Raw genomic sequence first — 144,179 nt, forward strand, 5'->3', positions numbered from 1 at the left:
CAACTCAGATAAAAAAAAACTGGATTAACCAAGACCCACGTCCTTTTTCTGACACAAGGCAACTGTTCATATATCCAATCTACACTACAAGAAAGAAAAACAAGATTTTTTAAAAAGCATGGGTGTGAAATAATCCACATTTATTTGAGCCATTGAGCAGAATGATTACACAACTGAAACAGTGTGTGTTGATGTGCCAGTCAACGCCTAAACATTCTTTTGCACATTTAGCGTGTTCATTTTCCGTTCTGGGAATGATGTCGTTTAACCAGTCAGATAGGTGAATGACACAAGAAAAGGTTTTGAGTCTCATTCTTGTGTGAGTCCTTTGTTGACAGAGAAGGGAAAGCCAAATGTGTTCCTGAAAAAAGAGCCTTTTTGGAATAGGAAAGACAAGAAGAGGTAAAATAATCTTAATTTTTCCCCCTCTTTTTTACTTTTAATTAATTCACTTTTGCTAAAGTCACTTCAGGTCAGCCTTTCTGAAATAAGTTAACCAGGAACTTTAATTTCTGTGTTACTTTCACTTTGCTTTTAGGAATGACTGAAACATTTTGGTGTGGAGCTAAAGACAGGTGGACAAAAAAACATTATCTGGATTAAAAACAGATGTTTGCAGTGCATTAGCAAAACTACAGAAGAATTTTTCAGGCATGGAATAAGAAAAAATTCACATTTACCATTTTTATTGGGCCAGAAGTAAAGAAATTAACTTGAACTTAAATCATCTTAGATTTTGCTTGAAAAAATATCTGAGTTCCAACAGGTTGTAGCTTGACTTTCACCTGGCTGACTAACAGAAAGCTTGTTCCAAATAAACAGACTTGACTTTAGGAATGATCAAAAAAGTGAGTTACTACTTATCCATACTTTTGGTTGACTGGAGGTTTCCTTTGGGCAGTGAGATTTCTCGTTTAACGCTGCTTAGGATGCACTTGAAAAAAAGATTTGCACTACATCTTATGGTCTCAGCTTCCAGTCCCACGTTTGGATCGGAAGGGTTGCCGGTGGTGTTAGTTTATGTCAAAAATTGAAACTAGTTCATAAAGCAATTTGGTCTCTTGGGTCCTTCTGGTTCAACGTCTGTTTACAGCAACTGTGTTTTTGAAACATCCTGGCCTAATCCGATGTTCCGGGTCTAGCGTGACACTAGAGGTGTCACGTTGTCTTTTTCTACAACATATCGTCTTCCAAATGACAATCTTTACCATTTGTTTTCAGGTCAGGGATTTAGTCAAACATTATTTTGTCATTTTCCAAATTGTGCAGTTTGTTTATAAAATGAACAATGCTCATTTAATTAATTTTAAAATGTACTAGTTCAGCTCATTGTATTAATTACATTTTTAAATTAATTACATTTTGAAAACATAAGTTCACAGTTTGAAATATTAACTACAGTGGTTCCTCGTTATAAAGTTCACCTTTTTGTGCAAATTTGCATGTTTTTTATTTTATTTTGCTATGCTGTGTTCTGCCTCCAAACTTTCGGAAGAGGGAGAATGTTTAAGTGGTTAGAAGCAGTGTTAAAGCCAATCGCCCCCTCCATGAGGGCATCACAGCTCAGCACAGCAGCATTGTAGCTTCTTCTGGGAAGAAAAACACTTTAACAGATGAATATTTACAGACCAATTTCTTATCTGCCCATCATTGGGAAAAACACCTTAAAGTTAGCTGAAATAGCAGGAAATAATGCAATTAGAGAATAGTGGTAGAAGAAAGTTGGAAAGTGGTCAGTGTATCCTCCAGCAGTCTAAGCCTATAGCAGCATAACTACAGACATACATCTGGATAATCTAACCTTTTAGATGGAGGCATGTTGGAGGCAGGGCAAGGGAGAGCCGTCTTTACCGACTGTACACTCCACCTCCCTCTACTCCCCCACTTGTCCAGATTTAGGCTAACATCAGATTTTAACTATAGGCCCTATCAAATAAAAATGTTGTAAGCCTAGTCTTAAAAGTAGACAAGGTGTCTGCCTCACGGACTAAAGCTGGGAGCTGGTTCCACAGGAGAGGAGCCTGATAACTAAAAGATCTGCCTCCCATCCTATTTATAGATACTCTGGGAACCACCAGTAGACCTACAGTCTGAGAGCGAAGTGCTCGGTTAGGAACGTATGGAACAATCAGATCACTGATGTATGATGGAGCTTGATTATTAAGAGCTTTGTATGTGAGAAGAAGGATCTTAAAATCTATTCTGAATTTAACAGGTAGCCAATGTAGGGAAGCTAAGACAGGAGAGATATGATCTCTCTTTTTAATTCTCATCAGAACTCTAGCTGCAGCATTTTGGACAAGCTGAAGACTTTTAACTACAAGGCAAGATGGTGGATGCTGTTCTTTGGTGCGATCTGACCAACCGATTTTTCTGATATATCTTCTTTAAATTCAAAAATTTATCACAGATCACATCAAAGGGAAAATATGTTTCTATTTATTTTATATTACAGATGTTTGCATTGTATAGCTTTATCAGTATTTGCAGTTGTTTTTTAATCAACTTAAATCTGTACTATACCTTTTTGGTTATATGAGCAAATGTGTTGGCTCTTCTACATAAATATTCAGAATTTGTCTGGTTTCATTCATTTTTCTTTTCCTCTGTGCCCTATGCACTTTTAGGATCAAAGAAACAATAAATGAAATCAACGTTGATACAAGGTCTTCATAATAATTGAATTCTCAGTTTTAGTCAAAAATAATCGTGATTATCATTTTAGCCATAATCGTCCAGCCCTAGTGTAAATATGTTTTTTCTCAAATATTTATTTCCCCCCAATCAAATATTTATTTCCCACCAATCAGAATTGACGTTTGAGTGCTGAAGACAAGTATTACAGTTTTACTTTCACAGATGGAGCAGTAGAGCTTCAGCTATAATGAAACCAAAACTTTATTAGAAAGATTTTTGGTTGTTTTAAATCCCAACGGACACGGAGACAGAAGTGAAAGAGAAAGGGGGGAGAGGAAAGAAAGAGGTGGTGGAAGAAAAACGCGTTCACAGACCGAAGCAGATTCTTAAACAGAAAAAAAGAAAACAAATTTTTAAACTTGAACATATTATTCATATTTTGTCCTTATTACATTGGCTGCCTTTTTCTCCGAGTGTCTGCTTATTCTGAGCCAGGATCCTCTGGAGGTTTCTTCCTGTTAAAAGGGAGTTTTCCTCTCCACTGTCGCTAAATTGCTGTAAAGTCACTGACACACTAGTCAGTGACTTGATACGACCTGCTGGGTTCCTTATATAGGAAACTTTGTTCTGATTGGCTTAATGACCTGACCTGTATTGGAATGGTTACTATGTGAAGGTCCTCGAGACGACTCTTTTCGTGATTTGGAGCTTTATAAATAAACTTGAATTGAATTGAATTATTTTCCAAAGACTTTTCTGGTGACCAGAGGTGAATGACTTGCTGCTCACAAGAACAGCCAAATCCCTGAATGACTTTAAGTTTCTTTTTAAGATGCATCTTTATAAGCTAGCTTTTAAATATAACTTATACTGGATAATCAAAATGTTTATGATAATCTACATATTTGACATTTAATTGTTGATATATTGTCCTTCTGTTTATTATTGTGTTTTATTTGAATCCTTACTTATGACTTTGTTCACTTTGTGAATGTGAAAAGTCCATTTATGTCAGTAATCCAGCTCAGACTGAGAGACCATTTACAGAAGGGCCTGGAGGACCGGTATCCAGAAGGTTCTAGTTTAACTCAGTTTCAACACACCTGATTTTAATCAGCAGGTAATTAGCAGGCTTCTGCAGAGCCTGATGAACAGCTGATTCAGCCACTGAATCAAGTGTGTTGGAGCAGAGAATCCACTAAAACGTGCTGGATACCGGCTCCAAAGGTTCAGGAACCTACTACAGGTGTTCTGGGTTCATCAGCTGATTAGAGTGTGACACTCTGAGTCTAGAATATTGAATCTTTTCACAATATTCTAATTGTCTGAGATGTTGAATTTGGGATTTTAATCAGCTGTAAGCCATAAACATCCCAATTATAACAAATAAAGACTGAAATATCTGGCTTTGCATGGAATGAGTCTGTCTCATGGATTAGTTTCACCTTCTGGTTGAATTACTGACCTAAGTGAACATTTTCAACAAATTTAATTTTTTTTAGATTCACCTGTAAAAATCTATTTGTACGGCACATTTGAGGTGCAGAACAGCATAAAAACACAGATTCCTGCTCAAGCTGAGTTAAAAGCCTGAGAGAGTAAATACATTTTCAGTTGAGATTTAAATAGATCCACAGATGTGCGGCATACTTTAACAATGTATAGCCACAGGTGATGGAAACAGAAACCCAAAGAAGATGCATTTGTAAACTTTGGAATGCTGTTGCGCTTTTATTTATACCTTTGAAAATATGTGCCTTGATCTACTGGAACAGAGTCAGACTTTCAACTTTGTTCCAGTAAATCCTCAGGCGCTCAAGCCAGTATTGAGTTGTAAGGAAATCTTAATCAGACAACCTTGTATTCTCATGCAATTACTGTGGGAAAAAAAGAATACAAAAGAAATCCTCTGAGGCAGTACCCTGAGGCTTTCCACTTTTGCTTTAAAGGTGCAGTATGTAAGGAGTGATGTGTGCTCTTCTGTTTGCTCCAGGTAGGGGCCTTGCTGCAGAGTTGTGGACCAACTGAAGGTGGTCAAGTGCTTTTTTTGTTAAAACGTGAAAAGTGTGTTACAGTAATCTAGATGGGAAAAGGACTTGGATGACCATTCCAAGTTCAAGTAACTTAAAGTAATGCAAAAGTAGTGTAATGCCTTACATTTTAAAATCAGTAATATTGTAATGTAATGAATTACTTTAAAGTGAGGGTAACAAGTAATAAATAATGCATTACAGTTGTTACACAGCTCAGAAGTAACTTGCCCAACACTGACCATCAGTGGGGTTGCCATGTCTCCTGCGAGCTAATACTGCAGCGCCCACAACTGTAATTTGATGACGGCTGGCAAAAAGCTCCAGAGTAGTTTAAAGTGGTTGCAGTAACCACATTTCACCACTGGATTTCATTTTACTTCATTTCTACATAATGCACCTGTAAGCTGACTTTTGGTGGAACAATCCTGTTCTACATTTAAATTGCTTGGCTTGATTATCACCTGTAAGTCACTTTGGACAAAAGCATCTGCCAAACACATAAACATAATAGGTAGATAGGATCTGCCTTTCTGCCATTAACTTGATGAACGCTGTGGCTTCTCCTTGGTTTAGGGAATGACACCCAAGTCCCCCAGTTTACATTGAGAGCTGAGAAATGACGTTTTGAGAAGGTGGTGCGTGCTGCTTTTCCAGACAACTAATAAACTGGTAAGGGTCAAAATGGGGCATGCATTCCAAGGGCTGCCATCTTTTGCAATGTTCTAGGCATGAGCAGGGGTGGTGTGTGTGTTTTTGTGTGTGTGTGTGTGTGTGTGTACTCTCAGATATAAAACATACATATATAGCAACAGAAATACGTATTTGTAGTCGGAATGGCCATTAGCTCATCTGTTAGCGAGGACTTAACTGTTGTTTTAGAGTGTGGCTGTTCAAATACCAATCTAGTTGGAGTCGGTGCTACTGCTACTCTTCGATCTAACTGCAGCATTTGATACCATTAACCTTAAGATTCTGATTCACCGCCTGCAGCAGTAGTTGGGCATTACTGGGTCTTTCAATGGGTCAGATCCTACCTCTCAGAGATGTTTTTCTGTGAGAATAGAAGATGTGTCATCTGCTGATGCTGCCCTGGACTGCGGAGTGCCACAGGGGTCTATTCGTCACCCCACTTCTGTTCCGTGTTTATTTACTGTCACTGGGCAGTTTTCACCTATATGTTGATGACTGCCAAGTGTATATTCCCCTGAAGCATGGCGCAACAACCTCGATCCAGCCGTCTTTGGACTGTTTATCAGAGGTTGAAGCTTGGTTGACACTCAGTTGTTTGCCTCTTGATAAGACAAAACCGAGGTCATTCTCTTCAGCCCAAACATGAGATGGGAGAACTCTGTGGCCCCAGAGATGACAACACTAGCCCCATTTAAGAAGGAGGTTGTTACCAATCTGGGAGTAAAAATGAATGATGGTCTCTCTCTGGAAAAACATGTCAATGGGACAGTTAGCATTCTTTTTTCATTTGAGGCACATCTCTAAGACTAGATCTATTCTATCTGGAAACTGCTGTCCATGAGTTTGTGACCTCGTTTCTGGACTACTGTAATTCCTTACCTGCAGGGATAAGTCATGCCTCCATGTCTAGACTGCCAAAATGCCACAGATAGATTTTGAACCGGTTCCAGAAAGAGAGAGCACATCACCCCAGTCTTGGCAACATTGCACTGGCTCCCGGTTCAGTACAGAATCCATTTTTAAATTTTCTATTCGTTTTTAAAGCCCTGCACGGAATGGCTACATCATATTTGTCTAATCTGCTTTGCTCGTACGGCATTGCTTGCACATCTGACCGACCAATCAGCTCCTGCTGGTTGCGCCAATAGCCAAAATGAAATCAAGAGGGGACAGAGTTGTGGGCCCAAGGCCGAGGAATGATTTGCCGCCGACCATCAGAATGGGCCCATCAGTGGAAGTGTTTAAAAAAGGCTTAAGACTAATTTTTATACACATTTTATACACTTAATGCACATTGCACAGTAAACAGTGCACTTGTGCTCTAAAGTTTAGGTAGAATTTGTTGATTTAGGAGGAATTTGTCATTTTTAATCAGGGTTCGTTGAGTATATTGACATTATGTGAAAAAGGCAAACATAATGTGTTTGATGAAAATAGCTTCACCCGAGCCAAAATCATGAGTGTGAGAAAGGGTTGTGTGTTATTGGTCACCTTCTCTGAAAAATCACAGATAAAATCAGAGTTTGCCAGAGTATGTGAAGGGTATGCACAGCTGGGAATCAGATATGCCATGGCAGTGGCTCAGGAGGTATTAGCAGGTCATCTTGGTGATGAATGCTGAAAAGTTATTATTGAAGATTATTCTCACATGGCGAGATCATACCTTACCGTCTGAAAACCTTTGTTCATGGGGTTCATGTTGACATGGTTGAATCTTCTAAAGGTGTTGTGTCATGGATTTTATCAATATGTTTATCAATAACCCATTTCCTGTAGTCGGAGAGAGAAAGAGACAATGATCAGACAAGTCAAACAGTTATAACTGTGGCAAAATGCCCCGAACATCTGTTCACGGACTTTATTTATAGAGAGATGGGAGTAGAGAGAGAGAAAGATAATTGAGTCTGTGTGTGGGAAGTCAAGAATGTGTGTGTGTGGGGGGGGGGGGGGGGGAGTCAAGAATGTGTGTGTGGGTGTGTGTCTTGTGTGTGTGTGTCTGAATCAGTGCGTTTACATGCAGCCAGTAACCCTTTTAAAACCCGAATATTCACAATAACCCGGTTCCGCAGGTCCATGTAAACACCGCCAAAAACCCGGATATGCTCATAACCGGGTTTCTAAAAACCCGGTTACTACACCTGGGGTAACCCTTTTCTAACCCGAATGTTTGGTCGTGTAAACGCATATCGGGATATCCCCATCAAAGCGTGTGTTCTGCGCATGCTCTGTTTGCAAGGAATCTTGGTCTTTTTGAGTAGCGAGACGTCTTGTATGCGCCAGAACACCGGAAGTAAAAAACAAGTTGGGAGCAAAATGGCGAGTCGTGGCACAGCACCACACTTTTGGAGTGATGAAGAAACTAAAGCACAAACAAACGCGGTCGCTATCTCTTCCGAACTGGGAAACATGTTGTTTTCACGGATACCGGAACAAGAAGAACCGGAAATGACGCATATTGCGTCTGGACGTAGTCCACACGTCCTGACGCTACCCCAACGTCCGCATTTAAATTGGGTTATGCAAGTTAGGGGTAACTCTTTCTATTTATGCTTGTAAACGGGTTATTCTGATCAACTCAGAAACTCGAATCCCGACCTTAACCCGATCATAACCCGGATATTGGCTGCATGTGAATGTAGTCAATGAGTGAGCATGCAGAGAGGCATAGAGCAATACATTTACATTCAGTTGATTGAGTCCATTATCAAGAATTAATAAACATACATTTTCCATAACATGTTGATAATATAATTGATCAGAACCTTTCATTTCACTTACATATAGACAACCTTGTTTAAAAGCTGAATCTGAAAATAGTTTTCTTTTACCGAATAAACTGTTTTTCTCTGACAAGGAACGACTAACCACCTAATCTCTGCAACCTTTCTACCTATTTTATCATTGCTCCTGGTCATCATGCACATAGCTGCTCTGTTTACACTCGCAGAGTCACTCATTGGATTTTATTTGTCTATTCCCTGGTCTGACTCGGTGTGTGTGTGTGTGTGTGTGTGTGTGTGTGTGTGTGTGTGTGTGTGTGTGTGTGCGTGCGTGCGTGCGTGCGTGCGTGTGTGTAAAATGGTCAAATCTGTCCTGGTCTGGATTCTAATTAGAACCGTATTGGGTAAAAGAGCATTTTGCTTTTTTCTCACATATTCACGGAATAACGTTCAGTAAGAACCAAAGATTATGAATAAGATTTCTTTAGGTCGATTTATAACGCTGTTAAATGACAACGATAGAAATCTACTCTGAGCAAATTGAATCGCTTTACTCACTGAATCATCCCAACCTGTTATGCTTAAAATCATACTTTTACTAGTTATTTTGCTTTTCCTTTACCGAATCACTCTGAATTAAATTTGATGTCTCTGTGTTTTTTCACCTAGTTAATAAAGGAATCATAATTCAGTTCAGTTCAAAGATACTTTATTAATCCCAGAGGGAAATTAGAGTTTCAGTACACACAATTCAGAGTTCAGACATATATGGGCAAAGATAAAGACACATGACAAGAATTGTGACTGTGGTCATTCACAACCCGAGTCACGCTACCTTAATAGAGATCAGAGGGTTTACATGAGGATTAGGTCAGGTGGAGGAAAAAAAGACACTTCAGAGTTGTAGTACGTTTTCACAAAATATTTAGAATATGAAACCTTTTAATTTATTTGAAAGGATCCAAACATTTGTTTAATGTTATAAAGCTTAGTTTATATAGCCAGTCCAGCTAAAGGAAAGTAAGTTTGCTACATTTGAAAATGTTTGCCTAGAGCTGCAGGAACAGCCCTGCGCTCTAAGCTGTATTCCCAGTCTGTCAAACCAGCAATGTCAGTGATTTATTCATGTGGAAAAGAGATGTGGTCAGAGGCTTTCAAACATCGCCCCCTAGTGGATTTACACCGTCATTTTTAATCTGTTGACTTTCTGTCTGAGCGTTCCAGTCACACAAAATGTCTCTTCATAGTCTAATTTATGGAAGTGTACAAAATAAATACAGCTATGCTTGTGTTAGTGTCTTTATTTAAAAATACATGAAACTTGAACTGGGAACTTTATAACATAATTGAAGAAGTTAAACAGAGAATCAAAAATCTTGATCTTTTCTTTTTCATGAAACTATGGAGTTAAAAGTTTTGGAACTAGTAAAATGGCCATGAACCGCTGGCGTAGGGCGCGTCAGTGCAACCGGTGCAGAGCACTGAGGCCCACGGGCCCGGAGAGGAGAGAGAGAGAGAGAACGGGCCAGCTGGCCGTGCAACAACAGAGATGAGAATGCATCTCAACTCACACACGTGATGCTGTGACAGAAGTTCTGGCTAAACTTTGTTGTTTTCTTTCATGGACCAAGGTGATGTTAAATTCAACTTTAACCTTCTGAGACCTGAATTTGTATTTGGCATGATTTAAAAGGTAGAAAAATTCTAGCCATTACAAATTAGTTCACTTATAAATGTGAACAAAATATTACTAAGTTAAAATTAATGTAAATAAAAATGTTGGCTAATTTAAGAACAAAGAAGGAAGAACTGTTGTTAAAGTTAATATCAAGTTTCTCTAAATAATAAAATGGGTCTAAGTTGAAGAGAATAAACTATTACAGTGCAAGAAGTCAATGTAATAACATCCACTACCAGAGGATCATGCACACATTGGTGTTTCAGCACAGTTTGTCATTAAAGTTTTTTGAGGCAAACATGGCTAGAATCTCATTGTATTCACTCATATCAGTGATCATATGGATGCTCTGACTCTCCATATCAGTTTCCTCACTACATGGAGGAGGGTTTTGGCCCGTCTCGCCACATAAACAGGATAAACAAATCTCCGTTTGCAGCCACGGTAAGAAGGCACGCTGTAACAATAACGAACGTCCTCAAATAACTAAAAGTCATGAAACAAAATGAAACGTTTTGGGACAGAGGTTTCCTGACCAAGCAGATGCGTGACAAACATGTAATGACCGCTTAGAGTTGGAGCAAGCTAGCAGCTAGTGATAGCTCAGCGTGCCAACTCTAGAAATACATGGGTTGTTTGATATCACCTGGCCTGCCAGACTCCTCCTCTGTTTCATTCTGCACAGAGAAAGGATCTGGGAACTCTCCTATTCAAATAACCCCTACATAACTGCTACAAGGCTGGTTGAGACCGCGGTTCTTTTAGAACCTACAGCCACAGAGCTGCTACGTAGTATGTTTCTTAGCTATGTAGCATCGTTCTCGTTAGACATTGGCCAAAAACCAACTCAAAATAAATGTGTTCTATACTTTTGAGCTGAAGAGGGCGCTAGACTGACATTTTTAGACAGAATTTTGAGTTTTCAAAGAAAATGCATCAAAATGCAAAAATAATGACTACACATGTCTGCACCACTACTAGACCCTCATTTATACTAGTTATCAACAAAAAAAAAGTTGATTTTGGTGTGACTTGCTCTGTAAAGTTATAAAACACATTATAGAACACCTCACCTCACTTTCCTGGAGCCTGAGCCGTTCTGGCACCCGAGCAGATCCTGTACCGACACCAGCAGGACAGGCCCAAAACACCTACCAAGGCAGGTGTCCAGGAGGCATCCTGACCAGATGCCTGAACCACCTCAAGTGGCTGCTCTCGATGTGGAGGATCAGCAGGACTAATCCGAGCCTCTCCCAGATGTGAAGTTCCTTAACCTATCCCTAAGGCTGAAACTGGCTACCCTACAAAGGAAACTCATTTCGACCACTTGTATCTGCGATCTTGTTCTTACTCATTTCATGCTTTTTTTTCAAGGATTATAGAACAAATAAATGGAATGATCTCAAACAAGATCAAGGTTATCAACATATTTGTTCATACCCGAATTCAGGGTTACGCGACTTCCTGGTAGTTTTCCCAGAGTTTACAACATGGTCAGTATTGTATAAATGTTCAATGTGCATCAGCGCGACAGTTAGAATTTTTACATGTACTTTATGAGAATGCAGATCTTGAATTTAAGAAACTGTGTTGGCTTTTTCTTCTGTTCTCAGGATGGCCATCCCAAAGCGATTGTGTTTTGGGGTCATTCTTCTGGTTATGTTCTACAGTTTGGACAGGAAGGGATTCAGACAGTCTGTCTCCTTCTTTCAGGTGAGAAATGATTCAGGTTTTAGTGCCATGTGAGACTGAGAGTGCTTTAATTTGTCTACAAAATAAACTTAATAAAAAATATAAAACCAATGTTTTATTTTCTAGTTTGAAGTCAATAAAGTCAGTGTGGCTATAATGGATAGTTACATTAATCTATTGGTTTATTTTTCTAGGAGTTAATGGACAGTAAATCATCAAGCTTTCATGTTAGAAATAAAAGAGATGGTGAGTCACAGCAATCACCTAGAAAATGCCTTATTCTCATGAATGCTGTAAGTCAGCTTTGTATTCATTATGTTGTCACTGCAGTTTCAACAAATGCCACTGATTATGAGTTCCAAGTTGTTATAAGCATCTCAGACCTTGACAGACTCTATGCGATTCTCAACAACCTCACTCTCCCCATACCGATCAACGACACTCAAATTACCAACATCGAGGTTACAACAGGTATGACGCCCTGTTCTGGTTTCAGCTTCTGCATCTATAAGTTCACACTGTACAATGTCCATGCTTCAGATCAAGATAGTGTTGAACTCTGAAATTGTATGCTTGTTTTTTTTTATTTATTTTTTATTTTTCAGTGTGTACATCAAATATGACCAAATACCAGTGCATTTGTGAGGAGAACTTTGCTTGGTCTTACAACAACTGCATTACCTACAGAGCTTGTGACACCATCATTAGTGATACATGTAGATGCATTAGTGACCTCCCAGCTGATGGTCATTTCTGCCAGCAGAACACCAGCCAGATAGGTGGGTCTGAAGGATTTTTCGCATACTAGTTCTAGATTTTTCTAAGGCATCTGGGATAATTTTACTGGTGTGTTAATCAGTTTGTGAGAACAATATAACTTAGTCTTTAGATATGTTGACTGTTGCATAAGAATTTTGGGGTTATCACATATTATTGATTTTTGCAAAGGAAAAATTGTTTTGCATTTTCACAACTATTGTCACTTATACTTGTGTGTTACCTTTCCTCAGTAGCAACTCTAGCAACACCAACAGCTACACCTACAAACAATATGATGCACAAAATGTTATGAATAAATATGAGTTTTGTGTCTATAATTACTAGCATAGCTCTCAATAAAAATAGCTGTTTTTTGGACTATAATTTGTGAATCAGGATGTTAGTTTTGTTCTTGTTCCTGTAAAGGCTTTCTAAAAAATGTTACATAATCATGTTGTCATGATAAACACTTTTCTACCATCTTTTTACCTTTCCACAGTGACGTTAACATCAGCTGCTACACCAACCACTGGTATGAAATGACATTTTAAAAATAAGTGTGTTTCTAGAATAGGTGGAAAATGGTGTCCATCTACTACAGGAAAACCTGTGTGTGTGTGTGTGTGTGTGTGTGTGTGTGTGTGTGTGTGTGTGTGTGTGTGTGTGTGTGTGTGTGTGTGCGCGCGCGCTTATGGTTTGCGAGACCTATTTGTCAGGTTACACAACAGCATTATGAAAGCAATAGGTTTATGAGACCATTTTTGATGGTCTTGTAATTTGTGACTTTTAAGGTGTTGTAATCTTTGAAAAATATAAAAAGTAAACACTGTTAATATATTATTACAAACTTTGTAACAGCCATTATCATCTTATTTAGTTATTTCAGTAATTTAACCTTCCTTTTGTGTTTTATAGCCAATTTAAAAATTGGTTTCGTAACCATATCGTGTGTGTTGTGTACAATATCAGAGCCCCCTGCTGGTAGAAAACTGCATAGCAGGGCTGATACAACCGATACAACTTAGCACCTCAGCAGCAGGACTTCTCCTGGCCTAATACTGACTTCTCGCTAAAAATATAAATTGCCACAATTTCATCATCAAAGGACAGAGTCACGAAAATGTTTGTGGTTGTTTGTCATCCACTCCTAAACAACAATCAATAGTCAAATGATGATGTAATTAAGGCTCCACTCCCTCACAACAGAAAAAGTCATGTTTACTCTGAAAGCTCCCAATTGTACCCTTTTGATCTAACCAATATGAATCACTGCCAAATAACTGTTGACATGTTGGGCTCACTTAGCATCCAGTACTGACAGGTGTTGAAAGAGGGCGGGGCTGTGTCGGTATGGCGAATTCAGGCGTAATGCCATAGCAATATGTTTTCCTCTCATTTCCTCATTCCTCAACTTATCTGCAGGAAATTTTGCATGAGTGTGACTAATCTGACCTCAAACAGATATATATGCAAACATCCGGTGGGCGTGGTCTATTTTTTCAAATAGCGCCCCCTAGGACCATTGAAACGGTAAGCCCCATGCCATGCTTTTACTGAAGATTATGAAAGTTGGTACACTTATGTAGTGTCTCAGAACCTACAAAAAAAGTCTAGGGAGCCACTTTCCAAATCCGACAGGAAGTCGGCCATTTTAGTCACATGACTATTTCTTCTTTTCTTTTTTGCACATGCTTAATTAGAGCTAACTTATCGTAGAGTTTTTGACCTACAGACTTCAAGAAGACATATTTCACTCATAAGCCACTGGGGATCAAAAGTTGTGAAAAACATTCTCAAAAGTATAACTGTGTAGGCATGGCTTAGCCTAAAATATTGACCCATTGCCACATCAGTGGGTGTGACCTATTTCTTTAAAATAGCAGGCCCCTAGGGCGATTAAAACTATCAGCCTCATGCCATGCTTTTACTGAGGATTATGAAATTTGGTACACATTAGTAGTGTCTGGCAGGTTTCAAAAGAGAGTGGGGATTAAGGAGTATGGCAAATTTAGGCATCACACCATGGAATTACGTTTGCCTCTAATTTCCTCAATTCACATCTCATCTGTGCAAAATGTAATGTCATTTACTCTAATCCAACCCCAAACAGATAATTATACAAATTTTCCATAGGCATGGCCTAGTTTTAATATAGTGTTCCCTAGGACCATCACAACAGTCAGCTCTATGTCACGCTTCAACTGAGGATTATGAAATTTGTTTAACTTATGATGTGTCTTGAGACTTACAAAAAAGTCTCCTGAAACATGTTTCAAAACCAACAGGAAGTTCGTCATTTTGGTCAGATGATGCCATTTTGTCATTTTTACACATATATTTTAACTAACTTGATTCAGGGCTTTAGGCCTATGACCTAAAATTGATAAGCCATTGAGAGTCAAAAGTTGTCTAAATAGTTTTCAAAAGGACTAATGGTGTAGTTTGGGCTTAGTCTCAAATATTGATCTTTTTACATTGAATTCCTTGGTTTATTAACTTGCAGACACATGATCAGAGCTATATCCAACTTAGTGTGTGTCATCACAAATCTCAAGACAATGACGGTGTCATTTCCTGCCATCACCAAAGCCACTACCCCTGACAACAGGAAGTATATTGTTTTACTCTAAAAGGTCCACATTTGACCCTTTGTATAGAATCAACATGAGACACTGCCCAATGACAGAAGACATGCTGGTGTAATGCAGCATTCAATACTGAGATATTTCAAGAGAGAATGGGGTTGTGGTGGCATGGCAAAATTTGATGGCAAGCCGTGGCCTTACAATTGGCTGTAATTTCATCATACACACTGATTTTCACCAAATTAAACACAACAGATGTTACAGCCTCTCAAAGAAATGTTTACAAATTGTTGGTAATTGTAATCTTAATTTTGCCACTGGGCCCCTTGCATGCATTCATGTCTTTAATAACTTCTACAAAAAAAGGTCATAATATGTCAGTATGACTTTCTTGTTTAATCCTTGTAGCTGTGTTGAGTGTTAACTTGACAAGGTTTGTACACTCTGTGAGCCCCTAGCTGCCTTTTATACACAACAAGCTATCAACAAGCTATCCTATCCAATCCTGATACCATTTAAATGTAGTTATTGTCCCAAAAATAAGTCTGAGATACTCACTCAAAAATGGAACCACAATTAGCCACCTCCTCTACATGGATGACATAAAACTCTATATCAAGAGTGAGTGAGACATTAACTCACTGATCCACACCACCAGGATCTACAGCACTGATATTGGAATGTCATCTGGACTTTAGAAGTGTGGTCGAATGTTGACAAAGGAAGGGAAGATAATAGATACAGGAGGGGTCTCACTCCCAGAAGGAACAAAATCAGACCTTGAGGACAGCTACAAATTCCTTGGTGTCCAACAAGCAAATGGCAACCTCAATGAGGCTACAAGGAAATAAGCCACAACCAAATACATAAAACAAATAAGGCAAGTACTAAGAAATCAGCTCAAGGGCAAGAACAAGATTTGGGAAATAAACAGCTTCGCCCTCCTAGTAATCAGACATCTGTCAGGAATAATGAGCTGGCCAAAAGAAAAAATACAAACCACAGATGTTAAGACACAAAAGCTCCTAACCATGCATGGACCATTCCACCCCAAATCCAGCACCCTGAAACGGTATGCTAGCAGTAAGGAAGGAGTCAGAGGACAAACTAGTGTGAGAGCTATGATCCAAGATGAAACAGCCAAGATCTTTAAGTACCATCAAATATAAGACCTCTGCAGATGACATGCTCAGTGAATGTCACAGACAATGGCAAAAAGAGGAGCAGGTGCTGGAAGTACTATTGTGAAAGGACACCCCTACATGTGATGTACCACCAACAGGACATAGGACAACTAAGACAAACAAAAACTGAGATTTAGGTAGCATGAGGTTGAGGTTTCTGAACAGAAACATTCATTGAAATGTTAGCTTTACCTATGCACTCTTCTGAATAAAGATTTCTGAAGTTTATCCTGGAATATCCCCGTCTCTCTCCGAGTTAAATGGTCACAGCCCCAAGTGCTCGATTGACCACTGGTACTTCTGAGGCCTTGACTCCCCCAAAAAACCTCTATTTCCTCTTTGATTCCTTGATATTTTGAATGTTATATAGAAATGTGTATACTGGTCTCATAATGTTTAAATGTCCCCTTAAACCTTGAACCAGTCAGAATTGTATATTTTTGTAAACAGACCTCATAAACCCTAATTGTCCCCATAAACCACCAGGTTGTCAAGTCCTCATAAGCTTGTGGAAATTCATATGTGAAATGTATGTTTTTTCTGATATGTTTGTCTTATTTTTGAAGTGAGACTTTTCTTCTATGAGTAAAATCAAAATTGTTGACATACTTTTCGTGTTCACCAGATGCAGGGAAAGGTGTGTCCTCATAAACCACCAAAATGTCTTAGTGGCTTCATAAACCATATGTGCACGCGCGTGTGTGTGTGTGTGTGTGTGTGTGTGTGTGTCCTACCATTATGTTGCATTAATGATAAATGTATCGGAATGTTGTTCTGGATATACATCTATATGTTTAGGTGCATGCATATACTCCAGTCTAAAGGAATCCATTGGTGTAAATGTCTTCATGCATGGTCATGACAAGTTGAGATGATGTTTCCCTGCTCACCACCATAGAGCCTGTGGAATATGAGGTGGTCATCGAATTGCACATTCCAGTCTCCAGTGTTCCACCAAATATATTTGATTACTTAAGAAGCTACCTCAGAAATGTCCACTTCCCTCTCACAATTTCTCAATCCTTGGATGTTCAAGAATTAAACTTGACAACAAGTAAGATGGTCTACATGACAATGTTTCTGTTTATTCCAATGCAATGCTGATTTTAAATAGGAATATGATTTTCTCTTTAAAAATCTCCACAGCTTGCTCTCCAGTCTCTTCAGTGATGCAGTGTCAATGTGAAGCTGGTTTTGCTTGGACATGTGACATGTGTAGCAATAATTCATGCAATGCCAACAATCAGATTTGTACGTGCATCAGTGGACTTCCATCAAATGATGAGTTCTGTCAGCCAATCACAGGTAAGCAAGTTTTTGTGAGTCAGTAACTAAATTATTAACGGGAGTGATGTTTCTGAAGTCCCAAGTACATCTCTTTCTTTTCAGTGTGTTATTTCTGTTATGTGATTTTATTTGGATTTAACAATGTAGTTTAGCTGGTTTTGAGTTTGTTAAAATTGAGAATTAAATACAACAAATGAATGCCTCTTGTTGTCCAACAGAAATCCCTCCTTGCCCAACACCAGCTGCAGGTATGAAGAATAATGATGCAATATTGTCTGTATTGTTTCTACATCAAAACTTCTCTATATTGGATAAGAGCTTAAGTCAACGGGTTTGCTGTTCATAAGGATGAGATTTTAAAATGCACACTTCCTCAATTAAGCTCTATAGGGAGCCTAATTCATGCCCATCTACTTCCGGACCATGGGTCCCCGGAAGAACGAAAAAATGAATGCAAGTCAAGAGGGGCTAAAAAGGCAATTTTGAAATTCCGATTGTTTTGTGCCATGGATTTTACAAAAGATGTCCTTGAAAGATGCATTTTGATACCAAGAAAGCGCTCATTTGCAAAGGGGGAGTAACATAATTTTAGATTTTGTGTGAAAAAAACTCCAGGACTACAAATGCGCAACTTAAATTTGATACCATCAAGCCAGACATGGAGGAAAAAAAAGGGAAATGGCTGTAAGTTTAGCGAACTTGTAAACCTTCCTTCAGGAGGAAAGAAACACCACAAATCTGGCGATGTGGTAAGTAGCAGCTACGCTAGGGAAGAAGAGATTCTGTAGGAATGTTAAACATGCGATGTGCTGTCTGATTTGTAGTCATGCTAATTATGAACATTTACAAGTTGATAAATCTCGACCTGACAGGCATGGACGAAACGCCCATCATTAGTTTTCATTTGAATGGCAGTTCAACATATGTGCGACCCAGGGCCTAAGGCAAGGCGGATTAGAAAATAGCTCTTGTAGCTCCATTGACTTGCATTCATTTTTTCGTTCTTCCGGGGACCCCTGAGCCGGCCGGAAAGGGAGGAGACTTAGGCTCCCTATATAGTTTTTCACTGTTGGAATGTGTAGGTTTATAAGATCAACACAATTTATATAAATATGCTTGAAGCTAATTATAATATTGACCAAAACTTGATTTTGTAATAGGTCTCACTGCTTCTGGAACGTGATGATAAGAATTCCTTAAAGCTGCTTTACCAAATTTTTAAAACAAGCTAGCTTTTAAACACAAAGTGACTTCACTCTTAGCCCTTCTTTCTGACGTTGTCTCTGAGCCACTTACCCTGATGAATGAACCCACACTGCCAGGGCAAACAAGAGAAAACAAACACCAGTTGCAGTTTTTTATGGTCCAAACGTCTTTTGTTTTCTTTGACTTTGAACTGTGTTTTTCTTTTTGGGATTCTGGTAGTTTGTCCTGAAGTTGATGTGGTAGCAGCCAGTTCTTTCTCCTTGTCTGATATTGAGCGAAGAACCTCTCACACAATTGGTGTTCTGTTACTAAATTCACAAGTGCATAATAAGTGGAGGACCCAGGTAAATGCAGAAGTGCCATTGTCCAGTGAGAAATATTGGATGGTTCAATTTGTGGTTTCAGAATGAGCAGTGTTGTTTGCAGGGGTCTTTAGAACAAATGCATGAAAACCATTTAATTTCAAATCAAGTCAAGTCAGGTCAGTTTTATTGTCAATTCTACCACATGTGCAAGACATACAGAGAAATGAAATTGAGTTTCAGTACACAAAATTCAGAGATCAGACATACATGGGCAACACACATGACAAGATTTGGTGACTGTGGTCCTTCGCAACACGTGTCGCGCTACCTTAATAGATGAAAAGGGAATTACATGAGGATAAATTGGGGGAGGAAAAAAAAGGGCATACCAGAGTTACTCCCGGCAGGGCGTAGCTTTACTATGCAAAAAAAAAAGAAGAAAAGAAACACCTCAAACATATAAGCACGAACATCACAGTTCACAACATGAGACTCCTATAGGGAGGCAGGGGTGGGGGGCTGGGATCCTGTTTCCCCAGCGGGAGCAGCCCTGTGTGGTGCTCAGCCAACTGTATCCATAGGAGGGAGGGAGATCTTGGGAGGAGCGCAGAGCACATTGAGTTCCTGCAGATTGATGACCTTGCTAGGCAGAAGTCCACAATCTGTAGGCGGGGGAGTAGGACAGGTTTTCACAGCATCTGTCTGCATTCCTTCCTTCGTGGGGGTTGTTGTTAGCAGCTCAAGGCTGCCTTGGCATCAGATTTGGATAACAAGACTTTGTTTGGGTCAAGCAGAGATCATTTTCCTCTCTGCCTTGAAGTCTGTATTGATCATTCAAGTCCTCCAGTGAAGCCAATTTAGTTTCTAATCATCCCCACACCATCCGGTGACCCTCTCCGAGATGACATCCATTTTTCGCACTAATACCATTAACGCCGCAAGGACATTGTCCAGCTTACAATTCACCTCGAGTAACGTCCCAGTCTGTGAGGTTACCGCCCGGGCGGTGCTTTCCGTGGGTGCGGGTCGCACTCCAATCGCTTCCGTCATCCCAAATTTCCAGAAAACCAGATATCCTCCCACTCCAATCAGAAGAAATACAGTGATCATCAAGCCAAATATCCACGTCTTCGACATCCTCAATGGACAACTGAGAGAGGCATACGATCCTCCAGACCTTCCAGGAATCGAGCGCATAGCCCGCTGCGTGTGTCCCTTGAGGGCAAGTGGGAGCCCCCTCCTCCGTTCTCATCGTGGAAAAGATCTTATCAATTGCGTTGAATGACCAGTTTATTAAATCCATTTCTAAAAAATTGGGATTTCCAGAAGAAATGCAGAGAAGCGCTCTGTAGGCAGACAGGACAAAGAGCCTTGGGAAAAAAGATAAGGGAGCAAAAAGCAGAAGCATCGGTATTCTGCGAGAGCCAAATGAAAATTTAATTAAAAAAAATTTATTTTTATCTCTACAAAATATTGACTGCCAACTTATTTTAGTGTTGTTAAGAGGCATGAGAAAATGTTTAAAGCTAGCTTGTTTAAAAAATTTGCCATTTTAACTTTAATCAGCAATTAGAAAATAATGGTTTCTGATTTTGAAAAATTGTCAAACACATTTATATTTTCACTGATTTTTTTTCTCCTGTCCTCAGTGACAATGCTAACAACATCATAAGATATAATAATGATTTATTGTTTCAGCCTATTAGCGTTGTGCATTATATTGTTAGTTAATGTATCCGAATCATGTTCTTTGTTGTTCTGGCTATATATACATTTATATGTTTAGGTGCATGCATATACTCCAGTCTAAAGAAACCTATTCCTGTGAATGTCTTCATGCATGGTCTCGACAAGTTGTGTTGATAGATGCTTCCCTGCTCACCTCCACAGAGCCTGTGGAATATGAGGTGGTCATCGAATTACACATTCCAGTCTCCAGTGTTCCACCAAATATATTTGATTACTTAAGAAGCTACCTCAGAAATGTCCACTTCCCTCTCACAATTTCTCAATCCTTGGATGTTCAAGAATTAAACTTGACAACAAGTAAGATGGTCTACATGACAATGTTTCTGTTTATTCCAATGCAATGCTGATTCTAAATAGGAATATGATTTTCTCTTTAAAAATCTCCACAGCTTGCTCTCCAGTCTCTTCAGTGATGCAGTGTCAATGTGAGGCTGGTTTTGCTTGGACATGTGACATGTGTAGCAATAATTCATGCAATGCCAACAATCAGATTTGTACGTGCATCAATGGACTTCCATCAAATGATGAGTTCTGTCAGCCAATCACAGGTAAGCAAGTTTTTGTGAGTCAGTAACTAAATTATTAAATTATTAACGGGAGTGATGTTTCTGCAGTCCCAAGTACATCTCTTTCTTTTCAGTGTGTTATTTCTGTTATGTGATTTTATTTGGATTTAACAATGTAGTTTAGCTGGTTTTGAGTTTGTTAAAATTGAGAATTAAATACAACAAATGAATGCCTCTTGTTGTCCAACAGAAATCACTCCTTGCCCAACACCAGCTCCAGGTATGAAGAATAATGATGCAATATTGTCTGTATTGTTTCTGCATTATAACTTTTCTATATTGGATAAGAGCTTAAGTCAATGGGTTTGCTGTTCATAAGGATGAGATTTTAAAATGCACGCTTCCTCAAACAAGCTCTATAGGGAGCCTAATTCATGCCCATCTACTTCCGGACCATGGGTCCCCGGAAGAACGAAAAAATGAATGCAAGTCAAGAGGGGCTAAAAAGGCAATTTTGAAATTCCGATTGTTTTGTGCCATGGATTTTACAGAAGATGTCCTTGAAAGACCCATTTTAATACAAAGAAAGCGCTCATTTGCAAAAGGGGAGAAACGTCATTTTAGGCTTTGTGTGAAAATAACTCCAGGACTAGAAATGCGCAACATAAAATTGACATCATCAAGCCAGACCTGGAGAAAAAAAGAGGGAAATGGCTGTAAGTTTAGCAAAGTTGTAAACCTTCCTTCAGGAGGAAAAAACACCATAAATCTGGCGATGTGGTAAATTGCAGCAATGCTAGGGGAGAAGAGATTCTGTAGGAATGTCATATATGCCATGTGCTGTCTGATTTGTAGTCATGCTAATTATGAACATTTACAAGTTGATAAATCTCAAATGACGTGACAGGCATGGACGAAACGCCCATCATTAGTTTTCATTTAAATTGCAGTTCAACATATGTGCGACCCAGGGCCTAAGGCAAGGCGGATTAGAAAATAGCTCTTGTAGCTCCATTGACTTACATTCATTTTTTCGTTCTTCCGGGGACTCGTGAGCCGACCGGAAAGGGAGGAGACTTAGGCTCCCTACATAGTTTTTCACTGTTGGAATGTGTAGGTTTATAAGATCAACACAATTTATGTAAATATGCTTGAAGCTAATTATAATATTGACCAAAACTTGATTTTGTAATAGGTGTCACTGCTTCTGGAATGTGATGATAAGAATTCCTTAAAGCTGCTTTGCCAAATTTTTCAAACAAGCTAGCTTTTAACTCATTCACTGCCAGCCGTTTCCTGATCACCAAAGGCCTTCGCTGCCAGCATTTCTCGCTGTTTTTACAGTTTTCTTAAGAGTGACAGAACGTTGCATGCTAGGATGATGTCGATGCCAAAACAACCAAAACAAAGAGGAGACTCACCTCTTAAATCAGGAAGAATCTGCGTGTTTCGAGCATTTTCCATTCTTTCATAATCCGTTGTTGAACTGTGATCGGGAGACGCTTTTCCGTTTCGCGCCTCACTTTTTTTTTACAGGAACGGTCCAAAACGATCTCCTAACTCAGAGCTGAGATGTGTGTTCTCTCGGCGCGGGGGACCGTTCCGATGCCCAAAAAGTTTTAAAAAATGCAAATGACGACTTTAGTTGTCATTGGCAGTGAACGGTCGGATTTAAAATGACGACTTTAGTCGTCATTGGCAGTGAACGGTCGGATTTAAAATGACGACTTTAGTCGTCAATGGCAGTGAATGAGTTAAACACAAACTCACTGTCTGACGTTGTCTCTGAGCCACTTACCCTTACCCTGATGAATGAGCCCACACTGCCAGGGTAAACAAGAGAAAGCAAACACCAGTTGCAGTTTTTCTAGGTCCAAACATCTTTTGTTGTCTTTGACTTCGAACGATGTTTTTCTTTTTGGGATTCTGGTAGTTTGTCCTGAAGTTGATGTGGTAGCAGCCGGTTGTTTCTCCTTGTCTGATATTGAGTGAAGAACCTCTCACACAATTGGTGTTCTGTTGCTAAATTCATGAGTGCATAATAAGTGGAGGACCCAGGTAAATGCAGAAGTGCCATTGTCCAGTGAGAAATATTGGATGGTTCAATTTGTGGTTTCAGATGGGCCATTGCCATCTGTATCGGGTCGGCCCAGGCCGAGTAGCCCCAGTCGGCCCCAGCCTGGCCCGGTTGATTCCACACATCCTTGCCTTAAGCCCATGTGGGCTGATTCTACCCACCAATCAGAGGCTTGCTCTAATGGAAGGTGTGAAATTGCTGTCAGCAGTGGGTGTGTTGGCCCTGGTTGGCCTGAAGCAGACCCCCTCAAGAAGAGGGCTGAGAATGAGCCTTGGTTGGCCTGGAAAAATACCAGGCCACCCAGATATGTAAACAACCTACGCTACCCGGCCCGGGCCGACCCGGTACAGATGGGAATGGCCTGATAATGAGCAGTGTTGTTTGCAGGGGTCTTTAGAACTAATGCATGAAAACCATTTCATTTCATTTTTATCCCTACAAAATGTTTAATGCTAACTTATTTTAGTGTTCTTAAGAGGCATGGGAAAAATGTTTGAAGCTAGCTTGTTTTAAAAATTTGCCATTTTAGCTTCAATCAGCAATTAGAAAATAATGGTTTCTGATTTTGAAAAATTGTCAAACACATTTATATTTTCACTGATTTTTTTCTCCTTTCCTCAGTGACAATGCTAACAACATCATAAGATATAATAATGATTTATTGTTTCAGCCTATTAGCATTGTGCATTATATTGTTAGTTAATGTATCCGAATCATGTTCTTTGTTGTTCTGGCTATATATACATTTATATGTTTAGGTGCATGCATATACTCCAGTCTAAAGAAACCTATTCCTGTGAATGTCTTCATGCATGGTCTCGACAAGTTGTGTTGATAGATGCTTCCCTGCTCACCTCCACAGAGCCTGTGGAATATGAGGTGGTCATCGAATTACACATTCCAGTCTCCAGTGTTCCACCAAATATATTTGATTACTTAAGAAGCTACCTCAGAAATGTCCACTTCCCTCTCACAATTTCTCAATCCTTGGATGTTCAAGAATTAAACTTGACAACAAGTAAGATGGTCTACATGACAATGTTTCTGTATATTCCAATGCAATGCTGATTCTAAATAGGAATATGATTTTCTCTTTAAAAATCTCCACAGCTTGCTCTCCAGTCTCTTCAGTGATGCAGTGTCAATGTGAGGCTGGTTTTGCTTGGACATGTGACATGTGTAGCAATAATTCATGCAATGCCAACAATCAGATTTGTACGTGCATCAATGGACTTCCATCAAATGATGAGTTCTGTCAGCCAATCACAGGTAAGCAAGTTTTTGTGAGTCAGTAACTAAATTATTAAATTATTAACGGGAGTGATGTTTCTGCAGTCCCAAGTACATCTCTTTCTTTTCAGTGTGTTATTTCTGTTATGTGATTTTATTTGGATTTAACAATGTAGTTTAGCTGGTTTTGAGTTTGTTAAAACTGAGAATTAAATACAACAAATGAATGCCTCTTGTTGTCCAACAGAAATCACTCCTTGCCCAACACCAGCTCCAGGTATGAAGAATAATGATGCAATATTGTCTGTATTGTTTCTACATTATAACTTCTCTATATTGGATAAGAGCTTCAGTCAACGGGTTTGCTGTTCATAAAGATGAGATTTTAAAATGCACACTTCCTCAAACAAGCTCTATAGGGAGCCTAATTCATGCCCATCTACTTCCGGACCATGGGTCCCCGGAAGAACGAAAAAATGAATGCAAGTCAAGAGGGGCTAAAAAGGCAATTTTGAAATTCCGTTTGCTTTGTGCCATGGATTTTACATGAGATGTCCTTGAAAGATGCATTTTGATACCAAGAAAGCGCTCATTTGCAAAAGGGGAGAAACGTCATTTTAGGCTTTGCGTGAAAATAACTCCAGGACTACAAATGTTCAACATAAAATTGACGTCATCAAGCCAGACATGGAGAAAAAGAGGGAAATGGCTGTAAGTTCTGCGAAGTTGTAAACCTTCCTTCAGGAGGAAAAAACACCATAAATCTGGCGATGTGGTAAATTGCAGCAACGCTAGGGGAGAAGAGATTCTGTAGGAATGTCATATATGCCATGTGCTGTCTGATTTGTAGTCATGCTAATTATGAACATTTACAAGTTGATAAATCTCAAATGACGTGACAGGCATGGACGAAACGCCCATCATTAGTTTTCATTTAAATTGCAGTTCAACATATGTGCGACCCAGGGCCTAAGGCAAGGCGGATTAGAAAATAGCTCTTGTAGCTCCATTGACTTGCATTAATTTCTTTGTTCTTCCGGGGACTCATGAGCCGACCGGAAAGGGAGGAGACTTAGGCTCCCTACATAGTTTTTCACCGTTGGAATGTGTAGGTTTATAAGATCAAGACAATTTATATAAATATGCTTGAAGCTAATTATAATATTGACCAAAACTTGATTTTGTAATAGGTGTCACTGCTTCTGGAATGTGATGATAAGAATTCCTTAAAGCTGCTTTACCAAATTTTTCAAACAAGCTAGCTTTTAACTCATTCACTGCCAGCCGTTTCCTGATCACCAAAGGCCTTCGCTGCCAGCATTTCTCACCGTTTTTACAGTTTTCTTAAGAGTCACAGAACGTTGCGCACTAGGATGATGTTGACGCCAAAACAACCAAAACAAAGAGGAGACTCACCTCTTACATCAGGAAGAATCCGCACGTTTCGAGCATTTTCCATTCTTTCATAATCCGTTGTTGAATTGTGATTGACAGAAACTTTTCCGGTTCGCGCCTCTTTTTTTTTTACAGCAGCGGCCCAAAACGATCTCCTAACACATGGATTTTCTGCTTCCTGATCATGTGACGTGTGACTTACGCGTATGAAGGTCGGCTTTAGAGCTGAGATGCCCACACAGTAAAAAAATGGAAATGACGACTTTAATAGTCATTGGCAGTGAACGGTTGGATTTAAAATGACGACTTTAGTTGTCAATGGCAGTGAATGAGTTAAATGCCCCCTCTGTTAACAATAACTCCTTTCTGCTTAATGATGTAATTCTCTCTAAAAACCTGGATTTTCTGCTTTTGACTGAAGTTTGGCAGCAAACATCTGAATATTCTGGTCTGATTTAACCCTGCCCGAGTGGTTATTCATGTCCCTTTAAGAAGCTGTACCACCTCCACGTAACACACGTGACAGCCGCATCTAGTGGACAACTTTTGTTTCTGCGCATAGCTGTAGTTATCGTCCATTTATCGTTATCAAGGTGAAATCCTCAATATATCGTGATATTGATTTTAGGCCATATCACCCAGCCCTACAATCTTTACAGAAAACATAAAAAGCACTATGTAAAAAAATGCACATAAAATATAAAAAAATAAATGATATTCACTTATCACTTAGCAGTGGTTACCAAACTTTTCAGCCTCTGACCAACAGATGTTCCTTCTTATTTTTACGTTATTTAGAATTTTTCATTATATTTGGAAAGTATTAATTTATATATAAATATATAAAGCTCTTTTTAAATGTTATATATTAATTTTATAATTATTTTATAATGGAAAAAGGAAACATTTATTGAAGTTTTAATTGATCAATTTTTTTCCTATTGAACCACATGTCTATTGATCGATATGTATTGTTATTGAATTATGGTCCAGCTCTAGGGGCGTGTGACTCAAACATGCTTTTAGCAGAATGATGCTACTGTGACCATATGAGCTATTCTCATGAAGTGAGCTTTGTACTACTCAGGGTTTCTTCTTCCAGCCCAGAACAAGTAAGAAAATGTTTTGGTTAAGAAACTGGACGTTGTTTTTTCCACAATTTTTAATGGTAAGCTAGTTATATTTCTACTAATGAAATTAGTTTGCTAACAGTAATGGGGATGAGTCAGTGAATGAGTCAGTTGGAATGGTGAATCGTAATTCATGAGTCTTTAAAATGATTCTCGGGTATTGAACAATTTGTTTACTAGCACATCACTAGTTGTAGTTACTGCTGAAATAATTATTCAATGTTTAAGTTCATACCATTTATCAGGCCAGAATGTATTGACGACAGGGAACACACCCTCTGTGAATGACGTGACAACTAAACAAAGGTCGAATGAGGTGTTACTCCAATTTAAAAAACATTTACAGCCTATTATACTCTTTTGCTGTAAAATAGTTAATGCATACCTTTATTTCTTTAGCAAATACAACACCACCACCTGAAAATTCTACGACAGCACCTGCAAATACAACAGCAGTGCCTACAACACCACCACCATCAAATACAACAGCAGAGCCTACAACACCACCACCTTCAAATACAACAGCAGAGCCTACAACACCACCACCTTCAAATATAACAGCAGAGCCTACAACACTACTACCATCAAATACAACAGCAGAGCCTACAACACCACCACCTTCAAATACAACAGCAGAGCCTACAACACCACCACCTTCAAATACAACAGCTGAGCCTACAACACCACTACCATCAAATACAACAGCAGAGCCTACAACACCACTACCATCAAATACAACAGCAGAGCCTACAACACCACCACCTTCAAATACAACAGCAGAGCCTACAACACCACCACCTTCAAATACAACAGCAGAGCCTACAACAATGGCAGAGCCTACAACACCACCTACAAATTCAACACCACCACCTTCAAATACAACAGCAGAGTCTACAACACCGCCACCTTCAAATACAACAGCAGAGCCTACAACACCACCACCTTCAAATACAACAGTGGTGCCTACAACACCACTACCATCAAATACAACAGCAGAGCCTACAACACCACCACCATCAAATACAACAGCAGAGCCTACAACACCACCACCTTCAAATATAACAGCAGAGCCTACAACAATGGCAGAGCCTACAACACCACCTACAAATTCAACACCACCACCTTCAAATACAACAGCAGAGTCTACAACACCACCCCCTTCAAATACAACAGCAGAGCCTACAACACCACCACCTTCAAATACAACAGCAGAGCCTACAACAATGGCAGAGCCTACAACACCACCTACAAATTCAACACCACCCCCTTCAAATACAACAGCAGAGCCTACAACACCACCCCCTTCAAATACAACAGCAGAGCCTACAACACCACTACCTTCAAATACAACAGCAGAGCCTACAACACCACCACCTTCAAATACAACAGTGGTGCCTACAACAATGGCAGAGCCTACAACACCACCTACAAATTCAACACCACCACCTTCAAATACAACAGCAGAGCCTACAACACCACCACCATCAAATACAACAGCAGAGCCTACAACACCACCACCTTCAAATACAACAGCAGAGCCTACAACACCACCACCTTCAAATACAACAGCAGAGCCTACAACACCACCACCTTCAAATACAACAGCAGAGCCTACAACACCACTACCATCAAATACAACAGCAGAGCCTACAACACCACCACCATCAAATACAACAGCAGAGCCTACAACACCACCACCTTCAAATACAACAGCAGAGCCTACAACACCACCCCCTTCAAATACAACAGCAGAGCCTACAACACCACCACCTTCAAATACATCAGTGGTGCCTACAACAATGGCAGAGCCTACAACACCACCACCATCAAATACAACAGCAGAGCCTACAACACCACCACCATCAAATACAACAGCAGAGCCTACAACACCACCACCTTCAAATACAACAGCAGAGACTACAACACCACCCCCTTCAAATACAACAGCAGAGCCTACAACACCACCACCTTCAAATACATCAGTGGTGCCTACAACAATGGCAGAGCCTACAACACCACCACCATCAAATACAACAGCAGAGCCTACAACACCACCACCATCAAATACAACAGCAGAGCCTACAACACCACCACCTTCAAATACAACAGCAGAGCCTACAACACCACCACCTTCAAATACAACAGCAGAGCCTACAACACCACCACCTTCAAATACAACAGCAGAGCCTACAACACCACCACCATCAAATACAACAGCAGAGCCTACAACACCACCACCATCAAATACAACAGCAGAGCCTACAACACCACCACCTTCAAATACAACAGCAGAGACTACAACACCACCACCATCAAATACAACAGCAGAGACTACAACACCACCCCCTTCAAATACAACAGCAGAGCCTACAACACCACCACCTTCAAATACATCAGTGGTGCCTACAACAATGGCAGAGCCTACAACACCACCACCATCAAATACAACAGCAGAGCCTACAACACCACCACCTTCAAATACAACAGCAGAGCCTACAACACCACCACCTTCAAATACAACAGCAGAGCCTACAACACCACCACCTTCAAATACAACAGCAGAGCCTACAACACCACCACCTTCAAATACAACAGCGGTGCCTACAACAATGGCAGAGCCTACAACACCACCACCATCAAATACAACAGCAGAGCCTACAACACCACCACCATCAAATACAACAGCAGAGCCTACAACACCACCACCTTCAAATACAACAGCAAAGCCTACAACAACAGCAGAGCCTACAACACCACCTGCAAATTCAACACCACCACCTTCAAATACAACAGCAAAGCCTACAACACCACCTGCAAATTCAACACCACCACCTTCAAATACAACAGCAGAGCCTACAACAACAGCAGAGCCTACAACACGACCACCTTCAAGTACAACAGAAGTGCCTACCGCAATGGCAGGGCTTACAACAACAACAACAACAACAACAACAGCAGCAGTAAAGGACTTCATTGACACTTTTACCATGAACATGGACTTCAAAGCAGAATTCAATAATCCAGATAATAAAGTTTACAAAGACGTCTTAAATGCCGTAAGTTATTAATCTGTCGCTACATTCCCTTTTGGTTGCGTTACACATAGGCCCAGGTTCAACAAGAATGTGTTAGGTCTGTTTTAGTTCAGATCTATTTTTTACGGCAATACTGCTTCTCTTGACGAAACAATCATATGAATATGGCCACTTGCACTTTGCATTCTTTTTGCATCAGATTGTGGTACAATCTAATGATGACTTCTGACAACAGGCAAAGGTCTTAAACCAGGGGTAAACTCCCTTCCACGATGGCTGGTATCCAACATGTTTTAGTTTTCTCCCTGCTTCTACACACCTGATTTAAATCAGAAGGCAATTAACGGCTTCTGAAGAGCTTCATGAGCTGCTGAACTAGTGAATCACCTGATTTGTAGCAAGGAAACAAATGAAACATGCTGGATATTGGCCCTCTGGGAAGGGGGCAGCAGTGGCAATTAGAGGGCTGTTGGATTGATCCCAGCTTCCAACAAAGGATTCTGCTGTTGTGTTCTTCAGCAGGACACAACTCACTTTGCCTGCTGGTGGTGGTCAAAGGGACCAGTGGTGTCTGTGCGCATCACCAGTGTGTAAATGACTATGTTTACATGCAGCCAATATCCGGGTTATGATCGGGTTAAGGTCGGCATTCGGGTTTTTGAGTTGATCAGAATAACCCGTTTACAAGCACAAATAGAAAGAGTTACCCCTAACTTGCATAACCCGATGTACATGCGGACGTTGGGGTAGCGTCAGGACGTGTGGACTACGTCCAGACGCAATATGCGTCATTTCCAGTTCTTCTCGTTCCGGTATCCGTGAAAACAACATTTTTCCCAGTTCGGAAGAGATAGCGACCGCGTTTGTTTGCGCTTTAGTTTCCGCGTCACTTCGAAAGTGTGGTGCTGTGCTGCGACTCGCCATGTTGCTCCCAACTTGTTGTTTACTTCCGGCGTTCTGGCGCATACAAGACGTCTCGCTACTCAAAAGACCAAGATTCCTTGTGAACAGAGCATGCACAGAACACACGCTTTGATGGGGATATCCCGGTATGCGTTTACACGACCAAACATTCGGGTTAGAAAAGAGTTACCCCATGTGTAGGTTATGAGCATATCCGGGTTTCTGGCGGTGTTTGCATGGACCTGCGGAACCGGGTTATTGTGAATATTCGGGTTTTAAAAGGGTTACTGGCTGCATGTAAACGCACTGAGTGAGTGTGAATGGATTAACGATACACTGCAGTGTAAAGCGCTTTGAAGTCCTTTCACTTTACAAATGCGGGTCATTCATCATTATCATTTAAAGGTGCTATACAGTTTTTTCCACCTTTAGATGGTGCCCTCTGACAAAAAAGTAAACTGAAAGGAAAGAGTAAACTGAACCAGCACAAAGAGGTGTAGTTTTTGAACATCTTAGGTGTGTTCTTGCTGTGTCCTGGTTCTAATTCCATGCTGTCGTTCTTTTTAAAACACAGAAACAGTTTTGTTTACCTGTTTTGTCGCTATGTTTCGCCGGCGGCTGCAGGCTTCCTCAGGCTGACGCTGATGGTGGCGCGTCACTTCCTTAAAAATAAAACGGAGAAGGAAGTGACGCGCCACCATCAGCGTCAGCCTGAGGAAGCCTGCAGCCGCCGGCGAAACGTAGCGACAAAACAGGTAAACAAAACTGTTTCTGTGTTTTAAAAAGGTGTAGTTTTGTTGGCAGAGATGGAAGGTCTGTTTGTTAGGGCTTTGTGATTTAGATGGAGGAGCAGGACCCTAATGTGCACAAATGAAATATGCATAACAATCCTGTGAATTAGAGATGGAGATTAAGTGTACAAACTGTAATTAAATTCTTGTAATTGTTTCAAACAGATACAAGGAAAGTGTCAGACCATTGTTGCAAATTGTAAAGTGGCCACTCTCTCCTTCAGGTAAGTGCAAGATTATGGTATTTTTAGATATTCCATACAAGTATGTTTGATTTTGTTAATGAAATATTTTTTAAAAAAGAACAAACGCCATCCTTCTGTTGATCTCCACCTTCCTCCTTCCTTCACGTTTGTTGGAAACAAGCTTGTGCTTGATCCCACACTAATGGGATAATACTTTCAAAGTCCTGCAAGGACAAGAACCACCTTGCTCGTTCTTTTTTCATGGTTCAGCTATTTACTGGCCCTCCTTTCCTGTACTTTATACATTTATATGCTATAGAAATGATATTTTCTTCTTCTTCTTTACCCAGAGGCTTAGGATTGTGATTTTCCTTTAGTTTCCCTTTAGGAACACACCCTCTGGTCCCATAGCCGTCGGCTTGTTGTACAAGGACTGTATGAACATGACTCGCTCTGAACTTGAGACAGTTCTCCACACCTTCATCTCCTCACGCTTAGACTACTGTAACTCTCTTTTCACGTGTCTGAGCAGAACCTCCCTGAACCGTCTACAGGTGGTTCAGAACGCCTGTGCTCGGCTTCTGACCAAGTCCTCCAAACACACCCACATCACCCCGCTTCCCCTCCAGCTTCACTGGCTGCCAGTCAACTTCAGGGTTCATTTCAAGATCCTGGTTCTGGTCTATAGGGCCTTACATGGACAAGCACCATCTTACATTGGTGATCTTCTTAGTCCCTACACCCCCAGCAGGTCCCTGAGGTCCAGTGATCAAAGCCTACTGGTTGTGCAGCACCAGGCTAAAGGTCAAAGGTGACAGATCATATGCTGCTGTGGCCCCCAGACTCTGGACCTCTCTCCCCCTGAGCCTGAGATCAGTGGACTCAGTGGTCTCCTTTAAAAAGCAGCTGAAGACTCACTTGTTCAAGCTGGCTTTTGTATGACCTTCTTCACCTCTCTCTCTTTATTCTGCTCTCCCCACCTATTCCACCTTCCTCAGGATCCACTGGTTTCCCTCTTTCCTGTTCACTCTCTCTCTTTCTTTATTAACAGTTTTTCTTTTAAATCACAATTGCCTATTTTTGCTCATTTTAAACATATTTTTAAACATTTTCTAAATGCTTTTTTAAATGTTAATTTTTTTTTGTTTTTGTGAACCGCCTCGTGATTTTTATCTTGAGAGGCGCTATAGACATGATATTTTCTTCTTCTTCTTCTTCTTCTTCTTAATAAACGAGTCTTGAAAATGAAACCTCTGCAACACGCTGTATAGAAACCCCCATCCCACAGAATCAAATGCTTTCTCCGCATCTATTCCTACCAGTAATATTTCTATCTGATTTTTAATTGTGTGTTGTATTACATGTAAGGAGCGCCTTATATTGTCTTGCATTTGTCTATATAAATAAACTTTACTTACTTACTTGCCTACATTATGTTCACAGCAAAAATGTTGACAGAGGAGAACATTATCCGTCTGCCTGGATGGATGTTAACTGACATTTCTTTTCTTTCAGGAGTGGAAGTACCGTTGCTGACTATACTCTCAGTGCTCCGTCCATCACTGAGCCGCAAGCGCTAGACGTAAAAGCAGGAGTTTTCTCCGAACTGGCATCCAAGTACCCTGTGGAGTTTCTCAGTAGGAGAGCCCTGAACATTTTAAAGTTTAATCAGTGTTTAAAGATATTTTTATAATGATTCTCTGTTCTTTGTCATTCATTACAGATAATGCAGTTGTAAACTTTTCTCCAAAGGAAATGTTTTTAATGGAGCAGCTCACTGTGACATGTGGCCCTCCACTAGCTGTTTTCAATTTTAATAGCACAATGACTGTGGAGTGGAGACTCAATTCAGTTCCAATTTTCATGGATGCATTTCACAAGAGTGACATATCTCCTGATTTGACATCAACTTTAACAGTGTCAAAATATTTTCGAACAGATGATGGTGAGTGAAATAATCCCATATGCCATAAAAAAGACTGATGAAGCCAAATTATAAATGATCTTAAAATGTTTTTCGTCCATGAATAATTGTAAACAGTCCTTCTGCAGTGCCTCTGTCAGGAACTTGTTTGAAGACAAAATTTACTTCATCTTTATTTGTCAGGGTCTTTTTCCATTGCAGAGAAAGGTGGCTGTCAAGCATCTTATAATTAAGCTTCTCCTCCAAGTTCCTTGACATGTTACAATATCCACCTGCTCTTTGGGTTTTGGGAGGAGAATAGCCCATTTTCTGACTGTCATCAGTCAGTGTGTTTACATGTGCATCTAAGTCTATCTAGCCCCCAAATTCCACTACCTCCGCTCTGCTCCGACACGAACTCCGGAGCAAAATCGGTCCCGTTGTAGTCAATCAGAGCAATTCCACTACTGCGGCCGTGCTCCGGCAGTGCGGCGCAGTGCGCCGCCCTCTGTTCCGGCGTCCGGCAAAAATTGAATCGATCATATTTTCGCCGGACGCCGGAGCACCTCCGCAGTAAATGGACAGAAATCACAACCGCCCAACAGGAAAAGGAGCAAGCACAACTTCCGTTTTTCACAATAAATCGATAAACAAAAGGCGTTTTTTGTTTCATATGCACAGGTTTAACAACTTTTAACAACTATCAATGGTGACTGAAGTTTAAATGCACAAAATTAAGCCATAAATACAGTTTCCACTATCAAAGTAGTCACACTTTGTTGATCCAAGCACTGCTGATCTCTCAACACAAATGATGGGCAGATTAAACAGTTCATGTCGATGCTTCTCCCACACAACGGGTGTTTGGATCTAACTTCCGCGTTTATTGCTCGGACTGTATCGCAAGATCTCGAAAATCCCGCGCATGCTTGTTTGCCCCCCTCAGGTCTCTGCACCGGAGCGGAGCCGTTGTAGAGCGGGTACCAGTAAAAATTGAGTTCGGAAGCGAGCGGCTGTGGAAGGCGAGGGCGGAGTGGAGCGGAGCGGAGGTAGTGGAATTTGGGGGTTAGTCAATCTAAAGTGATAACGAGCTGCCGCCATCTTGTTCCACTCTGTTGCATCATCCCACCCACCAGACGAATAGAGGGCCCCGATTGGTCCACAAAGCAGATAGAGTCCTGTGATTGGCCCGCCATTCTGGACCAATCACAGCTCTCTAGAGGATTAAACCCCCTATGAGAGCTGTGATTGGCCAGTCAGAAAGCTGCCAGGGGCTGTGGAGTTTCCAATAGAGCGTTCCAAGACCAAACTTTGCAAAGCAAGAATTTGGTCTAGATCACCAGGCTATCAGGTCTCAGCATTATAAGCCATTTAGAACACTAAAGCTCCAACAGGACCACTTTACAGGAATAAGAACTTAATTATCCCGAGGGAAATCACTTTGTCATTAACATGCTCAGTGCAACAAGGTTAGATATAACACAGTAAAGCAGTAGTTGAAAAACAGAATAGCAAATCATAACAAAAAACTATAAAGTAGCAAGTAATGGGGATGTGATAACCAAGATGCAGAAAGAATAACCCACAGAATGAAGAAGAGTTATACAGTCTTAGTGCTACAGGCAGAAAGGATTTCCTGGCGTTTTCATTTGGAGGCCGTCTTTTGGAAGCTTTTTTCAGCATTTTCCTCTCAGAGCACTCCATCAGGTTCTGCAGTCTGACATCCAGGGCAGCACCAGCTTTTTTTTTAGTTTGTTCAGCCTGTTGGCACCAGCTGTCTTACCCCACTCACCCAGTGACAGAAGTCAGTCAGCATTTTCCCACAGACATTAAAAGATCCGAGCCTCCTCAGTAGGTAAAGCCGACTCTGCCCTTTCTTGTATGCTGCCTTTGTGTTCTTGGACCAGTCCAGTTTATAGTCAGTGTGAAGGCTCAGGTACTTGTAGTTTTCAACCAACTCAACATCTGTTCCTCTGTCGGTGACAGGGGTTGGAGGAGTAACCTGCCACTCCACAAAGCTGATCACCACACTCCTGTATTCATCCTCCTCACGATATCTGATACACACCACATTCATATTAGTTCAATTCAATTCAATTCAATTCAAAGATACTTTATTAATCCCAGAGGGAAATTAGAGTTTCAGTACACACAATTCAGAGATCAGACATACATGGGCAAGACACATGACAAGAATTGGTGACTGTGGTCATTCGCAACCCTGAGTCACGCTACCTTAATAGAGATAAGAGGGTTTATATGAGGATGGGTTCAGGTGGAGGGAAAAAAGGCACTTCAGAGCTACCCTCCTACCAGGAGGGAACCTTTGCTCTGCAAAAAAACCACCTCAGACAGATAAGCAACAGACTACAGACAACACAACATAACATGAGACTCCAATAGGAAGGCGGGGGGGCTGGGATCCTGTTTCCCCAGCAAGAGTAGCCATGTACGGCGCTGAGCCACTTTAGCCACAGGTGGGAGGGAGATCTCGGGAGAAGAGCAGAGCACATTGACTCCTGCAGGATGATGACCTCGTCAGGCTGAAGTCCACCAATCTGAAGGCGCCGGGAGGGTGGTTGGGGGGGGGGGGGGGGGTTCACAGCATCTGCCTGCATTCCTTCGTGGGGGTTGGTTGTTAGCATCTTGAGGCTGCAAGGGTGTCAGATTCGGATAACAACACTTTCTTTGGGTCAGGCTGAGATAATTTTCCTCTCTGCCTTCAGTCTTTACTGATCATTCCAGTCCTTCAGTGAAGCCAATTTAGGTTTTTAAACTTGTCCATACCGTCCGGTGACCCTCTCCGAGATGACATCCATTTTGCGCACTAATACCGGTATCGCAGCTAGAACATTGTCCAGCTTACGATTCACCTCGAGTAACGTCCCAGTCTGTGAGGTCTCTACACGGACGGTGCTCTCCGTGGGTGCGGGTCGCCCTCCAATCGCTCCCGTCTTCCCAAATTTCCAGAAAACCAGATATCCTCCCACTCCAATCAGAAGAAATCCAGTGATCATCAGGCCAAATATCCACACATCTTCGACGTCCTCAATGGACAGCTGGGAGAGGCATACGATCCTCCACTCCCTCCAGGAATCCAGCATATACCCCGCCGGGTGTGTCCACTGCGGGCATGTGGGAGCCCCCTCCTCCGTTCTCATTGTTGAAAAAATCTTATCAATCGCGTTGAATGACCAATTTATCTAATCCATAGTTAAAAATAGGGTTTTTCAGAAGAAATGCAGGGAAGCGCTCTGTGGGCAGACAGGACAAAGAGCCTTGGGAAAAAAGATAAGGGAGCAAAAAGAGAAGCGTCTGTACTCCGCGAGAGCCAGGAAGAAGTAGGCTGAGTATTGTTTCTAAGCTGAAGTCAGACGTGTACCAGGTGAAGAGGAAGGGACACAGGGCAGTTCTCTGTGCTACTCAGGTGTTTAGGCAGACATGCTGTGGTCTGTAGTTTAAGTAGTGCATGATCCAGGTACATTTTTGCAAGTTTGTTCCCCAGGAGTGATGGTCTGATCATGTTTAAAGTACTTAAGTAACAAAAATTAAATAAACTTGACCCTTACAGTAGTGTCCAAATGAGAATAAGCCTAGTGCATTAGGTAAATGAAGGCATCTTGGTGGTGGTGGTGGTGGTGTGTGTGTGTGTGTGTGTGTGTGGGGGGGGGGGGGGTTACAGTGAAGGTGAGAAGAGCTAAGCACGGGGGAGGAGATGCAGGGATAGTCAAACCTGTTAAAGAGCAGTTTGCACATTCCACACCTCCCTCCATCCCAATACCTCTGCTCCCTCTTTACCAGTCACAGCTCCTCTTTGTTTCCATTCCTGAAAGCATTCTTCTTGTTAATTAGTAGTTTCGATGTCTTTGGTTACCCAGGGTTTATTGTCGGGGAAGCAGGCAACAGGTTTTTCGGGAATAACCATGTCCATACAGAAGTTAAGGTTAACTGTTAGATTGTCTATGTCTCCATGGGAACTGCAGAGAACATCCCAGTTTGTTGCCTCAAATCATCCCTGTAGTTTTATCGACCCCCCTTAACCATCTCATAATAGTTTTCACAACTACAGGTAGTCTCTGGACAGCAGGTTTGTAGAGGGACTGGAGGTGCACCAGGTTGTGGACAGCCCTGCCCAGAGAGGGAGAGAGATGGAGGTGTATGCGTCTGTAGCATCGGTATTGAACCGGTCCAGGGTTTTATCATCTCTGGTTTTTAAATCAACATATTGCTTAAATGTGGGCAGAACAGTGGACAGGTTTATGTGATTAAAGTAACATGTGATGGTCATGAACACGGCAGGGCTCTGGGTCATGAGGTCTGTTGTCACAGAGCCAAATACGTCACATACCAGCATCACGTCAGGCTGTCTGTGGAGTCAAGTTCCTATGCTCTGGTTCGCTGGAGCGCTGGCAATAAAATTCTCTCTGATTCTCTGATTCTAAGCCGTTATCCAAATAAACAGAATTGAAATTTTCTTGGTTGAAAACATACTTTATTTTCACTAATTCTGTATTAAAAACAGGTCATGTGCATCATTCTCTGGGGGGGGAGTTATAATGGAGAAAGTCAGCAGCTTCAGTTTCCACTGTAGTGTCAGGCTTTATAGCGTAACTACATATTTAATTATGAACAATAAGATGTGATGATTCCATAGAAATATAAAATATCAACCTGGTTGATCTTTGAATGTTTAACCATAAGAATTTAGAATTATTTGCTTATTCAGGGACCATAAACACACTTCGTAGTAATTCAGGCAGAGTCAAGTACATAGTTAAAAATAAACTTTATTTTCTAAACTAGTTATAATACATGACAAGCTATGAATAATGATATGTGACGGAGTGTATGTGTGAGATGCAGTAAGTGTTGTAGGTGGTGTAGTGTAGAGTAGGTGTGTATCAGAACCTTTGTATCTGAAAGAGATTGTGAATTCTGGGTGTAAGAGAATCTTGGTCTGCTATAAACTAAAGAGTTGATTATTCATAAAACAGCATCAGACACCAGTATGCAGGTCTACGATACCTTGGATGAGTTGCTCCCGGCGGTCCGGAGGTTTGCGGTCAGAGTGGTGAGGTCACCAGACGTCGAGACCACAATCCTCAGAGATTAGTAGCTTCCTCGGAGTTCAGCTTCCCCGGCCATGAGATGCAACTCGGGGACTGCAGATTAGGTGCCCAAGATGGATGTCTGAGAGTTGCAGTAGCTCTAAATAAAGCTGTTGTGTCTGTAATCACTCGCAGCGTCATGGCAAGGTTTTGACTTAAGGTCAAATGAGGTTGTTTCAAAAAAGCTTCTTTCCCGATTTGGTCGAATCGAGGTGTCAGCTGGAAACGGAATAACTTGGGAAGTCATCCTAGTTTTATTAATACCCATGTTATGATATCTGGCGAATCAGAACCTGACATGTTTGTAGCTTTACCAAACATCCCTCAGAAACCACACCTTCCAGATACAAGATGTTCTTGTTCTGTGGATAAAGAATCTTTAAACTTTATGTGAGATGGCTACAACCTAAATTCATATCTCATGAACATTGTGTATGAGTGTAGATAGTGAGGAACTTATTGTACCGCACAGCTCGGATCAAAATATGTAATATCATTGTCAGAACAATTTAATCTTCATTGATTTAGGCACAGATTATCCAAACATTATTATTATTATTATTATTCATATAACATCTGGTTCATTCAACTATATGATTATTTAACTTATGAGTTACAACTTATGAGTTGTAAAAGTTCACTTTTCTTCTTGTCTTCATGGACTGTCAACAAGCACTGCAGAATCTTCTGGGCTGTAGAATATAGAATGTAAAATCCACCTAGAAAATGGAATTATGTCTGTAGATGGCCGGTCACTATGTAGGTCAGTATATAGGTGAAAATTGACCCTTTATGGACGTTACACCACCATGACGATTTTAGTTGCTAAATTTTGGATCCAGAGCAGCAGCAAGTAGGAACATGTTTAGAGATTGAGGGTTCAAAGTGCTCTCAACAATGTCCTCTCAGATTATAACCCCAGGATGGATTTCTTCAGGCTTTGCAGTAGATGTGGAAGTGCAGAGATTGTGATGTATTTTTGTCCACTCAGACACTTTGTAACCATGTTTAAAGTTGCAAGAGTTGGTAAAGCTCATCAATCACGTTCCACTGTTCAGCCACTGAGATACAGAAATTGGAAGTGCAGCAGTCACTGTCAGACATGGCAATAGTACTTACATTATTTACTTAAGTAGAAGTACAAATACCTGTGTAAAATAACTCAGAGTGATCTTCTTTACTTAAGTAAAAAGTAGCGTCTAAAATATAAGCTTTACCTGCAACAGTTTACTGATGTTGTGAACCTGTTCCTGCAACAGTTTGCTGATGTTGTGAACCTGTTCCTGCAACAGTTTACTGATGTTGTGAACCGGTTCCTGCAACAGTTTACTGATGTTGTGAACCTGTTCCTGCAACAGTTTGCTGATGTTGTGAACCTGTTCCTGCAACAGTTTACTGATGTTGTGAACCGGTTCCTGCAACAGTTTACTGATGTTGTGAACCTGTTCCTGCAACAGTTTACTGATGTTGTGAACCTGTTCCTGCATCAGTTTACTGATGTTGTGAACCTGTTCCTGCATCAGTTTACTGATGTTGTGAATCTGTTCCTGCAACAGTTTACTGATGTTGTGAACCTGTTCCTGCATCAGTTTACTGATGTTATGAACCTGTTCCTGCAACAGTTTACTGATGTTGTGAACCTGTTCCTGCAACAGTTTACTGATGTTATGAACCTGTTCCTGCAACAGTTTACTGATGTTGTGAACCTGTTCCTGCATCAGTTTACTGATGTTGTGAACCTGTTCCTGCAACAGTTTACTGATGTTGTGAACCTGTTCCTGCATCAGTTTACTGATGTTGTGAACCGGTTCCTGCAACAGTTTACTGATGTTGTGAACCTGTTCCTGCAACAGTTTACTGATGTTATGAACCTGTTCCTGCAACAGTTTACTGATGTTGTGAACCTGTTCCTGCAACAGTTTACTGATGTTGTGAATCTGTTCCTGCAACAGTTTGCTGATGTTGTGAACCTGTTCCTGCATCAGTTTACTGATGTTGTGAACCGGTTCCTGCAACAGTTTACTGATGTTGTGAACCTGTTCCTGCAACAGTTTACTGATGTTGTGAACCGGTTCCTGCATCAGTTTACTGATGTTGTGAACCTGTTCCTGCAACAGTTTACTGATGTTGTGAACCGGTTCCTGCATCAGTTTACTGATGTTGTGAACCTGTTCCTGCAACAGTTTACTGATGTTGTGAACCTGTTCCTGCAACAGTTTACTGATGTTGTGAACCTGTTCCTGCAACAGTTTACTGATGTTGTGAACCTGTTCCTGCAACAGTTTACTGATGTTGTGAACCTGTTCCTGCAACAGTTTACTGATGTTGTGAATCTGTTCCTGCAACAGTTTACTGATGTTATGAACCTGTTCCTGCATCAGTTTACTGATGTTGTGAACCTGTTCCTGCAACAGTTTACTGATGTTGTGAACCTGTTCCTGCATCAGTTTACTGATGTTGTGAACCTGTTCCTGCAACAGTTTACTGATGTTGTGAACCGGTTCCTGCAACAGTTTACTGATGTTGTGAACCTGTTCCTGCAACAGTTTACTGATGTTGTGAACCTGTTCCTGCAACAGTTTACTGATGTTGTGAATCTGTTCCTGCAACAGTTTACTGATGTTGTGAACCTGTTCCTGCATCAGTTTACTGATGTTGTGAACCGGTTCCTGCAACAGTTTACTGATGTTGTGAACCTGTTCCTGCATCAGTTTACTGATGTTGTGAATCTGTTCCTGCAACAGTTTACTGATGTTGTGAACCTGTTCCTGCATCAGTTTACTGATGTTGTGAACCTGTTCCTGCAACAGTTTACTGATGTTGTGAACCTGTTCCTGCATCAGTTTACTGATGTTGTGAACCGGTTCCTGCAACAGTTTACTGATGTTGTGAACCTGTTCCTGCAACAGTTTACTGATGTTGTGAACCGGTTCCTGCAACAGTTTACTGATGTTGTGAACCTGTTCCTGCAACAGTTTACTGATGTTATGAACCTGTTCCTGCAACAGTTTACTGATGTTGTGAACCTGTTCCTGCAACAGTTTACTGATGTTGTGAACCTGTTCCTGCAACAGTTTACTGATGTTGTGAACCTGTTCCTGCAACAGTTTACTGATGTTGTGAACCTGTTCCTGCAACAGTTTACTGATGTTGTGAACCTGTTCCTGCAACAGTTTACTGATGTTGTGAACCTGTTCCTGCAACAGTTTACTGATGTTGTGAATCTGTTCCTGCAACAGTTTGCTGATGTTGTGAACCGGTTCCTGCAACAGTTTACTGATGTTATGAACCTGTTCCTGCAACAGTTTACTGATGTTGTGAACCTGTTCCTGCAACAGTTTACTGATGTTGTGAACCTGTTCCTGCAACAGTTTACTGATGTTGTGAACCTGTTCCTGCAACAGTTTACTGATGTTGTGAACCTGTTCCTGCATCAGTTTACTGATGTTGTGAATCTGTTCCTGCAACAGTTTACTGATGTTGTGAACCTGTTCCTGCATCAGTTTACTGATGTTGTGAACCGGTTCCTGCAACAGTTTACTGATGTTGTGAACCGGTTCCTGCAACAGTTTACTGATGTTGTGAACCGGTTCCTGCAACAGTTTACTGATGTTGTGAATCTGTTCCTGCAACAGTTTACTGATGTTGTGAACCGGTTCCTGCAACAGTTTACTGATGTTATGAATCTGTTCCTGCATCAGTTTACTGATGTTGTGAATCTGTTCCTGCAACAGTTTACTGATGTTGTGAACCGGTTCCTGCAACAGTTTACTGATGTTGTGAACCGGTTCCTGCATCAGTTTACTGATGTTGTGAACCTGTTCCTGCATCAGTTTACTGATGTTGTGAACCGGTTCAATCATATGGCAAAAATAACATTCTGATTCTGAAAGTGTTTCTATGTAGGGGTCAGGAGTGTTTCAGAAGTGCGATCTTGTTTTTATTGACCTTTTGGACTGTAGCTCTTAGCAATGCATGGAGGAAACTGGCATTAGCTTTTTTTCTATTCCGTCTTCATAAAGTAAAAATGATGAATTGCTTGTTTTTTTCCAGGAACATATGAATGTAGGCTGAAACGTTTGGATGGTTTTGTTTTCAAGCAGCAAGGATACTTCACAGCCAAAGCAATCCCCATAATCCAAGTCGCACCAGTCAATGGACAAGTCATTTGCAAAAATCCTTCTACTACAACCCTGAAGTGCTCTGTCAATAACTACAATGTTCAGTTTCTTAGACCAGGTTTTACAGGTAAATGTGGAATATGATGTCTGAATTCAGGTAGAAAACTAGAGCATGGATGTAGTTTGTTTTTAGTTTGATTTATGTAGTATGTGTGTGTGTTTATTAATAATACATGCTTGGGAATGCTTGCAATTTATTGCCTTAAATGACAGATGTTTTTGGCTTCATGGTTTAGCTCCCGGTCCGGACATCACTGCTCTTTTTAAAACACCGGATGACTGTCCGGTGGGGGAGAGTTCAGCAACAATAACATGCCAGACTGTTGATACAGTTCCAGTCTATGATAACAAAATCACACTTGACTTTACCAATTTAGGTGAGTACATTTTATTGTAGATAAACATAAAAAAACAAGACAAAAATCACATCTAATTATTCCTTTTTTCCCCTCTAGCAATTAAATGCTTCAGTGACACCTTTGGTGATGGAACAGTTGGTTTTGTTGGCATGGCTCCATGTAAAGAGTACTATGTGGGACACCTGACAGCTGTTTGTACAGACAGTGGTGTATATGACAATGTGCAAGACTACTGCATACTTGCAGTTGTTAAGGAGCTGCTTGATCAGTCGGAGGTAAATCTTTGACCTCAGACCAATTCTAATTCATTAGTTTTTCTTTAGCTTTCTTCTGTCTGTGTTCAAATGTTAAACTTTAAAAAATAAATTCAAATGAGGTGAGACAACGGTCTAGCTCAGTACTGAAGCCAAATGAATACAAACAATCTTTGGACTAAGGGTATAGTTATTTACCAGGAACCACCACACACAACCCCAGACACGTTTACGGAGTGTATGACTGCTGTCTTTATTTTTAACCTTAGACAATGTAAAGGTCTCATTCCCTAAGAAAAAAAATGCTGTGGCCTCTAGTATAAATGAATGTCTTGTGAGTTTTATTCTGTGCTCCTGTTTCAGGGGGTGGGAGTTTTTCAGAGGAGTGGGCTGCGGGGGGGTGGGGTGGGGGGTGTACTCAGTAGTACTCATGATATGCAAATGTCTTACCTCTGATTGGCTAACAGCAATGCCACCCTTCTACTGCCTAAATTTGCAAAATTCAGAATACTGAAAAACATTTTTTCATGAGTAAAATATGCAAAGTTGATGTGTTGTCTCTGGAATTAACCCAAGCCTGAAAATGTTCCACCATGTTGTGGAGATGCTATTGGTTAGCTTCCAGTAGCTGAGACGCTCTTGCTCATGGTCACAAGCCAAAGGGGGGCAAGGCCATGAATACTGATTTTGGCCTTAACATAGAACAGTCTGGCATTTTATAACTTCATAGTTTTCTCATCTATTTCCTTTCCATGGCTAATTCAGGCAACTACTGTTAAGAGTGACTTGAGTTTAAATGTTGAGATGTTACATGTGACTAAACTTTTCTTTCCACACTTGTGACAGAGTCTGAATGGATTCACACTGCCAGTATTTTTGGAGCAACTCAGTAATGTGACTTTAAGCTTCTTTGAAGAAGTAATGGATTCTCCTCCCACCATTGCTGCCATTGTTAAAATCCTTGACAATGTAGCAATTACCTCTTCGTCAAATAATATTATAATAACACAAAAATCAATGAAGGTGGGTGAATTCACTTGATAATATTTACATTTATGCAGCTTGTCTTCTCTTCTCTTTTCTTGGCATAATGTATGCATGTCTTTTCTGTCTAGAACGTCATGGAAACTGGAGGGATTCTCACCACTGATGAGGCAAAGGGTTCATGGAAACTTCTGAATAACAAGGATGACATAAATGGCTCAGAAAAAAATCCAAGTGGCATAAACAGCAACAGCTCTTTGTTGCTCCACGCCTTTGAGAAAATAACAAGTCGTCTTGTCAATGAATCTTTCAATATTCAGACACCTTATATTCTCCTGAACAAAACCACGTTCTCACACACTTTCATCGGCAACTTCAATTCTTCTGTGGAAATCGATGTATTAGAGGCTGATGGAGAAAACAATCCAATCACAGTCATATTATTTTCTTCCATGGATAACGTGCTTCTTGCAAGAGACAAAGCAAATTCATCATCAGACGTTATCAATGGAAAGGTTACACTTATTAAGTCGGAAGCCATCATCAGTAATTTAACGTTATCATTTGAAACTACAAATGACACTCTGAAAAATCCTAAATGTGTCTTCTGGGATTTCACCCTCTTTGATGGAGTTGGAGGATGGAGCCAAGATGGCTGCTCTTTGGTATACTATGAAAATGGAACAGCAAGCTGCAACTGCAACCATACCACCTCCTTCTCTATACTGATGTCACCTGATAGTATTGATAGCCCGATACTGGACTATATTACATACATTGGAGTTGGCATATCAATGGCTTCCTTGGTCATATGTCTTATCATTGAAGCTATTGTATGGAGAAAAATAAGAAAAAACGCCACATCATACCTACGTCATGTATCCATTGTTAACATTGCAGTGTCTCTTCTGATGGCAGACATCTGGTTCATTATTGGAGCAGCTATTTCAAATTTAAATGAAAAAAACCAACCAGCTTGCACAGCAGCTACATTTTTTATTCATTTTTTCTACCTCGCCTTGTTCTTCTGGATGTTAGCATCAGCCCTGCTGTTGCTCTACCGTACTGTCAGTGTCTTTGATGGAGGGCTGTCTAAAGTCTCTATGTTGGTTATTGGATTTGTATTGGGATATGGAGCTCCACTCATCATTGCAACAGTAACCATAGCTGCAACGGCACCATCAAATGAATACACCAGAGAAAACAGTGTCTGTTGGCTCAACTGGTACGAGTCCAAAGCTCTACTGGCCTTTGTGATCCCAGCTCTTCTGATAGTGCTGATAAACCTCATAATCCTGGTTGTGGTCTTGTACAAAATTTTGAGAAGAAGGGTTGGAGGAAATGCTGCACAATCTGGCGAGAAGCATGTCCTGGTGGTTATTGCTCGGAGTTTGGCTGTGCTCACTCCATTTTTTGGAATAACTTGGGGTTTGGGAGTTGGAACCATGGTAAAACCTGACGACATGGGAATCCTTATTACATTTGCATTATTCAACTCACTACAGGTAATTTTTCAGAGGTTGCACCTTTTGATCTTATTGTTTAGGCTTTTCCACTTCATTAATACACTTACATAATGAATTGAAATTATGGAATTGACTTCTGATAACTTGTGTCTCCAAAGGGTTTCTTTATTTTGGTGTTTGGAACGCTGTTGGACAAAAAGGTATGTATACCACTAGCAGCACGCATCAAATTCAAATTGCTAACACTAGCATACAAAGTCCGAGACGGTACGGCTCCCATCTACCTGAATCCTCTTGCAAAGGCTTACATCTCGGCCCGGCCGCTCTGGTCTTCACAGGATTGTCGGCTAGCAGTGCCTACACCACGCTCAGGACAATCCAGACTTTTCTCATGCATTGTTCCACAAATGTGGAATGACCTTCCTAACACTACCAGAACTGCGGCTTCCTTTTCTATTTTCAAGAAACTCCTGAAGACCCTGCTTTTCAGAGAGCATCTTCTTAACTAGCACCTTGCCTGCACCCGTCCCCTTATACTGTCCACTCCTTGTTCCCTCCTCTCCATGACGGATGTCAATGTGTTGTTGTTACTATTGTTGTTAGCCTCAAGGGCAAAATGCCGATTATCACTTGTAAGTCGCTTTGGACAAAAGCGTCTGCTAAATACATAAACATATACATAAACATAAATATACCTCAGCTGTTAAGCTTAGAGTAACTTATAATAATAAAATCAAAAAAAGAACTTATAATTTTGATGTTTGATATTTTGATGTTAGGTGAGAATGATTACTGCATCAAAATAGACCCCCAATATTCCTGCAATTATGGACATGTCCAACACATGCGAAGAAGTGTGGCAGGTGACCATTTGAAACGTTCACAAGCTGGATCCAATTGTTACTTGATTTTAGACAGTTTGTCTTTGGACCAGTTCAAATGGTGCACACTTTGAACTGGATGACATTGTGTCTCACACAAATTGAGGATTTGAGTGTTCTGTAAAATCTTGTTTCAGACCTCCTATAGCAATCCAACACTCATATCCAGCTCCCGTTTTTTTTAAAACATCCAAACTGGCTCCATGGTGTGAGCTGAGCAGAGTGTAAAGTTTACTCAAAATTTACTTAGTAGATGTCTGGCAGTCCAAGATCTCATTGAGAAGAGTGCAAGACAGGCACAAAGGAAAACGCTCAAGAGTTAGACTTGACAAAGTGTATAATTTGTAAGTGTCCAAGTTAGGGCAGCAGTAGCTTAGGAGGTTGAGTGGGTTGTCGGTTGCAGGTTCAATCCCGGAGAATATTCTGCTGTTGTGTCCTTGGGCAAGACACTTAACCCACCTTGCCTGCTGGTGGAGGTCAGAGGAACCAGTGGTGCCTGTGCTCGGCAGCCTCGCCTCTGTCAGGGTGCCCCAGGGTGGCTGTGGCTACATTGTAGCTCATCACCATTAATGTGTGTGTGAATGGATGAATGATACACTGTAGTGTAAAGCTCTTTGGAGTCCTCTGACTTTGATAAGTGTTATGCAAGTACAGGTCATTTATCAAATATCATAAAATTAGATCATGGGGGCAACTGTACTATCAACATCGGCTCATAGAGTGTATCCCACTGGCAGCCCATTGGTTAAAGGTGTCATCTGACACAGAAGGACTAAACTTGTGGTTCTTCAATAGACTTCAGTGAAACCAAAAGATTGCCTACCTTGATTCCAGATCTTAATTGTTGAACAACTATGGGATTGGCTGAGTATGACATGAGGCAAGATCAGCTTGTATCAGAATATAGATATAGGAGAGCTAGAGACAAACAATGCTCCCTCCACAGCCACCCAACTGAGCACATCAGCACCTCCCACAGCCAGAACGCCAAACACCTAACTCATATTAGAAGGCAAAGAATAATACTATAGGAAGTACTGTACATGTCAGCAGGGGGAGAAAGTAGCTTCAGACAGCAGGTTTTGGGGTCTTATTTCCGGATGACGGCCTGATGACACACTTAGTTTCCATTGAGGCTTCTGCGGGCTTTTCAAAGTGTGACGGGTGGTAGCTGAGAGCATGGACCTTGGCGGTCTGATCCTCGACTACAGAAGCTGGCTCTTGGCATGTTGAATGTCACTTCTCTGGTGGGGAAGAAGCTTGAGTGCGATGTTGAGAGGTTCCGACTACATATAGTCACTCACCTCAACGCATGGCTTTGGCTTCAGAACCAGTTGCCTTGAGAGGGGTTAGACACTTTACCCATTTGGAGCTCCCACTGAGAGGCACCAAACAGGGGTGGACATTCTAGTTGCCCCCCCATCATTGTGTCTGTACGTTGGGGTTTACCCCAGTGAATGAGAGGGTAGCTTCCCTCCACCTACGTGTGGGAGGGATGGGTCCTGACTGTGGTTTGTGGTTTTGCACCAAACTGCAATTCAGACTACCCAGTCTTTTATGGAGTCCTTGGAGGACATGCTGGAGAGCACTCCTTCTGGTGACTCGTTCTGCTGGGGGACCTAAATGCTCACGAGTTTAAGTATCTCGAGGTCTTGTTCATGAGTGAGGGAAAGCTGGAGCACAAGATCAATATGCGGATTGGTGCTGCGTCTGCAGTGATGCAGGCATTGTACCGGTCGGTCGTACTGGTCTGTCGTGGGGAAAAAAGAGCTGAGCCGAAAGTCGAAGCTGTCGATTTACTGATTGATCTATGTTCCTACTCTCACCTATGGTCAAGATCTTTGGGTAGTGACCGAAAGAACGAGATCGCAGATAAAAGCAGTTGAAATGAGTTTTCCCCACATTTTGTCTGGGCTCTCCCTGAGAGATAAGCTGAGAAGCTTGGTCATCCCAGACGGGCTCAGAGTAGATCCGCTGTTCCTCCACATCGAGAGGAGCCAGTCGAGGTGGCTCAGGCATATGATTGGAATGCCCCCTGGACGCCTCCCTGGTGAGCTTTTCCAGGCACATCTAATCAGGAGACCTAAAGGAAGACCCAGGAGACGCTGGAGGGACTATGTCTCTCGGCTGGCCAGGGAACGCCTTGGGATCCCCCTGGAAGAGCTGGCCCAAGTGGTTGGGAAGAGAGACGTCTGGGCCTCTCAACTTAGGCTGCTGCCCCCGTGACCCAACTCCAGCTAAGCGAAAGAAAATGGATGGATGAATGGATGTTTTCATGTGCCAACCTCCGCATATTTTTCAGGTGCTATCAGGATTATCTATAAGCTCACTTTCCTCCACGGGTCAAAGGACAAGGGTAAGATATTTTATCTGGCATGTTTCTTTTGCCATTGTAGTGCTTGTTAAATATCTTCTCTGGTGACATTTAATTCTGTTTATATTCTTGTTTCAGAGCACCAGTGCTGGCAGCTCATCCAGTGGTCTGGAAAATTGGTTCCGGAAATTGAGAAGAAGGAGAGGTTTGCAAAAGTCAAAGTTTAAATCTGACAAAGCAGAAATAATATGCAAAGCTCGCCTTCTGCATCTGTTTGTGCTGCCATGTGGGTCTTTATGAGGAAAGCAATGGTGCAAAGAACTTTTAAAGCATATTGACAGACCACAGAACAATTATAACTTTCAAAATCTATAACTTATCTCCACATTGTACTTTGCATTATTTTTCAAAACGTTGTATTCAAAACTTCTGAAATGTACATCGGAAAATCCATAAAGTAAAATCTTAGAATAAATATGAACAACAAAACTCTAATTAAACGAGAACTTCAGCCAGAACTTTAATCCTTAAGAAACAAAGGTAAAAGTGAAAAGCAAGTGTTTAGCTACACTGTCTGGGCAAAATTAGGTTGTCACCTGGATTTAATTAAGCTAATGGGTACTAGCATCTTATTAAAGGGATACTGTGCAACTTTTTCATATTTAAAAAAAACATTTCTTGAGCCTGTATGTGCCAAAATGACTCTTTACAGGGTTAATAAAATGTCACTCAGACCATAGCGCCCCCTGTGGCCAGAATATTACATTTGCAACTTCAGAGTTGCCAGTCTGATCTGAAAAAATGGAGCTGACATGCATGGTGCTGCAGTCTGGTTCCAGCACATTTCCTGTATGTTTTGGATCATGAACACAGGTGAATTGTTTAATTTAGTGATGAATCACTCTTGTAGACACTAAGGAAGTCTAGGGAGACATTTCAGCTGTTAGATTAAGGTGTTGAAAAGATGAACACACATCAAGGAGAGAGGACACTAGGGGGTGCTGAAAGCTAGCCAAAACTGCCTTGTCTCCCTTTAAATGTGGAGCGTTTCTCAACGTCAAGGAACCTTGCCTTGCCTTGCTTACGAGGACACTGTCCTTCCTTGGTCAGACAAAACAGTGAAATGGAACAGACTTACCTCACTTGACTGCGGTGGTCATGTCACGTGACACGGGAGGTAAAGTTAAATTTCATGTATAAGTTTCAATATAAATATGTGACGAGCCTTTTACTTTTGGAATTGTGCACTGGTTAAATTAAATATGTAGGCGAGTTTCTACCTGCTAGCCACCAAAGCTGCAACTACAAAGTAACTAACCAACCATAGATAACTGATTCAGATCTGAAAAAAACATTCTAGATATAAGCCTGATAGCTACAATTACTTGACTTACATTTAAATAGGAAATTTGCCTCTGAAGTAGCTGCTGGCTCCTGATCCACTATCCTTTTTAAAATACTGCGCTGTATTCAGGAAAATTTTTGACCAAGAGAAGAGAAGGCAACAAGGCACCTCGCATGTATCCTTGCTCAGCTAGCCAAATGGCTAACAAATGAAGGACAGATGCCTCGGTAGTACATGAACATTGGAACTGAGTGGAACACACCTTGGTGGTTCCCAGTTCTTAATTTGTAAAAACATTCCCGGAACGCAAACACTGATGTGCACCGGTGCAGTGAATGTCTGGAGCGTATCAACGATCAGAGCTCTGCGCCTCTCAGCTCTAAATAATCCCTGGAGAGTCCACATGAATAATGTAATATAAGTAGAACCAGGATCGTTTTCACGCTCCTCCTGGGTGTGGAAGTTGAGGGCTTCCAGGAGCTCCCTAGTTCACCTGTAATTCGAGTCTTGCGTATAGCACAAGTCGGTCATGCGAGTTGCCGGAACCTAGCAGACATTTGCCCGAACAGTCCTTTCAAAATAAAATAGTTTCCAGATCTTGTTCCGGCAAGATCCAGCTCAAATCAAGCCCTGATGGTTCCTAATGACGTATCTCCTAGGTAACTGGGGCGGGACCACGGCATCAAGGCGAGGTTGCTTGACATTGAGAAACACCGTGTCTGCATGGACCTTTATCCTTCAGATGGAGAACAATGTATTAATGCAATGAGTAGCGTCTCTTTTTTTTTTTACATTCTGTGGTTGTGGAAAATATGATTTATGCATCTGCAATAACTATAACTTCATTTATTTTCATAGTTAAAAAAACTACAGACTAAAACTATGTATATGCTAGTAGACCTGGGGGCTCAGGGTGGAGCAGTAGAACAGATTATTTAGTAGTATGTTGTGTTAATATTGTGTAACCCTGAACTAAACTACTTTCTCATGTTTTCTATTTCAGGTTCAAACGGCTACAATCTGTCTTCTAATGGATCCAATGAATCTTTCTCCAACACTTGATTGTTTGTACAAACACTTTAGCTTTAAAAGAAATGATGTTTATTTGACTCACAATATGATGTCTGTAAAGAGTTTATTTTTTCTGTGCTTTTAAAGAAATGAAGGAAATGCTGCTGCTTCAGCGTGTAATGAACACAAGAAAATTAACTGTGCAACCGTTGTAGTACCTCTGTCCGCCTTAAACATTATCGAGCAAACACAGTTTTGATCAGTTGCTTTTGCTGCAAAAAACTAAACTGAAAGGTGAACTTAGTTTATTTAAACTTTTTTATTGTTATTTATATTTTATTTAAACTATGTAAGAAATAATTTTTTGCTTTTTGGGGCTTCATTGCAGAAAAGGACACTAGATATAATCTACAGACTAAAACTGGGTCGATAAAAAGTGTGTGTATATATGTGGAGTTGATCTGAAATTTGATTAATTTTGTTTTACAGCAAAAAAAAAATCCTAACTGAGGGGCAGTTCACTTTAAGTGGAAACCAGTTAAGCAAGCAGCAGACTGTTTTACAGATGCTAATGGTAAATGTAACCCTTTTTATAGTTTCATACTGAAGTCTTACCCCTACCTCACACTGGACGCATCAGTGGTACAGAACGCCACCGCTTCAAATAGAATCCATTATAGTCTATGGAGGTGATTCAAACCAGCTGCAGCGCGGCCATTTTCAGGAGCGTTCTAGAAGCGGCGCACCGCACTGCTGAAGATGGGATTGGGTTCGATTTTTGCTGCGGGCTGCTTCTGGGACACAACAGTTTCCATAGTTAACATAGGGCTAAGAAATCACACACGGTTTCAGTGTAAAATCCCCGGTAATTTTCTAAATAAAAGTCTATTGCAGCGACTCGATTTCATATCTGTGTTGATTACGTTAATACAAGTGAGCTAGCATCTCATTTACTCCCAGCATTGTTCCAGAAGTGCAGTGGTGTGTCTTCATGGCTTTAATCCTGGCAGTGGAGAGGAACAACATCATATATGACATCAAAAAGTGATATCAAACGTGATTTCCATCTTTTTGGTTTAGTGGAGGATGGCATGAACAAACCGTGACTCTTGAAGTGTCGAAGGATTTTCAGTTAAGCAAGGAGCATGGCAGAACAGCCGCTCCATGGCTGAGATTCTCTCGGTGTACTGTCACGCAGCAAAAGCTGCGAGTAAAGCCTGAGTTATGCTTCTGCGTCAGTGCGGAGACACACAACGCCGTTATCCGTCCTTGCCGGCCTGCTGGAGAGCTCTCGCAAGGAAGGACGGAGTCGAGCTCTCTTTTCTAAACATCCGTCCATCAAGAAGGAGAACGCCAGAGCTGTAGAAAGACAGAGTTGTGACACGCCTTGAACTCACCGACTCGCGGTCACGTGTTTCACGGAGCTCTCAATAGTTCCAAACATCCCAGCGTCGTAAGTCAGTTTGATGGGACAAATGACAAAAATTGAATATTGTCACATTTCCCCTGGCGATTTTTGGTAATTATTGAATAATATTATATATTATATTATATATTACGTCCTAATTCCTCCGCCAAGTAGCCTATTTATATTTTTCCGAGCATTTGTAGGAAGACAAACACCCGTGACTGTTCTACATTACAGGAATACGACAGTCCTAACACACTGTAGAACACATTTAGACCACATGCATTACTATAATATATTATAGCAATAAAATTGATGTAGTAATGCAACACACTGCTCTAATATAAGCACATTTAATAACTAAGTCCTACAAGAACCCTAAACTCGAGTTGTAATATCCATTTAAAGGGTTTATTGAAAGCTAGAATTCTGCTCCAGCTCACCTTGAAGAAAAAAAAAATTTTTTATTTGAAATTACAAATTTTAGGGTTGGATAAAATTACACCTCTAGTATTTTAATAATGGTTGGCTGCGCTGCATATGGATGTAGCAATCAGTCTGAGGGAGGAACCAGAATTATGGCTCCCCCAAAGACGCAGAGAGAAGAAGAAAATGGTTGGCTCAAGTCAGCAGGAGCAACCTCACCATGACCAGAGATCGCAATAACAAAAATCTGTGTGCAGCGAGTTTAATGCGCACTCTCACATGTTTTCTATCAAGGCTCTACATGTTCTGCTCTCAACTGCACAAGGCTGCAATTTAACTGTTAAATGTGGCAGGACATAAACTAATACACCACTCTACAGGCACATGTAGAGGAGGCACAGTTTACTAAGACTAGGCGAGGTGAGGTGAGACTCAGGGCTGATGCTGTTTGTTCATCGCCCTGAACCAAGGAGGAGGAAGGACCCCGCAGAACCACTGCATGTTGATCCAGTTACTGACCAGTGACCACACACAGTGTACTCAAGTAAACTGTGGTACGAATCTTTAGAAATATTAAGACATTTGTATGTATTTTATTTAAAAATGATTCTTTATTCTAACAGTGCCATTATAATTTCAGAGAATGAGGAAAGCAGCAGCAGCAGTGAGGAAAATGAGATAAGGGAAAGTGAGGGGGGACATGAGATGGTATCAGGAGAGAGGGACATCCCAGGAAGCCATGAGGAGCCGGCATCAGGGCCAGGAGGAGAAAGGAACAGGCTGGAACCAGGAAACCCAGCAGGAAAACCTAAGGGAGGAAATAGAAAGTCAAAAAGGCATGAAAAACACAAGAGGCATTAAATGGAGTAAACAGACAATCAAAAAGGTCGTACAGCTCTGTTTTTCAGTGGGTTCAACAGGCTACAGGTTTCTTCAGGACACGAGTATCCCTCTGCCTGATGTTAGAACCCTGCAAAGACAAATACAGCCCATTAAACTGGAACCAGGTGTGTTAGGAGAGGTGTGTGACATGCTCAGTTTGAAGGTTAAAAATCTGACAGGAATGGAAAGAGAGTGTGTGCGTGGCACCTGCTCAGTAAAACCACCAACAGGGTGAAAAATATCAAAATATTGTCGGCAGAGACGGGCTACAACTTCTGGATCCACTTTATATAAATCGTTTTATTGATTATCGTCTTATGAAAGATAACTTTGACGTACACGAGCGACCGGTACTGGCTGCTGTCACCTGTTGTGAGCAGCTCTCTGCTGTCTGAGGGTAGGCCCCGCCCACAAAGCCGCGGCTGCTGTGGCTCCCAGTGTTTTCTTTACTGTGGGAAATGGGTAATAATGGCTCTTTGATGGGAACAGGTCGCCGACCCCTGGTTTAAGTGTTTCAATTTTTGTAATGAATTCGATTAAAAATAAAGGCGCCCGGCCCGTGTCCGAGGTAATTACACAGTCGTTGGCCCGAAGCCCGGCCCGAGGGCCATCGGGCCAACCCGACCTGAGGGCCTAGGGCTTCAGTGCAGGGCTCTAGATGAGATAGCAATCACTCCAGGCGTGCATCACTCCATCACAGACCCAACTGGGTTTTGCCACCACCGTTGTTTCTGGTCAGCTCTCCGCTCAGCCACTATGAAAACATGAAAATGTACACAATACAGTTTAACCTTTAATGGTTACATAAGATTTTTGTTTTAGTTACTCTTTTTATTGATAGTTGTGTTATTGTTAATTCTTATTTCTTGTCATTCCTTACTTAATAACAAAATAGCAAATGCTGATCTTATAAAGCAAGTGGAAATTAGCATTTTTATGCAAAATGTCTAATTTTTAAAAGTTATTGTTCGACTACTGTTCTTGAATTATCTTAATTCTATTCTTATTACTTGAGTACACAAAACAGAACAACATATCTTCTTACGTTCGTACTCCTGTTTGTCTCATGCTTCAGCAGTTTGCTGCAGTCAGTGTTATTAACTGAAAAATATTAAATAATTACTCGTCTTCACAATCACGTTTTCTTTATTATTGGTCTCTCCATTTGTGCTTCCGTTTCTGATGCATGTTCGTGTTGATACAGCAACCAGCAACGTATTGTACAAATATTCCCAAATAAAACTAATAATGTAAAAAGTTTATCACCTATTTGAAACTGTGGGGAATATTTTTAAAACGTAGAATCAAACAAACTGAAAGAAACCCGTCTACAGCTCGTCCTCCTGCTCACAACCAACAAGCTGCACACAGTTAGCTCATTAAAGGCGATCTAGCTAAAACTGGCAACATAAAATATCATCGTTGGCTTATTTTGGTACGAAGCGGTTAGCTAACGCTTCACAATGCAACAAAATGATGACATTTCATCAACTTACCGGAGAAAATCCTTCCGAAACACCAAAAATGAACTACTTTCCTCTTTATTTCGGGGATTTAATTACTAGGGAGGAATGTGGATCATATGTCCTTAAAACTTGTGCATCCTTACTCCATGGATTATTTATATGTGTGTGTGTGTGTGTGTGTGTGTGTATGTATATATATATATATATATATATATATATATATATATATATATATATATATATATATATATATATATATATATATATATATATATATATATATGAATGGTAGTCCAGAAGGACAAATTAAACTGGGGCCATTAAAGAGTATTACTTGTTTGGTAAAACAAACAAATAATAATGGATATTCATAATACCAGTGGACATGTGTTTCCGTCTTTGAGAGAAGAGAACTGTGTACTTCTCTTGTATCATAGCAACGGACGGAACCGTCTTCAGCCAATCATGTACATGTTTGACTAAGAGTGACAGTGAGACCACCAATCAGAAGCTCCAAAAGGGATTAAGCCCGCCTATATCGCTTTGGATTGTGGGTAATGTAACTGAAACGACAACAAACATCTTTCTAGCTCCAACGTCTGATTTATTTCTGCACACGTTCTTTAAGCAGAAGAGTATGGAAAACGTGCACCAGGCTGCAGAGGAAGATGACCTTTATTCTGGTTACAACGACTTCAACCCGGCGTTTTACTCGGAGGTGCGTGACCCGCTAACTCCCTGCTATTAGCTGCTGGTACTCTAGGCTCGAGGCTGAAGTTAGTTTAGCCTTATACTGTAGGCTTTATTAGCACGAACCACGGTGGTTTGTTTTGGATCATTTGGACATAAATGTGATGATACATTTTCTTAAACCTGTAGTTTGAAAATGACGTGGGCTTCCAGCAAGCAGTTAGAACAACTTACGGAAGAAGACCTCCGGTAAGAAACGTTTGTATTGTTTTTGTGTTCGTCACTAGAGAACCCCTTTTGGACTTGCTGAAGTTAGCTTCCGTTTCCAGCTTCTGATTCGGGAGACGGCTAAAGGGCCATTACACCCAATTTTTCTCTACTCTGACCATCTTTAATCTGCTCTAGCTCAAAACCTTACAACACCCACACTGTTCAAACCTGTTCTAGATTATTCCACTATAATAGCAGATTGCATAAAATTTTGTTTGGGATTTGTAAAACCTTTCCCTGATTTGTGAAACTTCAACAAAGCCAGATTTGTGCGTTTTTTCAGCAGGTACAGCTATAATATCAGATGTTTCCAGTGGTCTGATATGTCTGAACCTAATGGTTAAATGAGAATTGAGGATTGTTTAGAATGACTTGTATGTGTACACTTGTTTACCCACACTCATGGATGATGTTGTGTGTTTATCTCTCCAGATAGGTGGAAAGTTCCCAGGCACTGCCATTGGAGCTCGACCGTTGTTTTCTTCTTCTGGAGTAAGTACAAATATGTAAATGTTTAAAAACCTAATTGACAAAAGCCTACATTAGGTTTAGGAAACAAAGTACAACATCTTCGTAATAAATGACTTTTACACAGAAGAAAGTAATGAAGGCAGCAGGGCTGTGCAGTTTATCAAAGTAGTATTTTGCTTTTGACTTTCAAATGAACACAAAACAGTGTGATTTACATTAGCAAAATAATATAAAAACATTAAATAGACATTTTGTTTAAAGGTGTGGAACACTGAAGAACAAGTTTTAATGATTATTTCTGATTATAATCAGTCACACTGAGTTTTTCATGCAGGCTGAACATGAAAATAGTCTCCTACCTACCTCCTGCAGTAGCTTCTGATAGAAAGTAGACGGTGAAACTCTAGGATTAGAAAATCCTGACAAATCTACATCACATTGTCACTGAGCATTCATGGACTCACCTTGACTCACGACAGGGAAGGCTGTTGTTGATTTAGCGTCCAGGAAACAGCAGAGAATCAGAGCTCCTCCAGGCTTCAGTTATTTGTGGAGATAAAACATCAACGTTGCAAAGCAAACAGATTGAGTGGTGGAGTGGTGTTGCTGTTAGCCAATCAGAGGAGAGATGTCCAAATATCAGGAAATAAGACTCCAAATCCTGTTAAGCTCTCCTCTAATGTGGAATTCTGCTAATTTACATGCTAGGTTGCATCTGAGCCCCCCTCAGGTGTTGTAAGAGCCCGTGTTGCTCTGATGGTGGCCTTCAGCTCTTCTGAATTGTTGGGTCTGGCGTACTGCACCTTCCTCTTCACGTTACCCCATAGATTTTCTGTTTGGTTAAGGTCAGGTGAGCTGCTCTAAAACTTCCTGATAGATGGCTGCGTTGACCTTTGACCTCAGAAAACACAATTGACCAACACAGATTTCACTCAGTTTATGTATATAGCACCAAATCAGGACAAGAGTCGTCTCAAGGCACTTCACAAAGTAAATATTCCAATACAGGTCAGTTCATTAAGCCAACCCATAAGATTGCAGCAGATGACATGACACCCCAAACCTTTACGGACTGTGGAAACTTTACACTGGACCTCAAGCAACGTGGATTCTGGGCCTCTCCTCTCTTCCTCCAGACTCTGAGACCTTGATTTCCAAAGGAAATGCAAAATTTACTTTCACCAGAGAACATAACTTTGGACCAGCCAGCAGCAGTCCAGTCTTTGTTGTCTTTAACCCAGTCGAGACGCCACATCTTGTCCTTCCCTTCACATCTGTATTAATGTGCTTGGTCACAGAGCTCTGTCATCATCCGGCCTCCTTGTACGAGATGTCATTGGTCGTCTTTTGGACATCTTGTCAACTCAGCAGACTGAGAGACCATCTAAAGGGTTTTGCAGGTGTTTTCAGTTAATTAGCTGAGAGTGTGGCACCGGGGGTCTTCAATATTGAACCTTTTCACAATATTCTAATAATCTGAGATACTGGATTTGGGATTTTCATTGGTTGTAATGATCAAAATTATAGGAATAAACATTCTAAATATATCAGTCTATGTGGAATGAATGAACTTAATAAAGAAGTTGGAATTACTGAAATAGATCTACTTTGTCATGATATTCTAATTTAATGACCAACACCTGTATAGTTCCAGCCAAGGATGGCGATGACAGAATCATTTCAATTCAGCTTATTTAGATGGCGCCAAAGCAGGACAAGAGTCGTCTTAAGGGACTTCACAAAGTAAACATTCCAGTCAGTTCAGTTCATTAAGCCAGTCAGTAAAGCGTTTCATCTATAAGGAACCCAGCAGATTGCATTGAGTCACTGGCTGTTTCTCAATATGTATACTTGTCCCAACTTGTGTACTCGCGTCCTTGTGGAACATCATCACCGATGGCCCAAGGACTAAGTATGCATACGTTCGCTCAAAGTTCCTGGATGCGTTCTTGCTCCGCCCCTTGTTTCAAGGATGCATCCTTCTGCAGACTTGGGAAAAGCTAATAACTGTAATGTTTCATATTAGAGATGCAAATAAAACTATATAAAGTTGTCCATTATTGTAAATAATTGTGTGTAACCTGTAAATTTTACTGTGTTTGAGTTTTACTCGTCACGATTCCTAAAAATGCTAATTAGATAACCCACTATCAAAATAAAAGCACCGTAGCTCTGTTGTGATGAGGAATACACATTTTTTTATTCATTAGAGTGTAGGAAATGCTAGTATTTTATGAGTTTTGATTAAAGAGGGCCAAATATAATACTAACACACAACCTCCAGATAGTTTTCCATCAGTTTCATTTTCTAAGCATCAAGGCCCCTAAAAGAACACATTTTTATCTGCACTGGCTTCCTGTTTGGATCTCCAGGCTCCTGGTGAAGCTCTTCACTGCTTTTATAGTCTGTCCACTTTTTTCCCATGTGGCTGATTAATCAAGAAAGTCTAATCTAATTAGCTGATGTCTACGTTATAAGTGTTTGATATATTCCTCATTCTGACCTGAACAAGTCTGATTTTAGGTATGTTTAGTCAATACTGTTTTGAAGATAATAAAATACGTTTTTCTTCTAAACCTTTTCCTGAGATAAATCTTTATTATCACTAAACAACTCAACTTTGCCTCCTGCTGATATAAATCTCTGCCTGTAGGCTACTTCAAATGTGAACCCGGGATATTTAGTGCTAAATAAATAATTCAGCTTAATTTAATAATCATGATTTTAATATTTACCTAAATGGAGCTTACATGTGTGTTTCCTGCAGTCGCGCATGCCTTTGGCCTCTTCAATGGGCAGACCCGTGACTGGAGCTGTGCAGGTGAGGTTTTTGCACTTTAATAACTACCTGGTTTGGTGTTGGGTTTCCATACTTCTGTGCTTTTTGCAGTGCTGCGAGAATAACACTTTTAGGGCTGGGCGATGTGGCCTAAAATCAATATCACGATAAATTTTGGATTTCACCTTGATAACAATAAATGGACAATAACTACAGGTATGTGCAGAAACAAAACTTGTCCCCTAGATGGGGCTGTCACACGTAGTTTGTTGAGTCACATTTTTTACGTGACTCAAGGTGGTACAGCTTCTGAACTCATTTACTGCCAGCCGTTTCCTGATCAATAAAACCCTTCGCTGCCAGCGTTTTTACTGTATTTTAAGAGTCACTGAACGTTGCGCTCTATGATGATGTTGACGCCCAAACTACCAAAACAAAGAGGAGACTCGCCTCTTACATCAGGAAGAATCCACGCGTTTGAGTGTTATCCGTTCTTTCATAATCAGTTGTCGAATTGTGATCAGGAGAAGCTTTTCCGGTACGTGCCTCACTTTTTTTTACAACAGCGGCCCAAAACAATCTCCTAAAACATGGATTTTCTGCTTCCTGATCTTGTGACGTGTGACGTACGCGGATGAAGATCCGCTTTAGAGCTGGGATGTTTGTTCTCACGGTGGGGGGGGCTCGTTCCAACGCCCACACAGTAAAAAACAGCAAAGGACGACTTTAGTCGTCATTGGCAGTGAACGGTTGGATTTAAAATGACGACTTTTGTTGTCAATGGCAGTTAATGAGTTAAAGGAGCATGAACGTTGCCGACCCCACACACATCTTTTCGTTTTTATTATCAAATTTGGGAAAAATTATCTCGATAAGAGTCAGAAATTCCGATGGTACATTTTTTATTTATTACCTGGCCCTAACCCTTAGAGAACTTGTTTGTTTTTAATTATAAGAGAACTGGCTAATGACGTGACGTCTGTGTTCATTGACATGAACACAGATCCTTCCATTAATCATCTACATTTTCTGCTATGAAACACAATATTATAAAGTTCCTGAGGCCAGCTCGTGATACGTTTGTTGTCCATTTGACAGGATGGGCTGGCTCGACCGATGAGTGCTGTCAAAGCCGCCGGTTACTCCTCCACCCTCACACGGGGTAGGTTTAAATCTTTCACATCTGTTGTACTGCATGTCTATTATTTATGGGGGTTTATTTGTGAGTTGTTGGCCATCTGCATTTTCTTTTATACCTGAAGAACAAAATTGCAGAGACTAAACAGAAGCAGGAAGCTGGTTTTGTTCTTCATAAATAAATAAATATGTGTATTTACACAGATGTCTTGTAATAATGCAAAAAGAAGATTTTCTGTTACCATGGGAATTTGTGTTTTCAGGCTCAGCCTTTGACCCTTTGGGCCGGTCCAGGGGCCCTGCACCTCCTCTAGAGGATACGTATGTTTTTTCTTCTGGGGTGTTTTCATTGTTGTTGTTAATTTGTATAGCATGTGATCTAATAGTAATGGCTGTCATTTGACTTACTTTATTATGGAGGTAAACAAAAGAAACAAACATTAATTTGCTCCTCTGATCTAACATGGGAAGTGTGTTTTATGAACGTGCTTAAAAGCAGCTACATGCTGAGCAATAGTTGGCAAACATTTACTATAGCATACACATTTATTTATGAAGCACAGTTTAAAGATAGCCGTCGTCGTCTTCCTCCGCTTATCCGGGTCCGGGTCACGGGGGCAGCATCCCAACTAGGGAGCTCCAGACCGTCCTCTCCCCGGCCTTCTCCACCAGTTCCTCCGGCAAGACCCCAAGGCGTTCCCGGACCAGTTTGGAGATGTAACCTCTCCAACGTGTCCTGGGTCGACCCGGGGGCCTTCTGCCGGCAGGACATGCCCGAAACACCTCCCCGGGGAGGCGTCCAGGAGGCATCCTGACCAGATGCCCAAACCACCTCAACTGACTCCTTTCAATCCGGAGGAGCAGCGGTTCTACTCCGAGCCCCTCCCGAATGTCCGAGCTCCTCACCCTATCTCTAAGGCTGAGCCCGGCCACCCTATGGAGGAAACTTATTTCGACCGCTTGTATCCGCAATCTCGTTCTTTCGGTCATTACCCAAAGCTCATGACCATAGGTGAGGATTGGGACGTAGATCGACCGGTAAATCGAGAGCCTGGCTTTCTGGCTCAGCTCCCTATTCACCACGACAGATCGGCTCAGCGTCCGCATCACTGCAGACGTCAAACCAATCTGCCTGTCGATCTCCCGATCCCTCCTACCCTCACTCGTGAACAAGACCCTGAGATACTTAAACTCCTCCACTTGAAGTAGGACCCCTCTCCCGGCCCGGAGTTGGCAAGCCACCCTTTCCCGATCGAGAACCATGGTCTCAGATTTGGAGGTGCTGATCCTCATCCCAGCCGCTTCACATTCGGCTGCGAACCTACCCAGCAAGTGCTGAAGGTCAGAACTGGATGAAGCTAGGAGGACCACATCGTACGCAAAAAGCAGAGACGAGATTCTCCTGCCACCAAACTCGACACACTCCACACCAGGGCTGCGCTTAGAAATTCTGGTCATAAAGGTAATGAACAGAACCAGTGACAATGGGCAGCCCTGGCAGAGTCCAACCCTCACCACGAACAGGTCCAAGTCACTACCGGCTATGCGGACCAAACTCACGCTCCTCTGGTAAAGGGACTGAATGGCCCTTAACAAAAGGCCACCCACCCCATACTCCTGGAGCGTCCCCCACAGGGTGCCCCTGGGGACACGGTCATAAGCCTTCTCCAAATCCACAAAACACATGTGGATTGGTTGGGCAAACTCCCATGCCCCCTCCATCACCCTTGCAAGGGTATAGAGCTGGTCCACAGTTCCACGGCAAGGACGACAACCACACCGCTCCTCCTCAATCTGAGATTCAACTATCAATCGGACCCTCCTCTCCAGTACCTTGGAGTAGACCTTTCCAGGGAGGCTGAGGAGTGTGATCCCCCTATAGTTGGAACACACCCTCAGGTCACCCTTCTTAAAGATGGGGACCACCACCCCAGTCTGCCACTCCACAGGAACTACCCCCGATGACCACGCAATGTTGCAGAGACGTGTCAACCATGACAGCCCTACACCATCCATAGCCTTAAAACACCCAGGACAAATCTCATCCGCCCCCGGGGCTCCACCGCTGTGTAGTTGTTTGACTACCTCAGCAACTTTTGCCCCAGAGATTGGACAGTCCATCCCCAGGTCTTCTGGCTCTGGCTCCTCCTCGGAATGCGCATAGGTGGGATTGAGGACTTCCTCCAAGTATTCCTTCCACCATCCGACTATAGCCCCAGTTGACGTCAGCAGCTCCCCATCCCCACTGTAAACAGTGTGAGCCAATTGCTGCCTTCCTCTCCTGAGGTGCCGGACAGTTTGCCAGAACCTCTTTCAGGCGCCGGACAGTTTGCCAGAACCTCGATAGTCTTTCTCCATGGCCTCACCAAACTCCTCCCACGCCCGAGATTTTGCCACGGCTGCACCCCGCTTGGCTATCCGGTACCCGTCTGCTGCCTCCGGAGACCCACAGACCAGCCACGCCCTGTAGGCCTCCTTCTTCAGCCTGACGTTTCCCCGAACCTCTGGTGTCCACCAGCGGGTACGGGGGTTGCGACCACAGCTAGTAACAGCCGCCTCAACATTTGCAGAGTGGAACAAGGCCCACTCGGAGTCGATGTCCCCCACTGCTCTCGGGACGCGGTCAAAGCTCTGCCGGAGGTGGGAGTTGAAGACCGTCTTGACAGGTTCTTATGCCAGGCGTTCCCAGCAGACCCTCACTATGCATTTGAGTCTGCCAGGTCTACGCGGCATCTTCCCCTGCCATCTGATCCAACTCACCACCAGGCGGTGATCAGTTGACAGCTCCGCTCCTCTCTTCACTCGGGTGTCCAAAACATACGGCCGCAGGTCAGATGATACGATTACAAAGTCTATCATCGACCTGCGACCTAGGCTGCCCTGGTACCAAGTGTACCGATGGGCATCCTTATGTTCGAACATGGTGTTCGTTATGGCCAAACTGCTGCTTGCACAGAAGTCCAATAACGAAACACCACTCGAGTTCAGATCAGGCGGGCCGTTCCTCCCAGTCACACCCCTCCAGGCCATGCTGTCATTGCCCACGTGAGCATTGAAGTCCCCCAGCAGGACAATGGAGTCCCCAAATGGAGCACTCGTCCCAGGGACTCCAAAAAGGGTGGGTACTCTGAACTGATATTTGGCTCATAAGCACAAACAACAGTCAGGTCCTGTTTCCCGACCCGAAGGCGCAGGGAAGCTACCCTCTCGTCCCCCGGGATGAACCCCAACACACAGGTAGAGTCTTGGGGCTAACAAAAAGCCAATCCCAGCCCTCCGCCTCTCACCCAGAGCAACTCCAGCTAAGGAGAGTGTCCAACCCCTCTCAAGGACTTGGGTTCCAGAGCCAATGCTATGTGTCGAGGTGAGTCCGACTAGATCTAGCCGGTACCGCTCAACCTCTGCCACAAGCTACTGCTTCTTCCCCGCCAGCGAGGTGATGTTCCATGTCCCAATAACTAGTTTCCTAGTCCGGGGATCGGACCGCCAAGGTTCCCGCCTCGGTCTGCCACCCGATCCACACTGCACCGGACCCTTCATGTTCCTCCTGCGGGTGGTGGGTTCACAGTTCGATGAGCCAATGTATCCGGTTCGGGCTGGGCCCGGCTGGGCCCCATGGGCGAAAGCCCGGCCACCAGGCGCTCGCTCACGTGCCCCAACCCCAGGCCTGGCTCCAGGGTGGGACCCCGGTAACCCTCCAGGCCGGGTACTCCGACTCTTTGAATTTACTTCCATGAAAGATTCTGTGAACCGTTCTTTGTCTCACGCTTCACCTAAGACCAATTTGTCATGGGAGAGCCTACCAGGGGCACTAAGTGCCCCAGACAACAAGGCAGCAAGATGTGGAGAAAATGAGAGATAATGTTCAGATGCGCAGATGGAGATCTTTTCTAGTTTCTTTTACCTCCATGATGTTCTCTGCGTAACGTGTAAAATATCTGTCGTTAACAAACTTTCTCACGGCCAAACAAACAAACAAATAAATAATTTGTAACTATTGTAATGGCTCACCCATCACCGAGGGGTGAATAATTCGTCCCATCACCCAAACCTAGAAGGAGCTAAACGCACATGCAGGGGCGGCATGAGAGAAGACACTCCCCGTGATTTGTAGTGAACCTTGGGAACAACCAGCAGCAGGTGATCAGCTGATCGAAGGGGAAGCGTGGGTATGGAGACAGCAGATGCCTTAATCTCAATCAGCACAGAATTGGCGTAATCCAGGCAGGAGGCAATGAACGCGTGAATGATGGACTCAAGACGTGGCTGTTTGAGGATGGATTTAAGACAAGTGATGCGGTGAAGCTTTTGGTTATTGTTGTGTGTTTTGTGGTCTTTCAGGCCTGAAGAGAAGCTCAAGCTCCTGGAGAAGAAAATTAACACCCTGATAGAAGAGAGCTGCATGGCTCAGAGCACAGGAAACCTACAGCTGGTCTGACTCTGACTCAGTGTTCCACTATTGTGTCACCTCGTCTCTGTGGAAATGTAGAGCTGCTGAATCACATTACAATGTGATAACGTTATTGTTCTAACAATATCTTTGTCACGTTCGAACAATATACTGTTATGTTCTTGCTGTAAGAACGTGAAAATTAGGGATGTTCCCATCACGTTTATTTGCTCCCGATTCGATTCTGAGCCATTTGATGTTAAGAATCTTCTGATACCGAGTCCCGAACCGATACTTTATAATGCATTAAGAAAACATTTCTTTAGTTTATTTGCCATAAGCATCTCTTGTTTAGGAAGGACTTTAATAAGAAACGTGTTGATATTAAGAATAAATGTAAAAGTAGCCTTTTTTAGATCGTTTACTCTGCGCGCGGCGCTTTTGAGCAACAGGGATGGCACGGCGTAGGACAGTCAGAAGCAGGGTCACTTTTTTCATAAAACACTTGTGTAGCTGCTGCGTCTGTAAAGGTAGGAAGAGACAGCAGATCGTACCGTGACTCTGGGAGACTGAAGAACTCGACGTTTGCAACGACAGACACTCATCCAGATAAATATGCTGCTACCTTGGCATTCTTACTGTCCGTGGACCAGAGGCGGCGTTAGGCCCGGCTACTTGGGCTCAAGCCCCGGATGTTTAATGAAAAGCCCCCGATCTAAATCGCGGAAGTAACATGCAGTACCAAAGTCCAACAGAGAGGGAGCAGCTGGCAGTAGTTTGTATACAGCCTGCCTGAGCCTCCACCACTGAAGAAGAAGCCCTTCAGCAGCCGGCTTCTTCTACACTCTCTGCCTGAAACGCATGAGTGAAGATGGACATAAGGACGTTTTCTAGACCAAAAGTACGGCGACAGAACCCCAGCTCTGATGAGACTGGTGCTGACTCAGGTTTGTGAGTCTTATTAGAAAATATTTGTTTGTGCTGCTGGTTTGTCTAAAGTTAGCTTACTATCAGGTAAAGTTGTTGGAGAAAGAACGGGAATATTTACTATCATCTCACACTAAACACTAACAGGAACAATACTCTGCCCTAAAAATGCTGAATATGTAGCTTCAGATTAAACATTATGTGGTACAAGATATATATGATGTTGACTAGTGCGTGTCACGTGTGTGTGTGCGCGCATGTGTGTGTTAAGCCCCAGATCTTCTTCAGTCCTAAATCCGCCCCTGCCGTGGACTTTTTTTTTCTTAATGTATTTTTTATTCATGTTGGCTAGCTTTTCCAAATTGTTGCAGTAAAAGGTGGTGCTTCAGAATCATAGTGTTGAACGCAGCACTACCCTTTCCACCTCCATAATTGACAAATTGTGTGTGTGTGTGCGTGTGTGCGTGTGCGTGTGTGCGTGTGTGTGTGTGTGTGTGTGTGTGTGTGTGTGTGTGTGTGTGTGTGTGTGTGTGTGTGTGTGTGTGTGTGTGTGTGTGTGTGTGTGTGTGTGCAGGCTCTTGATAAAGCCAAAGAGGCGCACAGGGAGGAGCGAGCTCTGGTAAAGCAGAGGGAACAGTCGGGAAGTGCGGACCACATTAATTTAGACCTCACCTACTCCGTAAGTCGACTTGCTTCTTTTTTGTCACGTGAAGATAAAAACGAATCAAACTGAAGGTTCATGCAGAATCTTTGTTTCACATTTTATCATTTTTTCTCGTTGGTATGAAAACTTAAAAACCAACATTTTCATTGGTTTAAATGAAGTCAGTGTGTTGTTTTTGTTAACTGCCCCTTTTAGCATGTAACTGAATCTCTATAAGGTGCATACATTATTGGGCACTGACTGAGCTAGAGTTTAACAAACAGATAAAAGTTTTTCTACCAAGGCAAAAAATAAACCAGTCTTATTAGGAAGGCTTGATAATCGTAATGCTGCCTTTGTTGGGGTGAGTCAAGTTTCTCTGGTTCAGAATGCTGACAGGCATCTGCACATCTGAGCTTATTTCACCAGTTTGGACTTCAATTCATTGACTTCCTGTTGTTTTTAGCTAAATTCTTTTTTAGGTATAAATCCTTGACTCTGACCCACAGGGGCTTTAAACTCCTTCACAACGCTTAAGGTCTGCTGACCAGCAGCTTAGTGATGGTAAACTTGATTCTTTTTACTGAATCGAGTTTGAATGAGTCACTCACGGGCTGCATGGTAGCGCAGTGGTTAGCACTGTTGGCTCGCAGCATGAAGGTTGCAGGTTCAAAACTCGGCTGCGGCCTTTCTGGGTAGAGTTGCGTGTTCTCCCCATGCATGCGTGGGTTCCCTCCGGGTACTCCGGTTTCCCCCACAGATCACAACATGCCCTATAGGTTATAAACTGTAAGTCGCCTTAGATAAAAGCGTCTGCTAAATGAATAAACATAATAAACCTAAAATGAATTGGGTTTTTGGAGTCACTGAGTCAACTGCCCAGAGTGCAAAATAAATCAGCATTTTCACTCAAACTTCATTTGCTCCTCTCTACATGTAAATCCTACCGCTAACAGGAGTGTTTGAAAAAGAAAACAATTCATTTTATACACTGAAATCTATTTTTTAAAGTAGTGGTGGGACTGAGGTCATTTATTTTTTCTTTCATCTGCTTATTATCTTTGCAAAACAAAGTGTAGACTGAATATTGTTACATGGCATCAGTCAAGATCAGCTAAGGTGAAGGAGCGACTCTTCTATGGTAAGAGTTTCTGCAGCTGAGTCGGGTCAGTATGTAGTACCACAAGCTTCCACCGGGTGACTCGAATGAGCCGAGACCCGAGAGGAAGGGGGTGAGTGAGCCATCTGCGGAGGAACTGAGTGATTCATTCATGCTACGATTCAGCACTGGACATGGTGAGCTATTTCTCAGGAAGTGAGCTTTGTACTCAGGGTTTTTACATCCAGCCCCACAGCCACAGGCTGTTGTTTTTTCCCACAATGTTAATGATAAGGTACACACACTACCTGGCCAAAAAAATGTCACGACCATAAAAAAAGGTCACACACACTAATATTTTGTTGGACCACCTTTGGCTTTGATTAAGACTCACATCAGCTGTGGCGTTGTTTCGATAACCCTCTGCAACATCACCAGATTTATTTCCATCCAGTGTTGCATTAATGTTTCACCAAGGTGTTGCATTGATGCTGGTAGAGTCTGACTGCTCTACAAAGCCTTCTCCAGAACATCCCAAAAATTCTCAATGGGGTTAAGGTCTGGATTCTGTGGTGGCCAATCCCTGGACCACTTTTCACTATCTTGTCATCTTGGAATATGCCCGTGCCAACAGGGAAGATGGAATAAACTGGTCATTCAGTATAAACCGGTAGTCAGCTGACCTCATTCTTGGAGCACATCCTGTTGCTGAACCTAGACCTGATCAACTGCAGCAACCCCAGATCATAGCCCTGCCCCCACAGGCTTGTGGCACTAGGCAGGATGGGTGCATCACTTCATCTGCCTCTCTTCTTACCCTGTTGCACCATCACTCTGGAACAGGGTCCATCTGAACTCATCAGACCAGTTTTTAATAATGTGCATTTTTGCTGGTGATAGGGGGCAGTAGACATCTAAATTGTATCTGTAAAGAGAGTTACAGTAGTCTAAGCGTGAGGAGATGAAGGTGTGGAGAACTGTCTCAAGTTCAGAGCGGGACAGAATGGGACTCAGCTTAGCAACGTTCCTGAGATGGAAGAAGGAAGAGCCAACAAGAGAACTGACATGAGAATCCAGGGTGAGAGCTGGGTCAAAGGTCACGCCAAGAAGCCTGACAGAAGGTTTGGTGTGAGAAGCAAGCTGACCAAGAGAGTCTCTGACTTTGGGAACCAGCTTGTCTGGGACACAGATGAGGATCTCAGTCTTATCCTCATTCAGCTGAAGAAAGCTCCCACCATCCAGGTTCTGATAGAGTCTAAGCAGGTGTGTAACAGCTGCAGCTTAGACATCTCATGGGGCTTAAAGGAGATGTACAGTTGGATGTCATCTGCATAAAGATGGTAGGAGATTCCTTTGAAGGAGCTCAGGATGTGCTGAAGAGGAAGCAGATAGAGGAGGAAGAGCAGAGGCCCCAGCACAGAACCTTGTGGGACACCATGGGTAAGAGAGGTGGTGGAGGACCTAAACTTGGAGACGGCCACAGAAAAGGAGCGCTCAGAGAGATAAGAGGAGAACCACTCCAGAGCAGATCCTGATAGGCCTACCCAGTCTCTCAGCCTCTCCAGTAGCAGGTGATGGTCAACAGTGTCAAAGGCTGCAGTCAGGTCCAGCAGGATGTTCTCTCTGCTTGATGCCAATGATCTGACACTTCTCAAACAGACTAACATCTTTTCCATGACCACCAGACAGATGTGTCTTTCCACATGGTTGTTTAAGAAAAGAGAAGCCGCTCATTGCACCAGTTGGGTTAAATAACTTGTTGCCAGCCCATGCAGTAATTATCCAGTATGAGGCTCCTACCAATTGGCTTGGTTAAATCCAGGTGGAGACCTTTTGGCCATGCAGTGTTTATTTCTACTAATGAAGTTAGTTTGCTAACAGTAACAGAGAAGAGTCAGTGAATAAGTCTGTTGGGATTGTGAATCGTGATTCTCAAGTATTGACTGGTTCGTTCTTAACTGGAACATCACTACTACTGGTCATTCCTACGCTGTTACTGATGTTTAGCAGTGATCAGGCTTTTGCTGTGGCGGCACCTGAGCTGTAGAATCAGCTGCCGCCTAAGATCAAGCAGGCTTCCTCCTCTTCTGGTTTTAAGGGTCTCCAATTATTTTCATTCACTTCTAACACTGACTGATGCGATACATACGCGTAATTTATTCTTAATATACTTATGTATTTGTATGTATTTTTGTCTCTAGTTGTTTTTACTGTTCAGCACTTTGGTCAACTCTGCTGTGAATGAAGAGCTTTATACAGGAAGTGGATTGGTTGAGATGGTTTCACAGTTTTTTACAGTGTGTTTGTACTCTGGGTCATCGGCCTGTTTTTAAACCACCATTAGACAATAAATCTTGAATCTCTTGGTTTTCACCAGGTTCAGCTCAACCTTGCTAACCAGTACGAAAAGAACGAAATGCACCCAGAGGCTCTGAGCAGCTACAAGGCTATCGTGAAGAACAAGATGTTCAGCAATGCAGGTGAGCCAAAACGCGTTTAGCTGTCAGACCAGACCACAACGTCCTGTTAGGGTTTTAGTATTCCTAATTCAGTTTCAGATCCAAACAAATGGTAAATGGTCTGTAAATGGCCGTCTAGAGTCCTGGAATCCCCCAAGGCACTTTACAACACAATCAGGCATTCACACACGCTGGTGGTGATGTGCTACACTGTAGCTACAGCTGCCCTGGGGTGCACTGACAGAAGCGAGTCTGCCGTACACTGGTCCCTCCGACCATCACCAGCGGGGCAAGTGGGGTTAAGTGTCTTGCCCAAGGACACAACGGCATCGACAGACTGAGAGGGACTCGAACCTGCAACCTTCCGATTACGGGGTGAGCACTTAACTCCTGTGCCACCGTCGCCCCATAACAAAGCCAATGGTCTTAAGTAAAAACAAGTGTTTTCACTTGCCTGTTCTTATTTTATTATAGTTGTGTAGTTTCTGACTAAACTCAGGAGTCTTGTGGTGTTTTGGAAATTCTGCGGCACACGGACGAGGGGACACCAGCTGTGTGTGGTGAGCATCACAAGGTTATGACACCGTGTGGTACAGGAGGAAACAGCAGTTAAAAGTAGGGCTGCTCGATTGTGTCAAAAAGGATAATCACGACTACTTTGACTGAAATTTTGATTTTGATTATTTAAAAATTTTTTTAAATGATTGTTGATTTTATTTATTTATTCAATCATAAAATTGCACAGAGCACAATCAGGACTAAATAAATAAGGAGAAGAAACAAGATGATCACAACAACTCCTGATTTCTAGTGTAAAAAGGCCAATGCACCCAAAGGGTTTGGGCTGTTCAGACCCTAATATCAGACCTATAGTATGCAAACTCTGACTGCACGAATTATGCAGTGAATTTATATTTAAAAAAACATGTAAACATATATGTTTTAGTGACATTTACAAAAAGTTGCATAAGAATAATTTAATTGTGTCCAGCGAAGCTGCAGGGGAGTGCACAGTAGCAACGTGTCACTCAGAGAGACGAATTATTATTTATCAGAACTTATTTCTAAATTGTTTCTAAACTATTTATTTACAGGTCCCATCAGTTAATAAAAAAATGTCCCAGGCACAGCGATTGGAGGTGTGCTGCAACCCAGTCTCTCAGCAATCATGGGCAAACTGCGTGTTTAGCGTGCACGTGTCCCGTGTTTTAGCGTCTCAGGAGCCCGCGAGTACATTGTGTGACACTCAGCTCACAGGCTGAGTGATTTCCTGACCTGCAGGAAATGTGGACGACAGTTATCCAGAAAGTAGCTAAGGGTTACCAGAAATGTTTCTAGGTTGTTCGCTAGGTACTTTAGGATTTAAAAGGTCAGGGAGGGGGTCTGAAAAGCTGCTAGAAATAGCGACAAAGTTGCTAAGTTGGCAACACTGTGGGAGGAGCGCTTGATTTGCTGCCCGCTCTAATTACACAACACATTTTGTGTGATTACACACAGAAGTACACACCAGCATTGTCACACACAGTTCCCCTCCCTGCTGCTGCCTCTGCTCAGTCGGTGCTTCTCCTCCAGCCACGTGTGCCCCGCAGCCACGCATCATTTAAGTCGTTGTCCAGAAACGTTTGTTTCTGGACATGTGGGACAGATGTTTTCCTTTTTTATTCTGTCATGAGACTTCACCTGCCACGATGTGGGTGGTTTATCTACTAGAACTGGCTGTTAACCATTGCCATCAGCGTATTTTAGCAAGTGGAAACCTGTAAAATCTTGAGTTTACTGTCCTTCTTTTGTCTACTGGTGCAGCTCCATGTGTGTTAACCATGTTGATGGATTTAATTTTGCTGCTGTTTAGCTCTGTTTATTGACAACTAACAGATAAACCCAGCTTTGGTCAACAGGCAGGTGTCGGCCTTTTGCCCTGCAGCCAGGGGCTAGGGGGCGGGGCGTGGGCGTGTGACATCACGCTTCAAGTGAGTGCGAAGAAGACAAAACCTAGTGCTCTTTTTGTTTCCCATCTCCAGGCCGTCTGAAAGTCAACATGGGAAACATCTACTACAAACAGAAAAACTACCATAAAGCAATTAAGTTCTACCGCATGGCTTTGGATCAGATCTCCAACGCTCACAAGGACATGAGGAGCAAGATCAAGCACAGTATTGCTGTGGTCTTTATTGCTATGGGCCAGTATTCAGACGCCATAACATCCCTCGAGGACATCATGAGTGAGACGCCCAACATAACGGCAGGCTTCAACCTCATCCTGTGCTACCACGCTGCTGGAGACAGGGAGAAGATGAAGAAGGCCTTTCAGAAGCTCATCTCTGTTCCTTTGGGTATCAGCGATGAGGACAAGTACATCCCACCAAATGTGAGTTTTAGCAGTATGCACTAGTAAAGGTATGTCTAGTGACTCTATTCATGCATGATGAAAGGTCAGTTTATTTACCAGATTTTGCTTATTTGGGGTCCGGGTTGTGGGGATAGCAGTTTCAGCAGAGAGGCCCAAACATCTCTCTCTCTCACCAACTCCTCTGTAGCATCCTTGGTGTTCCCTGGCCAGTAGAGGTGTGCTGATTCACCATTTAGTTGAGACATTGAGATATGACATGTTCCACTTCAAAACTGATGTGTAAACATTCATTAATGATTACAAATAATTGCTAAAAACAGCTGCAAAGTGTGACAGGAACATAAAAGTTGCGTGTGCCACCCAGACACCCAGTAGTTTTGCTCCTACCGAGTCATCATGTTTAGAATAGAAGCCTCCTAAGTGGGGAGGTGGCTAAAGATGCTTTTAAATTAAATACAATGGTTCTTTTTGTCTGTTTTAAAACTCGTATAGCTATGAAAATAGCTCGTTTATGTGTTTTGCAGTTATTCCCCTGATAACACCGAGCTCCTAATACCTCTCCCTTTTGTTCTTTTAGGATGACACCAGCTCAAAGATGGTTATTGAGGCCATCAAGAATGACAAGCTCTCCCAAATGGAGAGAGATTTGTAAGATAAATTACACACAGACCTTATTTCACTGTGCTTTGTTTGTAATTGTTTCTGTTTTTATAGGAAAGCCCGGGCTGAGAAGTACATTACGACTGCAGCTAAGCTCATTTGCCCAGCTATGGACGCTTCATTTGCGAGTGAATTTGACTGGTCTGTATCTGCTGTATTTTTTGTCCCTCAGATAGAGCTCAGAATGGTACATTAGTCTTACTTTGTGTTGTTATTTAAAATATGTTTTAAGAAATTAGAAGTACTAGCAGCTTGCCATAGTTTTCATTTACTCAACAAAAGCTAACTTTACTTGCTAGCAGTTAAAATGGAACTGCCTTTTGAAAAGCTGCTTTCCTACTCAGCTGGTCTGTGTTTTCATAAGTGATTTAATGTGGGTCTGTACGTTTTATGGCGATGTTTAGGTGTGTTGACATGGTGAAGAATTCTCAGTATGTTCAGCTAGCCAATGATCTGGAGTTCCACAAAGCCATGACATGCCTCCGACAGAAGGATCACAATCAGGTGAGTGTTGGTGCTGCACAGTGGAGTTGTTGGCAGGCATCTTAGCTTCAGACTTGGTCAGTTCTAGTCTACGTTTTTGTTTCTAGTTTACAAAAATAGTCTTTAACAAATGAATGTTGTTAAAGAGCAAGTCACTCCAAATCAACATTTTTTTCCTGATAAACTATATAAATGGGTGTCTGATCGTGCTGCAGACACATGTAGTCAATAATTCGGCACTTTAGTGCATCTTAGTTAAAATGAAACATTCTGCCTAAAACTGTCAGCGTTGCACCGTCGTCAGGTAAAAACTCAGCACTGCATTTGAATTTAAATCTGCCGTCGCTATTGGCTAAGAGGTACACTGTGATGTTAGATGGTACATTAAGATGTCACAATGTCGTGAGTGTGTGTGTATTTGTTAGCGGCTCCGCCCTCTCGGTCTGCTAGGCAACAGCATTTGTTGCATTTTTCAAACAGGAAGTGGGAGTTGAGTAAGAATCTGGTAGGGGGTGACTTGCTCTTTAATGTGAGACGTGTACTCTGAGCTACTGGAGTGAGTTCCATACCAGCATCAGTAAATTTAAGGCTACGGGGCACAATCTTAGCAGCCCCAGATTTTGGAAAACAATAAATATTTTTTACTTTATTGATAATCAAAACAATGTATACAATTTATTGATGCAGATCTATGCAGCATTCAGTAGATTTTCACAAAGAAATGTATGATTTTCATTTCTTAAAAGAATGGACTCTTAGGGAGCATGCAGAGTATTCTACACAATATTTAAATAGAACTAAAAATGTGTTTGTTTTATTTATTGAGTTATCAGACCTCCAACTTAGATGGCTGGAACAGTCACATGACAGTTATGTAGGGATCCTTTTGTAACAGATTGAAAGGTCCAAGTGAGTGGTCCGGTTCCGTTGGGGGTGGGGGGGTGGGGGGGGTGAGTAAATGATGTTTTATATAGCGATTCTCAAGATAAAATCACAAGATGCTTCACAAAAACAAAATTAGAATATAAAAAAGATAAAAAAAAAACAATTAGAAATATTTTTTCAATGAGAAAATAAATTGTGTTAAAAAAGTAAGGATGGGAAGACAGAAAATTAATAGTAAAGAGGGAAGTCAGTAAAACCCGGGAAAGGCGGAATAAGAGCAATTCAATTTTATTTATATAGCACCAAATCACGACAAGAGTCGTCTCAAGGACCTTCACATAGTAAACATTCCAGTACAGGTCAGGTCATTAAGCCAATCAGAAAAATGTTTCCTATTTAAGGAACCCAGCAAACAAGTATGGTAGAGTGGACCGGTTTGCAACCACTCCTTAGTAAACGACACATGACAGACCACCAAGAGTGTACCAAAGGCACCTGAAAAACCAGGAGACACACAATTCTCTGGTCTGATGAGACAAAGCCTGAACTTTGTGAATACCAGGTGATACGTTTAGAGCACGTGTCAGATACAAGGCCCGTGGGCCGCGCAGAGCATTTTCATGTGGCCTGCCAGATAAATATCAAAAATATATTAAAACTGACCCGCTGGTCGATTTTACAGCAAATACTACAACTCCCACGATGCTTTGTGGCGTTAGCACGGAGCCAAACCGCCCCCTCCTTTGTGTTTTTTCCAGCGTCTGCTGCCGGTGTCTGCAGCTCCGCTGTCTCGGACAAACTAAGCACTCCTCTCTCTCAGCGCCGAGTTTACTCAGCTATTTGCCGACGTTGAAGCCCAGAAACGGAGATTTTAACTGCTCAGTAATCTGTTCACGACTGAAAGAGAAAGTTTTCCAACTAACTTCCAGACAGAGCTGATATAACTCCAGCGAGCAGCGACACGCTCAAGCCAGCATGACGCTGTGGCTGCTGTAGTTTTTATTTTTCCTCTGGTGAGCATCACAGTAAACCAGTGGAGCAAACTGAGCTTTAAATATGTTGGTTTGATGCTCTTTTTCTGCTCCAAAACATGAAAGTTAACAGGTGAGATGTTGCATTTTCATTTAAGATAAAATGATATTTTTATGTTGTTGTTGGCCCGTGAGAAAAGATTTAACCTACAGTAAACAGGAAGTGGAAAGGCTGCAGATAGATAAATAGAATAGAAAATCCCTTTATTGTTCCTCAGTGGGGAGCATTGATGACACGTATTACAGGAGAAAAAAGGAGAATAAAAAATAAGAAAAATGAATAAACAAGAAAACATAAATCCTGAATAGATTTATAAAATGATGATTATACCACAAGTAATGAATACCACTGATGCCTTTATTTAAAACTGACTTGCTCGTGTGTCATTTGGTTATTCCACATTCAGTATTAATGCAGAAATATGTTTGTTTCCTAATTAAAAGGTTCAAAATTGCATTTATGTTGATAAAGAAAATGTGCAAATTTGCCGTCACTTTTTCAAAAATTATTAAGTTTGGCCCTCGACTCCGTCCCAGAGTTTCATTTCGGCCCCGTGTGAGTTTGAGTTTGACACCCCTGGTTTAGAGGAAAACATCCCAATAGTGAAGCATGGTGGTGTTTAAAAGAGGAAAGGGCCAAACTGACCAAAGACAGAGATGCCAAGGTTGTGGCATCGTGTTCAAAAGGACTTGAGGGTGTAATGGCTGTGAATGCTTAACGTACATGTTAGTTCTCCGTTTTTCTGATTCTGAATACATCTGTGAAAATCTCACTCCTTTCCAGGTGCACTGTGTTACTGAACCTGGCTCTGGCTGCAGAATTCGTAATCACATATTTATGTTTTCCTTAGAAAATTTCATGAATGTTTTTAGTCATTTGTAAAGTGCTTTCTTTTCCATTCTTAAAAAAATAAAAATTTATTTTATGCTTATTTCTGATTATAATCAGTCACCCTGAGTTTTTCATGCAGGCTGAACATGAAAATAGTCTCCTACACCTACCTCGTGCATTAGCTTTTGATAGAAAATAGACGGTGAAACTCTAGGATTAGAAAATCCTGACAGATCTATGTCACCCTGTCACTGACATTCATGGACTCACCCATCTTGACTCACAACAGGGAAGGCTGTTATTGGTTTAGCGTCCAGGAAACAGCAGAGCACGTTTCTACTAGTACAAGCTAACCGTTAGCATTAGCAACTCCACCACACAGAAGACCTCCTCCAGGATTGTGTTATTTGTGGAGATAAAACATAAACGTTGCAAGGCAATGAGAGAGTCGCATTGCTGTTACCCAATCTGAGGCGAGATGTCCAATCAGGAAATAAGAGTTGTGTTGTGCCACTCTCTGCTGCAGCAGACTTGTCCGTGACGATCGAAGCCCTTGTGGGCTTTTTTTGACCCGATTACGACAAGCAAGGAATTCATTCTTACTGGAGACAAGTGTCTCACGCCTTTAAAAGTACACTGCTCACAAAAATTAAAGGAACACCTTAAAGAAACACATCAGATACATCAGATCTCAGTATGAAGTTGGATATCTATACAAATAACGGCAGGGCAATGTCTTAGGAACCAAAGGATGCCGAGTCTTTTACTGGAAATAAAAGTTATCAGCCTACAGAGGGCTCAGTTGTGTAGACACCCTAAAATCGGAGTGAGATGAAGACGTGGCAGGCTAGTCCGTTATTTCAAAAACTTTATTTCTGCAACTCTAATTGCTTTTCAGCATCTTGTGTGGCCCCACGAGCGTGTGTGCATGCTTGACAACGTCGGGGTTCCTAATGAGACAACGGATGGTGTCTCGTGGCATTTCCTCCCAGATCTGTGTGAGGGCGTCCCTGAGCTCTTGTACAGTCTGAGGAGCAACCTGGCGCCGCCTAATGGACCGGAACATAACATCCCACAGATGTTCTATTGGGTTTAAGTCAGGGCATCGTGAAGGCCATTCAACTGTTTCAGTTCCTTCATCCTGCAGGTACTGCCTGCATACTCTTGCCACATGAGGCCAGGCATTGTCGTGCATCAGGAGAAAACCAGAACCTACTGCATCAGCGTAGGGTCTGACAAAGGGTTCAAGGATTTCATCTCCATACCTTATGGCAGTCAGAGCACCATTTAGGCAGTAGAGGTCTGTGCGTCCCTCCATGGATACGCCTCCCCAGACCGTCACTGACCCCCCACCAAACCTGTCATGTTGAACGACGTTGCAGGCAGCATAACGATCTCCTTGTCCTCTCCAGACTCTTTCACGTCTATCACAGGTGCTCAGGGTGAACCTGCTCTCGTCTGTAAAAAGTACAGGGCGCCAGTGGCGGACTTCCCGGTTCTGGTGTTCTTGAGCAAATGCCAGTCGAGCTCTACGGTGCTGGGCAGTGACACATGGCCCACTACAGGACGTCGGGCCCTCAGGCCATCTTCATGAAGTCTGTTCCTGATTGTCTGGGTAGAGACGTTCACACCAGTGGCCCTCTGGAGGTCATTCTGTAGGGCACGAGCAGTGCTCAGCCTGTTCCACCTTGCACAAAGGACCAGGTATCGGTCCTGCTGATGGGTTGTGGACCTTCTACGGCGCTGTCCAGCTCTCCCAGAATAACCGCCAGTCTCCTGAAATCTCCTCCATGTTCTGGAGATTGTGCTGGGAGACACCTTAAACCTTCTTGCTGCAGCACGTGTGGATGTGCCATCCTGGAGAAGTTGGACAACCTGTGCACCTTCTGTAGGGTTAAGGCATCGCCTCATACCGCCAGCAGGGGGCCAAAACCAGCACGAGTGGAAAACCAGCCGAAAGAGATCAAGAGGGAGAAACGTGACCTCTACATGTTGAACCAGTCCTGTTGTGAGGGTTTTGTAATTGTTGCCCCTTTAGTGCACCTGTCGTTACGTCCATGAACGCCAGTACAGCTGACAGTGATTAACAATGACCTCAGCTGCTTAATCAACCAGGAAATTATCAGACAGGTTTAACTGATTTCATGCCAGGCCCAATAAAAAAGTGTTCCTTTCATTCTTGTGAGCGGTGTATTATAGTCTTACACAACAGGTCATCTGTAACTGCTGCTTAGTCAGAGCAGTACTGAACTCAACATGTTCCTTTCTCATTACACCCCCTTTCCTCCCCATGTGCATGCCTAAGGTCGAGGTATGTTTCCATCATATTTGTCTTCTTGACTTATGTGTTACAAGCTCTGCTTGCTGTTTTCCAAATAGTGTCACTACCAGCAGAACATCAGGAGACAGAAAGGAAAAGCTTTATCCAAGAGTTTAGCAGCTCTAAAGGCAGGGTGTTTATAATTAGTGAATATGCTTGAATTTTACTGTGGGATTTTCAAGGCTTTTAAATTAATTTGATTTTTGAAAAAGTGCAAGAAACTAACTGGAAATGTTTCATATAACCAGACCTGATTAAAGCTGGTGCTCACTAAAGCCACCGATACACAGTAAGATGTGTGCTAGCAGCTAGTACCGCCAGGTATTAGCTGTGTGTTAGATAGTGTTAATGACTAATGAGTTGGTTTTATGTAACTAACTAACTAACCTGCTGCTGCATAAAATCACTTCCCTCACATTATCCTGGTTTGTGTCAGGCCAAGGAGATACTGAAGACATTTGAGAAGAAGGACAGCAAAATGAAAAGTGCCGCAGCCACTAATCTCTCTTTCATTTACTTCCAGGTAAGTTAACTTTATTTATGTAGCACTAGAATCACAACGTGCTTCACATCGATCAAAGCAAAATTAAACTAAGTCATAAAATCATAATGATCTCTAATCTAGAAAAAGATTAACATCAGAAAAAATAAAGTCATGAAATTATACAATTTCATAAACGGATAAAAGATGATTACAAGTTTGAGTTAAAAATAATGAAATAAAAGATTTTGTCATGATCACAGGAAGCTTCCTGAGCCGCAGGAAAGAATCACAAGCAGGACGTAAGAAATAAGAAAAATGTTTTATCAAAGGGAAAATAAACAAACTGAGGACGCAGCTCCAAACGGGTGCTGGAAAAACAAACGGGAACTAAGGGCGCAACTTCAGCGAAGCAGGAACTGGGCTGGTGTCTAAAAGTGGAGAGCACACAGGGTTAAAACCAGGAACGGGAGAAGAAGAAGACATTTCTGTAGCGCCTCTCCAGATAAAAGTCACGAGGCGCTTCACAAAAACTAAAAATGTAAAAATATAAAAAAATAATTTAGAAAATTGTTAAAAATATATTTAAAATGAGCAAAAAATAGAAAATTGTGATTAAAAATGTAAAGAAAGAAAGAGAGAGCGTGAATAGGAAAGAGGGAAACCAGTGGATCCTGAGGAAGGTGGAATAGGTGGGGAGAGCAGAATAAAGAGAGAGAGGTGAAGAAGGTCATACAAAAGCCAGCTTGAACAAGTGAGTCTTCAGGAGACCACAGCACAGTAGAACGGGTCCTCACGCCCGACTTTCATCAGCTGCAGTTCAAAGGAAGCAAAGCGACCAGAGGTTGTAGAGCTACATGAAAGACGGTCTCTGAAAACAACAGCTAGGCCTCCACCACGACCAGAACCGCGGGGCTGGCTAAGAGAGAACCCGATGATAACAGAGGGAAGGGGAATCTTACCGAGCCAGAACCGAGGATGGATGTGAGGAGAGGGTAGGTCAGGTCTGGTCGATGGTCGAGAGGGATGAGGCAGGAGATATGTGGCTGACGGGTATCCAGGGCAGGTGGCCAGGGGAGATGAGTGATGATGTTGAAACACATGCTCCAGGGAAGCAGAAACTCAGGCAGAGATCTGGAGGCAGGACAGGTAGTGTAACACAGGACAAGAGTGCAGAATTTTACTTGAGTTCAGGACGAGGCTAGAAGCTACCCAGGTGAGAGTATCAACCGGCGCCGGAGTGTGGAAACACCACTCCTTAAGTCCCCTGGCCTTGCTGACGGAAATTCAGCTGCAGCTGAGGCTCTCCGACACGCCCACCAGCAAAGAGACTCAGAGGGACAAAACAGCAGAGCCGTGACAGATTTAGGTAAACGCAGCTTTAAATAAAAGGTCTTAGCTGTTTTGTGTCCAGACTGTCAAGGATAAAGGAAGATCAGTCCAACAGTCTGGAAGGAGCGATCACCTCGACTTTTATATCTGGTGTTTGGAACTTCTAGAAGGTTCTGGTGTGTGAAAGTGTTATTTCAGCTACTAAAAATTAACACAAAAAAATAGACACTTATGACAAATATACAACTGAAATGAAGAGTTGGATGTTTTTTTAAAATGAAATTAAAATGACATTTACTTGCAGAGATCATTAAAGCTGTGGGATGGCTAATGTAACTTTATTTTCCTTCCCACATTTCACTTCATGCAGGAGAAGGACTTCGACCAGGCCGACAAGTATGCTGACCTAGCCATGAGTGCTGACCATTACAACCCAGCAGCCCTCACCAACAAGGGAAACACGGTGTTTGTCAAACAGGATTATGAAAAGGCTGCAGAGTTCTACAAGGAAGCTCTAAGGAATGATTCCTTATGCACAGAGAGCCTTCATAACCTAGGTGACACTTCAGTTTAGCAGTTCTATTTCAAATTGGTGCTGTATTTGTTATGATCAGACTTGGAGACCCGTGAGGACAACCAGACACAGTAAGCGCATTAAGTCTTTTATTTACAGAGAAGTAGCGTTACCAGAGACTGATGGGGCTGAGGCAGGGCGGTGAGGAGGCGTGGGTCAGAGCCAGAGAGATCTGTAATAAACACAAGGGGAAGGCGAGAGGCAAAATCCAGAGACGGGTCGGCGTTCGGTAAACCAGCTAGACTGAGAGGCAGAGTCATAGACAGGGAGCAGACAAGAGGCTAGGTCGAGAAGCAGATCCAAGGTCCGTATGCCAGGCAGGCTTGTAATCAAAGCAACAGGATCCAAACGGGTGAGACAAGGTGGAAGGTCTGTGAGACAAAACAAGTTCAGGATACGTGGTTCAGGCAATACAGAAATGCTGGAGAATTTACTTGCTTTGGGCGTTCAATAACCTGGCGCTGGCTTGGTGTTGGTCCAACAGATCTATGGAGAGCGTTGCAGGTGGATCTGATGAGGAGTTAATCTGAGACAAGTGGTTTGGATGAGGTTGATGGTGAGCTGGTAGTGGTTGCTGGGGAAATGGAGCTTGGCTTGAGCTATTTCGGAACATCATAGCAACCTCCAGGAAGAGGTGGAGATCATTGATGAGTAGATGGGTGTGTGGGATTGCTCTCTGGATAAAAGAGGTCTTTCACTGAAAAAACATGTTTAATGATTATTTCTGAACATAACTGGTCACTGAGTGTTTCATGCAGACTGAACATGAAATTGTCTCCTGCATCAGCTTCTTAAACAAAATAGATGGTGAATCTCTAGAATTAGAAAAGCCTGACAGATCTACGTCACACTGTCACTTTCATGGACTCACCATCTTAACTCAGAACGTGGAAGGCTGTTGTTAGTTTAGCGTCCAGGAAACAGCAGAGAAAGTCTCGGCTAGTATAAGCTAACCATTAGCATTAGCAACTCCACTAATAGCAGAACTCCTCCAGGATTGTTACTAATGAAGATAAAATATCAACGTTGCAGAGCAGAGTCAGTGGTAGAGTCGCGTAGTTGATAGCTAATCAGACAACATGTTCAAGTATCAAGGAGTGAAGCCTAATCTATACTTCTGCGTCGGGACGGGCATACGCTGTGTCAGCAACGGGCTTGTGGAGGAAGACGAAGACATGCCCCAAATTGTAACGGTTTGTCAAAAACAGAAAGTTTTTTGCTGAGACTGCAAGCTTGTGATTGGTCTGGTCACTGCTTCCTGTTTTTATCCTTCAACACTACGTCAGCATGTCGACAGCATCGTCTTTGCCGCTTCAAAAGATAGAGATATTTAGCGGCAGACACGGAACATTGAAAAGTCTGAAAAATGTATTATCACTAAATGTGATTCAGTAGAAGTCTTACTTGGTCTGCGTTGTGCCTGAAAAAGTTCATTGAACGATCGTTCGTTGTTTTGGTGAACGTGAACTGAACTCGTTCGTATTTTGCCTTACAAACTTTAAATTGAGTGTGTTTGTTCTGACGTGCGTTAACAGGTTTATGAATGTGTTCTTTCACCGTTATTTACTTTATAAATAGTAGAACCTACAAATGCAGCCACCATAGGCACTAGGGGTTAGTGCGCCATTTACCATTCTATGCCTATGCTATTTGGAGGACGGACATCATGCGTTCTTTTTACCTCGGAAAATATACAATTGTACATAACATTGATTTTAGACGCACCCTTAAAATTTTAACCTGTGAAATAAACACGTTTCCATCAAAGCTACTAAGGAGCTGCTATATTCCACCTCAAAGTGGAATTAAAACACATTCTCTGACTTCGGGAGGGTTCCAGTTCATTATTTCTACTTGGAAGATGAAATTTACGAGTATGGAATTAACTGGAATGAACCGGGGAAAAACAAACCTGAAAATACTAGACTCAGAGTCGCAGCGGTAATATTTAACTATTTGTTTATTTATTAAATCATTTGGAGCTGATTGCTGGTCTTTATGACCCAAACTCTATATTTTTTTCTTTTTCTTTGGGCAAAGAAGTTAGAAAATTAACAGAATTTGAGAAGTCCCTTAATTTGAAGATAATTCAATATTTAGCTCTCTGAATATTAAAATTCGAGGTACGTCCTTGTCTCCTATCTCAGTCTGGTTCTTCCCTCTGGTTGTTTAATGATTCACCTTTTTATGAAAAGCACTCAGTTTTTCCTCATGTTATTGACTATATATATATATATATATATATATATATATATATATATATATATATATATATATATATATATATATATATATATATATATACAGGTGCTGGCCAGTAAATTAGAATATCATCAAAAGGTTGAAAATATTTCAGTAATTCCATTCAAAACGTGAAACTTGTACATTATATTCATGCAATGCACACAGACCAATGTATTTCCAATGTTCATTACATTTAAATTTGATATTCATAAGTGACAACTAATGAAAACTCCAAATTTGGTATCTCAAAAAATTAGAATATTCTGAAAAGGCTGAATATAGAAGACACCTGCTGCCACTCTAATCAGCTGATTTACTCAAAACACCTGCAAAGGCCTTTAAAAGGTCCCTCAGTCTTGTTTTGAAGGCACCACAATCATGGGGAAGACTTCTGACTTAACAGCTGTCCAAAAGACAATCATTGACACCTTGCACAAGGAGGGCAAGACACAAAAGGTGATTGCTAAAGAAGCTGGCTGTTCGCAGAGCTCTGTGTCCAAGCACATTAACAGACAGGCGAAGGGACGGAAAAAATGTGGTAGAAAAAAGTGTACAAGCTCTAGGGATAACCGCACCCTGCAGAGAATTGTGACGACAAACCCATTCAAAAATGTGGGGGAGATCCACAAAGAGTGGACTGCAGCTGGAGTCAGCGCTTCAAGAACCACCACGAGGAGACTCATGAAAGACATGGGATTCAGGTGTCGCATTCCGTGTGTCAAGCCACTCTTGAACAAGAAACAGCGCAAGAAGCGTCTCGCCTGGGCCAAGGACAAAAAGGACTGGACTGATGCTGAGTGGTCCAAAGTTATGTTTTCTGATGAAAGCAAGTTCTGCATTTCCTTTGGAAATCAAGGACCCAGAGTCTGGAGGAAGAGCGGAGAAGCACAGAATCCACGTTGCATGAGGTCCAGTGTACAGTTTCCACCGTCAGTGATGGTGTGGGGTGCCATGTCATCTGCCGGCGTTGGCCCACTCTGTTTCCTGAGGTCCAGGGTCAATGCAGCCGTCTACCAGGAAGTTTTAGAGCACTTCATGCTTCCTGCTGCTGACCAACTTTATGGGGATGCAGACTTCACCTTTCAACAGGACTTGGCACCTGCACACAGTGCCAAAACCACCAGCACCTGGTTCAAGGACCATGGTATCCCTGTCCTTGATTGGCCAGCAAACTCGCCTGACCTTAACCCCATAGAAAATCTATGGGGTATTGTGAAGCGGAGGATGCAATACGCTAGACCCAACAATGCAGAGGAGCTGAAGACGACTATCAGAGCAACCTGGGCTCTCATAACACCTGAGCAGTGCCACAGACTGATCGAGTCCATGCCACGCCGCATTACTGCAGTTATTGAGGCAAAAGGAGCCCCGACTAAGTATTGAGTGCTATACATGCACATTCTTTTCATGTTCATTCTTTTCAGTTGGCCAACATTAGAGAAACAAACATTTTTTTCATTGGCCTTTAGAATATTCTAATTTTCTGAGATACCAGATTTGATGTTTTCATTGGTTGTCACCTATAAATATCAAAATTAAACGTAATAAACATCGGAAATACATTGGTCTGTGTGCATTGCATGAATATAATGTACAAGTTTCACGTTTTGAATGGAATTACTGAAATATTTTCAACCTTTTGATGATATTCTAATTTACTGGCCAGCACCTGTATATATATATATATATATATATATATATATATATATATATATATATATATATATATATATATATGATCTAGTTTGTTTTTGGAACAGTGAACTTAGTTCGAAGTGTTTTAATGATGAACTAAAAAAATGAACTAGTTTGTTGTCAAATGAACGAACTGAACGTTGAACTAGGTCGTTTTTAAAACGAACTTTCCCAACACCATATTTGGTTGCTCGGTCTTTTAGAGGCTAATAAGGAGCCCGGATCTCCTCCCCTTCGGTCAGCTCAGGGGTCCCTGAATGGAGCTATAAAAGTTATTTTCTAATCTGCTTTGCCTTACGCTCTAACTCACACATATGTTGTATTTCAGTTTAAATGAAAAGTAATAATGTGAGTTTCGACTAAATCTGTCACCTACTTTGAGATTTATTAGCTTGTAAATATTCGTAAATAAAAAGACTACAAATCAGACGCGTCATGTATGACGTCATATCCGAATCTCTTCTCCCCAGCGCGGCTGCTACTTACCACATGACCAGATTTATAGTGGTTTTCTCCACGTTTAATGCTACTTCTGTCATCCTGGAAGTGAAGCTCGCTAAACTACTCTTCTTCTCCGTGCCTGGTTCGATGATGTCAATTTAATGAGAAGAACATTTGTAGTTCTGGAATAATTTTACTCAAAACCTAAAATAACTTTGTTCCCTTGTTGAAACATAAGCAGCAAAATGTGGATCACTCATGGACATCAAATGTGAAATCCATGACACAAATTACATGGGATCAGAAAATAACTTTAATCTTCTCATAGACTCCCATAAATGGTTTTTGGGCAGTTGGGGACCCATGTTCTGGAAGTAGATGTGCGTGACTTAGGCTCCCCATAGTGTTAGCCGTCATCATCATCAGCATTTATTTATATAGCACCTTCTGCTACCTTTGTAGTAGCCCAAGGTGCTGTACACTTTCACGATTAAAAAAGGAAGCAAAAGCACAGTAGAAGAATATTAAAACACTCAGACAATAAAAAAGTTCAATAAGTTAAAATAAAAGTGAACTTTAAAAGTTGTAAGACAATAAAGTCATGAAATCACAATAAAACCAAGACTGACTCAACGGGAAAAGGCCAACTGGTTAAAATGTGTCTTTACACGAGACTGGTGGGATGGTGCCTACCACACAAGCCAAGGCGACACGTTCCATAGGCTAGGGGTCACCACAGAGAATGCACGATCACCCGAGCGTGGCAATCCCAAGAGTTCCCTGTCTCTATCTATGGAGCAGGTCCTTATACACCCGATACTCAACTGGGAGCCAGGGAATTTGGGCAAATATATGCTCCCTCCTCCTAGTACCAGACAAGAATCTCGCCAGTGAGTTCTGACAAGTTGAAGGCGGGCAAGTGCACGTGAGCTCACACCAGCATACATAGTATTACAGTAGTCAAGGTGTGACGATACAAATACACGTCGAACAGTTTCTAAATGGGCTCTCAACAGCATTGGCTTTATCGTAGTGATCCACTGGAGGTGGAAGAAACAAGAACATACAACCATCTAAATGTGTGCATCAAACCTGAGAGCAGCATCAGATTTTACCCCTAGCTTTGTGACAACTGTCGTCACACGAGGGGCTAACGAAGAGAGGTCAACCTCAGGGGCTGTACAAGCAGTCCTGCCAGTGATGATTACTTTTACCTTTTAATTCATCCCAGGTCTGGCCTACAAGAGACTAAACCACCTGGAGGAAGCCCTGGACTGCTTCCTGAAGCTTCATGCCATCTTAAAGAACAGTGATCAGGTCATGTACCAGCTGGCCGATATGTATCCTGCTCATAAGAAATCTTGATGCATTTTTCTCTCCACTAGATTAAAAGTTTCACACTTGTTTTGAGATACTTAATGTGGCCCTAATGGTTTTTATTCAGGTATTCAAAACGGCATCTCTGTTAGCACCATGTCTGCATTTGTTGGTCCTTAATAACCTTGGACTCAGCTACGAGCTGATGGGCGATCGTCAGCAGGCAATCAAGTGGCTGATGCAGGTCATCTGTGTGACCCCGACTGACCCCCATGTCCTGGCCAAACTAGGAAAGCTGCACAATGACGAGGGGGACAAATCTCAGGCTTTGCATTACTATAGTGAGGTATGCAAAATAAACACCTGACACTGTGACTGAACAGAAAGGCGAAGGGATGTTTGTTTGATCTTTTCTGATGACCAAGACGGGAAAAGAAGGTGTCCGAGGAGATTTAACAAACGCTGCACAAATCATTTATTCTGTACTTCCAGGTTCCCAGATTCTCCTGAGTGTTGATAAATAAATGTTTATTTTCACTCAAGAACCGATTTCCTCAGGAACACATCACTAGTGGTGGGTTCAGTGGTGAACCTCATCTCCTTTTGCTTTCAAAATGCCTGAATTCTGAAGCATTTCGGTCCGGTTGAGCTCGTGGTCGTGTTCTAGAAACCAGTTAGTGATGATCTGAGCTTTGTGACACGGTGCATGATCCTGCTGGAAGTAGCATCAGAGGATGGGTCCATGTGGTCATAAAGGGATGGACATGGTCAGCAGCAACACTCAGGTGGGCTGTGGGGTTAAACCAGACACATCAGACCAGGAGAGGTGTTTCCAGTCTTGACTGGTCCAGTTCTGGTGGTCCTGTGGGAATTGTAGCCTCAGGTTCTTGTTAGCTGACAGGAGAGACACCTGCTGTGGTCTTCTGCTGCTGGAGTCCATCTGGAGCAGCGGGTGAGGTCCTGTAGACCTTGGTAGAAACCAGTGACTATTAGAGCTGCTGTCGTGTCATTTAGTTCTGTCAGTTTGGCCGTTCCTCTTGACGTTATCATCCACACAACAGCTGCTGACTGATTTTCTCTTCGCCGTAAGTCCCAGAGATGGCTGTGGACTCAAATCCAAGTAGATCAGCAGACTCTGAAATGCTCTGCCGGTCTGTTCCCCAAAACCACACGTTTAAAATCCCTTAGATCTCCTTTCTTCTTCATGCCCATGCTCAGCTAGAACTTCTACGCGTTGTCGTCACCACATCTACATGCCTAAACACACAGAGTTGCTGTCTTCTTGCTGGCTGGTTAGGTATTTATGTTAACATGTTAATCCGGTGTAACTCATTAAGGGGCCAATGATTGGAAGTGTAAGCAGGTGCATTACACCTTTGTCAAATGAAAATCACATCATGCCAAAAAATATCTGCAGTGTACATCAGCCATCTGCCGCCCTGTTGACCTTTGGCCCACGTTAGTGTAACGTGTCCTTTTCAGTCCTTCAGGTTGTTTCCCTGCAAGATTGATGTGATCGAGTGGCTTGGGGTTCACTACATCGAGAGTCAGTTCTTTGAAAAGGCCACCCAGTACTTTGAAAGAGCCACACTCATACAGTAAGTTTCCACAGTGTGCACGTATGCTGGAGGATTGTGACAGGACTAAGCGGATCAGTGTTGCTGATGCAAACCCATTTGAAGGTTGTTGTTTTTTAAACTCGTTCTACGGTCTCTTCTGGGCTTGAGCCCTACTCAGGAAAGCCGGATGAAATCTGTCTGAGCTAGTAGTTTTGATTTGTTTCAGTGTACAGTACTTTAAACAGGTAGCTCCTTGTTATTTATGAAGTCACCACAGTTCAATGGAACAGTTTATAGCATGTTAGGTTTTTATGATGCACATTGTTCCGTTATACAGATTCTGGCTTAAACGTCACACTTCAACACATAATAAAATTGTACTTGTGTTTTTGTAAACAAGGTCAAATGAAAAGTGGACGTAATTTGTTTAAATCTTGAGAGGGTTTGTAAATTCTGCTCTTGTGAAAATTCAGTATTTTGGGAACAGAATGTCCCCGATGATGAGCGGCACAGCTCCGCTCCGTTAGCTTTATTCTCAGCCAGTGTGTCTCCTTGCTCATCAGGAAACCAAAGTGTTGCCCTAAAAAGACTAGTTGGTTTTCTAATGGCATGTAAACGTGTTAGTCTGGCTGAAGGCCAACTGGTTCTAGTCGAGCTGAATCACCCAGATAGTGTGGTAGCAGTCTGACTACGTTCTGCATGGAAATCAATCAATCAATACTTTATTGATCCCAGAGGGAAATTAGAGTTTCAGTACACACACTTCAGAGATCAGACATACATGGGCAAGACACATGACAAGAATTGGTGACTGTGGTCATTCGCAACCGGAGTCGCTCTACCTGAATGGAGATCAGAGGGTTACATGAGGATATGTTCAGGTGGAGGGAAAAAAAGGCACTTCAGAGTTACCCTCCACCGGGAGGGCAGCTTTGCTCTGCAAAAAACACCTCAAACAAATATGCAACAGATTTCAGACATAACACAACATAACATGAGACTCCAATAGGAAGGTGGGGGGGGCTGGGATCCTGTTTCCCCCAGCGAGAGCAGCCATCTACGGCGCTCATCTACTGAACAGTCACAGGTGGGAGGGAGATCTTGGGAGAAGCAGAGTACATTGACTCCTACAGTTGACGACCTTGCCTGGCTGAAGTCCACCAATCCGTAGGCGGGGGGTGGGGGGATGGGGGGGATAGGTCAGGTTTTCACAATATCTGTCTGCATTCCTTCGTGGGGGTTTTAGTTGCTTGCAGCTCAAGGCTACCAGGGCGTCAGATTCAGATAACAATACTTTGTTTGGGTCAGGCTGAGATCATTTTCCTCTCTGCCTTCAGTCTTTAAACTGATCATTTCCAGTCCTTCAGTGAAGCCAATTTTGGGTTTTTAAACCTGTCCATACCGTCCGGTGACTCTCTCTGGCTGGCTGGCTAGCCTGTATTTGATATAGCGCCTTCTAGAGTCCTGGAACCCCCCAAGGTGCTTTACAACACAATCATTCACACCCTGGTGGTAATGAGCTACATTGTAGAGGACTGACAGAGGTGAGTCTGCCGTACACACACACACACACCAGTCCCTCTGACCACCAGGCAAGTCGAGTTAAGTGTTTTGCCCAAGGAGACAGCGACAGACTGAGTGGGGCTCAAACCTACAACCTTCCGATTACGAGGCGAGCACTCAACTCCTGTGCCATCGCCGAGTACATTAAATATAAGAAATCATGACAGGTGTCCTTCAAATTGTCTAGCTGGCTAGGAGGTTCCATTAAAATGACTTTTATCAAGTATCTAAACAAGATGCCCCGTGCTCTCCATCACAACCCATGCCCAACCAAAAAGTCTACATCATTGTTCTCTGGACAGTTTTAGGGTTATAAAAAACTGTTTAAAATATTGACTTTGCTGTCAGGTCCAAATGAAGCAGGTGTGGTTGTGTAAAGCGGTTTTAATGTTATGGTTGACTGTCTCTTCTCTCCATGTCTTTTAGACCCACCCAGGTGAAATGGCAGCTAATGGAAGCGAGCTGTTACAGAAAGAGCGGTGAGCATGAATCTTGTTTCCTGTTAGCTCATTTACAATGTGAAGTGTCATAAGTCGGTAAAGTTCTTGCCCTCTTTATTTTGTTGCAGGAAACTACCAGAAAGCTCTAGAAACCTACAAAGAGATCCATCGCAAGTTTCCAGAAAATGTGGATTGTAATGTATCTTTGATGTTCTTGAAAAAAGACGTTCAGGCAAACTGCATTTAGAAAAATACAATTGAAAGGTTCAGTCCCCTTTTTCAAGCAACAGATGTCACAGAAAACGTTATAACACCACACAACAGATACTGTGGACCATAAAATATAGTGTTGTCTTATGCTTTTGACCAATTTACACGTTGTTTGTTACTTTTCTGCTATATTTCCAAACGTAACACTCCTAAGTAACCATAAAACAATTTAGTACGCTAGCTAATATGTTATTAGCTAGCGTACTAAATTGATGAAGAACGAAGCTTTCAGGTTTTCTGGTTTATTCCTGTCTTCAGAATCATCACACTCACTGTCACCAACAACCTTCCAGAACCTCAACAGACACCGTTCTTTTCTTTGTGATACAAACACACACGCACACACACACACACTCACACACACACACACACACACACACTCACACACACACACACACTCACACACACACACACTCGTGCCACAGCCGACAGTGAACAGACGCCGTTCACATACAGCAAACCTTCGGAGCCTACCCCGAACCGGACCTCCTCCCACTGAACAGAACATGTTAAGCAACTTCTTACATAAAATTTGCAAACACAAGCAGAGTTGTGTTCCATCAGAGGGCCTTGCTTTGGTTTTGCTTGCTGTTTAACTGCTCTGAGCCAAGATTGTGTGATTTGTTCACAGAGAAGTCATAGCCCTTTAACTTTTACACATTTTGACACCTTACAACCACAAACTTAAAGGTTTTAAAGAAGACGAAGAAAAGATCGTTTTTCAAGATCACTTGTGAGTCGCTTTGGACAAAAGCGTCTGCTAAATACACAAACATAAGATAAAAACCAGAAGGCGCGTCACAAAAACAAAAATGTCAGATATAAAAAATAATTTAGAAAATGATTTAAATATATTTAAAATGGGCAAAAATAGACAATTGTGATTAAAAAAGTTAAGAAAGCGAGAGAGTGAACAGGAAAGAGGGAAACCAGTGGATCCTGAGGAAGGTGGAATAGGTGGGGAGAGCAGAATAAAGAGAGAGAGGTGAAGAAGGTCATACAAAAGCCAGCTTGAACAAGTGAGTCTTCAGCTGCTTTTTAAAGGAGACCACTGAGTCCACTGATCTCAGGCTCAGGGGGAGAGAGGTCCAGAGTCTGGGGGCCACAGCAGCAGATGATCTGTCACCTTTGACCTTTAGCCTGGTGCTGCACAACCAGTAGGCTTCGATCACTGGACCTCAGGGACCTGCTGGGGGTGTAGGGACTAAGAAGATCACCAATGTAAGATGGTGCTTGTCCATGTAAGGCCCTATAGACCAGAACCAGGGGGTCTCATTTATCAAACATGGCGTAGAATCCTTACTAAAACCGTACTTAAACTCAGCAAAAAACAAAAAGTACTTACACCAAGCAGGTGTGTGATCTATCAAACATGGAGTACGCACAGCTGCACGCAATCTCCGCTTCATAAATCAGAAACTACCTAGAAAGGTTCTCAGCTGCTTTTTCGTCACATCCCGCCCTCGCCACGCCCACTTACTGCCATAAATAGTCAATGCAAAGTGCCTTGTGGACCTCATGCATATACATAAGCCGGCTTGTTGCAGCATTTCGATCACGACCGTAGATCAAGGCAGATCAAGGAAGCGCTATTTCACCGAAGCAGAAGTTGAGGTACCTGTGGGTGAGGTGGAGAAATGAAAGGAAGTGCTTTTGCAAAACAATAAGGGAAAATCCACGGAGTGGCACAGCGTTGCTGAAGCCGTCAATGCTGAGTTCTTCAGAGAGATCTGTGGCGGATATAAAAAAAAAGATCCGATCAGGATTCGATCCCCAGACTCCCGGGTGAAAGTCACGCACGCTAACCAGTCAGCCCTACTGGAGGAGCTGCAGAAATCCACAGCTCAGGCGGGACAGTCTGTCCACAAGACAACTAGGTTGTTTCCTCCATAAATATGGCCCATGTAGAAGAATGGTAAGAAGAATGCCTTTGTTGGTAGGAAGACCTAAAACGTCTGGTATGTAGGGATCAGCAAACGTAGAATAAAGTGCTCTGGTCAGACCAAACCTAAGTTGATGTTTTAGTCTGAATGCAAAGGAAAAGTATCACTGCTCATGTCGCTGGACCCCCTATACGGCAAAACCAAAATGCTCCAGAAACGCATCTCCATTCACCATCTCACACTGCACCTTTATTTCGGACTAGTGACCAGCAGCTACCAGTTACTTGTATCCATGAATCTGAGTAAGCCTGTGTGTTTTTAGGTCTGTGTTTCCTGGTGAGGCTGTCCACAGACATGGGTCTAAAGGAGGTCCAGGAATATGCCACTAAGCTGAAGAAGGCAGAGAAGATGAAGGAGATCCGAGAACAGGTGGACGTTCAAATTCTACAGCTAGATTGCTTGTTTTTACAGCCTTGTGGCAAAATGTCATCTAGAAATGTTGTTGATTTAAACAACTGACAGCAGAGCTGTGCCTGCTCACTGTTTCTTAATGAGGAAGACAAGCGGCTTGGGCAAACACTCATTCATTCACCGTAAAGAAGATGACTTACATGAGGATTAACCCAAAAAGTATTTTTGACTGTTGCGTGATATGATACGTGTTGATTATTGTCTGACCTTTAAATCAAATGAAATCCAACTTTATTCAACAAGCACTTTTCATGCAGTGAATCAACTCAGCCTTTATTTAAAAAGCACCTCACCGGCACAAGCGTGCCACCAAGGTGCTGTACAGCAAAAGAATAAAACATACTAATTCAGCAGACACGATTAAAACCAACGAGTTCAACTTACAAGATAAGAACATGTCAAACATCCACAACAGCTAGCCCACCCAAGTCAAAGCCAGATCGTAGAAGTTGGTTTTCAGCCTTGTTTTAAAAACTGCTGCTGATGGAGAGATCCTAACAGTTGGGGGCAGTGCGTTCTACTGTTTTGGGCCAGCAACGGAGAACGCCCATCACCTCTTGACTTCAGCCGAGCCGTGGGAGCCACAAGCAGCAGCTGTTCTCACAACGGAGTGTTTGAGCCGGAGCAAATGTCTGTAACAAGCTGGAGCCGATCCGTTCAGAGCCTTAGACAAGATTAAAAGAAATTCTAAAACCTACAGGTAACCAATGGAGAGTAGCCAGGGTTGGTGTCACGTGTTCATGCTTTCTTTTGCCGTCCAAGAGTCTTGGTGCAGCATTTTGGACAAGCTGCAGTCCAGCTACGGTGCCCTTACTGACACCAGTAGTCGAGGCGTGAGGTAATAAAAGCAGGAACAGTCTCAAGGTCCCGTCTGGATAAAAATGGCTTCACTTTGGTCAAACGTCTTAAATGATACAATGAAGAGGATACTGCAGCACCCACATGAGCAACTCTAAGTGCTGTACAGGATTAAAAACTTAAGCCACCACACACACACGTGCGTGTGCGCGCGCACACACACACACACACACACATGAAAGCTATAGCCTGAGTACAGATGAAATGGCCAACAAAGAAGAAGAACACACCATTTAGTTTATAGCTCAGCCTCAGTTAGAGAAACTGAGAATAGTTATTGTCATGGAGTTTATCAATAACCCCATTTCCTATAGTAGAGAGAGAGGAGGAGACAATGAACAGACAAGCCAAACAGTTATAACTGTGGCACAATGCACTAGACAACATACCTATCTCTTTGCTTCTAACACTGGAGTTAACCAACAACGAAACCAGTCCTAGTTATAAAAATAATATTTCAACTCCACAGTAGGGTACGGTTGCTTCATCAACAATGTACCACGTCACCCAATAATGCTGTAGAAGTGAGTTCTGCTAATTCTAAAGAGAGCAGGGCCAAGCAGCTGTGTCAGCGCTATCGTCTCACTTGTGCCCGAGGCCTGTTAGAACGCCTGTTTACTTTCTGATACGACCTTGCTGTTTAACCCAGACACAGAGGAGAGTGAAACAGTTTCCAGAACAGTTATGATCAACAACATTTACAGAAACCTGATTGGTTGTTTGGTCCGTGATTGCACCAATACCAAGCAGCATTTGTCCTGGACCATGAACTCACCGTTGACAGGTCGTTAACACTGGTAATACCAGACTTTCTCCATGAAACCTTTATGTACATACTTTAAACATTTGTTCTGATTATTGCAATTCTTTAAGACCATTTAAAATCATCCAGATTCAGTATCAACACTTCAGAGCTGCAGGTCTGCATGTCAATCTTTATTGGCACAATGAACTACCTGAATGTTAATCTGGCCGCCTCCCTAATCCATGTCTGCTTCAAACAGCCTCATATCTTTATGTACATAACTGTTGCATGAGATCTAGGTTATTAAACTCTTTGTAGCTGGCCCCACACAGACCAGTCACCAGCTCACTTCTGTGATCAGAATGACTCTAGTATTCTAAACCTAGCTTGTTCAGAGATAACAAATAAGATGTTAGTAGTTGATTGCCCTCTTCAGATAAACCCTTTACATAATGACCACAGTCTGAGCTCCAGGTTTTCATGACTTTAACCCTCAGTGACTTACTTTCATCTATTCCTGCTGATTTACAGATGAAAGCAGATGCTCAACAGCTGTTTTACACCTGCCTGTCGGTAATCTATGCTCCTCAAAGACCGCATTGGTTTTCAAAAAGAGGTTCACATGTGGAAATTAGGATTATTCTGGGTCACCTTCAACACCTGATTAGTTAAGTTGCACTGATTAATATAATCTGTGCTACTGTGTAAAATTTATATCCATCCGTTTTCTTCTGCTTATCTGGAGTCGGGTCGCTGGGGCAGCAGGCTAGGCTGAGAGGCCCAGGCTTCCCTCTCCCCAGCCACGTGGGCCAGCTCCTCCGGGGGAATCCTAAGGCGTTCCCTGGCCAGCAGAGAGACATAGTCCCTCCAGTGTGTCCTGGGTCTTCCTTTAGGTCTCCTCCCAGTTGGACGTGCCCAGAAAACCTCACTACCTCCTAATCAGATGCCCCAGCCACCTCTACTAGCTCTCTACCCCCCCGAATGACCAAGCCTCTCACCCTTTCACCCTACAGAGAAAACTCATTTCAGCCACTTGTTTCCATGATCTCATTCTTTCAGTCACCTCTCCAAGCTTGTGACCATAGGTGAGGGTGGGACTGTAGATGGAGCGGTAAATCGAGAGCTTCGCATTCCGGCTCGGTTCTCTTCTCACCACCACAGGACCAGTACAACGCCCGCATCACTGCATACACATCACCTATCTGCCTATTGACCTCGCCCACCATCTTCTCCTCACTTGAACTGAACAAGACCCCAAGATACTTAAACTCCTCCCGTTGGGGCAGGACCTCATCCCTGAACCGGAGATAGCATTCCACCCTTTTCCAACTCCTTTGGACCTAAGGCCATTTCAGTGACCTCAGCCCCAGAGATTGGAGAGTCCATCCCAAAATCCCCAGACACTGCTTCCTCACTGGAAGACGTGCCAGTGGAATTGAGGAGGTCTTCGAAGTACTCTGCCCACGGATCCACAGCGTCCTGAAGTTCCAGCAATGAAAACACACCTACAGCTAAATTACTTAACAGCTGATGTCAAAAATAACAGTCGTGTTCTTACACACCTAATATTAAAAGGTCCTCCTACATGTTGCTAGTGCAGGTGACGTTTATGCGTTTAGATAACTGTGTAATGCAACATTGATGCCACCGGGTGGCAGCAACACACGGTACTTGCTGAGCGGAGTGTGCTCAGACAAGTTTTTAGCCCAGCAGTGAGACGCCACTGGATTACTCAAGCTGCAGCCTCTTCAGTAAGGCCCTTGTTTTAGATTCATGGGTTTCTTGAATATAAATACAAGTTGTTATAATTAATAAATACGTTAAGAATTCTGTTCATTTTTGCTTAACTTGAGTACCAACGTGATTTTTCACATTTCTCCTCTTCCTACACTTTTCCTTTGTCGTGGCAGAAGGTGAAGTCAGGACAGGGGAGCACAGCGGGAGGTCGGAGAGAAGGCAGTGGAGGAAGTGCTGGTGAGTCCTAGTCACCAGGACACGTGGTGCTGTTTCTGCTTGCCTTTGAAAACACTGTTAAATATATGTTTATACATATATATATATATCTGTTATGTGGTTATTTAATGGTTCGGCTTCTGATTAGGTGGAAATGGCCTGTTTTATATAGCCCCTTCTAGAGCTCTAGAGCCCCCCAAGGTGCATTACAACACATGAGTCATTCATACACTGGTGATGAGCTGCAATCTGTCTCCCTGCAGCAAAACGCTATTGAACCACCGCCATCTGCAGAAAAGGATCTCATGTTTTTGTGTTTCATGTTGGTGAGCTCATCTCCTCTCAGCTCTCACACATCACAGAATCAAGTTTTCACAACTCAGCGGACGGTCTAGTTCTAGTATAACTCCGGTCTTACTCGGACTATCAACAGAAATAAAAACGGGTGTCGTTTATAATCCCCATTTTAAACATAAATGTAAACCAAAGCTCAGAGAGGCGGAGTTTTGCTGCTGCGGCGTCCCAAAGGTGTGTTCTCTTTGGCCGGTTGCAGACAGGAGTCGTAGGTTTTCGAGTGCTTGTAGACTGTCGGAGGCTGATTTGGGTCGTGAGACGTCTCAAAAGGCTGTCGCAGAGTCGGGCAGACCGGACAGCCACCCGTTTATTTACACCATCTGGCTAAGCTGGCTGCAAACCACAGTGTGGTCCGGGCTTTAGAGCTACATGTTGCATCCCATATTTTCTTTTATCTACCTGTTGGACTCAGTTCTGTTTGACTTGAACCAACAAATAGATGGTGATGGGTAACGGGAAATGGTAATTCTCCAAGTAAATCAGTTAGTTTTATCAGTTTTTACAGATATTTCGCTAAAAGTTGAGCTAAAAGTTGTAGCTGACATTAATTCAGTTTAAATGCATTTATTGTGACACAAACATGAAGCAACCCTTCACTTATATATGAACACACCTAAAGACACTACAGTGTTACCTTGTGTGGTAGAGCTTCACATTATGAATGCTTAGTTGGTTGCAGAGTTGAACATTACCAGAAGATGTCAGCAAACTGCATAAGATGAAGCTATTGAGACGATAAAGAGGCGATGTGTAGTTTTTACCAACAATCTCTGGAAATATCCATAAAAATGTTGTTGAACATGAATGAAATCGGGCCCAGTAATGCTGGCGGCTTGGTACCACGTAACCATACAACTCCAGAGTAAAACACATGGATCTACGTCTCTAGGTGACACCACACGCACACACGTTTCCTGCTAGTACATGAGCCCGTGGGGACAAACACATTCACCGAAGCGGTTACAAAACCGTCGTCATTCATAAACGTTGTTTTACACGTTTACCTCTTGGCTCGTTGCCAGTGATGAAAGTGATGTGCTGAACGAGGTTGAGCGATCTGATGAAGTACTAGTTAAAAATGTGTGCTCCCAGGAACTTTGACCTTAATGGCCTTGCGTTGGTAAGGGCTTACTCCAACACAAAAACAGCTTCCTCGCGATAATCTGTGTACAGCTCGCTGTCGCCAGGGGAAAATGCACACCATCCCTTTAAGCTGTTTAAGGACGTTGGAGTATTTGAAAAAAAGGTGTTGATATTTAATATTCATTAAATCTGTTCATAGAATTCCTCTTTGATGTTTGTTTCATCATCACTTGTTTTCATCCTTCCTGCTCACGTGCAGCAGTCGTGTCTACACATGTCCCCACCTCTCCTAGGAAGTCCGGCGTCATGGGTATACCTCTGTGTGTGTGTGTGTGTGTGCGTGCATGCATGTGTGTGTGTGTATGTATGTGTGTGTGTGCGTGTGTGTGTGTGTGCGCGTGTGTGTGTATGCGTGTGTGTGTGTGTGTGTCTGTGTGTGTGTGTGCATGCGTGCGTGTGTGTGTGTGTGTGTGTGCGTGCGTGCGTGTGTGTGTGTGAGATATAGTCTTCTTGAATGGCTTCTTTCTGCAGGGAATCTGTTATCAGTAGAATCCTGTAATGTAATGTAATGTAATGTAGTGATTAGTTACCAGTTACCAGTTACCCAGAGGCATTTGCTGCTTCATCTTGTAACGACTTCCATTAAATGTCTGACCTGATGAACTAGATTAGAAAAGCTCTAACTTTTTATCTTCTCACTAATGAATAATGCCGCAGCGTGGAGTTGGATATTTGTCCAATGTGCTGTCTCCTTTCTCTGTTTGGTACTTCTACTTCTCCGTCTTGTGTTTCCTCATCCATCGTTTTGCTCTACTCCCTCTTTGCTGTTCAGAATCTCAACCTGAATCCAAACGATTCAGTCGTCTGTCAGACTCAGAGGGAGGTATGTAAGAATTATTCCTCTGAATCATGTAGAAAGGTATTGCACAGCCTTGAAAATATTAAAGGAGACATGTGACTTTTTATTAACAGTTATAATAGTTCTGTGATTTATAGAAAATGTTTTCAAGAAGCTTTTTGCATGAAACCAGTTTTACATGAAGCAGCTTCAGCACTCTATTCTCGACATGTTCAGCAGCTTCCAGGAAAACAAGCTTCTGCTCAGAGTCAGAAGGTTTTATTGCCACGTGTGTGAGAATCACATCAGGAAACAGCTGCGGTACTTGGTGCATGAAAAATAAATGATGAGCTAAATTATAATTAAGATATAAACACAATGAAGTTATAATAAAATAGGGTATCGATAATTAGAGAAGCAGCTACTTTATACAAGTCAGTGTAGGTACAGGTCAGAGCGGATCAGTTCAGGTGCAAACACAACACTAGGGTCATGTGACTGAAACAAAACAGCTGGAGTGGGCGGGTCCACGATTGTCCTCATGAGTCCGACTGCAGAGGGGAAGAAACTGTTTCTGTGGCGAGAGGTTCTGTCCACACCCCCCCTGATAGGCTGGGCCAGCATCATTCATTACAGAGTTCAGACAATTTGTTGGGCTGCATGGTGGTGCAGTGGTTAGCACTGTTGCCTCGCAGCAAGAAAGTTGCAGGTTCAAAACTCGGCTGCGGCCATTCTGCGTGGAGTTGCGTGTTCTCCCCATGCATGCGTGTGTTTCCTCCGGGTACTCCGGTTTCCCCCACAGAGCACAACACGGCCTATAGGTTATAAACTGTAAGTCGCTTTGGATAAAAGCGTCTGCATGATAAACATAATAGGACTAATCCTCATGGTGGCCTGGAGCGTCATCTTTCATTTTTTTTAGCTGCAGTGGCGGCTAGTGATTTTTAATTTTTTTGTCAGGTCGCATTTTTGCTGTTGGTCTTCAGATGCACTAACCACATACGACCACTAGGAGACACCAAATAGCTATTCTTATGCTCACGTCCACGGCACTTGCAGCAACAGAGCTGTTCCAAAAACATGCTTATTATTTACCAATGTATGAAACCTGCACACTTCATTAATGGGAAGAGGCTTGCCTACGCGATAAACTCCACATTTTCTACTTCAACCACAGATAATGACAACAAGCTGCTTAACTCATTCACTGCCAGTGACGACTAAAGTCGTCATTTGCATTTTTTTATTGTTTGAGCATCGGAACGAGCCCCCGCGCTGAGAGAACAAACATCTCAGCCCTGAAGCCGATCTTCATCCGCATACGTCACACGTCACATGATCAGGAAGCAGAGATCGTTTTGGGCCGTTCCTGTAAAAAAAAAGTGAGGCGCGACCCGGAAAAGCTTCTGCCGATCACAGTTCAACAACGGATTATGAAAGAACGGATAACGCTGGAAACACACGGATTCTTCCTGATGTAAGAGGAGAGTCTCCTCTTTGTTTCTGTTGTTTTGGCGTCGACATCATGCTAGCGCGCAACGTTCTGTGACTCTTAAATAACAGTAAAAACGGTGAGAAACGCTGGCAGCGAAGGCCGCTAGCGATCAGGAAACGGCTGGCAGTGAATGAGTTAATAAGAAAAAGTTGAATACACAGATCACACACACAAATCAATGCAAATTTAACAAAGTCTAAAGCGTAAATTCATTGTTATCTTTGCTGGTTTATGGTCATAATAATCCATGTTATATAAAAAATATTCCACTCCCGTCGTATAATCCAGTCTCCCAACGTCACCCTGAGCAGTGTGAACTGTGGGGAGGTTCCGGTTCCGAGGGAGCATCCTGACCTGAACTGAGACTCCGCCAGGTTTCGGTCGCAAACCTCTGCGACCAAAGGCTCTCCTATTCTTTGTATTGGAGGGGGGGGGGGGGGGGGGGGTTCCAACACGCACACGCCAGTGATAGTCTAGGCAAAGATTGCTGCACCCGAAAGGTACATCAGAAGATGATTCAGTCTTGGTAAAAGTATTAGAGAACACTTTTAAACTACCTTTAAATGCAGATTATACACAGCACTTATAGTCTCTATGAGGTATAGGTCATTTAGTTTCATCTTCATGTTTTTTATTTCAAATATTTTGTGATTCTCATCTTCTTCTTCCTGTGAGCAGCCTCTATGGACGAGACACAACTGTTTAGTAGTATTTGAAGTACTTCATTGGGAGTTTCTACCTATAATACGTTATTTATATGTAAAATACTGGCGATTCTTTTGATTTAAAAAAGTGCTACAGAAGACGACTGCTGGATCTGTAATGGAAGCTCAGTCCATAGTTTAGGAGTTGCAACTGAAAAGGCTCGGTCACCCCGCATGTTCAGCCGTGATCGCGTGAGCAAGGACAAGTCCTCTGAACGAAGAGGAAACGTGAATGCAGCGTGTCTGCCAGATATGCTGGAGCCAAACCATTTAAAGCTTTAAAAACCAGTGAAAGAACTTTAAACTGAATCCTAACAGAAACAGGTGGCCGATGTAAAGCTGCCAACATCGGCAGAACGTGGTGAAACTTTCATTTGCCCTCCAAAAATCTCCCTGCAGCATTTTGGATACGTTGCAAACGGGCTAAGGCACCAAGGCTTACTTCCAACAGGATGGAGTTGCAATAGATCTGGAGGGAGCCACCACCAGTAGCGGTTTTAGGCACGGGCAGACAGGGCAGTTGCCCGGGGCGGCATTTTTTCATGACACAAAAGGGGTGCACAAGCGCTGAGTAAAAAAAAAAAAAAAGGAAATCTGCGCCGCACCGAGGTTTTCTATTATCTGTCATATGACAGTGTCTGGATTGGAAACAGCAAGTTGGCGCCCCCTGCAGCTGCAGGCGCTCCTGCTGACTGAGAACGTTCACGTGCTCCGTGTGTCTATGAAGAACAGGAAGGGGAGGGGTGCGGCGGGGGAATTCACCTCTGCGTCTTTCCCAAATGAAATGAGCGTGCAGGGGCTGAATCAACTGTATTAACATGGCTAAAGTCAATCACATCTTAACGTTCTTCCATATTTCATTCATAATATCATAAACACAGGCCTATCATTCTTTCAGGTTTCTCTGAATTGTGTGAAATGGCCGAATAAAAAAAGGAAAAACAAAACGATTTTGTAGTCACCCCCACATCAAGGTCAAATTGTTTAGTCCTGACTAAAGGAAACTTACTGAGTTAAGAGCCAAACAGAAAAGATGATCATAAAAAGGCTAAAACCACCAGGTGCCCCATTCAGGGGGGAAAAAAAGAAAAAAGAGGAGAAAGATAAAGGTATGTAGCTCTCATGATGCATGTTTTCAATTTTTTGAACCAGTTAACTGGGATTTTAACGGTTAAATTTGGTCAACTAATTGCTAACAGAGCTAATAGGGCTGAAATATTGAAACGAATATTCAAATGGTTCGAAAAAAGTCCTTGAATCGTTTTTTACTGATTCAAACTAGGATTTGTTAAATGCTCGCTGCAGCCTGTGGCCTGCCTGAACAACAACAAACACATGTTGATCATGTTCACATAATAATAAATAAAACAACTCTACAAGCTGAAGAAAACACCCCAGTCACCACTAACTATCCTGTTTATTTATTGCAGATGGCTGCACTGATTATTTTTTACATGATTTGTTCTGTAAAAGTTGGCATTTTTGTTAGTCTACAGTTTTTTATGTCAGTTTAAATTACAATTTCAGAGGCAATTCTAAAATATCATGGATCAGGATAAAGATCTATTGGAGATCTACCCCAACTTTTGGACTGCTCTGCCAGTCCCTGTGGCTCAAGTTGAGAGGAGCTTTTCAAAACTTGATCAAGTCATACCTGAGGTCACCTATGTTTCAGGGGCGGCTCACTAACCTGGCTCTGATTAGTATCAATCACTCGGGAGCAGATTTCATATGATAACATTATTGATGACGTTGCATCAAGGTTAGGTTTTAATTTTAGTTTGTGTTTTCTGTTCTAAGTGCAATGCTGTAGTGATTATCTTTATAGTTTGTTATGTGTGAAATATTTTTGCTATTTAGAATATTTATTATATATTATGTTCATATATTCTTAATATTTAGTTATTGTTTGTTTTTGTATATTTGATTCTATATATTTTGATACAGTATATAACGTATATTGCTTTACATTCTGACAACTTCATAGTAATTAATGTAAATATGTGCAGCTTAGAAAAATGAATGTTCAATAGTCGTTCTAATAAAACATGCCTGTTTGTAGAAAACATGCGTGTGTTCATGCAGGTGGGGTGGTGTGGTGGTGGTGGTGGGGGTATGGTTGGGGGTGGGGGGCGCTCAAAGGGGGCCTCGCCCGGGGAGTAATTCGATGTAGAACCGCCACTGGCTACCACCCCGTTTATGTGACCTCTAAGGCCTAGTCCACACGTAGCCGGGGTTTTTTAAAAACGAATATCCGCCCCTCCAAAAACTTGCATCCACACCACCTCGTTTTAAAACCAAACTCTGTCCACACGTACCCGGATAAATACGTTGTTAAGGACATGCCAGACCTGTAGGTCTTCCGCAAGGAGCAGTAATTCCACTTGCAAAAACAAACAAGCAGAAAGCGCTTGGACAACTGATGGATCGGGTAGTGACAGAGCGCAGCTCTGAAGGCTTCCATGCTGTCGGCTAGTGTAAACACAGGTCGCACACGTGATGTCAGCATTTTTTGTCGCGGAAAGTGACGTTGCGGACCTTAAAACTCCGGTTTTGTCCGTCCACACGCAGACACCCAAAACGGAGAAAACGTAGATCTTCACTTTGGCCGGAGTTTTTAAAAAGATCCGTTTTCATGTGGATGACAGGCCAAAACGTAGAAAAATATCTACGTTTTGGCAGATCCCCGGCTACGTGTGGACAGGGCCTAAAACAGAAGTCTCTCTATTCATTCCCAAAATAACAGCATAGTCCTTCAAGTTATTTATTACGATTGTTCAAGCTACCTGACAGAAGTTCTCCATTTTTTAATAGAGATGTAAATGAAAAAGTTAATTAAATAAAAAGTGAGGAACGTTCTGGATCTGTTTCTTCACATTCTGCATTATTTTTTATGTATGGAAAGTAAAGATCGGGACTCGGTATCTGCAGAATGTCAATCAAACGACTCGGACTTGAGGGCAAAAAGACCTGATCTGGACATCCATCATTTTGAACACGGACTATCGCAACAAAGTTTACACCGTTTTAATCGACAGCACCGCACATGAAGCGCTGAACAAGAACTTGACAATAGTAGTAAACTCAGAACCTCCACAGAGACAGGTCAATGAGAAAGACCATTGCACCATAGACATTATCCCTGAGAAGCCTCCCCATGTAAATGCAAACTCTGAGCATTTCTAAAGAAGGAACACCACTCAGACCCATTATCAGCATCAACATGTGTGGCTGTGGCTTGATCGCAGCGTATTTGGTATCCCGACTACAGTCACATGTGTGTCAACTTCAGGTTCTCAGTATGTTTAGGAAATTTTACCGTCACGACTGCTGACTGATTTCCACTGGAATGGTCATAATTGTGTGTTCATTATTGTTTTATGTAGACAGCAACCACAGCAGTGGCAGCAGTAGAGGAGAGCGTCTGAGTGCCAAGATGAGGTCACTCACCGTTTCCAATGAGCCTTACGAAGCCGACAGCCAAAAAGAACTCGGTGAGTTGCTGTTTTTTCTGATTTCATGCAAACAAAAATGGTTCCAACAATTAAATTCTCAACCAAACATGAGTGCTCCCACATTTTTGTTCTAAATTTAGTTTATTGTTTTGTTTTGAGTACGTGGACTTCAAACTGGTCCTGGATCAAAGCGGGAGACGTAGACGGGGACCTCCGTTGTTTGATTACTGAGACCAGCGGGATGCTGGTCTTCTCTACCTCGTCTAGAAACAGAGTTGGTTCGTTTCATATTGGGTGTACGTACAGGAATGAGGTCGGGCATGTCATTTGGTTCCACGCCTTTGAGTGATTTATAAATGATGCTAATTACGAACTCTTACAAGCTAATAAATCTCAAAGTACGTGACCGGCGTGGTTGAAACATGCATCATTACTTTTCATTTAAACTTCAGTACAACATGTGTGAACCAGGGCGTGAGGCAAAGCGGATTAGAAAATAGCGTTTTTGGCCCCGTTCACTTGCATTCATTTTTTTCTTCTTCCGGGGACCCGTGAGCCGACCAGGAAGGGAGGAGACTAATTACCCCCAAATTCCACTACCTCCGCTCCGCTCCGGCACGAACTCCGGAGCAAAATCGGTCCCGTTGTAGTCAATCAGAGCAATTCCACTACTGCGGCCGTGCTCCACCAGTGCGGCGAAGTGCGCCGCCCTCTGTCCCGGCGTCCGGCAAAAATAGGATTGATTCTATTTTTGCCGGACGCCGGAGCAGGAATCACAACCGCCCAACAGGAAAAGGAGCGGGCACAATTTCCGTTTTTCACAATAAATCGATAAACAAAAGGCGTTTTTTGTTTCATATGCACAGGTTTAACAACTTTTAACAACTATCAATGGCGGCTGAAGTTTAAATGCACAAAAGTAAGCCATAAATACAGTTTCCACTATCAAAGTAGTCACGCTTTGTTGATCCAAACACTGCTGATCTCTCAACACACATGATGGGCAGATTAAACAGTTCATGCCGATGCTTCTCCCACACAACGGGTGTTTGGATCTAACTTCCGCGTTTATTGCTCAGACTGTATCGCAAGATCTCGAAAATCCCGCGCATGCTTGTTTGCCCCCCCTCAGGTCTCCGCACCGGAGCGGAGCCGTTGTAGAGCGGGTACCAGTAAAAATTGAGTTTGGAAGCGAGCGGCTGCGGAAGGCGGGGGCGGAGCGGAGGTAGTGGAATTTGGGGTTAGGCTCTCTATGCCTAAAAGCAATAAAAGTAAATAAAAACATTCCAAGAATATTACCAGAAAAATGAGAACGAAACCAAAAGAGTACATAAAAGTACAACATTAACTAGATTTTTAATATTGCTTTGATGGTTGTTTAATATCTAGTGGGAGTTTGTTCCACAGTGTTGGGGCCAGTACTACAAAGGCTCGCTCCCCTCAAGACCTGCAGTTAAACCTCGCCTCGAACAACAAATCCTTCTCTGCAGAGCGGAGAGGTCGAGCAGGAACATACTTTATTAAGATAAGGTGGCGCTGTTCTGGCAGGCGCCTGGAAAACATAAGTCAGGAGTTTCATTTCACTGCTATGCTTCACAGGCAACCACTGCAGAGCATGAAGGACTGGAGACATGGCCCCTTTACCCCATAGATGAACCTGGCTGCAGCATGTTGCACCATCTGTGATGTAGAAATTGCAGATCTTGGAAACTGCTCAGCAAAAGTAACTTTATGAAGATAAAGTGCAAACTAATGTTCATAGTTGGTGCAGGAAATATGAAACTTCTACGGTGAAAGGTTTAGGTCTCGAATAAACGTGGTGTAAATATCTTAGGTCGTCTTAAACTGACAAACTGAAGCTCATCACATTCCTTCATGGAAAAATCAGAAGAGCAGAGAAAGCCTTGAATTTTAGTAGATTTATTTTGTAAGCCAGGTTTACCGTCAGAACAAACACTTCAGTCGCATACGACTTTTTTGAGTGCACCTAATCAGTAACTTCCTAATCCAAATATTTAATTAGCCAATCACGTGGCAGCATTTACTCTTCTAGGTGTGATGAAGACAACTGAAGTTTAAACTGAGCATCAGATCTGAAGAAGCGATTTAAGGGAGTTTGAGAGTAATATGGTTGTTGGTACCAGACAACTGCACTGAATATTTCAGAACCAGGGGATCCATTAGGATTTTAACCCGCAACCATCGATGGTTTGTATCAATATGGATCTCTGACACCACTAAAGGCTATGTTTTAGTGTTGTGATGCACGTCTTGTGCTTTTCCTCTGATTGCTGTTTAGATGCTTCCTACATGGACCCACTGGGGCCTCAGATAGAGCGACCAAAGACTGGCGCTAAGAAGCGTGTGGATGATGATGATGACTTTGGAGATGAAGAGCTGGGGGATGACCTGCTGCCAGAGTAGATGCATCAAACCTTTTTTAAAGTATGTTTTTGTTGGACCAAATATTTTGTACACATGACCTTAACTTGTGTCAAGTTGTAAATCTAATCGTTCCACATGAGTCGTATTTAAAGTGTCACATCGTCAGCTTTCTATTGTAAAGGCAAAAATAATATCCGTACATGATGTGAAAATCATGCTGCCACGAGTCTGACTGTAACAACGTGTGCGGTCTGCTGTGTGTGTTTCAGTCTCGACGACGGCCTGGTGTCAGAAGGTCACGGAGGTCGTTCCTCAGGAGTCTAAAAACCCTCAACAACCTGTTGGCACTCCAACAGAGGAGACCACCACCACATTTGTTCCAGAAGAGATGCCACCTCTTGAAGGTGACGACGATGCTTCATGAATGAAACGGACTTCACCACACTTCAAACCCTGCTTCAGCACTAGTTTATCCCCTAAAAGTGCAGGAACTGTAAATGAAATCGTTCCTGTGGTGTGGAGGACCAGAACCGTACACTATTCCTTCTAAGAAAAACGTTTATTTTTTTATTTTGCTGTGAAATTACAAAAGTGACTTTTTTTCTAGTACTGTTGCTTCGATGTACATGTTTGTGGTAAATGTTCGGACATGACCGTGTTGGGGTGTATAGTCTGACGTCTGGAGGGAGAGGACCGTTGGGTTGTTTTTGCCTGAGTTCAGGCCTGCCTGTGCAACAAGTCTTGTTCTTTTGCAGAAAATAAAGCTGTTTGTAAAAAAATAATAAAATAAAATAAAACTAAAAGAGCAAAAGTCACCTTTTCTAATTTTGCTTGGATGAGCTGTTGTTGGTATAATTTCAAACAGCAGCTTTTATTTGAACATCGTCGATTTTGCTGAATATTTTAAAGGCTTGAAATTCTAAATGATCTTGATTTTATACAATGTTCTTGTGTTTTCTGTTAAAACGTTCCTTTTATTTCATATTAGAACTGTGAGCTTTGCATTTTTCTGTTTCTAAGAAACCTTTAAGACGTGGCTGCAGGGCGGATCAAAGCCAGTCCACTTCCTGGCTCATCCCTTGAGTTAGGAACCTTTTTTCTGCTTGAATGATTCAGAGGTCAGAGTTCAGTACGAACTGAAAATCTATTTCTCTGAAAAAGTTCAGAAACTGGGTAAAAATTCTGCCTGGATTTATACAACACCTCAGAAAGGTCTCGAGAACGTCTGGAGAATGTATCGAGAACATCCGGGGAATGTCTGGAGAACGTCTGCAGAGCTGCTGATCCTTCTGACCAGTCAAAAACAGTCATTTACTGTATTCCCGCACCGTGCACTTTATGAAAGACAACATTAAGTAAAGAATGAAGGATCCATTGATTTGACTAAAAACCTCCCGAGAAACACGTGCAGGAACCAGGATCTCCATTAGACCCCACATTATTGAGATCCAGTTTATTTGAAATTTAGGGAATTTCCCCAAAAAGGCTTTGGACTGATGGGAACGACTTCCTGTGTCCAAAGTTTTATAAATGAAAGAGCTGGTGTTCGAAGGGGGGGCTGGTTTTGGTGTGTGTGTGTGTGTGTGTGTGTGTGTGTGTGTGTGTGTGTGTGTGTGTGTGTGTGTGTGTGTGTGTGTGTGTGTGTGTGTGTGTGTGTGTGTGTGTGTGTGTGTGTGTGTGTGTGTGTGTGTGTGTGTGTGTGTGTGTGTGCGCGCTCTGTCTTCTCCACCCCCAGTGAGTCGTGGAGGATGGCTGCTTATACTGGGCCAGGATTCTCTGGAGGTTTCTTCCTGTTAAAAGGGAGTTTTCCTCTCCACTGTCGCTGCATGCTTGCTTAGTATGAGAATTGCTGTAAAGACTCTGACACTAGTCAGTGACTTGATGCAACCTGCTGGGGTTTTTTTCCCTCCACCTGAACCAATCCTCATGTTGCCCTCTGATCTCTATTAAGGTAGTGCGACTCGGGTTGTGAATGACCACAGTCACCAGTTCTTGTCATGTGTGTTGCCCATGTATGTCTGATCTCTGAGTTGTGGGTACTGAAACTCTAATTTCCCTCTGGGATTAATAAAGTATCTTTGATTTGATTCCTTATGTAGGAAACTTTTTTCTGATGGGCTTAATGACCCGACCTGTGTTGGAATGAAGGTCCTCGAGACGGCTCTTGTTGTGATTTGGCGCTTTATAAATAAACTTGAATTGAGTTTTTCTCCCTCATTGGACAGTCCAGGCCAAAAGTTTGGACACACCTTCTGATTCAATGTGTTGTCTTTATTTTCATGAACATTTACATCGGGAGAGTGTCACTGAAGGCATCAGAACTATGAATGAACACATGTGGAGTTATGTACTTAACCAGAAAAGGTGAACAAACTGAAAACATGCTTCAAAAAAGCCTCCCTTTGCTCTGGTTACTGCTTTGCACACTCTTGGGATTCTCTCGATGAACTTCAAGATGTAGTCAACTTAAATAGTCTTCCAACAGACCACCTCTGCCATCTCCTACCACATGTGTCAGACACGAGGCCCGCAGGCCAGATGTGGCCCACGAGAGATTCAAGTGTCTTAAAATTAGTCTATGCCGCTTCAGCAGTGTTGCCAACTTAGCGACTTTGTCGCCGTTTCTAACGACTTTCTTTCTTTATTTTTTTTTTTTTTCAACAAAAAAAAGCGCCTAGCGACAAATCTGGTGACATCTCTGACCCCCGTCAGCTACTTTGACTACAACTTTGTAGCCGACTTTACCTGCAGATTAGAGATGCATCTGAAGCGACAGGACCGTCCTTCCAGAGGATCAGAAGGAAAATGATCTGCGCATGTGCGTGCAAGCAGCGTCGCTCTCGCACATGGCTCACCACCTGTGGTGCATTCAAGGAACATTGGAACTCTATGATGAGTTCATTAACGTAGCACATTTAAAACTTTTATAAAAAACAGAATGATACTGTAAGACAAACACCTGAGGTCATTGGCAGTTAGCGTGTAACGTTTCTGAATACTTAATACGGCCTGCTTCTTTTTACACAAAAGTACTAAAAGCAACAAAACCAAATAAAAAAAATACATATATTGTCTATTAAGTAACGTGAAATCAGCATGTGTCATTCATCCTGAAAGTTCCCAGATGTTGTACACTTCTCCTGTGTTTGACTTCCTCTCTCTCCCGACTGAGCAACTAAGGTTCTGGGAGCATTTTTGCAGCTTTTGGACATTCAGCTGTTTCTAAAACCTTCAGTGAGTCGTTAGCAAAAAAGTCTTTTAAGATGTTAAAATGTGATGACTAAAATATTTCAGAGAGTAAATAAATTAATTAATTAATGATTGATTAATCCTGGTTAGTTGTGTTGAAATTATGCAAAGTCTGAGGAAAGTCATCCTGTGAAAATGTTCAGAAGAAAGCGGTTCTCCTGAAAAACTGCAGCCGGATTTAAGACGTGGGTTTTAGCAGCAGAAAGTGTTCCTCCTTCCACCTAAACTCCCTGATCTGCTGCTTCTGTCTGACAGGTGCAACCAGCTCAGTTCATCATTGTGACGCAGCTGCTTCAATAAACAAGTCTACTGATTTGTGTCGCACAGCCTGACTCAGTCTAACTTATTTGATTAGCAAAACCAACCAAAAGAAGAACATTTTTGCATTAACTTTGTAGAAATCCTGCTGATTTGAAATGAGTTAGTGCGACAGTGGGAGTGATGTTTTAAAGCTCCTGATCAACACAAAGGTCACCGGGGTTAAACTGAAATCTGTATCCTGGATAAGAAAGTTAAATGTAATAAACCAACGTCTACAAGGCTGTGCCAAAAGGAGTGGTCATCGTGTCTGAAAGGGAAATAGTTTGCATTTCTAAACCTGAGGAAGCATCCTGGATCCTGCCTAATCCCATACTTTACTTAGCTAAGACCTTCTTTCCTGCTTTTCTTTCTTCATATTACTTTAACCCTGTGACTCCCTTGGCACACCAAAGTTTTCTCCATATATTCCTTTTAAGTTGAATTTAACATGAACGTAACGTCCCCTTGGTCCATCCATCCATTTTCTGATTCCGCTTTGTCCATGTAGGGTCGCGGGGGGGGGGGGGGGGGGGGGGGGGGGCTGGTGCCTATCTCCAACGGGCAATCAGGCAGGGTACACCATGAACAGAGAGCCAGTCCATCACAGTCCCCTTGGTCCATGAAGTAAAATAATAAAGTTGGGCTAAACTTCAAGAGGATGACCCAGCAGCACCATCTCTTTTTCCCATTCGGAGCTCTCACCACCTCCCAGTAAACTCCTTGTGTCCTGCAGAAGCAGCAGAGCCCTGATCAGGAAGCAAACTTGGGAACGTTTGGAATTTGATTTCAATTTTTCAATTTTATTCATAAAGTGCCAAATCACGACAAGAGTCGTCTCAAGGCACTTCATTTAATTCTCGTTTTGGGACATTTGTTACAAACTCTCCCCTGGATGCACCACAAGGTTTACATTTAGCTGCTGCCAGTGATGCTTATGAAGACCTTTATGTTGACTCAAGAGTTCAGGGCAACTGTTGTCACGGTCTGCCCCAATCAGCAGGAGAGGAGACCTGGCAGTCAGCTGTTTGTGTTGCATGTGGGCGTGGCGACGAGCTCCAGCTGATCCTGATCCTGCTAATCAGAGGGCCAGGGGATTTAAGGAGCGGTGTGACTCAACTCCAGTGCTGGAACAAGCGGTTGCCATCAGAGTGTTAGAAATGTATTTAAGTGAGCACAAAGATGCTGTCCAAACTTCTACTGATGGATCTAAAGAAACTACATTTCATAGAGCTGGTTTTGGGGTTTTTATTGTCGAGCCACAAGTTAGATCAAGTGTTTGTGTGACAGCAGTGTTTCCCTAGGATTATGACACGTCTCACCTTTATGTTAATATTGTTTGATGTACTCCACTTTGAACTGCACTAATCCAGCAACTGCTGCATTTTAATAACTAGTTTTAAAGGTGAATACACCAATATTTGCACAAGAATAATTTTAGTTTTCAACTCTCAGTGACACACTTTGCAGGGGGGGTTGGTATTTAATTTTCCTTGGCGTCTGGAAAAACATCTCCTTCTGCCCCCCCTTTATTTTGGTCCAAGACCATTACTGGGCTGGCCCTGTTAAACACCTTCTACACCCCTGCTTAGTAGACTTAATGAAGTATTTTTAAGCCAGTATAAAAATGAATGAAACACAAATTTACATATTTGGCATTATTGACCAATATCTTTGATTTGATTTATTTGTTGAGAACATCAAGATGCATTACAGTGAACATTATAATAAAGTACATGTTTCTAGTGCAGAGTGGAGACAACCCATAGAAGCACTGGTCTGATCTCATTTCAGAGAAAAGTAGAACAGGTCAGATGCACCTAATAAATAAAATTACTAACATAAACTCAGGAATCTGTTTCTTTGCTTCATTGTTCTGGTGCTGAAAACATCACTAATGCGGATCAAAGATACACAGATGAATGCACCTCTTATTTATTATTTGGAAATGAGTGGGTGTTGTTTACATCAATACATTATTTTAAATCTGAAATTGATATGGATTGATCAGAAGTTGCTATGTGTATTGTTTATCTGAAAACTATGTACAGAGCAGCCTCAGAACTGAGATTAAATGTTTTTGATCACAATAGTAAAGGAACTATTACAGAACAAGTTTTTCAGTAAAATCAGAACATTAATATTTAAGTGCATGAATTAATGCATCTGAACTCATGCAGTAGGAACTAGGAAATATGAAATACTAGAACCATTTTATTTTAATTTGATTAAACTGATTTTTTCCTAACGTTGTTGGAATTTTCCCCACACACAGTTAAACAATGTTGATTAAGGTGTGTGTGTGTGAGAGAGAGGGAGAGAGACTTAAAATAATTTAAAAAAAACCCGACCGGAGCGGAGGCAGTGACCGTCGAATGCACGAGCCGTTTTCAACTCTGTCTTGTCAAATGCACCACGTAAGTTACAAAAAAGTAACTTTAAATATTCAACCGAAAAAGAGCCGAGCTGAAGAAAACCTAGGGAGTTCTGAAGAAACGTGAGCAACAGTGAAGCAATCACAGAGAGATCCGTGTGTGTGTGTGTGTGTGTGTGTGTGTGTGTGTGTGTGTGTGTGTGTGTGTGTGTGTGTGTGTGTGTGTGTGTGTGTGTGTGTGTGTGTGTGTGTGTGTGGATGCCTGGGCCGAGCTGACTGAGCTCCCGGCTGCAGAGTTTTGTGTGTAGGGAGGGGCGCGTGCTCTATGTGACTGGCCAATCACAGATCGTGAAGACAGTCAGTTACCCAATGAGGATTTTCCTTCAGCACGATTACAGATATTTACGAGTTTTACTCGTTTAATGCTCGTATTCGTCAAAAATGCTTTATCCGTCCGCTCATCCCTAGCTGTAACCACCCTGCCCTGCCTCCTCCTCCTTGCTGCCTGCCAGCTGTGAACACAAGCAGCAACAACAGTAGTTCCTGCTGCTTCTTCGGGAAACGGCACACAAAAAAAAACAAATCAATAAAACTTGGGATCTCGTGGGCGTGGCGGTGGGATTTCAGCCGTGGCGGGCCGACACGGCTACGCCTATGTAAAGGAAACACTGGACAGATAAATTGTCTGTTTTTTCTGTTGAACTTTTGGCTATTTTGTGGGCAATGAGGTGGATAGTGGTGCATAAACCATCTCACTCTGATAGGTAACAACCGATTATCAAACAGAGTTACCTCACTCCAAAGGGTTCTGCTTGAGGTGCTTATTTACATTTGAATGTTTGCTTCAGGTACTTGTGTTCTATTATCGAGGCCAAACCAGCCAAACTGGGGGACCTGCCCTGGCTAAGAGCTTAGGCAGGAACGACTCTCCATCCCGCCCAGGCCCAGAGACTCGTTGAGCTATTATCTGAAGAATCCCTTTTGTCTTCTGTGGATTCCTAAGGCCAAGGGAGTTTTTGAGGAACGTATGGGTGTGTGTGTTTTTGCCAATAAATACTCTCCGGAGTTTTCAACTCAGGGTGAGAGGAAAATGGTTACACGACTGGTGTGGATTCAACTCCTCACTGGAGGCATCTCATGTGCCTGCCTGCTTCAAGATCTCCACCATAGTCCCTGTCCCCAAGAAACCAAGAATCACTGGACTAAATGACTACAGACCTGTGGCTCTGACATCTGTGGTCATGAAGTCATTTGAGCACCTAGTTCTCCCCACCTCAAGACCCTCACAGCCCCCCTCCTGGACCCCCTGCAGTTTGCATACAGAGCAAACAGGTCTGTAGATGATGCAATCAACATGGCTCTACAATTCATCCAGGTACCTACGCCAGGATTTTGTTCGTGGACTTCAGCTCTGCATTCAACACAATCCTGCCAGACCTCCTCCAAGACAAAATGTCCCAGATGAACGTGCCTGACCCCATCTGCAGGTGGATCACTGACTTCCTGACAGACGGGAAACAACAAGTCAGGCTGGGGAAGAACGTCTCGGACCAACGGACCATCAGCACCGGCTCACCACAGGGCTGTGTTCTTTCCCCTCTGCTCTTCTCCCTGTACACCAACAGCTGCACCTCCAAGCATGAGTCTGTCAAACTAATTAAGTTTGCTGACGACACCACCATCATCGGACTCATCTCTAATGGGGATGAGTCCGCTTACAGAATGGAGGCTGAACGTCTGGTGTCCTGGTGCAGCTACAACAACCTGGTGCTAAACACCCAGAAGACAGCGGAGGTTGTTGTGGACTTTAGGAAACACACACACCCCATCCCCCCCTTAAACCAGTCTGACACTCCCATCACGATGGTGGACTCATGTCGCTTCCTGAGCACCACCATCACCCAGGACCTCAAATGGGAGCTCACCATCACCACCATCAGAAAAAAGGCCCAGCAGAGGATGTACTTCCTGAGGCAGTTGAAGAAATTCAACCTATCACCACAGTCGATGAGGCAGTTCTACACCGCTATCATCGAGTCCATCCTCACCTCCTCCATCACCGTGTGGTACGCTGGAGCTACCACCAGGGACAAGAAGAGGCTGCAGCGTGTCGTGCACTCTGCAGAGAAGGTCATTGGCTGCAAACTCCCCTCCATACGGGATCTGTACACCTCTAGGACATTGAGGCGTGCAGGTCGGATAATAGCTGACTCGTCTCACCCTGGACACAGTCTCTTCGACTCTCTCCCATCTGGCAGAAGGCTCAGATCCATTCGGACCAGAACCTCTCGCCACAAATCAGTTTCTTCCCCTCTGCAGTTGGACTTTTGAATGAACATCCTAGGGCAGCCCACTCAAGTTGATTGGTCCCAGTCACGTGACCCGATGCTGTGCTTGAACCCTTCAACAAAATACTCAGATTAATACCTACACGGAGTAGATAGCTGCTTCTCTAATTCTTGCCACTTTTTACATTAATAATTTTATCATGAGTGTTTTATTAGTTCTTATATTTGCTTATCTCTAAATTATTATTTTTTCTATCTTACCTTCTGCACCAAAATACCGCAGCTATTTCCTAATGTTGTGACTTGGCACACAGATGGCAATAAAAACTTCTGATTCTGATTCTGATTGATTCCTCTTCTCACACTTTGCAAAGTATTTCACTTTGCAAAGTATGTGTTTGTTGTATGTTTAAGGGTTGTTTACAATTTAGCAAATTATGAATCTAATTCCTCTGGGTGTGCTTAGAATTTCTTTGAGGATATATGGGAGTAATATAGAAATTACCCAACATTTGTGGTGCCGAAACCCGGGATAAGCAGAGCCCTTCAATGGGAGTTCGTCTTTGGAGAGCCGCACGGCGCCACTTCCTCATCAAATTCCGGGGGGCTGAATTGCCCCATCGGCCGGCTGTTTAGCTCCGCAGATGAACTTCCATTAACGGGCTCTCGCTCATGGACTCAGGGCGAGCCTGCCACTCAAGAGGGAGAGAATGAGTACCCAAATTAAATTGCACCCTTTTCTAATAACTGGTTGACAGTGTGGTTTTATGCTGGTAGTGATTGTTTGCCATCCACGCACGAAAGACGTTTCGGGCCCCGGCTGAGGGCTGGACTGATAGCCGCCGGACCTTGTCCTGGACTCCGTTTGCCTCTACATTAAACCAGCACTGTGTTAAAGCGGCCAACCGCAGTTTGGCATAGGCACGTACTCCTTTTGCAGCTGCCGACAGGAAGGATTGGACATATTCTGTTTAACTCTGTCTGCATGGAAGTGCATTGGGATGTTCTCGCAGTGAGTCTTGGCCCCGCGCATCGCCAACACGTCCTGGGTTTATTGAACATGAATGCGAAATGTATACTGGCTTGGATAGATGATGGCAACCTGCCTGCGGCACTGCAATGAGAAGTGATGTGAAGCCACGTTAAAGCGGATAAGCAAATATATACACGCAGCATAGAGGCCATGTGCTGGTGTCGAGTGGAGAGGCTCGTTGCTAAAAATCACACTGCCGCTGGGATTGTTTAAATATTCCATGGTGCAGAAAGGTACAATTAATCATCGTTATAATTGGCTAAAGGAATCCAAACCGTTCTAAAATTCACCCCTTGTCATTCTGTGGTCTGTGTATTCGTGGGTTTGTGGGCTGCGTTCCATTTCGGATTGTGCAGGGTTGATCTCCGTAGTCCTGTGATGTTGTTATCGTTCGTTGCTGTATCTGAGATATTGATGCCAGCTGTCCCATCACAGACATCTGTCTGTCCGTCTGTTCTGTGCATGTATGAGAAAGTATGAATTTAGAGGTACTGGAAAAAGGAAACTAAAGTTCTGAGATGGTGTGTTCAGGTGTGTGTGTGAGAGTGTGTGTGTGTGTGTGAAACATAGAAACGGAAAAGTGGTGAATTGCTTCAGTGGCTGCCAAATGTTATCTGAAAAAGTCATTTTAACATATGCCCTTGTCTGCAGTTTAATTGTATTTCTGAAAGTGTTTGCATTAGAACTCCTTGGTGTGTTCCCAGCCTGTTTCACTAAACCAGTACGACTTAGATAGAATGGGGAATACTGCTTCTAAGGACAAGCTGGAGGGAGATAGGAAATTTATGTCCCGTAAACACCCAGATGGTTTGAAATTAATGTAGGAATGGCGGAAGAAATACAAAGTTGTTGGAACATTAAAAGGTCGACAATGGCATTACTTGGTTGATATATGCAACGTTAAAGTTGCATCAGCCACTGGCAAGAAGAAACTGATGAACCTGAGGAGGAAGCTGTTTATTACCAGCAGGGTAGCTACAGAGGGAAGTTTTAATCCCCAGAGGGGTGGTCGTAACAGCAGCCAGAGACAGTGGTCCTCACTAGACCGCTCACAGCCACTCGTTTGTTGGAGTGTGGAGGTCGAGGTCACATGTCACGTGACTGTCCTTCCCAGTCAGATGGCCCAGATAACAGAAAGCCCAATAAGGGTCCCAAAAGAGGCAGGGGTTTCCAAACCCAGAGGAGCCGACCTAGCCATGAGCCTGTCAATCCCCAACCAGAGCACACCCAATTCAGACGGGCGCGAAGAGATGACTATCAGCAATGACTAGGGGCAGGTTCTGATGCCTGGACAGAGGAAAATGACGTGGTTTTACTGCTGTGGAGCTTGGGAACTGCTTAATATCCTGAAAGAAAAGACATTTATCAAGCTTATTGTTGAAGGACAGAGTGTTGAGTTCCTTTTGTGAGTCTGGTGCATGTTGATCTGGTATATCGTCTGGAGTGAAATTACCCAGGTCTCAGAATAGATTATTGGCCAGATGTTGTCAGAGCAAATGTTGGTGTGTGAGACGTTCTTATCAGGAATGCAGGGAAATGCATTTAGAAGTTGAGAGTTGTAACGGGGGGGTTGGGGGGGGGGGGGAGTTAGACGTAAGCCTTTGCAAGAGGATTCAGGTAGATGGGAGCCGAACCATCTCGGACTTTGTATGCTAGTGTTAGCAGTTTGAATTTGATGCGTGCTGCTAGCGGTAGCCAGTGGAGCTCAATGAACAGAGGGGTGACGTGTGCTCTTTTTGGCTGGTTGAAGACCAGACGCGCCGCTGCATTCTGGACCATTTGAAAAGGTCTCACAGTCCAGCCTGGAAGACCAGTTAGAAGGGCATTGCAGTAATCGAGGCGGGAGATGACAGTAGATTGCACCAGGAGCTGGGTGGCATGTTGTGTTAGGCATGGTCTGATGTTTCGTATGTTATACAGCGCAAAGCGGCATGAACGAGCAACAGAGGCAACATGATCTTTAAAGCTCAGGTGTTCATCAATCACAACACCCAGATTTCGAACTGCCTTTGAAGGAGCCAGAGATAGGAAGTCATTTTGGATTGAGATATTGTGCTGTATGGATGGTTTTGCTGGGATGACAAGTAGTTCAGTTTTAGAGAGGTTGAGTTGGAGATGGTGGGATTTCATCCTTTTTGATATGTCAGAGAGACAGTTTGATATTTGTGCAGAGACAGTGTGGTCGTCCGGTGGAAATGACAGCTAGACCTGGGTGTCGTCTGCATAGCAGTGGTAGGAGAAGCCATGTCATCGAATGATCTCACCCAGTGAGGTGGTATATATGGCTAAGAGAAGAGGTCCTAGTACTGAGCCCTGAGGGACTCCTGTGGCAAGATGGAACAGTTGATTTAAAAGTTGCAACGGTGTTGTCTGATAGAGACCGACTATAGTGAAATTTACTTTCATGTCTCGAGAACTCAGTTGTAAAAAACTCAAAGGTTATCAGAAAGTGGTCCAAGAGGACTGGATTATGTGGAAAGATTGTTATTTCCTCACACTCAATGCCATAAGTCAGCACAAGGTCTAATGTATGATGGCAGGAGTGGGTGGAGCTATGTATTCTTTGAGTAAAACCAACTGAGTCTAAGATATTACTAAAGGCTACATTGAGACTATCATTTTCAATGTCCACATGAATATTAAAATCCCCCACTACAATGACCTTATCAGTATTTAGCACCAAATCAGATAAAAAATCAGAGATCTGATCCAAAAACTCAGAGTAATGGCGTGGTGGACGATATAAAACTACAAACAAGAGTGGTTTTACAGTTTTGCAATCTGGATTAGGAAAACTAAGAATAAGATGTTCAAACGAACTGTAACTATTAATCTGTAAGGGACTGATTAATAAGTCTGAATGAAAAATGGTTGCCACTCCTCCTCCTCGCCCTGTACTTCGAGCAATATGATGATTTAAATAATTTGAAGGAGTCGACTCGTTTAAGCTAACATAGTCCTCTTGCTGCAGCCAGGATTCTGTGAGAGAGAGCAAAGAGATCTGATTATCACAAATCAAGTCATTAACTAACAAAGTCTTAGAAAAAATGGATCTAATGTTCAACAACCCACATTTAATTTTTCTAGTTTTCTGCTCAGTTGAATTTGTTCTAATATTTATGAGATTTCCATGATTTGCTTTATTAACCCTTTGATGCATGAATTATGAAATCTTCAGCCATGATTTTTGTAACAGTTTTTTTTTCATTCATCTTTTGGTGTGAATGAAACAAATTTCAACAAATATTTTTTGTAAATTTTTATAATTTACTAATAATTTATTACATGTCCACCTCAGTGGACAGTGTGCATTCTGAACATGAAATATGTTGCCTTGAGTTACTGAAGTCCAAATGGAGGGGCTCAAATGCAATAAAGTCTTCAACAGCTGTGCTTAATAGCAAAAATGAATAAATTCTAATTTTGAATACCTGTCCACTGCAGTGACCATTATGCATCAAAGGGTTAAGCCTGATATTTAATCTGTGTGGTTTTGGCCGTGGGCAGGACACTGTCTCTATGGGGTAGTGGGTGGGTAACAGTACAGAAGCTGCAGAGGGGTGGGTTAAACTACGACTCTGCTTCCTGGCCTGGACCCTGGGTTGTCATGGAGGACTAATAAAACTGGCCATGTTCCTAGAAAGAAGAGCTGCCCCATCCAAAGAGGGATGGATGCCGTCTCTCCGCATCAGACCAGGTTTTCCCCAAAAAGTTTTCCAATTATCAATGTAGCCCACGTTGTTTTCAGGACACCACCTAGACAACCAGCGGTTGAAGGACAGCATGCGGCTAAACATGTTGTCACTGGTCCGATCAGGCAGATCGCAGCCTTTCCTTTGTGTTTATGTATACACCGCCCCCTAGTGTACAAATGCATAGTGTTTTATGCCGGTTTGCTAACAACGTGTGCATCTGTGTTTACAGGAGCAGGTGTCTTCGGGGCTGCTTTGCACCTTTCAGTGGAGGTTTACAACTGTGCTTTGTCACATACTAGTCCTAAAATGGTGCCTGTGATTCCTTTATGTTACTAATTATTTTCACTTGCAGTCAGTCTGGTTGTTTAGGTCAGCAAGCAGAACTGGGATCACTACTGAGTGATTTTAAGGACGTTTTTACTTAATGCTAGTTGGACCCATTAACTTAACTGTGTTTTATGCTAAGCTAAAGGGAACAGAGTACAGGAGAATGACTGGGTTGGTACAACTTGTTCCCACTTATCTAACTTTGGGAAATAAGTCAGACAAAATTTCTATTTAGGGTGGAATGTCCCTTATAAACCTGAAGTAAGGCAGTAAAACTAGGATTGGATAAATGGTTTGTTTTTATTTTATGGGGTGAATTCTGAATCTACTGCCAGCTGCAGTTAAAGGTCTTGAGAAGTGGCTTGCCTTAAGCTGGAACATGTAAATGAGGAGGAAAATCATGAAAATGCAAAAACCACAATTTGCACATGAATCTTTCCATGTGCTTGGTCTTGTAGATGTAACTTGCAGCAAAAGGTGATTAGCATGGATTATTTTAAAGTTCTTGATGTCCTTGCTGTTCTACGGAGGAATGATTTTACTCCCAACTTTAAGGTCATGTCCTTTTCTTGTTTTGGGCTTTGGGTCGGAAACCGAGGCCGTGCAGTATTCCACGGATTTAATGCAACACAACCTTTCAGATTGAAGTCACTTTCAAAAACATAAGATGTGTGTCAGATTCTGTACCACATATGAAAGTGACCTTATCTGCATCTGAAAGAAATAAAAAGAGTTGAGCTGTTCAGTCATAAAAATTAGATCTGGGTGGCAGATGGGCAAAAAGTCAGAATCGATGCACTTTTGCCTGCAGTGTGGAAGTAGCCTGAACATATTTTAAACTAGATACATTATATTTCTTGCAGAAATACTGTTTGAATGCTGACTGCCGAAAATGTTGGATGGATCGGGATAGAGAGCTGGGGAGCTGCAAGCGGCAAGAAGAACATTTTTAGTACTCTGTGGTCCTCAACTTTAAAGATATTGGTGCCAAAATGAATAGCTGGCCATTCCTGAAAGACTTAAGTGCTTTGATAACTCATCCATGTTAACTGCTGACAAACTGTAGAAGAAGATGTACGGCAAAAAAGTAATGAAAAATCTTGAATGAAGAATAAAGAGAAACAGCAAAACTAACATCAAACAAAAAGTTCATGTGGGAGGAAGGAGAATCCAAACGTGAGAAAAATCCAAGTGAGATCCTGCAGACACCCAACAAAAAATACCCAAAACATGAAAGGCATGGAGGGCCAGAACCGAAAACACACACACACACACACACACACACACACACACACACACACACTGTCCATTTCTTAAGACAAGCCACGGCTTTATGACCTCCTGGGAGATTTGGTAGACAAATGCTGATGGAAAACTGGAAGGCTGTGCACCTGATCTGACCAGTCCAGCTGGCATGGAGACGGGCCATCAATGCAAATTGTCTTTCTACAGAATAGGAGAATATCCTTCAACACCCTCCCAAATACACTTGCACCACCCTCGACAAACACACCCTGCAGCATAATCCAGCCTTTGAGTCAAATGTGCACACTTCCATTGATTCTAATGCTGAAGAACTCCTGATGGACATGGACCACTATCCAAACTTTGTTAGCTGAAACAAATCTGAGGAGGGAGATTCTGGATTTCTAGATAGAAATAGTGAAGACAGAGAAGGTAAGAACTTACACCTTGTTTTTGTTTGATTAAACGCATCTAAATAAGGGAATAAGGAGCTATTTTCACCACTCGACACACATCTGTATGTCTGACATCAGAATAAACAGCAGATACATGTAAATATTCTGCCTGATTTCATTCTAATAATGAACAATCAGCTGTTTTTATTGGTTAAAATTGTTTCTGTTCAGTGCTGGTGTACATGCCAAATGCACACTGTGATCTTCCTGCCCCTGGCGCCTCTGTCCTAAAGGACCTGTTTGCTTACAGTTTTGAAATCTTGATATAACAAAGCACTTTATGCTGCTGGTGAGTTAAACGGATATGATGGTGTTGTAGGAAAATGAGTTGTTTCATAGAAAACTAAACTAAATTGACTTGTGTATTTTGTACTACAAGAACTTCCGTTACACAAACACATACAGTCAGTAGTAGTTGTGGGGAGTTGTTGAACAGGAAGTTGTTTACTGACCACGCAGGGAAATCGTGTGATCAAGAAATGTGCCACATCAGCTGGTTGGAAACCAAACTGGAAGTGTACTGCTACTTATGTGGGTTTGCGTTAGTCGTGTGCTGCTGCAATAGACGGCATAAAACCCATCAGCCTGTGGTTGGATGTAAAGGAATGCAAATAAGTTTGGTTATGGAAACATAAGCCTAACGTGGTCTGGAAGGGAAAAGACCGCTGCCAGGAAGAGTTTATCAGCCTTTAAATTTAGACCAGTGGACGTTCCAAAATGTAAGTCCAGTGAACGAGTACATTATCCAATAATCATTTGCTAACTGTCAGGGACCTCAGCTTATTTGAATGGTAAATTTCTATTTGAATGGTTTTGGACACAGTTGTTCGTTTGGGAAATGTTCTAGCAGTCAAAATGAGCACAGCAAAGACTTGGACCACGGGTTTCCAAAACGTGGCCCACACAGTGACTTTGTGGGGTCCTTGATTGAAAAAAATGTTTTAGGAGATACTCTGATGTAAGGCCTAAAATAAACCAATTTCAAACAGAAAAGGGAAAATGCAGTGACGTATTTGTCCTTTATTAACCCGGTTCTTTGTTTTTAATAGAATCTTCTGGTAGATAAAAATATAAATCCCTGCTGACTTTTTCTAAAAAGCAGATTTGTTCATTCATTCATAAAACGGGACTAAATCCTGCTAACTAGACTGAAGAGTGGCCAAGATCCTGTTCTTGTTGCTAAAAGTGAAAAAAAAAAAAAGTTTTCAAGAGAAGAAACTAGAAAACAATCAACCCATCAGACCCACTTCATTCAATGCTTTAGTTTATGAAGGCTCTTATGAGACTCTCTATCTTATGTTTACAAAGACTTACAGGTACGTCGGACTAGTGAGTCATCACAGCAATCCTCATAGTAAGCAAGCACACAGCGACAGTGGAGAGGAAAACTCCCTTTTAACCCTCTGGAGGTAGGCGTTGCAGACTAGCAACGTTAAAACCTACCTACCTGGTTACCCCACATACGTAATCCAAGAGCAGGTTTTAACTGAGAAGTACCCCTGAAGGACTTAGTTGTTCGTCCTTTTATCAGAACTTCTTTTGAGCCTGAGAGGGTTAACAGGAAGAAACCTCCAGAGGATCCTGGCTCAGTACAAGCAGCCATTCACCACGACTCACTGGGGATGGAGAAGACAGAGCACACACACAGTAGGAGTAGTTTCTATGTTAAATGAAGTAAACCGGTATTAGCAGGCGGGAGAGAATGTTTATAATGTAACACTGCTCTTGATGAACATAACATCTATGATAGCTTCCAGTCAGGTTTTCGTGGAGCTCATTCTACTGAAACAGCTCTTCTTAGGGTCTCTAATGACCTTCTGACTCAGTGATGCAGGGTTCTGGTTCTGGTCCTGCTGGACCTGACTGCAGCCTTTGACACTGTTAAACTGCTCTGGCGTGGTTCTCCTCTTATCTGTCTGAGCGTTCCTTCTCTGTGGCCGTCTTCAAGTTTCTGTCCACCACCACCTCCCTCACCCATGGTGTCCCACAAGGTTCTGTGCTGGGACCTCTGCTCTTCCTCCTCTATCTGCTCCCCTTTATACCATCTTTATGCAGATGGTATTCAACTGTACATCGCCTTTAAGCCCCAGGAGATGTTTAAGCTGCAGCTGTTGCTTCTCACACCAAACCTTCTGTCAGGAATCTTGGCGTGACCTTTGACCCAGCTCTCACCCTGGATTCTCATGTCAGTTCTCTTGTTGGCTCCTCCTTCTTCCATCTCAGGAACGTTGCTAAGCTGAGTCCCATTCTGTCCCGCTCTGAACTTGAGACAGTTCTCCACACCTTCATCTCCTCACGCTTAGACTACTGTAACTCTCTTTTCACGTGTCTGAGCAGAACCTCCCTGAACCGTCTACAGGTGGTTCAGAACGCCTGTGCTCGGCTTCTGACCAAGTCCTCCAAACACACCCACATCACCCCGCTTCTCCTCCACAGTGGTTTGTTTTACTGTATTGGGTGTGGGCATTTTCAGTAATTTGTCTCTTTTTCTTTTCTTTGTTTTAATACTCTTTTCACATTTTATGGCTGATATTCAGTTTTTTTCCAGCAGAGTGACAATGTGGACCAAAATAGTTTTACTGGTGACTGGAGTTGCCTTCATGCATCGGGTAGGCCATTTCCTTTCTCTGGTTCTAATCTTTTGAAATGTTTTCAGAAAACTCTCGACTTTAAACTTGGGTTTTGCTGTTTCAATGAAACCACAACAGCTAACGTTAATCCTCCGCGGACGGCTGTGCAAGCGGTCTTGTGTGTGACCTCCGTTATCACAAAGCCTTAAAGGAGTTGGCAATCAGCCTTTCATGACTTTAAACAACAAGCTCATTTACATGTAGAAATCCCGGGTTTACCATCTTTCAGCTGAACATTGAAAACGACATTTGTACCTTGTACATGATGTCATGGGATCTGTTAGCACTGATGGTGTGATGTGAACAAGTTAAAACTGGCTCGTTTCCTCTTTCATGGGCAGCCATTTTTTCATTGGATGGACTCCAAAAGGTAACCAAATGCAGAAGAGTTTGTAATCTGAGGGGTTAACAAATCCGCCCTGTGGTGCTTGTAATGCTGCGCTAAAACTAAAACAAAGACGAGAGCAAACTCATTTTTTACCTGATGTCAAAAAGCAAAAAAGAGCAATAAAGTTAACAAAATCAGTATCTGAATTTTAAATAAGACCAAATTGTACAATAATTTCACATCAATGCTAATGTTGCTATTTTTTGTTCTTGCAGGTGATTTCACAAGGTGAGAACATCAATACTAATCCCATAAATACCTTACCTGTAGGCCGTCTTTAATTCATTCTGACAGTCTGTCTTTAATGCTTTCATTCATTTGAACAAAATCATCACAGTTCCTTAATCCAGCGGGCCTACTGCATCTATGATTACCAATCGATTTAGCATCATTCTTCCCATTTTTCTCCTACTGATGACTAAGACATCTACGTTTCGGAGCTGATGGTGGAGAATAACGTCACGCTGGATGCCCAGAGGATCCTGCTGAGTTGGAATGCTTCAGTAACCCTCAACGTGACGGATAGCAGCGGTGTTTCCCACACCGTGACAATCTTCAGCAGTGAAGTGGTTGCAGGTAACGGCTGCTTTTCTGTTGTTCTAACATCACAATACATCCTCATAAGTAATGTTTGTCTTATAAATATGAACATAAAAACAGTGTGTTTCCTTTTAAGGCACTCTCACTAACATCCCATCAATATTTAAAGATTTTTTAAATGCTTGATGAAAAATTACTGGGTTTACCAACTGTTTACAACCTTTCTGACAAAGCAGAATAAACAAGTCAGAACAAAACGTATAACTCCATCCCCCGCTCTACACATTAAACATAAGATCTAATCCAGTAAAGAAATAACTGTCACACAAAAACAAAACCCTAAAAATAGTCTGCAGGAACGTTATCTAAAAACATAAACGTTGACCACACGTTATTAAATCTCCCCACCGGACCCTTCCGACTCTGACTTTCTCCAGATGTACATGAGACATGCTTTCCCCGAGTATGCTAGTGGATGAGTCCTTCTACCTCGACATTATGAGTGTTTTAGACAGGAGAAAGCTATCATGCCCAGCTGGCCTGAGTCCAAACACACCTCCACCACGACCGCTCCAAACAAAGCTAAGTGTCAGGGCGCACAGTGGTCCCACAAATCTGGGAGTGCTTCAAAAATCGACCCACAATCTATGAAAATGTGTGGCAGATGAACACTTGCCACCATCATGTGGGTCCAAGTCTGGCTTGAGTTTAGATAGTCTGACTCTGGACCAATGGAAACGATGCACCTCTTCAAACTGAACAACACTGTGTCTCACACACACACACACATGAACGTTCTTTAGAGCCTTGTGCCAGACTATTGTTGCTCACCCAGCACCCAGGCCCAGCTCTCATCTGTTTTAAAACATCCAGACTGGTCTGATGGTGTGAGCTGAGCCAGGTCTAACATTTACTCAAAACATTCTTAAATATCCGACGGTCCAAGATCTCATCCAGGAGGGTCTGAGATGGACACAGGAAAGCCTTCAGAGTCAGACTTGACAAAGTGTCTCGGTTATAAATACCTTAAGAATTGTGACTTTGACCACCAGCTGTTTAAAGGATTCAAACATGTAACCCAAACCCATCAACATATAAGTCATGTAGATAATTTATGTTTCCACTAGGCCACCCGTTAAAGACCTCTTCAGATACGGAGGAAATAAACGTGCAGTTCTTTGTCACAGGGACAGCGAATGGTAATCTGGTGAAACCAAAAGGCCGTCTCACTGAATCCCGACCGTAAACAGTCACGCTGTGTCTCCTTTAAGCTTGTTATACCTCTTTTAAGAATGAAAGTGATGGCATCCTTACGATCTAGAGTAAATCTCATCTTAGTCACTTGTTCTACAGAATGCATAGTTGTGGGCGAGGACTTTGAGTGCAACTGCACGATGGGCTACGTTTGGAGTAACGAAGTCTGCTACAACTATAACTGCTGTCTTCCAGCAACGTGCACAGCAAATATATCTCTGGCTTCATCCATCTGTGTCCGGGAAACCAACGGTGACCATCCTCCTCATGTGTTGTTGTTTGTGTTTGGTTTGTTTAGGTTTTTATTTTTAATTGAACTTTCATGTTTTCACTTAGTCTCAGTTGAAGCTAATGAGACGCTTTATAACCAACAGTTTCCATCAATGGATCAATTTCACCCTGGAATGCCATCTATACACAAACAGTACGTCCGTCTCCGTTTACACAGCAACGCTACACCACACCCGGGTAAACGGCTGCTTCTAAAGCCTTCTTTATCTTCAAAGGTACAGAACTCCTTCAGTAAGCTGAATGGCCTGAAGACTCTAACTGTCACACCAAGGAGGTTTGCCTTTCCATATCAGCTTTTCAGTTTCAACAGTACTTTCATCCACAAATGTCTGTTAGAAGTTAACGAAACAATGACAAGGTTTGCATGTTTAATCATTTGTTCAGAAAAAGACTTTTCCACTGATTTTCTCCTCATCAGCACCGCCACCATAGCTGACTTTTTGGTAAATGTCAGCGTTAACGTAAACACGTCTAAACTTCAGGAGATTCTGACTTATCTGCAAAGTTCTGTTGCCTCCAGCCAAATTTTTGTGGACACTCTGGGTTTGTAAATCTTTGTACATCCTCGCTAAGACATTGAATCTAATAATGTACCCAGTTATGTCTGAATCACTTCTATCGTCCCCTTTTACATAGGAATGGTCAACATTTACGCCCCTCCAACCCCAGTGAAATACCAGTCACTGCTCCTCCTGAACTGCACGTTGGAGGAGGCCACCGACAGCTTTGGCTGGAACCTAACCACACTGCTGCAGCGCTTTGAACTCAACAACGGCCTCATTGTGAGAATTGGTCCACCCTGTGCCACACAGGATTACCAATCCTGTACTTCAGTTACTATCTCAAATGCTACTGGCATGTATGCAGGCAAGTAAACCAGCTTCCACCCCAGAAAAACTTCTTGATTTTTTTACATTCAGGTTTCTGTGTATTTAAACTATTTTCTATTTACAAGACTGATTCTGAGATCTAGGATCCATCTTTCAAGTTCCAGTTGGTCCCCACACTCATCAACAGGATCACAAGCTGCTAATTGGATTAGCGTTCACGCTAATTATTCAACATTTATGTGCTAGCATCTTAATGACATCATGAGCTACATTTCAGAAAGACGATCAGAAAAGGCATTTCATGTTTGAGTTGTTTGCTTATAAACTGTATAATTGGGTCTTTACAAATGCAATTTTTCTGTTTTTGTGCAATTTTTTTTACATGTTTGTGTAAACTTGATTAAATCTAGAATCTAGGTCTAAAAATGTCTTGGTGCTGCCCCCTGTGGGTTTAACTGTGGCTACTGCATTTACAGTACAGTCTCCTCCCACTCCCCCTCCGTCCTGAGATGGAGATGTCCCACACTTGGCCATGCCACTCCATGGGTGTTTCTCAGTGGCCAGGCGCCTGGCCTTGCGAGGCGATGTCTAGCGAGGCCAGGCGCCTTGCTTACGAGGACACGGTCCTTCTTTGGTCAAAGAAAACGGTAAAATGCAACAGACTAGCATCACGTGGCCGCGGCTTCCACGGCGGTGACGTAACGTCACGTGACACAGGAGATAACGTTATATTTTATACGTATTAGTTTCAATATAAAAATATAACGAGCCTTTAACTTTTTAAATTGTGTATATTTTTATTAAATTAAATATTTAAGTGAGTTACTACCCGCTAGCCACCGAAACTGCAACTACTAAGCAGCTAACCAATCATAGAAAACTTCTTTGGATCTAAAAAAAAACATTTTAAATTAGCTGACTTACTTTTAAACTTGAAATTTGCCCTCAAAGTAGCTGCCGGCTTCTGATCCGCCGTCCTTTAGGACATACCGTGGTGTATTCTGGGTAATTGTTGACCAAGGCTAGGCTACAAGACACCTCTCGTGTATCCTTGCTCAGCTAGCTAAACGGCTAACAAACGGAGAACACACGCCTCAGCATAACATGAATATTGGAACACGTCTTGACGGCTCCTGATGATGTATCTCCTAGGCAACCGGGGCGGGGCCAAGACATCAAGGCGAGGTTTCTTGGCATTGAGAAACACCCCATGCCTCCTGGCAACGCCCACTTTCACAGCATTTTTCAAATGTTGACTAGGGGTGGAGTTACGTTTTCTGATGGTGTGCAGCCCCTCTTTGGGTGTGGTTATGGCATCATAGCAGCATGGCTGGATGGCTGCAGCTTGTTCAGAACCGAAACCATCTATGACAGTTTCAGATTGGACCTGCTGACTGACTGGCTAAAGCCACAATAAAGGCAGTTGTTGACTTTATACTTTTGTGTTTTCACTTTGGAAGTGTGTATTCCTCGCAGTTCCTTCCACTACTGCATGAACCAGATTTCCTTACAATGCAAAAGTAACATTCTAGATATGAATTGGTTCGAAGTGTAGTTGAATCTCTGATAGGTTCACTGAAGGGATCACGCAGCTGTCATGAACTTGTGTTCCCAACAGGCACATACGAGTGTGGATTCACCACTGGGTCAGTCAGACACACAGCGCGGGCGAGTGTGGACATCGCTCTCCTGCCAGATTCCATCAACATGAATTTTAGCCCTCTGATCGCAGACTGTCTACAGCTGACCCCTGTTACTGTTTCTGCCAGCATTCCAATAACCACCGAGCCCTACAATATCACATGGAACCAGAACACCAAAGTGATGCAGACAAATCCAACAAGTGAGACACATCTACCTTTTATTAAACGTTCCGTCTTGATGAACGGGTCAGTGCTGAAACAACCGTGTTTATGTTACAGAGAGGGACGTCTTCACGTACAACTTCACCGCTTCCATGGGCTGCACAGCAGCAAGTGAAAACATAGAGATCTTTTTTCAAAACAGACTGAATCAAACTAAAAGTGCAAACGTCAACATCCCTGTGTTACTTGGTACCGAATTCTTTAAATTAGTTTCAAAAATGAGATTTACATTTTGAAATGCTTTATTCCTAATTTTTGAAAGTCTGTCTGATCTGATGTTTCCTCTTTTGACTCCCGCTGTCTCCTGCTTTTCTGTGTGCTTTACAGTTGGGGCGTCATTTTGCAACGCTGAAAGTATTGGTGATGAGGTCTGGCCAAAAACTCCAATTAAAACATTAGTCACAAATAAAACATGCCCAGTGGGCCGGGTCGGCAACAAGACACGTTACTGTAACGGAAGCCGACTGTGGGAACCGGTGTTCTCACAGTGCGTCAGTGAGGTGCTGAACAAAGTGCAAGACGCAGCTACTGTGAGTTTTTAGCTACTTGCTGATGCTTCTTTAGCTCTGGGTGGTTAGCAGAACCCTTAACGTCACAGAGAAGCTAAATATTGACTGATGCTAAAAGTTAGACGGTTTTGATTCTGTGCTCACCATTTTAACAAACTTTGATGCATTTTTCTTATTTTTTCTAGAACTTCCTGAATGGACTTGGAGCTACCCCGGAAGTGGCTAAAAACATCTTTCAAGGTGTTAATAACAACTCCAATCCGAATTCTGGCACAGGTGACGAAGCTGACATTGGTGCTACCATCAACATCATAGGTGTGATGGCCCAAGCATCGGGAATTATGAATTTGCAAGAGGATGTCTTGCCTGTAGGTATATTTAATATTTTACTTTACTTACTACAGCTCTTTACGTGTGGCAGGGATACTATGTACCATACACAGGAGAAGAGGTCGGCGTCTTTGTTACGATTGTTCTGTGTTCCTTATCTGATTCCTTTTGGTTCTTCAGAATAAATAGAGCTTGTTTCTTCCTTTTTGCTGACATGTTTCAGCTCTCACTGCAGCCTTCGTCAGAGCTCCGGTGATGTTGGTGGCGTCACTTAAACAGAGATGGGAGTGACGCCACCAACATCGGCGACACTCTGACGGGATCACACAAGACGGGCTTATGGTACTGGCAGAAGGGGAGGGTTGACACGGGTTTTACACTGGAAGCATCGGCGGTACGAGACGGCAGCAGATTGCTTTACTCGCCAACTCCAAAGCGGTCCTTTTGGCACCGGGACAGTCTCGGCAGCAGTACGGCTTCCTCGCTGTTTTCTTCTCTGGACTAGTGAGATTACAAGATCCCTCGAGACTTCAGATCACGGTTTGTTTATACAATCCGCCATTAAACTATAAAACAGAAAAGAAGGAAATCACGTTTGACATCGCTGTTTGATGTCATATATGATGTTGTTCCTCTCCACGCTTTCCCAAATGGACAACCCAGCCTAACGGCACGTTTCCTCGTCTGGCAGAAAGAGACGAGCCGTCACCAATCAGTTACAAATAAAATATGTTTAGCAGAAATATCTGGAGGGCAAAAACTCTTGTGAGGATTCTTCTTTAAAACGTTTAGTTCCAGACCTCCGACTACTCTGAACTCTCCTGACAAAACACTCAAACACAGTTTTGTTTTATTTCATTCTGTTATAGGATCTAATCAACGCTGCTAGCAACATGGTGAACTCGTCCTGGGATGGGGTAAATCAGACCGTTCGTCAAAGCATGTCATCAAATTACCTTTCTTCTATGGAGAACCTGGTGAAAAACATCCAGTTCAACGTGAGTGATGGATACAACAGCACCAACCTGGAACTAAAGCTGTGTACAAGCGAAGACTGTAGTCTGTCTCTTTTTGGCGTCGACGTGTCTCTGAACAAGACCAACGGGACTATGAAAAGCCTCGGTGTGAGAAATTTAATGGACAAAATGACATTTGATCAAAATTTCAGCAGCATCTTGATCTCAGCCACCCTGGTGAACAACAACGATTCAAACATTACAATAAAAATGAACTTTCCTGTTGAGCAACCGGGTTTTACAACTTTTTCGTGTGTCTTCTGGAACACCGTCAACAACAGTTGGTCCACTGATGGATGCCTCGCCAACCTTACAGGCGGTAACGAAACTCTCTGCGAGTGCCACCACCTGACGTCCTTCTCTGTCCTCATGGCCAAGAGTGCCAATGTGTCTAATCCTAATCTGGACATGATCACATACATCGGCCTTGGCGTGTCCATTTTCTCCCTGCTCCTCTTCCTCCTCATTGAGTATCTTGTGTGGTCGGCTCTGATAAAGACGAACCTGTCCCATTTCCGTCACACAGCTGTAGTGAACATCGCTGTGTTCCGTTTGCTTGGTGACTGCAGTTTCTTGGCCTCCATCTTTCCCGAACAGCTCAGTGAAACCATGTGCCTAACCTTCACCGTGTGCAAACACCTGTTTTACGTGGCCATGTTCACCTGGATGTTGTGCCTGAGTTCAATGCTCGTCCACCAGCTCATCTTTGTTTTCAGTCCCTTGAGGAAAAGAGTCTTCATGTTTTTCTCCAGCATCGTCGGCTACGTCGTCCCCATCCTAATCGTTGGGTCCAGCTACGTTTATTACAAATACACCAACAAGAGCTACTATGACAGAAAATCATGCTGGCTAATATATGAATCTCTCTTGAAAGGCTCCATTCATGCTTTTCTCCTTCCTGTGTTAACCATTACTTTGACGAATCTCTTTTCTATGGCGGTTGTCATCCTTACCTTGGTGAAGACCTCGGTGCCTGATGGAACCAAGGCAGATGAAAAGGAGACGGCCAAGAGCATTCTGAAAGTGGTGGTCCTTCTAACGCCTATCTTCGGAGTAACGTGGAGCCTTGGCTTCTTCCTTTACACGCTGAACAGCACTGACCCCATGTTCATGGTTGTTAACTACCTTTTCACCATCCTCAACTCTTTCCAGGTAATTTGATACCAGTTTTTGCAATAAGCTTAAAATTAGACGCATCAATGTGATTCCCTGTTTCGGATAATTCCAGTGCTAAATACGGATCCGTCCAGCTCTGAGTGTAACTAATAAGGTTCAAACTAAAGCGGGGTCATAACTGAAATGGAGACGAATGTTTTAAAGAAAATCCTTTGCAGGATATTTTAGATGGAAATGTGTTGCACTTTATTTTTTCTCTTTCAGGGTTTTTTCATTTTGGTGACAGGATGCCTCGCTGAGCAGAAGGTAGGTTTGTCCTTTTAACAATAAGTACACAATACTGGAAGTCACTAAAGCATAGCTTGTAGCGCACAGGACAGAAATGTCCTGAGGCTCTAAAGAAAACCATGACTACGTTATTTGGTGGTTATTGTCCCAGTCCATGCAATGATATTGCTATTGTCGCTCACAATTTTACTATTTTGTGTTTGTTTTTACATTTTTGTTATGTTATCAGGTCAGAGATGAGCTATATAAACTCATTATGGTATGTAGTTTATCAAGAACTCAAGATCAAAACATAAAACATTGGAAACATGTAAAATAACCTATTATGACTCTGAATTCAGGCTAAAACGGGACGGGAAACGGACAGCATGCAGAAACTGACTTCCACTACCTACACCAAAGACAAATGATGACAAAGGTCAGTTTGATCATTTGTCTTTTGTATTCTGCATTAAGTTAATCATTGCCAGGGTTACTTAACATGGGAGTCAATGAGGATTTGCTCGCTTCTGACACCAGCCCCCAGTGGATGAGGGTGGAACTGCAATTTTTGGTACTTCCGGGTTGGCCTCAATTTTTGAGCCGCATTGTGGGGGCTTGGTCCCAACACAGAACCCTGGGGAACACCCCTGAGAAGGTGCGAGAAGGCAGACCCACTCGTTCTGAAGCTAACTGTTTTAACGCTAAAGTAAAACTTTGTCCTACAGTGCAGAACTATCACCTTAGAGCAGGGGTCCTCAACTATAATGGTCCGAGGGCCACTCACAAAAAAGACCCAGAAGCAAGAGGGCCGGGGGGGGGGGGGGGGGGGGGGGGGGCATCACAGCGCTCTGCTGGTTCAGTGAGTGGAATGCTACTGTGACTGAGCGAAACTACAAAGATGGCAGTGGCTAATTTGAAACCTTTTGGCATCAACTTTGGACTATTTAGACTTTGGGACAAGAGCAGATAGAGGTACTTTATCCTTTATTTAGAAGAAGGATGCACTGGTGTCGGCAGCGTATGGCAGACGGTCCTGTTTACCGACATCTGTAGCGGTGAGAGCTGATGTTGGTGGAGAACATTTAGAAAGGTCTACACCCGTGATCTCCAGCTCCCTTCCCTGAGGGCCGGTGTTCAGTGATTATTAGGCTTCTGCACAACTTGATGAACATGCGAATCAAGCATGTTGGATTAGGGAAACATCTAAAACATGCTGGATACGGAGTTGGGGATCTCTGGTCTGCACTGTGAGCAGATCAACAAAGAACGCATTTCTGCAGACATCAGAGACGATCTCTCGTCTGTGGCACAATCTCCGTCCAACGCTCAGCTGTTGTCCGCAGCTTGTGCTTTTCAAGGTTTCTCATAACAACCTTTAGGTTCTTCATTTGGTTTAATTCGTTTTTATTTGTGCTTTCCAGGAAGAGATGGCAGTATGTCATGTCTGCAGCTCGTCTTAGATACCACAAGAGGAAGCTTCTTGAAGTTTGTGGTAGAATGTTGTCCTTAGACTGTTAAACACACGTAGATGGTTTTTCATGGAGGAACGTTATCTAAGGTTTGTCTAATAGAGCACTGATGTGGACGTTTAGAGGTAAAGTAATATTTGCTGATTAAACAGAAGTAATGCTTGTCCGTATCAGCTGGCGATGCTCCTCATAGGAATGAATTGTTTTTATAGGCATTTTATTTTCCTTAACACCATTTATAGATAAAGTTCACATGTATAGATGTATAGGTTTAATGTCTGGCTCGAAGTGCAAACATACAGTATCACTGGACCTTTTCACATATTCTAACGTCATGCTGACTGTAAATAGCTTTGAGCCGTTCATTTAAAGACAAATCTGTAAGTTTATATAGTTTTACATGAATTTAACGCCGTATATGATGTTTGTGTAAGCGTGTACGTAGCTGAATGATGTCATGAAATAAAGATGTGAATAAAGAATAAGTCACATTATTGACTGGCAGCCTTCAGCAGACGTGAAATAACTCTAATAAGAATAACGATGACTTTTATGACTCATGAGTGCATTTTATAAAAGGAACATTTTCACATTCAGAGGAACCGGGAATCTTCTAAAATGTGTTTGTTTGAGTTTTCTTGATGACGGCGAAGATGACCAGTGTCAGAACGACAGCTCCTGCTGCTCCACCAATGAGAGCTCCCAGAATCCCTCTGTCAGCGTGCATGACCTCGCACCGTGACCCCACGGAGAAAGCTGCCTGGCTTGTTTCACATCTAAAGAAACAGAGGAGATTTAGTGGAAATTATGTGTTTATGATCAGTCAAGATATGTTTATTTAGACTCAAGGAGCTCTTTGTGATCTACAAGAACAGGGTTGGACCAGCGGGAGACCGTCATGAAGATAAGATATCACCAAAAGGATTTTCTCCGCCCTCATCCTCGACAGCCTGACATAAATGCTGCTGGTGTTAAATACAGAGAACGTATTAAAATTAGGATTATCAGGAAAATCCATCTGCTAAATGAGGCGTGACCTCTCAGATTTCCTGTTTTCCTGTGGAGGAAGAGAAGAAGAAAATATCATTTCTATAGCGCCTCCTAAGATAAAAATCATCATTTAGCGACATGAGAGAACGCAGGTGAAGGGGTCCTGGACAGAACTTGGCCCACGTTCATCCCTGATCCATTCTGAAAGAAAGCTGGATCAGCGTGGGGAGGTTTGCTGCATGTGGACAGGGTGGTGAGAACTTTACAAGAACTCAGGCCCCAGGTCATAGATATACGGTGTCAGCAGGTTCTCCAGCGTTCCATCAATGACCCCGATGTCAGCTGTAATGTTCTCAACATGCATCCAAAGAAGACCACACTCAGCCTCAGAAAACACCATCCAAGTTCCTGCTGACGACCATCTTTATCTGGTGTCAGCGAGCCTAAGAGGGTTTGTCCGCAGTAAAAGAGAACATCTGTAAATGTGGTAATAAAAACAAGAGGAGGAAATAATCATGTAGTAAAATCTGCATCACATTCAAAAGAAAACACAATCAGTTTGAAACATTGAGCTGTTTTGTTGCCATCGTAAGACCTTTAAATGGAACTTAGACAGGCTTGCTTTAGCGCCATCTGATGTTTGTTTAGTAAAGCCGGAAGTGAAGCCTATCTCGTCGCCATGCATTCCTTTTTTTAACAGCGTAAAGTAGCTGTCCAGATTATTTCTTTTGTCTGTTGGCATCACTAGCGAAACCAATCAGAGCCGGGCGGGGGGCGGAGCAAATGACGGACCCTTTAAACCCAAACAATTAAGTTTATGATGACATGACTTTAGCAGGGGAGGCCCGTGTATTTGGGACCTGCAGTGCTAGTTTACTGACATAATATGATGTTACAACGGTGGCGGACTGGCCAGCTGTGAATCCCCCCCCCCCACCCCCACCCCCACCTGTCGAAAATCCCCGGGCTGCAGGAATGTCCAGCCTCCCATGCAGTGCTTTAACCCTCCCACTGTCTTTATGGGTGACGCAGCGAGGAACGTTGACCATTGGGCAGGATTGATGGTTTATCCCTTAAGGTCCACGTGGCAGGGGTGAGGTGGTGCTCACTCTTCAGCCCTGCCACACGGACCCAAGTGATACACCATCAGTCCTGCTCAGTGGTCACCCTTCCTCGCGGGGTCACACCCATTAGGACAGTGGGAGGGTTAATGGGACTGGTATGGCCACTTCTAATTTTGAGTTTTTCTGGTCATTTATTGTCGAAATTTCCAATAATATAATGTATTTCCATGCTTTCGTTCTTTTTTAAACACAGAAACAGTTTTGTTTACCTGTTTGTAGCTACGGTTTTGCCGACAGCTGCCGGCTTCTTCAGGCTGACGCTGATGGTGGCGCGTCACTTCCTTCTCCGTTTATCTGCGGGCAGCAGAGGACGTTGTCGCCCTCTACTGCCCGCTCTCCCCTCTCCGACGATGCAGTCCCATGCGTGGTCCAGCGTGTAAACTCCGTCGTCCCTGTTCATGGTCCCACATCCACGTCTCCTTATCTCGATTGCTTCCTTGATCCATCTTTTGTATTTTTGTTGTTCGGTGGTTATGATCCGTGTGCTGTCCCAGTCCATTATATGGTTTTCTCTTAAGCAATGATCTGTTACGGCTGACTTTTTTATTGTACTTTCTGCTTCTTCTTTTGCTGCTCTTGTGTGTTTATGATTTGCCTCTTTCTCGCACTCCTTTCTGTGTTCTATTGTCCGTGTATTGAGTTGGCGTCCGGGTTCTCCTATGTATGTTTTATTGCATATTTTGCATGGGATTTCGTAGACGACTCCACATTTTTGTCCAGCTGATATTTTGTCTTTTGGGTGCACTAGTCTGTTTCTAACTGTTGTGTATGGCTTTGTTGGTGTGTTTATGTTGTGTTTTTTCATTGTTGCTCTTATTTTTTCCGTTATGCCTCTGATGTATGGTAGGGTTATCACTGGTTTTGGTTCTTGTCTTTCTGGGTTTCTGGTTCTTCTTTTGGGTTGTTCTTTTCTTTCTGTTGTTGTTTGTTGTTTTCCTTTGTTTATTGCCCATGTCGGGTATCCGCAGGTCTTTAAAGCGTGTTGTATGTGTTTGTCCTCTTGTTTACGGTCTCTCTCTTCTGTTATTATGTTTGCTCGGTGATATAATGTTCTGATTACTGACATGTTGTGTATGGTGGGGTGTTCTGATGTCCATAATAGATATTGGTCTGTGTGTGTTGGTTTCCTGTATGTGTTTATGTTTAGGGTCCCGTCGGTCTGCCTGGTGATTTTCATGTCCATAAATGCTATGCTGCCTTCTGTTTCTGACTCATAAGTGAATTTTACATACATAAACAAAACACCCCACTTAGACCAATAGTTGACAGCATAGGTACACCAACATACAACATGGCAAAAGATATCAGCAGAATCATCAGCCCGTTATTAGGAAATACAGACCAACACTGCAAAAATAGTATAGAATTGGCAAAAGAACTAAAGGAAATTACAATAGAAGACAACGACATACTCATCTCACATGACGTCACATCTCTGTTCACAAAAACACCAACCCAAAAAACCATAGACATAGTAGTTAACAGAATCAGACAAGACAAGACTTTACACAAAAGGACAAACCTCACAGCAGATGACATAGCACAACTGATAGGACTGGTAGCTAACTCCACTTACTTCACATACGACACAATATACAAACAACTAGAAGGCTTCGCCATGGGTAACCCGTTATCAGCCACCCTGTGCCAGTTTTTCATGGAAGACCTGGAACAAAAAGCCATAGCCACTCCCACCCCCCCCAAACTGCAAAATAAAACTATGGAAACGCTACGTAGACGACATACTGGAAATCATACCAAAAGGTCAAACAGAAACACTAACACAACACTTAAACAATATTGACGACACGGGCAACATAAAATTCACTTATGAGTTAGAAACAGAAGGCAGCATAGCATTTATGGATATGAAAATCACCAGACAGACCGACGGGACCCTAAACATAAACACATACAGGAAACCAACACACACAGACCAATATCTATTATGGACATCAGAACACCCCACCATACACAACATGTCAGTAATCAGAACATTATATCACCGAGCAAACATAATAACAGAAGAGAGAGACCGTAAACAAGAGGACAAACACATACAACACGCTTTAAAGACCTGCGCATACCCGACATGGACAATAAACAAAGGAAAACAACAAACAAAAACAGAAAGGAAAGAAAAACCCAAAAAAAGAACCAGAAACCCAGAAAGACAAGAACCAAAACCAGTGATAACCCTACCATACATCAGAGGCATAACGGAAAAAATAAGAGCAACAATGAAAAAACACAACATAAACACACCAACAAAGCCATACACAACAGTTAGAAACAGACTAGTGCACCCAAAAGACAAAATACCAGCTGGACAAAAATGTGGAGTCATCTACGAAATCCCATGCAAAATATGCAATAAAACATACATAGGAGAAACCAGACGCCAACTCAATACACGGACAATAGAACACAGAAAGGAGTGCGAGAAAGAGGCAAATCATAAACACACAAGAGCAGCAAAAGAAGAAGCAGAAAGTACAATAAAAAAGTCAGCCGTAACAGATCATTGCTTAAGAGAAAACCATATAATGGACTGGGACAGCACACGGATCATAACCACCGAACAACAAAAATACAAAAGATGGATCAAGGAAGCAATCGAGATAAGGAGACGTGGATGTGGGACCATGAACAGGGACGACGGAGTTTACACGCTGGACCACGCATGGGACTGCATCGTCGGAGAGGGGAGAGCGGGCAGTAGAGGGCGACAACGTCCTCTGCTGCCCGCAGATAAACGGAGAAGGAAGTGACGCGCCACCATCAGCGTCAGCCTGAAGAAGCCGGCAGCTGTCGGCGAAACCGTAGCTACAAACAGGTAAACAAAACTGTTTCTGTGTTTAAAAAAGAACGAAAGCATGGATTTACAAAGACACAGCAAGAACACACCTAAGATATAATGTATTTGTCTGTCCTCAAACATCAGCCATCCACATCCATGCAGCACTGCCACTCCAGATACGCCAGACTGGCGCTCCATGACAGGCTGCATTTTGCACATAGGGCGAATCACTGCTGTGAGGCGCACTGCACGTACAGCACCTTCAGTCCAGGCACAGGAGAGGAACAAAGAGATGCACGTTCCCGCAGCAGCATCTGACCAACCACTGGTTAAATGCACCAACAAGCAGGTATCCATGGAGCTGGAAAGATGGCATCCAAACAAAAATGTAGTTATAATGTATCGATTAAGAAGTCAGGGAACGGTTCATGGACGAAATCACCATTATAAATGGTTTGGATCTATGTGAAAGACCCGAGACCGGAACACCGACGACAACTTGTTGCTACCGCAGCTCTGACATTTTTGGCCATTTGTTTGAGGTGTGAGCGAGTGGATGTAAACGTCCGGACAAAATGTAAATGATCCATTCGCTGGTTGTTGGGTTAAAAAGCAGAAATGTAACCCGTTGTTAGGAACCAGGGAGCAGAGACAATAATCCTGACACTCTGACTTTAACCCTCTGGAGGCAGGCGTTGCAGATCAGCAACGTTAAAACCTGCCTACCTGGTTACTCCACACACGTGTTTCATGATCATTTCTTTACTCAGACGTACCCCTGAAGGACTTAGTTGTTCGTCCTTTTATCAATACTTATTTTGAGCCTGAGAGGGTTAACCCATTCATCTTAAAACGTGTTAAAAATCCATCATTTCTTTCATTTATCTGCCCAGAAGCATGACTTTTTCAGGAAGCACAAGAATAAGAAACGTGTTAATGGTACGGATATTTTTAGAAGTAGCAACGACGTCGCTTGTGTAGCGTCAATGAGCGGCTGAGAGCTGCGCGTTCCCGCGGCAGAGCCGAGCTGAGATCAGGTGTCCGTGTAAATGAAGTGGTTATTGCTTTCTGATGTGGGTGTGGAGCCAGCTTCACTCAGCTGCTGAGGCTGCTCTGAGCAGAGGCCTCAGCGAGCAGCAGCACTGTTACGTTTAACTGGCACACGCAGAAATGTGTGTTTTGAGTGTGACAGGGCGAGTGTCACTGTATCCTGACTGATCATGTGCCCTGGCTACTTGGCCACGGGAGTGTCCCTTTGGCTGAGCGGTTAGCAAGTGTGACCCTCACTTGGGAGTCTGGGGATCCAATCCTGCCCGGGCCCTTGTTTCTCCACCTTGCCACATTAGCATAGTTTTCGCCTAGTCTCGGCTTGTTAATGAAAACTCCCGTTCCTCTCGTCGTGTTTTAGTCACCAAAGAGCTGTTTTTACCTCGTCAGCATCTCATTTTCATTATGAAGAAGAAGAAAATATCATTTCTATAACGCCTCTCAAGATAAAAATCACGAGGCGCTTCACAAAAACAAAAAAAAAAGTAAAAATATAAAAAAGCATTTAAAAATGTTTAAAAATATATTTAAAATGAGCAAAAATTAGAATGGAAGCAAAAAAATGAAAAAACAGGGCATCAATGAAATCAAGTCGTCATTGTTTTCGTCAAAGAAAACAACATTGGTTTGTAGCCTATGTGTGCGTGTTGTGTGTGCTTGTCACGAACGATGAGTATGTTTAAAAAACGTACACCATCCGTATCTCACCAGAATGACAATTCTCTGGAAGGTGATGTTCGGTCGCCTTACAGCTGCAATCCAAGCGATTTGATGAGACTTTGTTACGTTTGATACTTGGGTCTCCGTGGTTTTGCCTCCAAGCGGAAAAGCAGTGAGAAGTTAGCATTTTTCCACCTTCATTCCCCTGGCGATGAGGTTGCACCCAACAACACAGCAACGATTTACCATGGTTGTGTAATATAACCATCAGATGATTGATAGATTAAATAAAGCCGCAATATCGAGATTATTTGTGAAATCCACTGAAATGATTAATTAAATGCTACTCTTTAGCGCCATGCAGTTCAGCTACGGTGGCCCACTCAAAAGGCAACAACCTCCAACTTAGCATTAGCTTGATGGTGTTGTCAATTTCCAATGTCTTTAGCCTAACCCACACAAAGCGTCCAAATACTCGACCAGTTAAAAAAATACATTTCTAATTATGCCATGGTGGAGATGGACATCGCTAGCTGCTGGTTAGCCATGGCTAGCAAAGGAGGGTTGGCTGGAGCGCTGTGTATGCTGTGTGTAAACTCCCACGGATTACCAGCCGAAGGAGACCCACGTCTAAAGTTAACGTTTGAGAAGAAGCCCTCGAAGAAGGGTGTCATCTGTAACGCATGGAGAATTACATCGCTGTTAATAAAGTGTTTGTGGAGATCAAGTAAACTACGCTGATTTAGCCACTGGCCAGCGGACGAGCGCTGGAGCGTGTTGGGAGAGATGGCAGGCTGCAGGAAGAGACTTGAGTAGGAGGACTTTGGAACAGACACGTTGAGACCAGATCGGGAGTTCTGGTACTGAGAAAAGAAGAATGAGCAACATGGGGTGAGTTAGGGATTCAGGGACACCGCTAGGAGGCTGGTGTCCAGCTAATAGTGGGCAGGCTCTTAACTATGCAGCTTCCTAGTGTTGGACATGATGATGAACTGACAAATTTCATGTGTCTTTCCATTGAATTGTTTATTATCAAACTAACAAGTACAGCAACGGTGTAGCTAGCTTCTTCTACCTCTTCTTAGTTGAAGACTTCGTGCTCCCAGGGCGCAATGCTGCCCTCTGCTGGTTCTTTCAGATTACAGTCATAGTCCAAACAGGTAACGTGGAGCTCGTATGTCCCTAAACAGCTACTGTATTTCAAGATGGTGGATGACTACGGAGCATCAGCCACAGTTTATGTTTTTAAAAATGTAAAAATTCAAGCTGTGAAGAATATTTAGAATTGATGTTGGTGACAAATGTTAGTGAAAAAGGACACATTTGTGACCTGGAAACAGGATTTATAGTCAACAGGTAAAAATATCACACACTGGGCCTTTAAATATGAAATCAATCAGAATAAAAATCCCAGAATCCAAATCAATAATGATGCACCTAAAAACTAAATCCTTGCTCCGTGTATAATGCACTCTGTTGTTTTTTAACCAAAAGTTGACACGCACATAGATCTTAATCATGGAGGTTAAAGTATCTTTGAGTCACTAACCTGCAGCTGAAGGTCCCTGCACTCTCCACACACAGGCCTCCATTAAAGCACGGGTTAGGGTGACAGGCGTCAGCAGCACGCGCTTCTCTGGGTTTCGGATTGTTGTGTTTCACTTCCACCTCTTCGACTTCCTCCTCATCGTGCGTTTTCATGTCCGGTTGGACTGGGACCTCTGTCTGGATCAGGTGGGTCAAATCTAAGAGAATATTTTACAGATTATTTCACAGAAGTACTCCAGCAGCGATATGTGTATTTTTATGTTGTAACCGTTGAAGTCAGCTGTAATAATGAGGTCGTCATTTTTTAGGAAGCTTCTTCTTTTTAGGTGATTGTGAGAAATGAACGTCCTCCAGCCAAAGTCGGGACCACGGAAGCATCGGCAGCTTTCGTCCCAAACGGCTCCTGAAGAGGCCGTCGGTTTGTTCCAGCGAGCATTCGCGTCTAGAGGGCAGAACAGCCAGAAAAGGATGTTTTATGTGTTTGACTTCCTGAATGGAAGCACTGATACAAACACGCAGTTCCAAAATAAAACTGTCTAGTAACAGGAAATGGAGGAGGAATGTTCCGGGGAAGCCAAAGCCGGTTCTTCAGGGTAACAAAAGTGTCCCTGGGAGAAACTCAGAGCGATGGATCCATAGAACAGCTCATGGAATAAAAGACAAGCGAGGATGACATGGAAGCAGAAAAGTTTAAAAGCAGTGGAACATGTTTTGTTTTGCTCTTTTAGACATTTTATAATCAGAAAAACGTAGAAATGTGCAAGAAAAGTTGCTTCAATAATGTTTAAAATCTACAAAGAAGCTGAAATCCTGAGAAAAGTAAGTAAAGTTGACTTTCCCAAGTTATGAAACACAATTTTATTCATTTCTCAACACTTTGACATCTTAGTTTACCAAAATGAAGAAATAAAAATGACTTCACGTCCTTTTTAATCACATTTTCAGTCACGTCTCAGTTAAGCAGCAACAAATCCTGCTTTTATTCTGCTTGTGCCTCGGCTTCAGTCTCAACCAAACTTTGTAGAACAAAGTTATCTCTTAGCCTAAATGTTCCATAACCTTCACATAGCTAGCTGCTAACCCGAAATGCACTAAAGTCAGAGGAAACACTGCAAGCTTAGTAAGTCTGATAAAACCTGAATCACTGAGCTGAAGAACGATTGTAGCTCAGTAGGGACTCACCTGTTGTGAAGCTTCTTGTGGAGGA

General features: G+C 42.6%; 4 protein-coding genes and 1 long non-coding RNA gene across 9 annotated transcripts in view; 3 read left to right on the top strand and 2 right to left on the bottom strand.

Annotated features, from left to right (window-relative positions):
- The first annotated feature begins 43,052 nt into the window (after positions 1 to 43,052).
- Positions 43,053 to 52,031, top strand: LOC107378232 (adhesion G-protein coupled receptor F1). The gene is made up of 9 exons (XM_070541920.1): positions 43,053 to 43,066; positions 43,183 to 43,346; positions 43,425 to 43,603; positions 44,429 to 44,605; positions 44,698 to 46,071; positions 46,191 to 46,232; positions 49,216 to 49,269; positions 49,366 to 49,432; positions 51,576 to 52,031. The coding sequence occupies exons 1-9, from the start codon at positions 43,053 to 43,055 to the stop codon at positions 51,632 to 51,634; spliced, it is 2,130 nt and encodes a 709-aa protein (XP_070398021.1). The 3' UTR covers positions 51,635 to 52,031.
- Positions 52,032 to 54,090: 2,059 nt separating this feature from the next.
- LOC129165401 (uncharacterized) lies at positions 54,091 to 57,787 on the bottom strand. Its single transcript, XR_008564773.2, has 4 exons — positions 57,661 to 57,787; positions 57,124 to 57,212; positions 54,311 to 54,387; positions 54,091 to 54,225 (listed from the first exon to the last, which is right to left on the bottom strand). It is a non-coding gene; the product is annotated as an uncharacterized lncRNA (long non-coding RNA).
- ift88 (intraflagellar transport 88 homolog) lies at positions 56,293 to 107,822 on the top strand. Of its 4 annotated transcripts, none has more exons than XM_054748517.2 (27): positions 56,293 to 56,483; positions 56,645 to 56,704; positions 57,158 to 57,217; positions 59,965 to 60,018; positions 61,075 to 61,138; positions 61,377 to 61,434; positions 65,455 to 65,545; positions 67,005 to 67,109; positions 70,550 to 70,652; positions 72,653 to 72,999; positions 73,559 to 73,629; positions 73,696 to 73,782; positions 74,046 to 74,145; positions 79,629 to 79,715; positions 81,376 to 81,562; positions 87,191 to 87,299; positions 87,472 to 87,622; positions 88,759 to 88,874; positions 90,825 to 90,877; positions 90,967 to 91,032; positions 93,314 to 93,420; positions 96,976 to 97,039; positions 98,715 to 98,765; positions 99,288 to 99,338; positions 104,879 to 104,986; positions 107,247 to 107,392; positions 107,602 to 107,822. In XM_054748517.2, exons 1-26 carry the CDS (start codon positions 56,403 to 56,405, stop codon positions 107,369 to 107,371), a joined length of 2,556 nt encoding a protein of 851 aa, XP_054604492.1. In that variant the 5' UTR covers positions 56,293 to 56,402; the 3' UTR covers positions 107,372 to 107,392; positions 107,602 to 107,822. The 4 variants fall into 4 exon arrangements, with proteins under 4 accessions (XP_054604492.1, XP_054604493.1, XP_015803806.1 ...); XM_054748518.2 differs by having other exon boundaries at positions 56,294 to 56,483; positions 90,967 to 91,008; XM_015948320.3 differs by lacking the exon at positions 98,715 to 98,765 and having other exon boundaries at positions 56,295 to 56,483.
- A 17,368-nt stretch (positions 107,823 to 125,190) lies between these two features.
- adgrf3b (adhesion G protein-coupled receptor F3b) lies at positions 125,191 to 134,892 on the top strand. The gene is made up of 17 exons (XM_070541926.1): positions 125,191 to 125,217; positions 125,529 to 125,541; positions 125,737 to 125,889; positions 127,207 to 127,359; positions 127,482 to 127,531; positions 127,614 to 127,672; positions 127,817 to 127,941; positions 128,035 to 128,265; positions 129,847 to 130,071; positions 130,151 to 130,282; positions 130,421 to 130,623; positions 130,788 to 130,970; positions 131,802 to 133,100; positions 133,329 to 133,370; positions 133,582 to 133,611; positions 133,694 to 133,770; positions 134,756 to 134,892. Exons 1-16 carry the CDS (start codon positions 125,191 to 125,193, stop codon positions 133,760 to 133,762), a joined length of 2,994 nt encoding a protein of 997 aa, XP_070398027.1. The 3' UTR covers positions 133,763 to 133,770; positions 134,756 to 134,892.
- A 111-nt stretch (positions 134,893 to 135,003) lies between these two features.
- mep1a.2 (meprin A, alpha (PABA peptide hydrolase), tandem duplicate 2) overlaps positions 135,004 to 144,179 on the bottom strand; it is a 20,867-nt gene continuing 11,691 nt past the window's right edge. For both annotated transcript variants that reach the window (XM_015948325.3, XM_015948326.3), the window contains exons 11-14: positions 144,155 to 144,179; positions 143,241 to 143,414; positions 142,974 to 143,169; positions 135,004 to 135,579 (exon numbers count right to left, since the gene is read on the bottom strand). The exon at positions 144,155 to 144,179 is cut by the window's right edge and continues 422 nt beyond it. In XM_015948325.3, coding sequence (XP_015803811.1) covers positions 135,417 to 135,579; positions 142,974 to 143,169; positions 143,241 to 143,414; positions 144,155 to 144,179 — 558 coding nt within the window. In that variant the 3' untranslated portion in view covers positions 135,004 to 135,416. The remainder of the gene's footprint in view (positions 135,580 to 142,973; positions 143,170 to 143,240; positions 143,415 to 144,154) is intronic.

The sequence above is a fragment of the Nothobranchius furzeri genome, chromosome 2 (assembly GCF_043380555.1).
Source record: "Nothobranchius furzeri strain GRZ-AD chromosome 2, NfurGRZ-RIMD1, whole genome shotgun sequence".
Classification (NCBI taxonomy): Eukaryota; Metazoa; Chordata; class Actinopteri; order Cyprinodontiformes; family Nothobranchiidae; genus Nothobranchius; species Nothobranchius furzeri.

Excerpts from the sequence above, each read along its gene's own strand:
- LOC107378232 (XM_070541920.1), top strand. Across the intron at positions 43,604-44,428 it reads AGCTGCTTGATCAGTCGGAG|AGTCTGAATGGATTCACACT; the intron begins GTAAATCTTTGA and ends CACTTGTGACAG. Across the intron at positions 46,072-46,190 it reads CATTATTCAACTCACTACAG|GGTTTCTTTATTTTGGTGTT; the intron begins GTAATTTTTCAG and ends GTGTCTCCAAAG.
- ift88 (XM_054748517.2), top strand. The coding sequence starts at position 56,403 with ATGGAAAACGTGCACCAGGCTGCAGAGGAAGATGACCTTTATTCTGGT. Across the intron at positions 56,705-57,157 it reads CTTACGGAAGAAGACCTCCG|ATAGGTGGAAAGTTCCCAGG; the intron begins GTAAGAAACGTT and ends TTATCTCTCCAG. Across the intron at positions 97,040-98,714 it reads AGGCAGTGGAGGAAGTGCTG|CAGTCGTGTCTACACATGTC; the intron begins GTGAGTCCTAGT and ends GCTCACGTGCAG.
- adgrf3b (XM_070541926.1), top strand. The coding sequence starts at position 125,191 with ATGTCATGGGATCTGTTAGCACTGATG. Across the intron at positions 125,890-127,206 it reads CAGCAGTGAAGTGGTTGCAG|AATGCATAGTTGTGGGCGAG; the intron begins GTAACGGCTGCT and ends CTTGTTCTACAG. Across the intron at positions 128,266-129,846 it reads TGCTACTGGCATGTATGCAG|GCACATACGAGTGTGGATTC; the intron begins GCAAGTAAACCA and ends TGTTCCCAACAG.